Source organism: Chaetodon auriga, chromosome 12, assembly GCF_051107435.1.
Source record: "Chaetodon auriga isolate fChaAug3 chromosome 12, fChaAug3.hap1, whole genome shotgun sequence".
In the NCBI taxonomy this organism is placed as follows: Eukaryota; Metazoa; Chordata; class Actinopteri; order Chaetodontiformes; family Chaetodontidae; genus Chaetodon; species Chaetodon auriga.
The window spans coordinates 8,510,511-8,630,441 of record NC_135085.1 but is presented as its reverse complement, the minus strand read 5'-3'; the positions used below and the strand labels follow the sequence as shown (position 1 = coordinate 8,630,441).

At 43.2% G+C, this 119,931-nt stretch overlaps 6 protein-coding genes across 10 annotated transcripts; 5 read left to right on the top strand and 1 right to left on the bottom strand.

The window, feature by feature from the left end:
* The first annotated feature begins 11,404 nt into the window (after positions 1–11,404).
* On the top strand, positions 11,405–13,048 carry LOC143329227 (uncharacterized). The gene is made up of 3 exons (XM_076745034.1): positions 11,405–11,617; positions 12,251–12,435; positions 12,532–13,048. Exons 1-3 carry the CDS (start codon positions 11,405–11,407, stop codon positions 13,046–13,048), a joined length of 915 nt encoding a protein of 304 aa, XP_076601149.1.
* An 891-nt stretch (positions 13,049–13,939) lies between these two features.
* pgap6 (post-glycosylphosphatidylinositol attachment to proteins 6) lies at positions 13,940–21,604 on the top strand. The gene is made up of 13 exons (XM_076745773.1): positions 13,940–14,112; positions 14,468–14,651; positions 14,884–15,085; positions 15,551–15,678; positions 15,783–16,048; positions 16,147–16,490; positions 16,642–16,738; positions 17,245–17,359; positions 17,632–17,774; positions 17,955–18,133; positions 19,252–19,398; positions 19,499–19,615; positions 19,734–21,604. The coding sequence occupies exons 1-13, from the start codon at positions 14,049–14,051 to the stop codon at positions 20,055–20,057; spliced, it is 2,310 nt and encodes a 769-aa protein (XP_076601888.1). The 5' UTR covers positions 13,940–14,048; the 3' UTR covers positions 20,058–21,604.
* Positions 21,605–23,056: 1,452 nt separating this feature from the next.
* Positions 23,057–31,360, bottom strand: rgs11 (regulator of G protein signaling 11). Its single transcript, XM_076745137.1, has 17 exons — positions 31,226–31,360; positions 30,809–30,905; positions 30,537–30,587; positions 29,606–29,712; positions 29,289–29,340; positions 29,008–29,066; positions 28,742–28,818; positions 28,576–28,657; positions 27,339–27,407; positions 26,793–26,816; positions 26,638–26,699; positions 26,177–26,290; positions 25,881–25,996; positions 25,112–25,199; positions 24,889–25,027; positions 23,783–23,865; positions 23,057–23,700 (listed from the first exon to the last, which is right to left on the bottom strand). Exons 1-17 carry the CDS (start codon positions 31,286–31,288, stop codon positions 23,562–23,564), a joined length of 1,422 nt encoding a protein of 473 aa, XP_076601252.1. The 5' UTR covers positions 31,289–31,360; the 3' UTR covers positions 23,057–23,561.
* Positions 31,361–32,900: 1,540 nt separating this feature from the next.
* ints15 (integrator complex subunit 15) lies at positions 32,901–37,053 on the top strand. Its single transcript, XM_076744230.1, has 8 exons — positions 32,901–33,002; positions 33,605–33,805; positions 33,893–34,114; positions 34,253–34,418; positions 34,637–34,914; positions 35,044–35,281; positions 35,637–35,676; positions 36,631–37,053. Exons 2-8 carry the CDS (start codon positions 33,611–33,613, stop codon positions 36,854–36,856), a joined length of 1,365 nt encoding a protein of 454 aa, XP_076600345.1. The 5' UTR covers positions 32,901–33,002; positions 33,605–33,610; the 3' UTR covers positions 36,857–37,053.
* Positions 37,054–43,316: 6,263 nt separating this feature from the next.
* Positions 43,317–59,448, top strand: LOC143329473 (transferrin receptor protein 1-like). Its single transcript, XM_076745378.1, has 18 exons — positions 43,317–43,407; positions 49,809–49,859; positions 50,899–51,136; positions 51,860–52,043; positions 52,187–52,409; positions 52,496–52,618; positions 52,733–52,828; positions 53,600–53,739; positions 53,904–54,055; positions 54,138–54,257; positions 54,425–54,510; positions 54,638–54,701; positions 54,809–54,876; positions 54,986–55,053; positions 55,261–55,354; positions 55,458–55,679; positions 55,946–56,104; positions 56,395–59,448. The coding sequence occupies exons 2-18, from the start codon at positions 49,827–49,829 to the stop codon at positions 56,635–56,637; spliced, it is 2,313 nt and encodes a 770-aa protein (XP_076601493.1). The 5' UTR covers positions 43,317–43,407; positions 49,809–49,826; the 3' UTR covers positions 56,638–59,448.
* Positions 59,449–61,257: 1,809 nt separating this feature from the next.
* On the top strand, positions 61,258–117,217 carry LOC143329080 (activated CDC42 kinase 1-like). 5 transcript variants are annotated; one of them, XM_076744767.1, is made up of 20 exons: positions 61,258–61,467; positions 70,765–70,990; positions 83,658–83,873; positions 96,203–96,380; positions 97,894–97,964; positions 101,910–102,191; positions 102,455–102,607; positions 103,098–103,261; positions 104,282–104,401; positions 104,764–104,890; positions 104,970–105,116; positions 105,478–105,572; positions 105,731–105,925; positions 106,218–106,309; positions 107,575–107,619; positions 107,987–108,420; positions 108,542–109,759; positions 111,759–111,854; positions 113,362–113,492; positions 114,229–117,217. In XM_076744767.1, exons 3-20 carry the CDS (start codon positions 83,793–83,795, stop codon positions 114,233–114,235), a joined length of 3,636 nt encoding a protein of 1,211 aa, XP_076600882.1. In that variant the 5' UTR covers positions 61,258–61,467; positions 70,765–70,990; positions 83,658–83,792; the 3' UTR covers positions 114,236–117,217. The 5 variants fall into 5 exon arrangements, with proteins under 5 accessions (XP_076600882.1, XP_076600883.1, XP_076600885.1 ...); XM_076744768.1 differs by lacking the exons at positions 61,258–61,467; positions 70,765–70,990 and adding an exon at positions 82,534–83,529; XM_076744769.1 differs by lacking the exons at positions 61,258–61,467; positions 70,765–70,990; positions 83,658–83,873 and adding an exon at positions 92,869–92,931.
* The last annotated feature ends 2,714 nt before the right edge of the window (positions 117,218–119,931 follow it).

Genomic DNA, 119,931 nt, shown 5'->3' with positions numbered 1-119,931 from the left:
AAATTACTTTTTACAGTCTTAATAGAGTACAAGACTACACCCCAGGGTGTGTGTTCCTTTTGGCAGATATTTGGTTTTTTCACCCTCACCCTAACTTCATCCTCTGAATCTCCATCTCTGTCTGCCCCTTCCTCTCTTGAAACCAAACACGGAGCATGATCGATCTCAGGTGTAAAGTCTATCCTCTGCTTCCAAACATGGCAGCGCCCTCAATTCCACGAGTTTCTCTCTCTGCTCAACAAATGTCCACATCCAGTGCCAAACGCTTGACATAATGTTTGTCTTTGTGAACCAGGCCTGACCCACTCCATTAAAACATCAACGCTGCAAGATTTCCTCATAGATATCTTCAGCTGTAATTGAAACTGATAGAGGCTGCATGCTGAGTATATTTTTAGTGTTCACCAGACCAACAAATGGCACAGGCCTGTTTTTTTCCCATTTTCAGCTGGACCCATTTTTCTCTCCAAGAGGCTTTCTTGATCAGCAGCGCTTAACATTCTAATAATGGAATCCTTTTCATGTGGTTTGGAGAAAAAAAAAACTGCTGTGTTTTCCCACCGCAGTTTAACCCCTATTGTTTGTGGAGTAATTACCCTGTGTGATTTACAAATTCCTCTCATGAACCCTGCAGCACTGCTGTGGTTGCTCTGGAGTGATCACTTACTCTTTCCTCCAGTAAACGCGCACTAATAAAACAACTGAGGTTGTTGTCAGTTACAACCGTTATCGCTTCAGTGACTAAACTGATGGGTTTTTGTCAGACTGCTGCACTGTGACTTGTCTTTTTACAAGATGAGAGCTGTTTTGTTTCCTGTGGTGATTTGGTGCAGCTATTAAAGGAAAGCAGAAATGTTCATTTTGTAGTTTTGGTAAAAAAAAAACTCAATTGAGTTAAAAGCAGAAGAAAAGAAAATCTGGCCTGCTTAATTCTTCTCGAAAGGCTTCAGAAAGTTTGGCCTGTCTGCTCCTTCAGTCCACTTGAAGCCCGTCAGAGTCTGACGCCATATGACATTATTGGCAGTAGCTGCTGAGGTCATTCGTCCTCTCCCTGACAGATGGAGGGATGCTGAGAGGAAGCAAGGCACACCCTCCAAATGCCCTGGCTGATAAGTGACCTCATTACAGTTCCACTGGGCATGTTTTTCTTATTCACAGAACGCCATGATGATGGCTGGCTCCCCAGGCGACCTCGGCTTTTGAGCCATGCCAAGCTCTCGGACTCTCTGGGAGTTTTTCTTTACTTGGCTCATGTCGCACAATCAGTTTCCAGGATTGCCATTATCAGCCTGCAGCACATACACACAGAAATGCACTACGTCTTTAATCCGTCTACAACTGTTGTTTACAAGAACATTCAGCACTTGTAAATGACTGAAACAAAAGCAAGGCGAGGACAGCAGGCCTTAAACATGTTACGCAAGTCTGCTTTATCTCACTCATCCACACGCAAGACATGCAAACGCCCCTCAAAGAATCTCCTCTAAATCACAATGTTAGCCATAATACGTTGTGTCCGTGCCCAGAAGCCCTCAGTCTTGTAGGACTTTGGGTTGCAGCACTGCAGCTGTAAGTAATTCTCTCTCTCTCTCTCTGTTTCTCTCTCTCCTTCTTTCTCTCTTCATCCTCCCTTGTGTCTGGAGAATGTAAACATGAAGAGGGAGGCCGTCACAGCCTTTTCGACAGCTGATACGGAGACAAGGCTACACTGACCAGGAGAGGTAACCTGAAACAGTTTAATGTACACAGCGGGTAAAGTGTGATGGGTGTTTGGGCTGTAATGCCGCAACATTTTGTTGACAGTTTAGCCCAGTGCTGGAGGTTTTCCTGCGCACACTAACATGTCAGCCATCCATCTCAAGGGGGACTTCCCTTGATGTGTTTGCCTTGAAAGTCACACCACAGATGGAGAGCTAACGATCAAAACCATTCCTTCTTTATAGCATCTTGTCTCTTACTGCTGGTGACGGGCCTTAGGATGATGATGTGGGCCAGTCTATTGGTCAGTCACAAATTCTTTATCCCAAAGCACAATAACTCAACCACAAGTTCTGGGAAACAATTACTGCTCTGAACTTTGTTCTGGATATTCATGGTCCTCGTAGCATTGTTCATAAAGACCACTAGGACCTTTTGAATGGCATCACCATTAGGTCAAAGTCAGTCTTGCTCCTCTAACAAAGAGGCTGTAAGAATAGAAAAAGCACCAGCGTTGTTGGTTTTATTCTACCATTACTGTGGGGAGTAATTAAGACCAAAAAGACTTTAGACTTTTTGTATTGTTCTTTATTGTTCTTTATTTGAAATTACAGTCATGTAGCAACCTCCATAAAATCTCTAAACGCACAGCCGAATGTTACATGAAACTCGTTAATGCCATTTCTCACAGAAACCCCAATTCCCTGCACCCCTAAAGACGTGTACCCCACCGAGTCCCAACCTCTCAAACTGATTTCCAGCCCCCGAATCCCAAGGCCATTCCCCCCTCTTATTTCTTTCTCTGCTGAAGAATTTGAACAAATTACCTCCATATGTGTCTGAAGGAGCCCCATGGGAAGGGGGCCAAGAAGAATATACTGCTGACGGAACACAAACATTGACTTCATCAAACATCTCGAACAGCGTGCTCTGATGCTCTCCATATGCTCACCTGGCAACACAGCAACGTCTCTCCACTGAGGCTCTTTATCTTCTTATGCCACATGTTGTTTGGTATGTGTGATGAGGAGGTGGACAGAGGTCGGTCATGCTCTTTGCTATCACTGGTGAGGTAACATGTCAGCATATAGGGGGAGAGTTTGTGTTTCCTCAGCTCTTCAAATGATAAAGTAGCCGAGAGATAAGATTTAAATGTCAGTCTGATGTTTCGTATGTACAATATAATGGAGGCAAACGGCATCCCAGAACCCCTCTGAAGGGCCTCATGTGTTTTCAGCCAGTAACCAGAGAAACAGCAGAGGGGAACCATAAGAAAAATGGAGAAAAGAGGAAAAAACAGGCGCAGAGAGGAAGACGGGCTATAACTTTCCCCGTGTGATTAACTTTCAATCTCAGGTACCACTCTCGTTCTCACTGAAACATGTATTTCCTTTGGCGCCTGGCCACAGGCTTTTGACCCTATCCACTTTCTCTCTCATGTCACTCGGCAGGCGCTCGGCTGTGACCTTTCAGGCAGTGAATACACATCTCTGGAGGCAGATTTCTTACAAAAAACCTTGACGGGCCTTGAAGAGAAAAATCACCCAATCAAGCGTGGCTATTTTTCACACAACCATCAGTGTGTCTCGAGCCGTAGTCTTCCCTCAATGCTGACCTCCAACATTAGGAATGCATGATTCACTGGGGGAGTTAAAGGGTGCACTCCGGTCCCGGCTAGCTATCTCCAGGCTGTGCTATAACAGAGCTACAGGTTGATCCAGAGGAATCCTGTCAGTGGGCTCAGCCTCCTCCCCGGGCGTCTCTAACACCACAGCATGCACTGAGAGAGTGAGGGGGAGAGACCATCAAGGATTTGGCAATAACGGTCTTTCTGAGTAGAAGTGGAGCTATTAAATAGCAGGGGGTTTCACTGTGGAGCATTCCATGTCGATGGACTAGTCAGCTGTTTGACAAGTCGTTTAATGGTGATTAGAGAGTAGAATTAGAAATCCAGCAGTCAACATGACGCTGAAGAGCTGTAGTACAGTGAGACAGCTTGGTCACGTCTAGTACTGTTGTTGTGCAAGACAACGACACTTGACAAGTGACACGTCTTTGAGGGTTGAACACTTGGTTTTGACTGAGCAGATTAAGTTTAAACTTTGATTCTGTGGTCACAGTCTAAATGCTGACTTGACAATGGTAAAAGCACTGGCTGTTGACTCATATTATTATCATGATATCTGAATTATAGAGTGCTGACTAAGCCTTCGATATAAAGGTAATGACTAGCATCAAGTGAAACATGGCATGTGATGGTCTCAGTCTGTTCTATTGGCCAGTGTATTTAAAGCTGCATCAAATGATCAACATTTCTATATTAAAAATTGGTCAAATGACTTTGTGTCAGGTGAAAGGGGTAGCTTACAGTCACAAAACCTATTGAGAATTATCAGCCATTTTGCCTTTTTCCTCATTTCTACAGCACATTTTAGTGTCTTTCAGCCAACTGTTTTGGTTCAGTCTCACAGCAGACAAAGTTAGCAGCTGTTGAAAGTGGAGCTTTTAGCAGCTCGGGGCCAGGTATTTCAATTAGTCAGTGGAAACCAAAACAGAGCTAAAAGGAGAGTGAATATTGGACAGATGGACACAAACAGGACACCAAATGAGTGCTAATGTTGCTCTGTGCTTCAAGATGTGTAAATAGGCATAACTTCTCAGAGACAAGGCTGCTTACAGCTTGTTGCAGTACCCCCAAGTGGCCAATAAACATCAACTAATGATCTTTAAAAAAAGAAGAGGAGTGACAGTGGTAGTGATTCTTAAAATGACATACAGCATTGATTGAAACAGTCACATTTTCTCCCTGTGCTATCAATATCGATTTAGAGCTTAATCAATATTTCTGTTGTACATCAGTGTAACCTGCTTAGTACATTTTGTTAGTAGTAGTGTTGATTACTGCTGATGTCATTTGAGCTCGCTATATGACAGGTACAGTGTAGCTTTTGTGTTTATCAATTGCATATTGGTACTTTCCTTTCCTATCCATATCAATAAGCGCATAGATACTAGAAACACCTCTCAGTTCAGTGCAGTACGATTGATCTGCACAAACGGCGTCCTCCAAAGTAACTACAAATCTGACTCAACACTCTAACACGGGCAACAGTTAACAGTAATTTAACATGAACAGCCCAGAGTCTGGAAACAGGAGGACACAGCTAGCCTTGGCTCTGTCCAAACATAACAAACTCTGTAGTAACATTTAATAACACAGTCCAAAATTTACAGTGTAATTCTGTTGCGAGAATAAGGTACCCATAAAATCGGTACCTCCCGGTACTCAAACATGCAGTGGAAGAAAATAAAACTGTTGGGGACAAGGGAGCAACAACTGGGAGTTTTAGAAGATAGGAGAAATAAATTCTACTCTAAGTATTATTGTAAACACTGAAAACCTGCTGGGTGCGGAATTCAGACACAAAACTGAGGTTTGGGGGAAAACGGCATTGACAACATTAATATTCTGTGGAACTTATACAGTAATTATGGTAGAATGTGTCTCACAGTTATATGATACCAGCATAACACCAGGTGTAGTCTAAATTAAGACGGTACTTTAGGATTCTGATACTTTCCAGGTGTGGGGGCGACACCACTTACATTCATTTTAGCCAAGTGTACCTAATAAACTGGAAACTCTTTATATTCTACTATAAGATGCATTAAACTGTGGAAACCTGTAAGATATTTTTCATATGTACTTAAAGCAAAGCCATGTATAATGACAACTCATTTTAATGTAACATCACACACATTCACAGAGTTTCCAGCATGCGTAGTACGCCATGAAAGGATGGAGATGTCTGATGGTGCAGTCTGTGACATATCCAAAATGTCACAATGTGAACAGAGCAATGTATGTGAGAAACACTGCCTGAGAAACACTTGATCTTTACAGAATTCAATAAAAACACAAGATAAGATATCAAATGTTGTACAGAGAAAACAGTGGGAGATGTCAGATTTTCATCAGGTGCTCCTGAAAGCTCTCACCATGCTTAACCTCTTCCCCTCTGTTCCTTCTGAAGGTCCATATTACAAAAACATTTTGGATCACGTTGTGTAGTGAAGAGCAGAATTGCGAAAGATGCACAATAGACAGTACTGTGACACTTGAAGGTATAAAGATTAAATAAAATCTAACTTCAAATATGCGGTTTTGTGCTTGACGCTATCGCTGCTGGGCAGAGGTGTTAGCGTGCACGCTGACATTAAGATGAACAATATCTACATGAAAACGAGAAATGAGACTGTGCCAAGAAGGACATTAAACCGGAATCACCGGGATTCTTTCATGTGGTGCAATTTGCTGCAATTCTGAGAGACTCTTTTTTTTTCTAAGGAAGGATGGGAAGTAAGGGGTTTAAAAAGCTCTTCTTTTTGGCACAGGGTTCTTTAGCTCCTCCTAACCTGGGGCGATGGAGACGCCAGAGTGATGCCTGGCCGTTCTCCTGGGCTCTGGGAGGAAAATCCTGTTTAATGTCTCCACAATAACATTCCCTGGGGTTATTTATTCAGGAATGTTAATGTGCTTAGAATCTACTGGCCCCTGTGGCCTCTGACACAGGCTCCGCTGGGATTTCCTATCAAGCGTTCGATCAGGCACAGCACAAGCTCTTCAGTGCCGCTGCCATCTGTTTAAACAACAAAGATTGATGCAGCAGGAGTCTATTGATGACCCTGCAGTCAGACAATATGAGATATCTGTTTGTGCAAAAGCTTCCTTTATTGCATGCACACAGTGCACATCTCTGTTTGTGCTTTGCCTCAATTTGACACTGCAACATGCACTTTGGAAGTAGATTAATATTTGCAAGCCTTTCAGTAGAAATTCATGGACTTCTTGGTATGCCTCCCACGCACTGTAAACACTGTGTTTATGCGTTTTCTCAGCTCTAGGATCTGTACTTTATGTCATGTTTTGAATAAAGACAACACAATTACAGGATGTAAATGGGCCTCTCCATACACATGAGATCCATTACTTTTCCACACTCATTTAATCTCTCTGTAGGTTTCAAAATGGAAACAGATGCACAGAGAAGCATGATCGTCTCACTGAAAATTCACGAGCAGTGGGAGTTACTTGCTGTTTCTCTTTTAATCTTAGCATTTTTTACACAAATCTTTAATATGTCAGTCAGATCCTTAAAGGACCAGTGTGAAAGATTTGGTGAGGCGAGGGGTATTCAGCTGGTTGTAATCTGCAGCCTCGCTGCTAGATGCCACTAAATCCGACATACTGAAATTCACTTTCTTGCTGAGAGTTAGTTGGAAAGGTTGAAAGGCTGATACCACTGGGATAGAAACTTTTCTGCTGCTTGGTCAGAGTTTGTCCAGACCAAGACATAGTTTGACATGTTGCATGAGTTGTTTTTACACAAATAAGATACGTGTTAATTAGAAGAAAGCAGAAGAGGTGCTGGTGGATGGATTTTGTTACCTTTGGACAGAGCCAGGCTAGCTGTTTCCCCCTGTTTCCAGTCTTTGTGCTAAGCTAGGTTAGCTGGCTGTTAGAGGTATTTTGTATGCAGATATGAGAGTGGAAACAATCTTCTAGTCTAACTCTTGGCAAGAAAGTGAATAAAAATGTTGTTTCTTGTGTACCCCACATTTGACATGTGAAGAGTTCCACTCATGAGAGCTTATTTTTCTTGGGAAACTTGGACGAGACTTGGAGTGTTTTCTGACCTAATTGTGCTGTAAAGGTCCAGGGGTTCACACCTTCCCTGACTGGCTTTGCTTGCATGTGAGAGTTTAAAACAGAGCATGTGAACCCGGAGGATTTCCTGGCCCAGTGGCCTCAGTTGTTATGCTCCTTTTTCTGACCCTTGACTCAATGCATGTAAACACACACGCTACCCTCCAGGATTATTCACTGGGGAATTAGGCCACAGCACGAGGATTGCTAAAATATCTAGTCCTTTTCCCCCGTTCACATGATCTCTGACTAAGCGACTTCAGGATAAATTCAGTTTCATGTTCATTCCTCTGCTCTTCACATTTCAGGTGGTTTGGCAATAATAAAAAAAACCCCTCCCCTAATAAACCCCACATCCTCTTTATGATTCATGGTAAATCACACTTAATTGCACTCACAGATGCTATAAAATCTTATCTGCTCATAATGCTGGCCTTTCAGTGACATCTACACTTTAACCATTTTTTTAATGTTAGCGTAAGTTTATGATTTCCCTAAAACTGGAAGTCAGAGGCCCTGACTCGTAAAAAACATAATTCATTCTGTGTGTAACATTTTTATGATTACCCTGTACCTCATGTAACGCTGACCTCTGGGTCACTCTGAGCTGCCCTGAAAACGCTTGCTTATGTGTGGGTAATATTTTACAGCCTCCCCCTGGGGTTGCAGTAACCTGTGTTTTCACCCACTCGTGATTCCAACTTCCCGCTTGTTTTTCACTGTAAGAAATTACAAGAATGTTGTGTCAAGTATGACAAATTTGCTCTCAGTATTCTGCTTCCCTCTGATGAAATCATGGAACGTGTTCCCAGCAAGCGGGCATATTTGTCAAGAAATTTGGACAATTAATGGCCGAGACTCGCCTACTAAATTACAGAAAACATATTTTTTATGATTCCTAAGTAGATGAGATGACCTCAGGGTGTTGACTTAGGCTCAGTTTTCAGGGTTGCTGTGGGTTTGACAGCCTCGTCGGTGCAACTTGATCCGCACTCTTGAGAAAACAGACCTAATGAATGTGTTCCCAGAGGTGGTGCGATCAGGTTTGATTGTTCAACCTCTCAGCATCAAATGCCTGATGTTGAATATCTGCTGCCATCTACAGGCCTTTTATTTTATTCTAAATAGTTGAATCTAGTGGGCAGATTCTTTAAAGAAGATGCATATTATGACCAAAAGTCATAAAGCTGAGCAGATTTCCCATCTGTCACAAAGACCTTCATGCTGCAGCACACAGATAATGTGGAGGGTGCATTAATGCTGTTTTTTGTGTCCATTAGACATTAAAGGCAAATCAATTTAAAGCTTTTGAATCAACATTATTGGCTGCTGTAACATTACAGTGACAGGTTCTGTTTATGCGTACAAACATTTATTATTATGTTGTGTGTATGCCTTTGCTTCTAGGCTTTAGTGGATGATTGATGCATGACCATTTCCGGTTGCATATTAACAACAACAGCAACATACAGATACAGTTTGCATGTGGGCAATAAGCCACAACAGTAACAAATAAGATCATTTCTGAAATGAACAAATATACATATTTCAACAAAAATCCTACCTCACGTGCTCTTCACCTGCACTGCCCACCATGACCTCAGTGTTATACTGGTTTCCACAGACCAGCTCCAGTAAAATCGACCATGGGATTCTGTTGCACTGCTGAGATTTAAGAGTAAGGTTGACTGAAATTTATGAGCATTTAAACTGCAGAGCAACCCAAGAGAGGTAAGACTATAGGCCTGTAAAATGTCATGTTTTAAATCACACATGTGTGAGATCGTGAGTCATTCTTTAAAACATGGCTCTACCCACTCGTTACAGGTTTGTACTTTGCATTTTTGTGGTTATATCTTATTGTCTCTTGTTTGCAGTGTTGAGTTTTCATAGTTGTGTTAGTTGTGGTACTTTTGCTGCTGTCTCATTATAATTAAATGCTGTTTTTACAAACCTGAAAAATAGATTTGTTTCACCCCAGATCTTTTAACCTGTACAATGGTTTTGATATCTGTGTGTTTGTGTGTGTGACAGATACATTTACTTCCTCAGACAGAGCTACTAACTTCTCCACAGTGTGTGATGGATGCAGAGGTGTTTGGCTCCCTCTAACAGCAGCCAGTGGTAAAACCCGCCTGAAAGTTTTCTCCCTCAGTCACAGAGTTGCCTCCCATGGTCTTAAAAACAGCCTTTTCTTCTCACCTTAGTTTTCTGAAAGCTGGTGAAGCATCATAAACTTACTTTTTAGTGACTTCACCTTTTCTCGGGCTGCAGCGAAGCACTTAATACCCCAAAACTGACCTTAACCTCAATCATGAGGACGCAGGAAGCTCCCATTACTGCTGCCCTGATTTTGAAAGTCATTCACATGGGGCAATATGACAGATGAATAAAAATAAACCATCTATTTGAGTGGGTAGAGCAGATGTTAGTGTCCTCACTGCTTATTTGGCCTGTCCGTGTGTCTAAAAGTGGGCTGTGCAACAGTACAGATCAGTCCCTCAGAAAGTATTAAGCACTTCCATGCTGCACAGTACAAATTAAACATATCATGACACAAAAAAGTCTCAAAAGTGATTTGTATATGGCAGTAAAATTAATTTACTAACAATATGGAGACTGCATACTTATGTATAGAATTGTGTTGGTTTTTGCAATGGTGGTGTCACGTCTAATGGAATTTTAATCTATAAATGATATGAGGCATATTTACATGTAATTTCAAATGTTGTATGTTTTTATCCAGCATTAAGAAAACACACTTCATTAGCCTGCTGGTATGGCTAATGACAGCTAGCCATGTCATTAGCCAAGATGCTGAAATAAATGTCCTTTAGCGTTGAAAGTGATAGAAGTTATGTTGGGGCTTCAGCATAACTTACCCTGCTGTTTGGTGACCCACCAACTTTGATACAGTGAACAAGAAATTTTCAATTGACCATTAACATTAGTTAGAAGGTTAGCTAACTAATTTGGCTAAAGTTAGCTATAGCTACCTTAAGTTGCATTTAAGTGACATACAAGAGCATAATTCAGTTCATACAGACACAATGTTTAAATGCTCATATCAGGCACAGATGGAGCAAGAGAAGAAAAACCTGGGTTGTTTTGTGAGTGCACAGGGGGCATCAGCATCATTTTTTAAATAAAAAGTCAGTCTAGTTGGTTGTGTCCACTACAGTTACAGATCATTTGACAGCCTATGTCATGTGGACAGGTGTTTGACATGCTGTCTCCAAGGTCCCATCTGTGTAATATTTGTCCTCATAAGGAGCAGGTAGAGATTTATCACCACTGTGAATCATTAGCTGTGCATATCTCCAAACTTACATTACATCTTATGAGTGTTCTGGCTTTCCTTACATTCTGATGTGACACTTTTTATATGATTGGCATGACATGATAAGATCCAAGTCATAAATGAGCTCTTTGAACTAGTAATCTGGGTGTGATTCTTGTTTGCTTTTCACGTGACCGAATCAAGTTTATTTTTATTAGGCTAATGGTTTGAGCAACAAAAAAAAAACTGTCTGATTAGACTCTGATCACAGTCATATCACAGATCAGCCGCTCGGTGCGCACACGCTGAACCTCTCCATGTGACCGCCGGTGTAAAACTCCACCTGTTGATTGAGGACTACACAAAGGGCACCTCCACCCTCCAGCAGCACGTTCTGGGCTGCACAGCAGCGACACCCCTGCAGTGTGAATGGTGACAGCGGTCAGCAGGACGGGGGAGTTGTGCGTTGACACTTCCAGCGTTTTCATGGCCAGTTCTGCGCTTCTTTGACAGGTTTGTCAGTCGTGGTCATGGTTTATTGTGGAGCGTTCAGGAATATAACCTGTGTTGTCAGTCAACAGGTGTGTGGGACATTTATGGGTGTGTGATTTTTCCCTGCTGCTGGGGGTCTGACGTCTCACTGGAGGCTGAAGAGTTGAAGCGACTTTACGCGCGAGCGTCTCTGATCTGACACCTGAACGTGATTACTGCGCAGTGGGATGGAAGAGGAAATCAGCAACGACTCCTTTCCAGATCTAAAAGAACTGGAAAATAAGGTTGGCAGGAAAACACCTGAAAGTCTCCTGGTTTGGATGAGGGATGCTGCGGACTGCGAAGATGGTTGGAGGTCTGATGTGGTCGACAGGGGAGACCGCAGCTCTGCCTCCAGCGACAGCTTCTCTGACAAAATCAGCAACTTGAAACAAGAGATGGTAAAGATCCCCATTGTGTTCAGTGATTTCACCATATAATAGATACTGTGTGTTTGAAATGTACAGACCCCCTCTGTTTTGGAGTGACTTTATACTGTTGGAGTGCGCGGTGCGCCTGCATACCTGCGCATCTTTTCATATTTGGGTAATGCCACAACTTGTGCAACCTGTTTCAGCAATCACTGCTCTGTTTATTCTAATGACATGTCTTCATTTGACCTGCAGAAATGTCAACATCACTGAGTTCTGTTCTGGTCCACTTCACCACTCATGTTAATGTCTGCTGACAGACATTGTCACCTGTCTCTCCACCGCACCCCTCACCTGGCGTCTCTTTCATTCTACTCCCGTCATTTAACATATTCTACTCAGTTGTTGGTTAAACACTCCTCCCTCATTCTTCTTCTGTCATTTTACTCTTTTCTTCCGCTTCATGCACTTTAGTCAAATGAGCACACGAGCAGGGGCCTCACTGCTCAGGCAGAATGAGTTCTGTCCGGGGCCCCTGAGAGAGGTTAAATGCTACAGTGAACACACAGGCCTCTCTCAGCTCTTCTGTATGCAGAACACACCAGTTCCCTTATTTAAACCTGCACCATGTTTATCCACCCTAACTCCACACTATTCTTGCAGAGGTGGCTGCGTTCTGCTGACGTGAGGATTCTTCGCCAGCTGGTGGCTGTGCACGAGGGGATCGAGGCCATGCGTTGGCTGATGGAGGAGCGGGATGCCTTAGCCAGCCATGGCAGCAGCTTGACAGGCAGCCTGAGCAGCCTACTGACTGTGGAGGAGCATGGGCCCTACATGTCCCCCTGCAGGTACAGCACAGTGTCTAGTTAGCAGCTGCACAGTAACTGGCTCTTTTTTTTTACATACAAACTAATATTAGATTATATGTCTGAAATATCCCACAGAGAAAGCTTGAGTCCCACTCAGGATTTGAGTGAAACCGCTGGTGAGGAATCAGAAGATCACCCACCACTCACTGACCACAACATCCTGAGCCCTGAGTCAACCGAAGCAAGTCCTCCTAGTCTTTCCACCTCCATGCTTGAAGGCAGGCATGGTCAGGCATCATCTAGTCCTGCCAAGGGTTTGGTTATTGCCAATTTGCCAATGTCACACTCACGGCACTCAGATGTAGCTCCATTACAACGCATCAAATCCAGTCCTGACACCATCAGGAAAGCTCTGCTCAGATCAAACAGGGCAAGAAGAGAGGTGAAAGTGGATAATGGTAGTTTTGCCCTCACTAAACAGCCAGAGGAGACACAGACAGAGACAGAGGTCCAAACTCAGGAGAGTTTCAGAGCCTCCCAGAACAATTTGATGGAAAAGGATGAGAGTGCACCCAATATAGAGTCAAATCTGCTAGGATATGATGCTCAGTGGTGCTGGGTGGAGTCACAGGATGATGTGACATTTCTATGATCTTCTATAAGCACAATTTAAATGTATGGTCTTTGGTTTGAAGCTGTTCCCCTCAACAGTTAACGGCCAGTAATGCAGTGGGATTTAATATGCACTTTGACACTTATGAATGAATGATGCTTAAAGATGAATGCATCACTGTCTCAGTTTCACTCCTCACTCTGTTATTGCTTCTGGTCAGGATGTATACTATTTGATCATGTCTTCCCCTTATGTCCTTGTCTGATATTTTTTTTTTTAACACACTGGGGACTTGAATTATAGAGATGCTGATCATAAACTTCAGTTTGTTTTTTCATTTGATTGCACTGAATTTCATTTGTTTGTCTCATTGTGTTTATAAGACAAGAATGGTCATATGCTCATTTCTCATATGTTGTCTGGTCTCCATGGAATCTCTCACAATTGTGGATATAGTGAAGCAGTAATCATGTGAGGATTTTAAAGATGATGCCATATTTCTCCTGAAATTGTTCTGCAACAATGAGCCAAATATTCTTGTTGGTAATAAACAAGACCAAAAAAAAAACAAAAACAAAAACAAAAAAACCTCTTTATTTCTGTCTCTCAACCCAAACAGCGGAGATGTATGAGTGTGCTGAATGACTGTGTGTATGTGTGAAGGTAACATGTCCTTTAACACAAGTGAAAAATGATAAGTCCATATAAAGGCTACTACATAGTAAAAATTAAGGCATTTTATGGTAGAATTAGCAGACACAAAAAGTTGTTTATGCCACTGAAATGCTATTTGCACGGGATCTCTTTGAAAATGACACTAATTATGAATGATACTCCAATTTGTTGCCTATAGGCGTGTATGAAGTTTAATGTTTCCGACAGACCCCAAAGGCAGCACCCGACGTCTTTCGTAACGTCACGTATTTACATAGAAACCAGGAAGTGTACAGGTAGAATGAGCTCTTCGTAGCGATAGATTAGTGTGACATTACAGGTGGATAAAGGACGATGTAATGGTTCAGATACTCGCAAAGGAAACATGGAATTTTGTTTACTACGTGGTCTCCTTTTGGTCGCCCTGACGCCTTGGACATTAGGAGACGGTAAGTGTTTTCAGCTAAAGGGTCGAAGTCAGTGGAAACTGGTGTTAGCATGTTTGCTATCTCGACTTGCTAGTTTACCTGAACCCTCTTACAAATGCAACATGGATATCAACTTATAAAAAGTAAAGGAAACACATAAATTATTTCTACGTTGACATATAGAGACACAAAACATTAAATAAATGTCATCTAAGTCCTTCCTGTTTACAGTCGTTTCAGGTTAACTCTGGATACATACCTCACTGAGAGCGGTCTTTTTTGTATCCTATGTCCGCTATAAGAGTCTAAATTTACACCACTCAGCAGGAAAACTGTGTTTGTGCACTTTCATACAGTGAAATCTTGTGCTCCACAGATGGACAGGTGACGTTTGTATCAGAGCTCTCATCCAAACCAGCTCAGAAGTTGTCGAAGTACAGTTGGTTTGGCAACGCGAGGCTGCAGAGGTTTCACATACCAGAGGAAACTGCTGTCGCTCGCTGGCTGTTCTCTGTCACCAAAGGCCACAGCTTCCACTGCGGACAGCACAACGTCACCATGTAAGATGTGTGAAGTTCTTCATCATGAAACGTCCCTGCTAGTTGTGGTGGAAATGATCTTATTTCCTATGAGAATCCTTTCCTTAAAAGATGATGGGACAAACTTAAACCTAAGGCACAAAGTTCATCATTTCAGGTCGCACATAGAGTAAAATGATGGTTATATGGTGAATTAAAATATCAGTCTCTTCTACCCATGTTACCATGTAACCAGTTTCTCTCTCTCCTGTAGTCACATTCGATGGGGTGCCCCTCCAGTCATAAACCCCATAGGGTCGGTGTTTCCCAATGCAACGCTATGGAGCCCCAGTCTGTCTCTGATCCTACCGGTGACCTCACACAGCTCTACAACCTTAAACCTCTCCAATCCCGCTCCTGGTGATTGGTACATTGCTGCCCACTTGCCTGAAGATGATGGGCGCATAGAGCAGAAGGTTTGTCTCGACCTGGGTGCAGGACTTGTTTGTCACTCTCTGTTCCTGTTGTTTTTCTAAGATGTTTTTTCCTGGTCTCACTTCTTGACTGTTGAAAGGCCAACAAAGCGTTAATCTTCCAATCATGTCTTAAACCTCAACCTGTTCATCCACAGCAGGGTGTAGGTGGATTGCTTCTTATGTAAAGTAGCTGAGCTACATTCTTCTGCTTCTTTCTCTTCGCCTCTGTTCTTATTGCATATTTGCTGTTGGAAGTGCAGCCTTATTTACCAATGGCTGGCCTTTAAAGAACATTTCCGCTTACATTTTGTTGTTACATCTCTCCACTTTTTTATTAGTTTTCCAGTCACCTGTGAAAGACTTTGAATTTGCTGTATTTAAGGTGCCAGGCAAGGTTTGATTAATTGAGAAGAATTATGCACCAGTATATACACTTATATTGCATTTTTCATCTTTATCTGTTAGGGCTTCCCATCCTGCTCCTACTTCTTCCAGCCACAGCTGTCAATCCGGAGAGCAGTGGACATACCCACTTTACAGCAGGGTACATTCCTCCAACAGACCGCCGCCCCTGACAGACCTGCACGCCTTAAGTAAGAAGAGTCTGTCTTTTGTTTGCTGTCGTCTCATCCTTTGCTCTGTTGTGTATTTTTCTTTCTCCATAGAAGCACATCTAATGTATTTGTGTCTGTCTTAGGTTGTATGTTCCAGAGTTTGCCTCTTCTCTCTCCGTGTCTGTGGCTGACTGTTCGTCAGGGGAGGGAGTAGACAGTGGAAACTGTTCACTGGTCCTCAGGCTCGGCTCTGTCAGTCTGCAGCATGGCCCAGTAACAGTGAACTGCTCAGGGATTGGCTGCTCTGCAGCTCTCTCTAATCCACCTTGGGACACCTGGTTACGAGTTGTCGTGGAGAGCGGCCAAGACAACCGTACCGTCACCTTTAGTATCGTCTCAAACTACTCAGGTGAACACAGAAACATGGCCACATAAGTTTCACACACTGCGTCACTGTTCTACCTGTGAGTGTGTCATTTTTTTCTAATCTGCGTTTGTCTGCCTCAGTGGGATGCAAGCCAAAAAGTGTAGGCCTTACAGCGGATGATGACACCAGCAAGCTCCGTGGCAACAGCAGCTATACCAACTCAACATCAGCGGACAACAGCTCAGTGGTTACAGACGTGGCCGCGATTAGCAACAAATCAGCATCACCACTGTCAGCGTTGGCGTCGGCGTGTGTGTGGAGCATCCCTGTGCTGTTCGAGGAGGTGGATGTTCTGTCGCTCCGATTCACTCCCGTCAATGGCCCCAACGTCAGCGTTACACACACACACGCCACTCTGCTCACCTACCCCCTGCACACACAAGCCACTGGTGGTACACTCAACCTACAGCTCACACTCAACACTGTGAGTACCACCAAGTTACCACACACACACACCCACACACACACACACCGATACAGTATCTGATGAAGCATGTTAGATTTGATTTCTCTTCACTCAGAGTTGTGCATTTGTGCTGCTTTACTTTGATACATGTGTGTTTGTGTGTGTGCAGACTAATGTAACCCTGGGGAACAGCAGCAGTGTGGTGGCCTGTCTCTCTCCCTGGGCTCCGGTCCTCGAACTCAACCGCTCTCAACCTTGTCGCACAGGTAGCACAGCCAAATGGAATGATTTATCCACACCGACACGGGGGAATGGATGCATTAAGCACCTGCTGTAGCTTAATTAATCAGACAACATCAAGACAGAATATCAAAAACATGTGGATGTAGAAATAAGTGTGAAAAAAGTTCTCTTGCTGGCGGATTACACCAGCTCAGGTTCATGGAATAAGACCGAGAGGCTTTCACAGGTGTTTCCGTGCCCTCTGCCAAGTGCATGCTGGGATAGGTTCCAACTGCACTATGACACGTGGATTTTTAAACAGCTATGAGGAAATAGGTGTTGTTTTGGAGTAGTAAGGACTAAAGATAACAAAAACATTATAATTGATATATACAAACAAATGAAACTTGATATTTCCTGCTCTTACATCAGACGCATAATGATCAGATCTTGATCAGACACTGACTACCAGCGATACACAACCAAGCAGGAAATGTGACTTTGCTTCGTGAAAATAAAATTTGGAGCCACTTCTTGTGTGTGTCAACAGCTTTGTTTGGAGGATATGGTGTTCGTGTGAATGCCAGTGTCCCTAAAGCTGTGGTCAGGCTGCCTTTCCCTCAGTCAACAACATGGTACCTCACCTTGCAGCTCACGTGTAACAGGTAATAATGAAACGCTGCAGTACGTTACACATTTATGTACACTTTATTTAGCATTATTGGAAGCACTGTTCTATGTTTGTCTGTATGAATTTGAGTTGATCTGTGTTTTAAAGACTGCTTTGGGTCTGGGAGTTGCTAAAGGACGCGGAGATGAAGTGCAAAATTGTGATGTAGAGGTCTCAGCGTGTTTCAGCGTGAGATTTTTGAATTTCATCTGTCTTGTTCATTGTTTTGTGTTTTTTAATAGTTAAATGTGTGTGTTCTTCTTGCAGCAGTGACTGTGGTAATACATCATTAGTGTCAGTGGTCCCAGAGGTGTTTATCAGTGCCTGTGTGGAGGACTGTGGAACATACGGTGAATGTAGACTTCTGAGATCCTACACCTACCTGTACGCTGCCTGCGTCTGCAAGGCTGGTACGAGACTCACACACACACATACACACACACACACACAAAGAGGTAGTTAAGTTTTCTCTTAACTCACTCCCACCTACTTTTTACTTGGGCTGAAATAGTTGTCATCACTGTGTCATTTATTGATGAATGAATGAATCAGTTCATTTGGTTTCATTGCACGTGTGTGTGCGCACGCAGGCTGGAGCGGTTGGGGCTGCACCGATGATTCGACAGCTCAGTCGTACCGCCGCCAGTTGCTGGCGACTCTACTGCTCACGCTCAGTAACCTGTCCTTCCTGCCGGCCATCTTGGTGGCCATCAAACGCTGCTACATCACTGAGGCCTCTGTCTACCTCTTCACAATGTTCTTCTCCACGGTAACACACACACACACACACACAAATCACACATACACTGCCGTGTTTCAAGAGTATTGTTCATATTCTTTTGGACTGATGGTAAAATGTTGTGTAAAAGGGAAGTTCAGGAAATCAAAGCCAGGCTCTCTTCCGTGTTTACAATAGCCATGTTTCCCACTAAAGAACGGTTTACTCCTTTCCTATTACCATTAGACATTTTTACCTTTCAGTTGTTTTTCTGGTGTGTCACATTCAACATCACACGCGCCAACGTCCATGACATCATCACACCAAAAATGAGCGTGTCAACCTGGGTGTCATGTTTCCATCACTGTCGATCGGGGCTGGAGCTGATAAATAGCCATGACTACTGCAGAGTCATTTGACCCAGGAATGAATGGCGGCTGTACCCTTTCCCACTGAAGACAAAAGCCAGATGTTAGTGGGTGTTGGTGGGTGTTTTTGTCCAGTGTGAAAGAGGCTTTAGATGGGAACAGGACTATTGTTTGAACGCTTGAGAGCTCAAGCCGAGCAAGTGTTTGCTTGGGTCAGCACACTTTGAATGAGCCCAGGTGACCTTTAGAAAAAACACTGATGCTCCTCTCAAGACTGTGAAGGCTGCCAGCCACAGATTTTTAAGGCACATTGTACTTTTTTGCAAATACAAAGTTTTTATGACTAATTTTAGCACAATATCATGTCAATTATGGAATAGGAATGCAAAAATAAAGATTTTTGATTGGCTTATAATGAATTTAAGATACTATTAAACAATTGATCATATCTATCAAGGATGCAATGAACTATTTACTCACTTTATCAGGACACTACAGACTTTATCTTGTACTTTTACTACCAGGCGTAGTCTTAAAAATGCTGACTAATATCTGTTTAGTATGTATTACTGTTAATAGAGTTGTTAGGAATAGCCGTGATGTAAGATATCCTCCCTTAAAGATATTGATTAACCCAGACCAGATTACACACGAATGTCAAGCATCTTTACCACCCAGGATAATTCATTACATGTCTGTAACAAGTAGAAATGAGAAAAGCCGGACTTATCCATTCTCCTGACTGCAGGGGTGGACAGTTTTGTAGCATTACACCTTTTTTTCCTTCTCTTCTTATTGTAGTTCTACCATGCATGTGACCAGCCTGGCATAGCTGTGCTGTGTATAATGGACTACGATACCCTCCAATACTGCGACTTCCTGGGGTCAGTCTGTTCCATCTGGGTCACCATTCTGTGCATGGCTCGCATCAAAGACGTGTTCAAATACGTAAGATGCTGACTGCTGCCTCTATTTCTATCATACTACGATCACACTTCACCGAGGATTGATATGATGCTTAATATTGTCTTCTTCTTCACACCTGTAGACTCTGTTCATGCTCGGGGCTCTGCTCATAGCCATGTCAATGCAGCTGGACCGCAAAGGTCTGTGGAACCTGCTGGGCCCCGTCCTCTGTGCCATGCTGTTCATGGTCACTGCCTGGGTGAGACATACATCATGATACTACAGTACACGATACTGATTTCCTCGCTGATGAAAATCTAGGCAGTCACATTTGATGTAGCTGCGGTTTGCTGAATCCAGCCGTCTGTTATTTGCAGGTGTACCGAGGGGTGCGGCGACGACATTGTTACCCGCCCTCTTGGAAGCGCTGGGCCTTCTACCTGATCCCCGGGGCAATGTGCGCCCTGATCGGCGTGTGTCTGTACATTTTTGCCGAGACAGAGGACAATTACTACTACACGCACTCGCTGTGGCACATCCTGGTGGCCAGCTGCGTGGTGTTCCTGCTGCCGCCCAAGGAGAAGAACAGGGAAGGGTCGGGCTGGAGCAGGGGCTGGAGCTGGAACTGGAGCTGGAGACCCCGGGTTTGCGGGTACACGCTCTGTCAGAGCAGCAAGGACGAACTCTACACCGTCACATAGACGGAGCAGAGATGCTGGAAGGGGGTAAAGCGACGAGGCATTGATTGTTCTCCACAAACACCACAAACATTCACATGAGGTAAAGAGACATGCACGAGCACAAGGTGTCTGCTTGTTTCTTCATGTCTTGAATTTAAAATCCAATTGAAACCTATATTCTCATAGGTGTAACACACACACACACACACACCATTTTACCCTGCTGAAACCTCAAAGGTGGACCACTGCACCAGCTTAGGTGTGACTTTAAAAAACACACCACCACACACACCTGATCTGTGACCTCATGACCAGGAGTTTGTACATATTGTGTATGTACGTATTTTACTAGGCTAGGACATAAATGTTTGGAATATTTATAAGGAATAGCACTTTCTGGAACTCTTTTAAATCTTTCATCATTGAGTCTGCTATACAATATTTATAGCTGATGTAAACACTCCTCGTCCTCGTGTCCTCTCGTATATTAATTTTTTCCAGATGTGCTCGATTTCTATCTGCCAACTAGTTTTAACAACCTTCAAAATAGTTTGACGAAACAATAAGAAGCCTGAACTTTCAATCATGTAACGCGGTCCTCATCAGAAGAGGAGATTAGCTTATGAACTTCAACGCGTGTCATCGCAGAACACAAAAGCAGAGTACTCAAAAACGCCTGAGAGAAATCATTTAAAACTAACTGCACTTTATGTTTTCACATCATGTCAGCTTCTGTGTTTCTGTGCAACACATTCTCAGCCAGCAGCCAACTTTAATTCAGGGGCTTGGACGAATGAAAGCGTAGTAGTTTGGGATGCGGGTGCCTCTTTATTCCTTTAAAAAAAAAATCCACATAAATACTGTACATGACGCGTTCAGGTACAGATATATATGCAGCCTGTACTGATGGATAACTCAGTGTCCTTCCTTTTCTTTTCTCGTCTCTGCTGTCTTTCTCCCACTCTAAAACCTTACCAGCTAACATTCATTCTGAAGCACTTTTATGATTAAAAAGCTGATTCCACTATGTAATGTACATAGCCCATATGTGTATGAATGGGCACTTTATGAATGTACAGTATATTCAAATGACTGTCCGGTGCCTCCTCTTGTCTGTGTCTTTCTGTGAATGCACTGTATGACTGTGTGTGTGGACGTTTTGTCTCCTGCACCAGTAAAGCTACAGAACACTTTCCATGCTTTCTTCAATGTAAGGCATAGGGTTTATGAGTTTGATGTCTGTGTCGAAGCGTTCCTTACCCTGACCATTTTCTCATTGTGATTTTGCACACAGGTTCAAATTGAACGTTTCGGTCACTCTTGTGTCGCCTTCCTTTCATTGTTTTGTTTTGTTTTGTTTTTTTTCATGAGGATGTGAATCATTTTGTATGGGTATGAACAGGCATTGTACCACAACAACATACTGTAGCTGTCATTGCCTGTGTGGATGAAGGAATATAATGTTTCATATAGAACAGGATTTTACTTCCTTGCACTGGACAGCTACCTTTCAATCTGTTAAAAAAAAACAGCATTTAGCCCACCAAAAATAAATCTGTTGTATAAAGAGAAATGTTTCATGATTTTTTTTTTTGTATTGCTTTTTATCTGGTGCTGTTTTCCTGTCCTCAGGCACTCACACACACACTCTCTCACACACCAGCAGAGGATGGGGATGGACGGAAGCGGATTACCATAATCCTCAGAAATATAGAAGGTGCTTGTTTGGAGTGTTGAAATACACATTCCACTCTGTGTGTGCGCGTGCGTGTGTGTGTGTGAAAGAGTATATATATATAGCTTCCCTCCATTAGGAAATTTGATGGGCTCTCAGCTGCTACAAAGCTGACACACATCAGTGCTGCAGATCACAACATCAAACCTAACTGCTCATTGTTTTTCTGAGTCACAATCAAAGCAGCAGAGGCCAACATATCCTGACATGTAGTGCCCAGCTTGTGTCAAGCTTCAAAAATACCGGATCCAACTCAAAAGTATCCTTCATGAGACCTCAGTGCTCACATCTTTAACACCATAGGTCCTCAATTTATAACACAGCATTTCTGTTAAACATTTGAACCCGATTCAAGACTCTGAATAGCTCCTCTAGTCACAGCTGGTATTCACAGGCTGAGCAGTACTCCTTATGGTGTTCATGGGTAAGATCTGTGGAGTGCCCCTTTAACTTGCATTGTCAACGGGACCTTGGAGTGGAAGTGACGATATGTTCTCAAAAGTCCTGCAAAGACAATAATTATTCATGTGAACCTTGAGTTGTTGAGATGTGCTGTATTTACAGCAGTGATTCCCAACCTGTTTTTTTCTTCTAAATATTACAATTTTTCCTGTTTTTCTTGTGAAGCGCTGAACTATTTCTTCAGCCCTCCAGCGCAAATAAATCACACTTGGGTTGAACTGCTCATAACTCTTGTTCTGAGTACTCAGCCAATAGAGGGAGCCAGTCCGGTAGGAGAAACTGCAGCTCCTACAGAGCCAACAGAGGGAAGAAGGGAGGGAAATAAAACCTGAAAGGTTGTTAGTTGGAGAACAAAGGTGTAAAAAGAAGTTTGTATGCTCAGAAACAGCAGTGGAGGAGAGAGCGTGTGCAGACAGAATGACACTGTAGGAAGCAGATCTGAGCCAATGTAGCAGCTGCTCTTTAAACCTCTGGAAGCTGCTGTGAGATGGACTGAGTTGCTGAAGCTCTATAGTTCAATGCTACAATTTTCAGTGATAGCAAAGATTTCCCTGTCCAAAACTGTGTTTGATTAACTTTTTCCTGATGATAAATTCAGTTGCAGTTCATGTGGCAAACATTTGGAGTTCACAAATGCTAAAATAAACCCTAAAAGGCTTTGTGTTTAAAATAGGCCTAAGGACACATGAAAGAGAGAGAAGATAGAAAGTAGAGGAGGTCAGAGGAAATCAAGTCGTTTTAAAAATAAAAGCCTGATCACTGGTCCACACACACTCACAGTTTACCACAGCATGCAGAGCTGAGAACACAACACAACACTGAACACTGTTGTGACATTTTATTGGGATGAAAACATGCTCGAGCAAAATGGACAGCAACCACCATCACACTGAAGCTCCAGCATGGGATGAACCAAACAAGCAAACTGTACGATGATCACAGACATGCCGAAGCAACGTTTTGACTAAATACATATTTTACATCTCTACTGCCCTATAAACAACTGTTTTTCCTAAGCCTACTTATCAGAGGCCGAGCAGATTCTATAGAGAAGCTACTGAGGGAGAAAGGAGGACTTAGTGTTTGGAGTCAATATCAAGAACAACAGGACAGACTTTCTGGACTGAGATGGGATGTAAATGCAGGATGACTATGCAGCACTAAAAGCTCTTTTCTCTGCTGGTTGCTGCTCTGGGAATAAAATGTGATGCTGCTGAGGTATGCATTAACACCTGTGCTCTGAGACGAAGCTCTAATGTGGAAATCCTAGCTCTGGTAATGTTGCAGCGGTGAAAGAAAAGCTTTCACACTGACAGTTTGGCTCAGCGTCAGGCATGGGAGCCGGCTGCAGAGTTGGTACCTGCTTGCCTGGCCCCCTTGGCTTGTCCGTCTTCCTCTGTCGCCAGGGTGACAGCCTGAGCAGGGGAGGGGCTAGAGTGCCGCTGGCGTCTCATGAAGGGGAACACACTGAGAGGAAGGAGGGTGATATTAGAGAATGACTGTATTCAAGTGAAATCAAAGTAAGAGTGATAACTAATGTCATTTTTACCTTTTCTTTGTCTCCTGGGGGACAACAGCTTTGGCCAGCATGTTCTTGTACAGGTCAGACTTAAGATATCTTGGGTAAGAGTCCTGCACACAAAAACACACACAAACAGAATGTCTCAGTCTGCCAGCTCCTTACCTGCTGCCACTCTCTCCCTCATCTGCACACCTGCTCAGCCAGCATCCTTCACCTCTCAGTCACGCCTACCTGTCCAGTCACCAGAGCACACACCTGAGACTAGTAACAATCAGCGCAATACTTAAGCTGCTCCCTCACACTCACTCTTCGCCAGGTTGTTCTTCGTCTACATACAAGACTGTCCAACGATTGGTATCGGACTGCTTTCTCATTATCGACCCTGCCTGCCATTGACCTCGTCTGTTCTTCTGCCCATTGGTAATTACTTCGGCTTTCTGTACCTGACCACGTCCATTGCGTTACCCTTCTTGGATCTGTTGCTGAGTGGGATTGCCAAACAAATCCTGAAACTGTTGCTTGCCCCGAGCGAAGCATCAAGTCAGACTCACCTAAGACTCTAACAGACTCCCACATTCAGGTAGTGGTGCTATTGGGTTCAAACCTTACCTGTTACACAGAATGGCAACATTACCACCTAAGTCCTAATAACTGTCAACTAACATTAAAAGCTGCCATTTTGATGTGTCTACTTTTAGTTTATGGACTTTCAGTTTTGTTTTTTTTTTGTTTATCTTGGCAATTGTACATCTAGGGAAGTTGACATCACATGTGGCGTCCCTCAGGGGTCAATACTGGGTCCACTGCTGTTCAGTCTGTAGGGTTTGATTCCCCGGCCACAAAATCCAGAAATACAGTAGAAGTTATCAGAATTATGCTGATGACACACAGTTGTACATATCCTTTTCCCCCGGAGGTCTAAATCCTGTTAAATCATTCACTCAATACATTAGACATAAACAACAACGTCCCACAACTTCCCTCAGAAGTAGAAAAGGACATTCAAATTCACCCACAGTAGCATGGTTTGGCAAATAATTAGCTGTAAAGTATACGTGATTTGTGGCAAAGTGGATAAAACATGCAAAGGATGAAGTTTCAAGTATCAGACTACAATGCGTCAGAGTTCAGACCTTCTTCATGAGAAAGTAGATGTGCATTTGTGCGTCGTCCATGACAAAACGATGTGGGTGTCTGATCCCCTCCAGAGTTTTATCCATCGTCTTACTGTCGATGTTGACCCACCGGGCGGCTCCAGGAGCCAGGAAATTTCTGAGTCACACACACAAAAGAATGGCTGTCATCTGACAGTAAACACAAGTGTGTATTTCTACCTTTGTTTGCTTGCACACTTACTTGTAGACCTCTTCCACTTTCTCTATGATCTTGGAACTTTCTCCATGTCTAATATCCTCACAGGCCTGCCAGAAACACAGGTTCTCCGCTGGCAGAGACAGACAGACAGAGACAGAATATGAGGTGTTGGGTATGTTTGGAGGTGAACAGAATAACAACGATGCAGGAAAAAAGTGACATCTTCTGTAATTAGGGGCTTTATATAGCATGGCTGGCCTCTGTGGAGCACCATGGCCACTGGCAATGTTTCATATGTCTGCAATGGATTACACCTTCTACCTTTACTGTATATCTCACTATTAAATCTGTCTTGGATTTACCTCTCTCCTCTCTGTTCTTCTTCCTTATCTGCTCTTTCCATCCTCTCAACTAACAGAGCCATGAAAGTAATCTTATTTTCCACTGCCTCAACCCTTACATCTCTCACCGCTGGGATTGGAAAATGTCATTAGGGATGATAATGATAATGAAATATGAATAACAGTTACATTTATCTTGCTCCGTTTATTAATGTAATAAGCTCCTCCATATGAATAATAATTCAGTGTGCAGTATTTCACTGCCACATGATTTTAATTCAAAATGTAAAAAAGATGTTTGCTTAGAATAAAAATAAGAGGGTGGAGGAGATTTGGGATATTGTGTGTCTGAAATCCTTACACGTTGAAGTCGGGTCAGATCATGCGACCTTATCACTAAATGTTTCAACCACATCAGACCTGTTTCAGCACATGCACACACAAGTATCATTTCTGTCACCCTCCCTTACCACTAAACTCTTTCTCCAGGTAGGTCATGAACTCCCGCTTCCCCATGGAGTCATTGAGCAGCTCCATGAAGCTGAAGCTCCAACGTTCCACTCGAAGACGTGTCGGTACAGTCACCCTGCTCACGGACACACAGCAACGACACAAATCAGACACACGGGCATTCAGACTGGGAACTACTGCGATAACTTTAACAGAACATTTTTGATTTAAACATGAAACTAGTGAGACTGAATTACCACTACAGTGGACTGTATAGTTTGGACTTATGTGTGTGTAACAGTGTTTATTTTCTCACACATCTGCATTCATTGTCCAGTGTGCGGTGTCATCAGAGATCCAGGGGTTACTGGGAAGGCAGCCTTGCATGATGGGATCATGGTTCAGGTACTGCTCGCTGTATTTCACAAAACTGCACATCCGTACACAAATGCAGTGGCATGCACGCACACACACACGCACACACACACACGCACACACACACACACACACACAGTATTATTGTATTAGTACAGCAGATCATAAGAGTTAATGGCCACTAATTCCAGCTTCCCTCAGGAAGCATCCATTAGTGGCTCTTACATTGGGAGCACTAAGCCTTATGTGCATGTGCGTGCGTGCTCGAGACATAGAGTTCGGTTCAGGCAGAATCAAGTCCATTAGTCCTTGTGTATGTATCTGTGTGTGTGTGTGTGTGTGTGTGTGTGTGTGTGTGTGTGTGAGTGTGTGTCTATGTGTGTTTATCACACTGACACATACCCTTCGAGGCAGATGGAAGACTTTACACGATTTCTTCCAAGGGCCCTTCGACAGGTTTCAATCTGTAAACAAAGGCAGAAAGCACATGTAAACACAACGAAGCGTACATTCAGTGTGCTTAAAGCAACAGCGTATAAATTATATATGATGTTTACCTCACTTTTGAAGTAGTCACTGTTCTAGTTCTGTTAAAGAAACACAGTGTCATCACACAGTGACTGCATTTTACATCTGTAGTCATCTCAACAGCAGGCAGCTTCTGCGTGTCTATACATTCACACCCATACAAACAATGGCTTTAAACATTAAAACTGGATATATTCTGTCAAATGAGGAATGTACAATATGAGATTATGTACTGGTCATAATATAACATATATTTAATTTTCATCACAGATGGATATTTTTCAGGACTGCTGTTAATTAGAAATAGTTCATCATCAGTCATCATTTCCATGTCACACAAAGGAAATGCCTTTCGTGTCATGTCAGGGCCTCAGATTTTAACCTCTATCTATAACTATGAAAACAGTGGAATATACTGTAATCGTCCACAGTATAGCACAGCTCACTTGGACACTTACTTCAAAACAATCCCGGCAGCAAGAAAGAGGGAAAGCAACAGAACCATGAGAGATGAGATGGATAGCAGACATGTTATTACATCGGAGGAAGTAAAGAAATGAGATGATGTCACTGACCAGTGTCACTCTTGAGCTGAGGTTATTGGGTCTCTCCAGACCCATGTCCAACACATTATAAGCCCCAGGCTGAAAAAACACACACAGACGCACACTAATAACTAAGTGTAGTATATTTGTGACTGAGTTCATGTTTATGTGTGTGTGCGTGTGTGTGTGTGTGTTTGCGCGTGTGTGTGAGGGAGCACTTATCCTTCCTTGAGCTTTCCACTCCACTAGCTCTGACTTTTATTCTCAGGTTTCTCTTTCTTTTTCTCCATTCCCTCGTCCCTAATTCATAAGGGCAAGACAAGATGGAGTCCTTCCTTCCTCACAGTACCTCTTCACTTCCCCCTAACATCTCCCTTCTGATCCTTGTCTTTGCCTGTCTGTCTCTGTCTGTCAAATGGACTGTTGAGGTGTGTAGGAACCATAAAGAAAGTGGAATTTGATGATATTTCTCTCTCTCTCTCTCTCTCTCTCTCTCTTTGACCAGACGGGTTGAATATTTCATGCAGGAGGCAGAGGGGACTGTGAGTGAACATTAGTGGGACCTCTAACTGTTCTAAATACTTCAATACACATTTCTATAGTTGTGTACCATGGTTAAACATAGTCTACTACAGCGCAGTAGTACAATGTATTATAGTATCGTATAGTGCAGTATGGTGTACTATACATAGAATAGCATAACAGAGTATAATACAACACAGTAGAAAACACTATAGTGTAGAATAGTTTAGTACATTATTGAATTATACAGTACAGTGTATTATATTATAGTATAGTAAAGTGTCGTCTAGTGTAGTATAGTACAGTATGGTGTAATATGCATAGAATAGCATTACATAGTATAATATAATATAATATAGGACAGTAAAGTATAAAGCATTGTATATAATGGTATAGTGTATATTCTAATTCAACACAGTAGATAACACTCTAGTATAGAACAGCATAGTGTCACATTGCATAATGTAGGTAAATATACTGTAGTTTAGTGTAGTACAGCACTGTATAGTATAGTGTAGTATACAACATGGTATGGTATAGTAGAGCATACACTAGTATAGTATAGGATGGTATAATAAAATAGTCTAATTCAACATGGTAAAGAGCACTTCAGTATAGAACAGCATCACATATCATACTATAGTTCAGCACAGTATAGTGTAGTCTAGTATTGTGTAAGGCCAGGCGGTGTGGTATAATACATAGTCTGATCCATCACAGCAGAGCACAGTGACAGTGAACGTACCGGGGGTCTGTTGATGAGCCAGTAGGCCTGCTCCTGACATTCCAGGACAATGCGGTCAGCCTTCCTTCTCTGTTTGGATGCTCTAAACATAAATCACACTGTAAGTTTGCGTGTGTGTGTGTGTGTATGTTTGTGTGTGTGGGTGCATGTCTGTGTGCGAGTGTACCTGAGTTGCTCTCTGGCTTGCATCACCACAAAGTCCCAGGTGTGGTTTATCCTCTTGTGCAACACACTGTACCTCTCCTAAAAAGCAAGGAGGGACAAGACAAGGAATGAATAAGAAGAGAAAACACAGAGAATCAAGTAATGCTGACATACTGTAGGTCTGTTACTCCAGACTGACTACTGCATAATCCTTGATACACACACACACACACACACACACACACATTTTATCTGTAACTTACACACATGGACACACATTTTCCTCACCTTTTCATATTCCATGAGTTCTCCTTGTTTTCTTATGTTCTTTTTAGCCAAATAGATTGCTGTTGGGATATAACAAAAACAAGAACAGTCAAGAAAGCCCAGAGCTCCTGGAAACACTTATCAGGATTCCTGTATGAGATGATATTTGAAATGGAAGGATTACTGGTAGTCTGTCACATTTTATAGTGTGTTGCTGGCTGATAAACAGTAGTTTTCCCTCACAATTAAATATATCATGCATGAAGGGGTTTTACGACTGCTGACACTGCAGTTTGTTTTACCATAATCCAGCTCTGAGGCAGGCCACCGGGTACTAGTCCAGAAGTAAGGAGTCTGAGGGAAAACAAGTGACATTATTTAACATTTCTGATGGAGGTTAATGTTGAAGCGGCTGATGAAAAAGTGGCAGCAGAGGGTGGCAGATGGATGGGGGATTAGGAAGTGGGCTAATGGAGTGAGAGGGAGAGAGGACAGACAGTGACAGACAGAAGGTGATGGTTTGGTAAAAAGTGGCAAAGCTTTTAAACTGAAAGGAGGGACGGTGTTTTTTTTTTTACAAGCAGGCAGAATGAGACATACTCCATGAGGGACGACCTACCTGGAAGCGGTAGGGCGACTCATCAGGCCGTAGCATAAGGGATCTGGGCTCCTTGAGGGGGTACACATACCCATATTTCACCAGCATGCCACCAACGTGCAGCGCCTCTGTTGAAAACACCACAGAAGAATTTAAAAGCATCTGGCGTTTTGCTCAAGCTTACACACCCTTAACTCTGCCATAAAAGTTTCTGATGTATATTCATAGGGAACGGTATCGTTTGTGGTAAATGATAAACTACACTAAGTTAGAATGTATTTCTTATTTATCGATGGCACATGAAAGTTCTCCAACTGAATGTGGAAAATAAATAATAATAAAGCATGCTGTGGACCTCATTTGTCATCCTTTTTTTAATCAAACGCCGGCACCCCGTCAGCAGTCTCCCTCAAATCAAGGCTTTGTTCCAGTGATGAAATGCATCATCAATCTTCAGTCACTCATTTGTTAAAGAGCTCTACTTTTATGACTGACAGCTCCCAAAAAAAGCTGTGTGATGCATTTTAATCAGCTCTTACTGCTCTCTCCCTCCCCTTCTGCCTGACTCCACTCTCTTACTTTAGTCTGAGGCTAAAGGGACTGGCGGACTTTTTCCAGCCTCTAATTTAGTTTAAGTATGGTTAAGTCTCCTGAGGTAAAAACCTCCACACGGGCACTAATCAAACACAGGTCATCAGGTGAGTTAATCAGACTGGGATCCTCTGGGGCTCACCCCATTCCTGTTTACTGGAAACAGCAACCCCCACAATAGACATACACACACACACACCACTACTACTTCAGCTTGAGAGAAAACACCATATCCTGGCAACACACTAGCAACGACACACACAACAAAGCAGTCATACTGAGAGGATGGAGCAGAGAATCACAGCAGATATTCTCCCCATCACACACACGCACACACAAAACATGTGTATCAGTTACTTACCCTCCTCGCAGATATTGTATTTCTGGATCAACCAGTCTATTATATCACGACCTGAAGAGAAAAAGAAAAAAGAAAGGAGACGAGAGGACAAAACTTCCTCCCTCTGCTCTGCAAAGCACACAGTCTTCTCCAAAATTCACTGCTGCATTATGCATGATCTCCGGGACAAACACAAGCTGCAATGTGCTTCTTTCACACATGCACACACACAGATGCTGATGCACACTGACATAAAGACACACACACACACACACACACACACACACACACACCTGTCATGGCGTGTGGAATGACAGTGATAAGGAGCCTCTGATTTCTCATCTTCACTCCCATGTCAGGGTCCTGCATGGCCACTATCACTTTCTCCATCTGTCGGGGAACACACACACACACACACACACACACACACACACACACATAGTGACACACAAAGATACACACACACGTCCACATAAGCATGCATACACTCACAATCTAGAAAAGCAGTCAAAACACTTATACATAAGTCGGAAGTTGATTTTTTTTAAAAATAAATAATGCATGTATTAAACGCTGCACCGGTTGATTACTTGTTTTCATCCTGGCACGCGCTCCTATGTGTTGTATGTTTTCTGCTTCATGCAAGCTTCATCTGCAAAATAATCACATTCTAAGAACAAAGCAAAGGAGACAGACTCGTAGCGTCTTACCTTGCGAAAGCATGACATCTGCTCCCGGTGCCAGCCTCCTTTAGCCAGGGTGTTGATGGTCATCTTGCGGGCTGCTGGGGCTCACTAGTCGGGACGGTAAAGTGCGGGACCGAAGTGCTGGCGGGAGCGCGCCGCAGAGAGTGCGCGGCTTCCTTTCCGTCCCATCAGGCGGTCCGGAGCCTGACGAGAACGCGCATTTGAAGACCGCCGTGAAATAACAACCAAACGTACAGATGATAACCACAAGATGGTCTAATCATTTATGTATTTAACAAATGTCAAATGTCATGTTTCGATTAACAATTTACTATAACAACCTACACAAATCAAAAGCCTTTCACGTTAGATTCAGCTCAAATTTTTGTCCAAAAAGATAAAGATACAAATATTAAGCGTGCTGGCGTGTTGTTTAGTTTGATGTTGGGAGGCTGTTTGCACGTTTGACAGCAGGCTTTCCAGTGGGCTTCAACTGAACTCTATCAGTGGCGTGTCCAGGGGGCGCCCTGGGGTGACACTGACCACTCCATGTGCTACCCCCTTATCCTGATTGGCTGTCTGCCCAGTGAGAGGCGGGTCCTAGGTCGAACCAAGTGTCTGACCAGTATTTTTGAATATGCATCGTTTTATTTTGCATGGGTTTTACATGTAGTCATTGGTAAAGTAATGTAATTACTTTTGAGAAAAGAAACGAGTAACTGTAAAAATATTAGTAATCAGATAATTCAGAAGTAATCTATATTTAGGGATTCCCTTTTAATCCAAATCACATGTCCCTGTTTCCCAGGTGTGCTGTGACACCTGTCAGAGGTGTTACCATCCTGAATATGGACAGGTGCCTCCAGTGGATGAGGAGCACTTGTGCCCTCTATGCCAGTAAATGTGTTGCTCGTTGTTGTTATTTCAAAACAATGTTGTGTTTCTTTCTTTGCTGGTGTTCAGTGTTTTCAAAATGGTGCTTTAATTATATTACATTCTGCTCCCAATGAGTGACTTTATGCATTTCTCAAACGGAGAGTTGGGGTGAATATGTTTAACCGCTCGGACTGAAGGTTTCATGGATATTATCGGATCCTAGTGGGAGAAAGTGGACATTGTCTCAAAAGCATCAAATATTTTTTGAAGGTAGAGTCCTCGGAGTTCCATGGATGTGGTATAATCCTAATGACAGATGACAGGAGTGCATTTCATGGCGGACTGTCTCACACATTTTTAGACGTTTAGTAAATTCGTAGATGATTAAATCGTCTTATGGTTATTATCTGATTGACTTCTAAGGCAACAACCTTCAGATGCGCGTTCCCGTTACAGAGTGCGTTTCACGGCATTGGTGTTTTTTCTAGCCATGACTCGGGCACAGGAAAGAAACAATTTGTTTTCTTTTATGTAATTGTGAGACAACAATAAAATGTTTTTTTAAATAGCTAAAATTGAATAAATTGAAAATATCTCCAACGGAAATGACAAGTAAATACACAATGGCGTTTATCCTTTAATGTAATTTTGTGTGAGATAACACAAAGACATTTTTAAATAAAATAAATAAATCTTCAGGCTTTGTTGGGTAAAATAACGCGTCCCTCTGTGTTTGTTAGGGAACAATGAATGTTTGTTGACGTTCGCAAAAAGTCGCATGCTCAGACTCCACTACGTCTATGGCAGCAGTTTTATACCACGCAGGCTTCCGTAGCACCAGGAAGTGATTCGGCCGTGGTTTAGTGACTGTTCACTAGTCTTATCACCGGCTAATTTATTAAGTATATTAAGAGCTTTTTCACAGGTAAGAGCTTAACCAAATATACGTTTTGTCTTGAAAAGACGGCTTCGGTGGTAGCTAACGCACTGAGACTTGTTGCGGTACAGAAAAGAGTCTTTTGAGCTAACCTTGCTAACCTTAGCTGTAGCAGGACGGAGAACGACTGACGGTGGAGCTGCTCCACATGAACACTGTTGAGTTGCAGCGGTGAAGCCACAGTTTGCAACACTTGTATAAGATGTAACGTTAAAACGGGACTTTGTGATTACTATTCTTGTGTGAGTGATGATTGTGCAGCCGTGTTTCCCTCTTTCGTGTGTGGACGAGTAAACAGGCTGAGCATCAGTGCATTGTTGTGCTATACATAGATGTAATATTGTAGTTTTTCTCTGCACCGTATGTGACACTGTCGAACAAATGAATTCAAGATTTTATAAAGCTAAGTCCACAACGTCAAGTCCACGTTGCATAAATTGAATGTTGCAAATCTCATTACTTACAACAGTTAAATCACCTATTGTGAAACAGCCTTTGACATGTCACTCTTGATATTTCAGCAACACATTTTACGTGCAAGTTTAAGTGAGAAGGTCAGTTTTTGAATGATTTGAATGGGTCTCTTTTAGGTGGTGATGGGTGACATTCGTCAGTCGTTGCTGCCTCGCGATGTGCTGAGTGCCGCCAAGGAGCTGCTGTATCACCTGGACATCTACATCTGTAACCTGGTGCAGTCAGGGAGGCAGCCTCCTCAGGTGGACTCCAAAACCCTGGAGCTGGTGGAAGAGTTCATTCTGCATGCCCCAAAAGACAGAAACACCCCAGCGAGGGTAAGTCATGACCCTGACCTGCTTGGACGCCACCGAGCACACAAACACGAATGTGGGCTGCCAATAAAACGTCTGTTCTTCTTTCAGAGGATGAGCGCCCTCCAGGAGCTCCAGCTGCTGGAGATCATGTGCAGCTGTTTCCAGGAGCAGAGCCGCGATACCGTCCGTCAGCTTATGTTCTCCGCGCTCTTCAGTCTCCAAGGCAACCAGGCGGATGAAAGTCGCATGGCACTGTTAGGCAAGCTGGTCTCCATGGCAATCGCTGTGAGCAGGGTTCCTATCTTGGAGTGCGCTGCGAGCTGGTTACAGGTGAGGGTTCAGACGCATGCGCATTCAAGTGATGATGATGATGAAGTACTTTGGTGTGCTTCTCTCCATGTGTGCATATGTGTGTGTGTACCATGGTTGTATTGAACATATGTCTCTGGATGTGTTTGTGTCCTCCAGAGAACGCACCGTGTGTACTGTGTGCGCCTGGCTCAGGTGCTGGTGGACGACTACTGTAGTATGGTGCCAGGCTCGGTGCCCACCCTGCAGAACATCCACAGCGCCAGCCCACGTTTCTGCTGCCAGTTCATCACTGCTGTCACCACCCTGTATGACTTCACCTCAGGTGCTTTGGAGGGATCATGCAGACGTCCATAAACATCTCAGAAGTTTGGGCAGAAGGATTGCAAATATCTTTTAAAATGGCTGAAAATGTAAAATATCTTGAAATTCTTCTAGTCTTCTTTTAGTCATTTTAACAACCACCTTGTCTGTGTGTGTGTGTGTGTGTGTGTGTGTGTGTGTGTGTGGGTGTGTGTGTTTTTGTGTGTGTGCGTGCTTTAGAGGAGCTCACTCCTCCTTTAGAACTCCTCCAGATGATTGCATCATGGATTCAAGATGACCCTCGTCTCGTCCTCATCACCTTTCTGAACACGCCCCTTTCTGGCAGCCAGCCAATCAGCTCACTCGATGTCACACCTTTAGGAGGGTTGGTACGCTGGTGCGTCAAAGCGCCATTGGCCTACAGGAGGGACAAAAAGCTGGCATTGACCAACGGTACCACTGATAGTGAGCCGGAGGTGGGGCCTCTTTTCTCTGCTCTCCATCTGAGTGTCCTGCAGGTTTGTAGCGTCTGTAGATATTTGCATACAGTAAACATTTACATGCAATATGCAGAACACCTCCAGCACACAGAGGGAAGATAACAAAGCCATTTTCCCATGCCGTTGTCCATCTCCTTCCAAATCTAGGTCTTCATGCTTTTGCCAAATGTCCTAAATGAGAAGGGGCTTTTTGGGCGCCTGGCGCTGCTGCAGATGGAGTCCCTGGCCACACTGACCTCTGACCTCTCAAGGCTGTTGGACCAGGCCGACAAGCACACACACACGTCATCGGCCGACACACACGCGCTGTCCCAGCTGACCCTGGACCGGCTGGCACAGGCCTTGCAGGTCGCCATGGCCAATGGAGCCCTGCTCTGCTCGAGAGGTAAGACTGAAAAGGCAGGATGGAAGGATAAAAGTGATAAATAAGTAAAGTGAAATTAGACGCACAATTTAGGGAAAAATCCTGCCTTGACTCAAAGCATTCAGTAGCTGAGCAGATGAATAGCAGAGTTGGGTCTGAGATTAGAACTTAATTTGACAGATATCTGGACTCAGATGAACAGCCTCCACCTGCTTTGCTGTAGACCTGCGGGTGCCAACAATGTGTGAACAGCCTTAAGCTTTAAGCGACTTCTAAATGTGTAACTGATAATTTGGTTCAGTCACTTGTCATATGGATTGTCTCATGTTCTGGTGTGATGCTTGACTTCTTATGTCATGCTGCCTTTTCTCTACAGAGGACCTGAGAGCCATCTGTTCCCGCCTCCCACACAACAAGTAAGAACCATTACTATTCATGGCCCTTTCACCTTAGAATTTCTGCTGCTTACTTGGTTTCAGAGAGAACAATAGTTTAAGAGTATGTCAAGCCTCAGCTTTACATTGATCTATGTGGAGAATCTCTGTTTTAATAATCATTACCCCCGTGTGAAGAGTCAGCCTCTTCTATGCCTTTGTCACACTGTGAACATTGCATGATGCTAAACTGAGGTCTAGTATAGTCACCAGGTAGTTTAACAGACTAAAATAAAGTAATTTCAGTTGAACAGCAGTTTATTTTTGATTCAAATGCAGATTTAATTTGTTTAATTTAAGTTAGGAAATAAAGGTTAAGACTGCATTTCTGACTATTTAAGGCTAAAATCGTCCATCCTCAGCCTCCTCTGTTTAGTGCCCTCACATCAACAGAATTATAGTAAGCACCCACTTCACACTCCCATACTGTTGTTCACATTAATTTAAGGAATATATTTATATATAAACATTACCTCTGAATTATTTTACATTGATTAAGTGTTGCAGTGAGGAACCAGTTTTGAAGCAGGACAATTTTAATTCCCTTGTAAGCCAAACAAGTTTGGACAGGAGCAGCTAAAGACTGGGAAAGATGTGGAACGCTCCAAAAACATTTGGAACATTCCACAGGTAAACAGGTTCATTGGTAACAGGTGGTAGTATCGTGATTGGACACATGATTGTTATAAAGGAGATGACTACATGAGCTCAGTAACACCTCCTAAAACTGTTGTCAGTAAACACAGTTTGTTTGCAAATGACTACATTCTGTTTTCACTTGTTTTACACAGTGTCCCAACTTTTGGAATCAGGGTTGTACGTGTGCCTAACATGACTTGTATTTGACTTTTTTTTTTTTTTTGTTCCATCTCTTCTCTCTTATCTTTCTTCTCCTCTTCATCATCACTTTGTGTCGTTGCATCTTTGTATCTCCAGTTTGCTGCAGTTGGTGTTGTCAGGCCCAGTGATGTACTACAACAACATCCACACCCCTCCGCTGGCCTTCAGTCCACACACAGCTCACTCCCCCATCGCCTCACACCCGGCACACCCGGCACACGCCCCGCACACACCTTTAGCCACTCACCCCTCCGCTCACCCTCAGTACCCCGCTCAGCCTTTCATTACGGGAATGCCGTTCCCCTTCCGACCCAGCCACTAAAAGAATCCTGTTTGCGGATGTGAAGTTGTGCGTTTCTGTGTGTGGATGCTGGGCGTTGGGGTTTGTTGTCTGCTTGTTGGTGTGCATGAATTAATGTGTGAGTGGTCTATTATGTATTATGATGCTAAGAAGCAGATTTGCTTTTGCTAAAAGTCTGTGAGGATAACACGTTTGTTCAATAAATATTTTTTTACCTGACTCTTGGTGTTGTTCTTTATGCTGGCCACATGTGGTCACTGTTGTCCTACTCCCAAAAGTTCAGTCCATCAGCCTCCAAATACCACAGATACATATTTCAGGGCTTTATTTGAATTATTGCAAAGTACAAGACGGCACAGGACCTCTGCTGTAGGCTTTTTTTATGCTTTATGCAAATTGTCATGCTGTACACTATTTTTACTCTATCAGAACTCTGCAAGGTGGAAATTAATGTTTGCATGGGTAGAAACAGAATCATCCACGGTGGAATAAACCAAACTGCGGCACCAAAAAAGAATCTTGGATATAAATTGGTTAATAAAATGGGAGATACAGAAAAAGCTGCAGCAGATTTGATCCACGTCAGTGCAGCTACACACACCACCACAGGGCTACATGACTCACACTGAGCACAAAAGACATAAATATCTAAAGGTAAACCAACGTGGGTCATTATGTAACCAGAGATGTCAGAGCCAAGCCCCATGTGCACAAGCTTGGCCCCTGTTATTAGACAGATAGCATATCGTTGGCCTGCAGCACACCAAAAAAAGATGTTCAGCCCTCCCCAGGACCCCAGCTGCCTTCACCCAGGATGAGAATTGCATCATCCCTAGTGGTCTCTGCAGCGAGTCAGTGAAGGCTGCCTTTACTTCAACGTTTAACACATTGCACAGAGGTTTAGAACAAGCATAAATTAGTAAGCATAGTTGGTTTTTGGGGATCCTGATGGACATGCACGTTGCATGTACATCAGTTTTTTCACCTTACTTCCTCATGATCTAATTTTTTCACGTGATCTGTGTGTGTTGGGAAGGTAATACTCATCCTAATAGATGTCTTTGTTTCCCCCTACACAGTACTGTTGCCATAATTAGCAGTCACTACCTCCTTATCTATTTTTACTGGAAATGTCTCACAACAGTGCAGCTGGAATTTCTTAAAAGACATCCTGGTCTGGAACAACTGTGCAAAGATCAGCTCAGGGCAGCGTCTACATGTTGCAGCATCTTGGATTCCAGCTGTCACTTCACAGTGTCTCTCACGTGTGTACAATAGGCACTGTTGAAGGCTGATTGTTCTGTGTTCACGCACTGTAGACTGTAGTGTCTGTGGTCTCCCCCTGCAGAGCTCATGGGTGGGACGATGATAAGGATATCTGTTCTGGGACAGAAATGCCTGAGTTACTGTTAAGCAGGCGAAGGTGGCAGCAGATAATATTCGAGTGAAAAAGGCCAGATCGAAGATCCAGAGTGTGCGTTTGTACTGAGGAGAGTGTGTGAGGTTTGGTCCTCTAAATCAAACAGGAGCTGTCAGTGGTGGAATGTAAGCAGTACATTTAGTCAAGTACTGCACTCAAGTACAAATCCAAGTTTTACTTCAGTGTTTTCCATATTATGCTACTTTATACTTCTCCTCCATCTCACAGGTAAATAATGTACTTTTTACTCCACTACAGTTCCCTGACAGCTTTAGTTACTAGTTTCATGTCAGTTCTTCCTGTCTAGTGAAAAACCATGCATATCCACATGTTGAAAATTCATTTGAATAGATCTCATAAAACTGAAGGGTTAAGTTTTCCTTTATGGGTTGAGAGAATTCTCCCACTTCTTAAGATAAATAGACAAAAGAGTAGCTGTAAAATGCATTGCCAAAAAAGCTGAAAACAGCGGCACTACAAACATGCGATTATGTGATTATAGAGTATGATGAATTGCTATAGACTGAAATATGCAACAGGATGTAAAGTATTAAAATAAGCTCCAGCTTAAACATCAACAGCAGTAAAGCGCAACAGGAATACTGCTTTTACCAATGGGAGCTGTTTGGTGGGCTCAGGCTTGATCAGGCTTCCAGATTCTGCACACTGCTTTTTGCTTTCAACCTAATATCTGAAAGTTTTGTGATCATATGCGGCTTTGACAGTGTGAACAAAGCTCACAATACCACATTTAGTCTTCGACTGTATCTTGTATATGATTGTGTGCCATGAGACCAGATGTGCTGGCCAGAACTGGTTTTGTCTGCATGCTTTTATGTGGGTTACAGGGGGAAATTTTGGTTTGGGTGAGCCCACGTCCCTGCAGGTGTGCATTGTGGTTGCATAGGACTGTCTGAGTCAGCACCTCCAGAATCATGGTTTCCTGTAGAAAAAAAAAAAAACTCTCAAGGCTGAACACCAAATCTGATTCACAAAGAACCCCATTTTTCGAAGCTAACCATAAACCAGATGGCTGAACCTTAATATTGAGTCAATCTGAACTGCACAATGTCAGTCATTATTCCATGAATAACGGCCCTGCTTGAGCGTTTATCAAATGAACGTCACAATGAGGTTTAAAGCTTCCAGTGTGAAACCCTAAAACTGATTCATGCTCAAAATAACACAAAGCAGAAATAGCCAAAATACAGAACTGATTTTCACCAACTCCTTCCCCTCTGTATCATGATTCCGCATAACTACAACACAGGTGTTCAGTGGGCACTTCCTGCCATCAATGCAACGACAGGAAACAGCCTGAAAATGACCTGCAGTTTCAGAGTGAGCCGAGCATCTATGGATTCAAAAGTATAAATTGGTATTTGCAAAGTGAGAAGACATTAAAAAGAATAAAAAAAGATTCTCTTTCACTTTCGAGCATCATGTGGTTGACCGTATGTAAGTGAATACGTATACAGCATAACGTATCATTAACAGGCTTGTTTTGTCAAGCTCCTACAACATAGAACTTTATCCTTCAAAGCTTTTAGGGCCAGCTGTGGTTGTTGTTGATAACCAGCCGCATTTGCTTTTCTCAAACAAAGGATCACTGCCACTGAGGCTACATCCTGCAGACCCTGAGCTCATAATTGACTTAATCTTGGAAACAAACAGATCGGAGTATCAACTGTTAAACAGTTTTTAAGTATGATTCAGCAACATTATGGGAAACAGAAGACATTTCTCTCTCATACAGTCCTGAGCGCCATCATAAGACTTCTCATTGGGTTTTATTAGCCACAGTACATTTCTTATATTACAGCATTATGGCTAAGCTCATCTTAGTTTAAGCCTGTGAAATACACACATGCATGTATATATGTGTATGTGCACGTCATGTCCTCTCTTATAAACCATTTAACTTCCCTGTGAATTTTTGTGCACTTGCTTGTGGTTCATGGTGCGTTGCTAGCATGCTAACAGTGATAAGGCTAACAAGCATGCACACATTTGCAGAGATTCAGAACATGTATTAGGATACACTATGTGAACCGTGCGTGTCTGTAGAAGATATTGTGCCAAGCTGTTTCACTGAGTTTGACCTGCTGGTGTCACAGCATGAAATGTCATTACAGTTTATCCTCTGGGTACCCAGAATATCTGTAGCAAACTTTACCATGACAATCTTTTTTACATATATAGTTGATTTTCACTTTATACTCTGTATCCTTTTTCATCTTGATCTTTCTATGCCACTCTTTCGCCTCTGTTTTTATACTTTGCTGGCTGTAACAATTTAATTTCCCCAGCGTGGGACTCTCTCAGGCAGCCAATGAGAGACCCCTCTGCTATCAGTATGTTACCCTTTTGAAAATCTCCGTCGATATTGGAAACAATAACAACAACCTCTGAGCTTGCAACCTGCACACTGATCTGTGCTGAAAATGGCAAGTCAGTACAAGCCCATCACTCACGATTACCTTAATCATAAATGTATTGTAAAATTTACATGTTTCTAACAATGTCAACAAAAATTGAACATTATGGGCCTCGTAAAGATAGATGTTATGGCCGGGCTGTTGTGTTGGACTGCATCATATTGTACAGGTGGAGCATACCTCATAAAGAAGGCGCTCTCACTCTGAACTACAATGTCAGTCAGGAGAGCGTCACAGCAAGCAGGATCCATCCTATTATGCAACTTAGGAGGAAGTCAGGATGTCAACAGCTAACAGTTTTGACCTTTTATCTAACATGTATTTAACAAGTTAGTTGAACAAGTTAGTGCATTGTTAACATTTAAAAAACAAACATTTACATTTGTGCTTCTACTTTGGATTGCACTCATTAGTTAAATGACTATGGAAAAAAATATCTTCTTCATGCTATTTGTTAGTAAAATAGGATGTTCTCGCATGCAAGAAGGGAACTAAGGTGTTGCATGAGGTGTTTCCTCATCATTTCAGCACAGTGGTTCGGTCTTGCAGCCTTTTGAGTCTGTGTGTGCAGACTGTACTCGTGCTCCTTGGTGCATTTTTTCAAAAAGTCAAGACATTTCCACTGAAAGTCCAGAACCGCCTCAACATTGCATTACTATCATTATTTCTGAGAAAACATTTCCTCTGCTGTAGTTCCTCAGCTGGAGTCTTGTTACAGAGTCCTGACTGGCAGCTACAGATATTGTGGGAATCTTTTAGCTTGCTGTGCTGCTCACCTTCAACACATTTGCCCCACAGTTAACAGTTCAACCAAGCAAGACAGGCAGGGGCATTATTACATGTTGCTTAACACCGGCGTGACACATCAGTGTCAGGTAATGATGGCACAGAAAAAAGAGACAATTAAAGCTGGTGAAAGTCTCTGTGGTGACTTTACATTCTTGGCCTGCGACTGCATGAAACTACAACAACGACTTGCTGTAAAAAATGCGGTTGAACTTTCAGAACTCTAGATTCTTGACCGTGAGATCGCTGTTTCTAAGAGAGGACAGAAATTAATTGCCATCATGTCCACTGGTTTGTTTAGCAGGAGATATACGGTGGCTTTATGAGTCTAGTCTAACCTGTATGTTCTAAAAACCAGTGGACTTGTTGAAGGTAGAAAATATAGGTCTTCTGCGTCACGTCAGCCCCCACTTGAAATGTCAAACCAGTGATGGAAAAGTGACTCAAATGTGGGAAAATTATGCTGTGGGAAAATTATTAAAACCTGAGCTCAGACTTCCCCAATGACTGGTTTGCACAAAATACATGTTAGCGGCCAGGCAACAGACATAAACATGTAATTACTGAAGATACCCAAAAGAGCAATTATAGAGACAGTGACACAGCCTTACTGAGGCTGTTTCGGTTAAATAATCAATAATTAAGAGCATTGGTAAATAAAGGGGATTGCAAAACCAGCTATAAAAAAATAAAAGAAGCACCTGTTTACAAAGATTTACTAATAATTTACCACCGGTGGCGACTGTTTTGCTCCTGCCCACCACAAGTGCCCAATCATAGGGTCGCTGACTTGTCAACCATGTCTGCATAAACATAACATCAAATGTTATGACAACAAAATTATCAATACTGTCTCCATTTTAAACTGCTGGAATATATTTCTGTGAAGTGAAGGCCAGTCAGTGTCAGTTCAGCTCAGTTCCCTTCAGTTCAGGGGTTTCTAAACCTTGGACTTTAAGCTTAAATTGTATAATACTCCATTACTTCTGGATATTAGAAAAAGGAGCCAGACAACTGAACTGGAAAAAAAATCTGTGTCTGACTTAGTCAGCAGACTGGTGACCAAACTAAATAGGCCTGAACTTCCTTTCTGGGAGCTGATATTTTCACAGCTGCACCATAAAGAAAACACTATTTTGTGAAAAGGTAGCAGTCCTGGGCACAAAGGTTTGTTCGTATTTCAAGGTGAGCAGCAGATGGAAGTCGCCGATTTGTCTGTGACACACATGGGGGGCGGGGGTGGGGGTGAGGGGTCGTAGGGGGTTATTCAAGGTAATCTATGAATCACATAGTATAGCTGTAATATTCATGTACCAAATGTAATTAAAGCTGTCAAATAATAATAAGTGCAATATTTCCTAAGAAATGTTGTGAAGAGTTTTTCAGTAGCACAAAGTACGACTTCTCAGTAAATAGCAATAATCTGGAAACTGAGGAAATGTACAAAGGTACTTTCCTCTACTGACCGCGACCTTACCTCAACTTCATGGTTCATGGTTTCTGTTTGTCTGATATGGAGCAGTGTAGTTCTAATTACCCTAAAGCTTTCCTGCTCTAGTATGTTATCTTCTCGAATATATAATCACGTTACAAAAGCTTCTTTTTTCCTCATTAAAATCAGTATAAACATATGTAGTAAGGATATGGCCCTTCTTATTCGTACAAGCCTTACTGCAAACGCACATGTCGCAGGCAGTCGGTTGGACAGACACGATCTCGCGATGACCTATGATTCGTTTGGCGCGACAACAAGGCCCTCAATAGGGAAGTGACGTTCTAGCCACGCCTTTGTAGACTCGTAGCCAATCCCGATAGGTATAACTGCGAGCAGCGTGGTCAAGGGCACCGGCTGAAAGAAAGCAGATAGCAAGGAAGCAGAACGGCGAGGAACCGCGTGTCAAAGGCTGTCACACAAGAAGTCAGAGAAGGTGAGTTTTCCCCTCACGACTAGCGACTAAGCTGGCAACACTACCTGAAACGGAGGTGATGTTAGAGCCAATTTTACTGAAATGATGTTCACTAACGTGGCTTCAAAGACTGCTCTGCGGAAGGACACATGTCCTCACTTTTTTGTAGGGAGTATGTAAATAAACGCCAAATCTATTCCATATTCAATATAGAAAATTTAATAGATTAACCCTTATGAGTGTAACGCTAACGTTGTCGTGTCCCAGCATGCAGCAGCGGAGGCGGTTCCGCCACCTGTCACTGGTGTTAAAGACATGTTTCCGCTGTGCTTCATTATCCGGTGGATGGGAATCAGTGCTCACTGTGCTGGTTGTCACGTTGCTCATGCAACAAGGACGCCATAATGAGGAAAGGCTGGAGTCACGTTCGGCGAGAGTGATCTGCTCCGTGCTGCTGATAACAGCTAGCTTCCGCTGAGTGACCCTTCCTGCTCAGGGGTAACCGTGTCAGTAGGTAGACATGACACTGTCCCTGTTCCTGACCTTGACAGGCGGCAATAGGCTGCTGCATCGATAAGTTATCTTTGCTACAGGATTCATAGCCATAACCTCCTGTGTGGACGCCTTCAAATAATACCTGTATTGTTTCCGACGTTTAGGAGGAGCTAAAACTCTCTTTTGATGAGCAACGTGCCTGTCAGAGACATTCTGGTGTCCTTTATGGTGGTAGGACAGGAACTAGATTTGGTTATGGATGAGTTGTCCCCACGGCGAAAGTGTGGTGTTAGTCATAACTGAAATATTCAACACGCTGTTCAGACTAGCAGGAGGTGAACTTGACAAGCCTAACTGTTGGCTGCAGCGTTTTCTTTTCCTGGAGAGAGAGTTTCCTGATTGTCTGTCATTGCATTTCAAATCACACACACGGTGAAGCAGGTGTTATTTATTGTTCAGTGCAGCAGTGTTCAGAGGAGACCTGCTTGCTCTTTTAGAGGTACATTTTCATACCCACTAATACAACTCAGCTGTCTGTCATAGTTGTGACGGCTGATCCCTTCACAGCTGTGAATTAGTTATTCTTATTTTTTTTGTTTTTAATTAGTACACTCTTGTGTGCATTGGTGTTTCATATGTGCTTGTATTAGTGTTTTCTATCTATATGTCTGTCTAGTCATTTCAGTGTACTTCAAATTTTTGGTAAGCGTCTGACATTAAGGTTTAAAGGCATGCCTACACCACAGTGGAGCCACCTGGTGGGGCCCCTATATATTAAGGTGGGACCCACTAATGCAAAACTGACCACCCTCAACATGCTTTATAGTTAAAAAACAAAAAAAAAGATGAATGCTGACAGCAGGTCATAGTCTCCTCTGCATGGATTGTGACTGTGTTGTTGCTCATGTCTGTTAAATTCTGAATAAACTGCTGTTTTAACAATCCTTGTGCAGACCTAATAAATGGGATTTGCCTGTTGCACTGTTCTATTTCATTTTCCCATGAGTTAGTTGGAGCTTTTCCCCAGTGTGACTCTCACATGATTTGCCACTGCACAATGACTCCTACGCAGCCCTGACCCCTCTCCCCTTCTCCTCTCCTGCTCCCCCTATCGTCTTCTCTTTTTCCCACCATTTCTTTTGCTCAGTTGTGTTGTCAGAAATCTGTAAGATGAGATCAAATTGGTTTTTTTGGGGGTTTTTTTTTGTAGTTGGTGCTGATTAGCAGGGATTTTGGTCAGAGGGGAACATGTAGAATTAAACTGCTAAATTCAGAAAATAATCACTTTTAATTAAGATTTGTTTAATTGAGGCTGGGGCTGTGAGCTGCAGCTTGTTATACTGTCTGTGATGTCTATCGTGTGTGGGTATACTGTGTTAATGATCTGGGGCTTTTTTTTTAAGTGTGACTTACTTAATTGTAAGCTCCCATAATAATTTTAATGCAAAATATCTGTATGCACACATACAAATGTATAACAGCCGTATTTGCAGTTTGTCATTTCATGGTGAACTGTGCATGTTTCCAGTTAAGGTTCAACTACTAGTTAGGCAGGATTTTCCCTTAATTGTATGGTATTTAGATCTGTGGCTCCAAGAAGACCTCAAAGCTCAAGAGGACTTGTGTGTTATCAGTAAAATCCCGTCATACCATTTTATAAAACGTGTCCACAGATTGCACCTGCACGAGCTGAATTGCTTCTGCAATACCACATTAGTAGGTAGTTTATCTTGTGCAGCAATCCCTGAATCTACACATGAAGACAAGCAAGGTATTAACAGCCTGACCTTTTGCTGATTACAGAGCCCCTCAGACATATAGGCTAGGTCTTCAGCACCGTAATGATAGTTATTATTGTGTTATCATTGCTATGGAAGGTGTATGTAAGGGTGCACTGACTAGTAATAACTCTGTAATGTTTTGTTGTTGAAGCGATCATTGATAAATGGTCATAACTGCAGGGTAATATTTGACTACACTTGCTTGTGCGCTAACAGTGGAGCATTATGCGCATGTTCATGCTCGTCCTGTTGGTTCAATTAAGTCAATTCAGTGAATGAGTGTGATTGATTCAGTTATTGTTTGAGGGAAGAGCATTTTCACGTCCAACTTCTTTGCCCCTTCTCAGTGACCCTCAACTCAGTTCACAATAGTGCTTTTGTGATGTTAGAACAAAAGTCTTCTTTCCACAGTTTCAGTAACCTATGTATGAAGCAATAGTTCCTTTTTTTTTTTTTTCAAAGGCATTTCATCAGTTACTAAGAACACGATGAGGAAATCAGACGACTTCACCTGCTGGCAGCCTGTTTGTCTGTCAGCAGGGCTGTGAAGTCCCATTTTTTTTTTTTTTTTTTGCTATGTTTCAGGGTTTTTTTTGTTTCAGTCTGAATTATTTTAGGAAAAAATTGTCCTGAAAACAGGTGACACTGGCTGGCTATTCCACACCTTTTATTTTCTTGGCCCCAACTACAAGCGCTCAGTGTGCAGATGAACTCTGTCCAACATCGTTAAACCTTCAGGGACTCATTTAGCATGACTGTCGAACAGGTCATGCCTGTGAGTGTAGTTTCCAGAAGGGCGTGACTCAGGTCGGCCTTTGCTATCTCTTGCACACATGTGTCTAAAAAGTCTTAAATGGAGATACGAGTCTTGCCTCATAATCATGATTCAGACACTGCAAATGTAGCCCTACACGGACATGAAGCACATGCTATCACGTCTTTGTGGAGTTGTTAGTGTTAAAAAAGGATTGTGTTGTGTATGTGCCTGTAGCTTGATTTGTGTCCTGTTTCATATCGCTAATTTCCATAGGTTTCTCAACTGCAAAAGTAGCTAATCTGATTAAAGTATTAAGGCCCGGTATGTTTGGTATGTAAGATTATAGGCATAGCTCTGCCCACCTTAGCGAGCAATTAGCTTTACAGAGCAGCTAAGCCTGGTCTGATTCCTTTTTTGAAGTCTGTATTATTTAGGTTGTGTTAGCACAGCGACCTATGAAAAAGAAAAATGTGAGATGACTCTTTTTTTTTTTTTTTTTTTTTTTTAACGTTGGGACCTTTATGTCTAACGTGCTGTGTTTTTAGTGGGGTTGTATAACTCCCCCAGGTTATAGAAGTCAAGGGAGATCTGGGGCAATTTAAGGTCAAGCCATGTTCTAAAGTTAGCAGTGCTTCATAATGACTGGAATAACCAAAGTGTTTTCTGAGCGAAGCTATTGTATGGCCAGGTTCCAACATGTCTGCGCTCTCATTTGTTTTATTGAAATACACTTCAAGTCCAAGGTTAGGCTTTTTATCTATGCTGTCTTGGAAGCATGCTGTGGAGTGTAGCAAGGCCGTGCTTTGGCCCTGCAAATTAGGACAGGCTTGCCCGGCTGCCTGATCGTTTGTGTCCTCTTGGCATTTGCCCACACAGGCTCTCCTCACGCAATGTCCAGTTTGGGATCTCCCTCCAGTGGAGCTTGTAAATTGGCCTATAGGGGTCATTAAGAACTTTTCTCCGCTGTCGAGCTGCACAGCACACATCATAGTCGCTCCAGGCAGCCAAAGTGTCTTTTTGTCTCTTACTTTTTCAAGACTTTGTTTAAACTGAACAGGCAGTTACAGAATACACTGAACAGATGGTGCACAAATAAAGCGAGCTAAATTTGAGCATGTTTTGGAGTGTGTGGTTTGTGATTGAGCCTACTGTCAACAAAGCAGTGTTTTATTCAGTCCAAAGTGCGGCCAGTGTAGTAATAGTTTAACCCCTCAGGCCATATACTTCTCACATACAAGTTGATTAGGAGCTGTTGGATTAACTCAAGGTTTGCAGGGTTGCTTGAGAACCTTTGGTCTGTTTTGTTCTTCTCTGTAGGTCAGACAGGGTAGGAGAGGTCATTGGGGCTCTGTCAGTCAAGTCATTGTGTCTGCTCACTAGAACTGGGATTAGGGCTGGTTAGGAGTTACTTTGCTTAAGCCTTAACAGGTTAATTGGTTGGTTTAAGGTGGAACTAAGTGGAATACTGCTCGCTCTTCATGCACTCCCCTTTGTTCAAGGATTTCACCGTCATAAAGTCACCTATGAAAGTAATTTGTTAATGCTTTGAATGTGTAGGCCTCCTTAGGTTTGCACCTTTTTGGTGAAAATGGTTGCTGCTGGCAAGAGTTTGGTAATATCTTAAGTTGTTTTGCAGCAGGCACTGGTATCTCCAGTCCAATGCATATCCAAAAATGCATTTCAAAAATCTGAATTGCTCCATGTGAACAGAGTCCATTGTAACCAAGATGCAGAGACGAGACATAAAGGCACAGTTCTCTGGCGTGGTTATCTGGCCTTTTGTTGTCTATATTGATGCCCTGTTACCTAGTAGACAGCCTTGCTCCAACCCCATTTGTGTTTTTTTATTTGCATTGTTCAGTGTGTATTGTTGTAAAAACATAGTGTACCTTTGTACTACTTCTATTGTTAACATCCTTTTGTATGAGCCAAGTTATAGTGAACACGGAAGTGATGCCCCTTTTGTTTAGCATTGTTGTTCATTGGGCGACTTCCCAATGGGGCCTTAATGTTAATGCAGTAGAATTGTCTGTTGTGTTGTTTTTAACACGTCTGTGACTTAACAAGTGCATTTGCAGTGAAGAGGTGCTCAGCTTTTAACATGCTAATACTTAGCGACACATTTGGTGCTCATGAAATCCAGTTATTCTCTCCAGAACATGTGGTCTTCTATGTGTTGTTATACTTTATCGCAAAAGGGCGTGTTTTAAGTGTGATAAGCCAATCTTTTTGAGACTTCTTGACCACTGTGGTCACACACACTGCTGACTACTAAACCACAGCTAAACCCTGTTTCTTACTGACACGGTAAGTTTAAAATAATAATCGCATTGTCTTTGACTACCGTGGGTGTTTAGGCTTTGTAGTCAGTTGAATTCACAAAACTGACTGTTGTTTCTCAAAGGCAATCCTTAACCAGCATTCAAAAATAGCAGTAGGAGGCCATGAGGAGCCTGTGCAGTGTCCAAGTGTCAAATATCAGTGAAACAATAGAAAATTCACTGAGTGGTCAGAAATTCTATACTGTAACATTGTTTCTCTCATAGCTTAATTTGCATTTTATAATAGAAATTATGATTCTTCTGATATGTGTATGATAATAGTATAAGAACTCTGCAGACATGTGTGATACATGGAAGCAGAAAACTATTATTACCAAACGTCTGTTTCATGAGAAATAGGTTAAGAGATACAGGACCCGGACACCTTGCAGAGCAGGCCTGTCTCCTGAGGATGAGCACATGCATGGCTCTTCTTTCACTGGTAGTGCATAACAGTATGAAAGAAAATATACAGCAGAGTTGCATTTCAGGTCTTGTTCCTCTTAAATTGGAAACTTGCTTTGTTTGGCTTGCCTTGTGAATCAAAGCTAGTGGGAAGCTAGTTATTCTGTTATTGTATTCTTCTGGCAATGGAGTCACATGGAGGCATGGAATCTGTGTTGACCTGTCCTGGACACTGGTCTTTTGTACCCAGAAACAGTGCTGCCTTTCTAGTTAGCAGCACAGGAAACCCCATGGATGTTTGGACAAGAGGTGGGACGTGTTCTTTGGACACCCCATTATTCCCAGAAGTGAAACAGTAACACACTATACCCACTGTACAGAAATGAGACCTTGAAGTGCATAAAACTGCACCTAAAATCTAGATTTTGACCATAAAACACTCATCCCTTTGTTGACTTGAAAGGTGGCTGTTTCAAAAAAAAAAAAAAAAAAAGTGTTTTATTTATAGCCACCAAGTCTACTGGGATGATTGTTTCCTACTAAAGACAGAGTGTGGGTGGATCGTCAATTTGAAAAGCAAACTGTGGAAAAGATGACGATAACCATCAATCTCTATGCATGATGTGCCACTAATTGACTTTCCTTGTTTGTTTCTCTTTTTAGAGTCTTTTTGAAGCAGCAATGGACCAGGCAAGGTCAACAATATCCAAAATTGTGAGTACTGTAACTAGGATTACAACCTAAATCCTAAAATGACGAACTTTGCCCTAATGAATTATCCTCCCCTTATTACCGCTTCAGAAATGAGTGTTATTGTTACTGCCTGTGTTCCGTAATTGAATGTTTTTTCTTTTCATCTTGGGGAACAAATACTTATTATTTGACATGTCATCACCACCATGCTGAATGATTATTAGGCACATAGTATTTTCAGTTCAGTTATAGTTGCATGTAATTTAAGTGCGGTAAGTTGAACTTTAGTGAAATAAGGGATTATTATCACTCCAAGGGACAAAGACCACATCACCTTCAAAAAAGGCATACTTTATTAAGGGTTTATACATTAAAACTCGCTATTGTTGTTGAATATTTAATGCTGTCTAAAAATTCATCATTCAAGTTAATTCAATGGGTTTTGACCATTTTGAACTAAAATCTGTTTTATTATTATCTTGGCAGTTGTAACAAATGTAGACTTACCGGATGTTTGGATTGGAAACCTGTTTTATCAATGACTTGCATTTTATGAAAGCCAAGTGGTGTTGCAAGAGAAAGTTACTTATCATACACCCACTGGTTAACCTTTAACTCAACACAAGGCACACAATGAGGCATAAAGAAAACCAACAGAGTCTCATCTGCCAATATAAACGGAAATATCCCTCTAATAAGTTACGTGCTAGCTAGAAGAACTCAAGTAACTCATGGAAGAGGAAATGGGGTTTTCCACCAACTAGCAACCCCAAAAGATGGTCTTATTAATGATCAATTAAGTATTAACAAAGAATTTGTTAACATTGGTAAATTAATTAGCTAAAGTGCTACCAAAATTGTATTGCCAAACATTTTGAAATCAACTTTTTTACATTTATGTCCATAATTCTTAATTCTGTGTCATCTCCAGCAAGTAAGAACCGCACAAAACACTACAAAAAGCTTATGTTCTGCAGTCATAGGTTCTAAAAAATATATGTTCTTAACCAAATGACAAAGCCTATTTTCTCTTCATACCTGCATTGTTCTGTCATTGCAGTTCAATGGGGAGCCGCACTCCTACACGCGATTCAACTTGACCCAGAACATGGAGGGCGACAACAGCCAGGTGGAGATGAAGCTGTCGTCCGACATGGATGAGGAAGTTGGGGGAAATGGCGTGGGAGACCACCTCAATCACAACTCTAACCGCAAACCTTACGTGACTCAAAAGCTTAGCCGCACCCCCAAGAACCTCTGCTTCATGGCAGCCGCCACCCTCCTCATCTTCATCATTGGTAAGAGGGGGCTGTTGAATGCAGCAGCTGGCTTTCGATCAAGTTCGGATCACTCTAGAATAACTTGCAGAGATCCTCAAGGATCCATCTTAGAACCACTACTTTTTAAAATGCATTGGTTGTCTTATCAGGACACAACAAATGCTGATGACTCTCAGCTTAATGTGGCTCTGTCTCCTGATGACAAAGATGTATTTAAATACAAGTGACTGGATATCACAAGGTGCTTTACAGCTCAGCCAGGATAAAAGTGAAATATTAGTTCCAACTCTGAAAAGACTGGAAAGAAAGAGAAACTTAAATCCCCAGGACTTTCTACTAGCCAACATGGCAGAAAGCCTGGTGTATCTTTGGCTCTTAACTTAAAGGCTCATGTGGGGAATTGTCACATGTTCTGCTTTTTATCATCTGAAAACTCATAGCGCAGTTGTGACCTTGTCACTCAAGGTTTCCTAATCTAGCAGTCAGGCTTTGAATGTGGTAGTTGATGCAATAAAATGTGATTTAGTGGATGTGACCAGTTTCTCTGGTGGAGTGAGGTATGCATTCTGTACAGTACTGTCATACTCACTTGGTGGCGTAGCATTTCAAAACGCTGACTGTGTGGTTCAGGCAGTAACTTAATACCTTTAGTCCGTCCTTGGCTGTTTACCCTCTGTCTCTGTGCAATTATTCCTCTCTGTCTCTGGCTGTTTCTCATGTGACACCACTTCTTCCTTTAAGGGTACTTGATTGGCTATCTGGTTCATCAGAAGAAGGACGTGGCTCCAAGCTGCTCTGCCTCCACGCTCCCTTTTGAAGATCCTGTTCCCCACGAGACAGGTGCTGCCCCCCTCATGGACTGGGACGATGTGAAAAAGCTCCTTGCTCAAAAACTCAGTCCAAACAAATTTGAGTCTGTCTTCAGGTAAATATAAACCCCACGCACTCCCTGTAGAATCTGACGTGAGGGAGTCTTGACTTATTTCCAAAATGACTTTTCTTTGAAAAAGTATGTCTTTGTGTTTTCTTGTTTCTTTTCTCCTCATCTTTTATTTCCCCCTGTTCTAGTGAGTTTTCCAGTTCCAACCACCGGGCCGGTTCTCCAGGTGATGACGATTTGGGGAACCAGGTACTCAGCAGGTTTAAAGAGTACGGCATGAACACCTGGACTGATGAGCACTTTGTTAAGGTTCAGGACCCCCCAGTTTCTGGCTTCAACAGATTTGTTTTCAATGGCAATGAGGAGCGTCCAACTGGATTCTTGTCCTACAGTGGCAATGGAACAGTAAAGGTAATGTATAGGCTAAAATAAGTAGAGAACTTATTTACTATTTTTTAAGTAGAGAAAATTCACTTTCTTTATTTGTTTTGGTCCAGGGTGCCGTCTTGTATGCACATTATGGACAGGAAGTTGAATTTGATTTGCTGCGGGAGAGGGGCATCAACATGAGCGGCAGAGTCATTCTGGTCCGAGCTGGTCAGATCACCTTTGCTGAGAAGGTGGGTGCTTGTAGTAAGAATTACAGTATACCTTTTGTTAGTGATGGTAATAATTGATAAACTGCAGCTCATGGTTTTTTCCATTACCTTCTCCCCTCCCTCTTTTTCTTACAGGTAGCCAATGCTGCCAAAATGAATGCCTCTGCTGTGCTGATCTACCCAGACCCTGATGATTACTCTTTTGGAGACAACACTCAGCTCTTTGGACATGTGAGTGTCGACTATTTAGAAGCATAATGCTTGAGGATGCAGCCCACTGGAGAAATGTCCATAATTAGTTTGTTCAGGGTACTGATGATATGATATACATCACATAATTTTAAAGGTACCTTTCGGAGTTTTGGACCGCTATTGATGACTGGTTCCCTGTTTTGTTTCTCATTAACTAGCCTGACTAGGAGCATGAGGGTAAAGGGTTTCACATTAGTCTATTCGTGCTGAAAAGTAGCAGTGCAGCAGCAACAAATCAGACAAGAGGCTGCTGTTGTAAACATGGAAGTAGAAACGATGCAGGTGTCCAAATATTAAAAAGAAAAACACAGAATAGATGTATTGTTAACACTGAATGTCAACATAACTAAGAGGAAGCACATGCATCGCTGCTGCGGTGAATTTCATCGGGGTGGTTAAGTTAAGCAAAGTGCATCAGTTCTGCCATCGTTCTTGGAGAACAGTAAACAACTGAAAACACTACAGCAGACTTTTAAAAGAAACAATTAAATGAAAATTTGTCAAACGTAAAGCATGCCATTAATGGTAAGCCACACGAATACTTCAGCATGAGTGTTTGATTTCTCATCCGAGTAACGTTCAGTTTAAGACTGTAGAAGTCAAATCGTCTGTCTGGCTTTTTCACATCATTTTCTTAATTTCAAATTTAGGAGCTCCAGGCTGCTGGGAGGAAACGCATTCACCATGTCACCGTCAAATCATAGCTGCTCTGCAAACTTGGTAAAACGTCTGTCTGTCTGTTTCCCACAGGTCCACTTGGGTTCAGGGGATCCCTACACCCCAGGCTTCCCCTCCTTCAACCACACCCAGTTTCCACCTGTCCAGTCTTCAGGCCTGCCAAACATCTTGGCCCAGACGATCACAGCAGGCATGGCTGCCAGCATACTCAGGTGAGGCTCGCGTGGGCTGAAAAAAAGCACTTAAAAAAAGAAAGATCATGAATGCAGTGCCTCGTCGATCATTTTCAGATGTTCCTCTTGCACTCTAATAGTCCACTGCAGTTTGCTCTCCAGTAGCTTACAAAGCATGAATGTGTACTGTGTGCTCCCTACAGGCAGCTTGGGGGCCAGAAGGTGCCGCCAGGGTGGCGAGGCATCAACAAGCTGGGAGAGGAGAACGATGTAATTACTGTGGAAGTCAACAACGTTCTCACTGAGAAGAAGATAAATAATGTCTTCGGGGTCATCAAAGGCTTTGTGGACGCAGGTACAATGAGACGTTTATTTAACGAGAGGCGTGCTGTGTAGCGGAACGGATTGTCCTCTCATTGTCCTTTTGTGAATTTTAGACCGGTATGTGGTTATCGGTGCTCAGAGGGATGCTTGGGGTCCAGGTTTTGCCACATCAACCGTCGGCACCAGCGTCCTCGTTGAGCTGGCACGCTCCATCTCCGACATGGTGAAGAATGGTGAGTCTCAGGCGGCAGCTGACGTTTGGTTTTAAATGTGGAACAGTGCCACATTTTGAGCAAAGGAATAAAACAATACTGATATGCTTCGGCTGAATCTGAGCATTTCCTTTTTAGCCAGGGCGCTGCTCTTTTTGTTAACGTGTTTCTTCTTACTCCATCGACAGACGGATTCAAGCCGAGGAGAAGCATCGTGTTTGCAAGCTGGAGTGCTGGAGAATATGGGAGTGTTGGCGCCACCGAGTGGTTGGAGGTGAGAATTACACAATGAAGGTTTCCCAGCTGTATTTTTCTTGATCAGCAGTTTTTATGCAGTCATAAGTCAGATTGTTGTTCTTCTTTAATACTTTCTTCATATTAAATTTTGTTTGTTTATCCAGGGCTATCTCTCTTCTCTGAACATGAAAGCTTTCTCCTACATTAACTTGGATGGAGTTGTTGCAGGTACTTAAGGTTTCTTGCTTTTGGTTAAATGTTTAATGCCTTCCCTACCTACAATATGACGCTACATGTGACTTTCAGGAGGACTGAACAGAAATCTTCTTTTCCAGGTCGGTATGGATTTAAAGTAGCAGGCAGTCCCTTGATGCACAGCCTGATCGAGAGCTCTCTGAACGAGGTGAATCCGCAGTTCAAGTACACTGAATACAAGCCTGCAGCGTGGACATGCAGTTAAATACTGCTGTCGATTTGTTTGTGGAGGTCAAATAACATTGTCTTCTCCTCAGGTGAACTCTCCAAACAAGGCTGGGTCTCTGTTTTCGCAGTATGCACGGGGCAACTGGGAAGCAAACGTGTAAGTGTGACCAGGCTGCTGCTGCAGTCACATCCACCTTGTGTAGTCAGTGTTTACACATCACCATGACCGCCACTGCTGGGATGTGTAGGATAGCTGTCATTCTCACGTTTGCCGAACGTTCACTATCTAATCTTTTTCCAAACATTTAGCGTCATTGAGAGAAAGCACAGCAGAAGCGTCAACTTGCGTGTGTTTATTTTCCAGGTTGGAGGCTCTAAACTTGGATAATGCTGCGTATCCCTTCCTGGCCTTTTCTGGCATTCCCTCGGTCTCCTTCAGATTCACCTCTGGTAGTTTAGTAAGTCACGATTCAATACCCACGATGACTTTGTACACTGAGCCATTGCAGTCAAGTTTGTATCTTTTTCTAACTGCTAACACATCTTGGCTCCCTCTCTCAGGAGTACCCGTACTTTGGCACGATGCTGGACACCAGGGAGAAACTGAACTCGGCCACATCCAATCAGGTTCCTCAGCTGGCTGAAACAGCGACCCGGTTTGCAGGTCACATAGTGCTGAGGCTGGTCCATGATCACCTGCTGCGGATGGACGTGATGAAGTACGATAAGATCATACGGACTCACGTGGGTCAGATCAATAAGAAAGTGAAAGAAATTCGGAGGGTGAGTGCTCAGTTGTTTTCTTGCTGACTCAACTGTTGGAGGGTTGTTGCCTCACAGAGTCTGTGTTTTCATGGCATGTCTGTGTGCACAGAGATAAAGAATTCCCCTTTGCACTTGGAGCTTTGTAAACTAACCAGCTCACCTGTTTTAATGCCCTTTAAACTGATTTTAGCACTGTTATGTTTTGTCTGCTGCTTTGATTACGTAGCCCAGAAGATGGACATGCCTTTAGCTGTTTATTCAGAATGAAAATGATGTGCTTCCAGATGCAGCCCCAGGTGTTTCCCAAGGCGCTGACCGTGCAGTGGTTGATCCTGGCCTCTGGCTCGTACAGCCGCGCCTCCCGCAGCCTGGTCCTAGACATCCAGAACAGCAACCTGGATGACATCGAGATGTGTCGCACCATTAATGACCGCATCATGGCGGTAAGACCTCATCTATTAGATTAGAGTGCAAAAACAATATTATTGGCACATATTCTGTGGTTATGCACGCCTGTTCAGTCCTTAACATGCCTGAATTGGTTTGAAGTGGGTGGGGCTGTTGGGAAAAGGTGTCACATATTTCGTTGCACCAATCAGAATTTCGCAACATTTGATTGAAAATGGAAAGACATTTGTGAGGTTGTTTGCTGATTAAACCACACCGACATAGTTCTGATGAAGCAGAGTTTTTGAGTGTCTTTTGTCACCAAGGTGTTTCTCTGTTTCTGTAGGTGGAAAGGAACTTCCTGTCACCCTATGTGTCACCCAGAGAGAGACCTTTCCGCCACATCCTGCTGGGCTCCGGCCCTCACACTGTTGAGGCTCTGTCCAACCACCTCGACACCTTCAAGAGTGAACAGCCGGAGGCGGACGCCAACCTGTTCCACAACCAGTTCGCCCTGGCAACCTGGACCATTCAGGGCTGCGCCAACTCGCTAGCGGGGGACATCTGGTCTTTGGATAATGAAATCTAAAATGTAACCCCCCCCCTCCTCCCATGTTCATGGTTTGGCCCTCTTATCACATCTGGCAGTGTGGAAACCAGTAGGCTGTGATGATTTACCATTAACAGTCAATGTATCCCAACATCACAGCTTCACCTCCGATCGATCATTTTCAACATTTCAGTCATAAGTTCCCTCATATCTATTCTTTCTGAAATTCTCCATGAAGCCAAACATTCATGATAAAACGTACTTAAGCCTTCCGCCTTAACGAAAACACCGTTTAGAAGGTTGTTCTCTTTTTTCTCCCCGCTTTGGAAAGAAAAAGAATTTCATCGTTTTAGCATGTGGTGCTTAAATATCACATTTTGAATACTTTGGTGCTAGCAGTGACTACCTTCAATTGGTGTTTCCCTTACGAATGAGTTGAATGTAGTGAAAGTGACGCTTTTTTTCAGCACAGTATCAGGTCATGATCACACGAAACGCTGTGTTCGCCAGCTCGGAGAGTCCTAAAACACAAACGGGGCAGTATGATGTAATAAGCTAATGACTTTCCATTTCTTGACCGTAATTACTGCAAATCACAACTGCTGGTGTTTCCACTGCTGCTGGAGCCTCGCATTCAAACCTGAGCTGGTTTATGTTGGTAGCTATAATTTCTTACTGTGCTGAAATCTGCTCCACTCATTGTCAGAGATTCAGAAGTTGCTGGAAAGGACAGAAGATTAACTAACAACAACAATAACAACAACAACACAGCCCTATGCTGCACAGATCGCACCTACAGGTGGATTTTGCGCCGTTTAAACTGCCTTAATCTTTAAAGAAAGTCCTAATTACATGCAACAATAAAATGCAAACATTTGAATTGGCTAATTATCTGAATTGTCCGCATCCTGACATGAGAGCAAATCTGAGCAAGGCTTTCAAAAACCAAGGGAGAAGGTCTCTAATCATGTCGCACTGAAACAAACCGTATGTCTATTTATTGTGTTATTTATTTATCAGTGGCAGGGTTCACTATAAATAGTTTTTTAATTGCCTTTTATAAAAAACCAATGTATAATTATCGGGAGCAGTGCCTTCCATAATTATGACAGTTATACTGTCGAAATGACAAAAGCAGCATCTGCTAAAAAGAAGTGTGCATGCTGACCGACGGCCAGGACTGAACAAGCCGCAACCAGGCGAACCACACAACTCCGAGGTCATAGGTTTTTTCTACTTAACTGACACTGGATTGGTTGACCAGCTCACATACCACACCTTGGAAAACACTTACTGAACACATCTGGCTGCCTGTCAGTACCGGTCCCTTGGTCCATGCACACCTCTCGTCCTCACGACATTATCGGGAGCAGTGTCTTCCATAATGTGAAAAAGAAGAAGGTAGTTTTTGCCTACCAGTGTGTGTCCGTATCGGAGGCAGTGCCCTCCATATTTCACTGTAGGGGTGGTTTTTATTATCGGGGACAGTGTTTCCCATAATGTGTATATATACAGCACATTGCCACAGCATGCACATGTTGTCCGCATCTTTAGAACTGGCTTATGGTTTTTCCATGCTGATGCACTCTGTAGTTTCCTCTCAGGCCTGCAGCTTCTGTCCACAGATCTCAAAGATACTGATGACTTTGACAAACCTGATTCTGAATGCTCCAAAAACACCTGTTTGGAACGTTCCACAGGTAAACAGGTTCATTGGTAACGGCTGATAGTATCACGATGGGGCATCCTGGAAAGGCTCAGTTGTTCCCAAGCAAGGATGGAGAGAGGTTCACCACTTTGTGAACACATGATTGGATAAAAGAGATTAGTTCATGGAAGTAAACTCAGTCTGTTTGCAAATGATTGCGCTCTGCTTTTTTTTATCTGCAGTTGTAACAGCTCTTCTACGAACATGTCTCCTCTTCCTCCTCAGTGAGGCAAAGAAGCTGCAGGTCTTGAACTTTCTTTGGTGAGCTGTTTGTCTCATTTTAATCAAACGCTGGTAATGTGTCGTCTTCGGGCCTCATATGGAACTGATACAGAAGGTCTTCTGCTTTAAAGAAAAAACGTTACAAACCTGTCGGGGACCTCTGGTTACACCGACCTCTGGACCTCTGGTGGTCCAGTGTTTTCCAGTAAAGATCATCACTCTGCAAAATGGGCTTTTGTTTCATTCAGTGCTTTCTATTTTGTGTTCATTCATTTTTTTTTTTTTTAAAGAGATTTCCTTGTGCCTTTCTTGTTTCATTAGAGAGCTGAGTTTCTGCATACAGTACAGTACTTAAAGAAGTTTTGGAGGATGTATATTTGTTTTGTTTTAGTTTTGACATTTCTGTATTTCTTTTTGCTCCTGTTGTCTGCTAGAATGAAAGGTTACTGGTTTAAAAGCCTGTTATGGTACAAGATCTTTTAGATAAAGTTACTGGAGAATTGTAAAAAGTGAAAGTACAAAATCAATTTAAAGGGGATTTAAAAATTACACAGTGAATGTTAAAGTAGTTGACTGGTCACTCACTGTTTTCATTTGTTTTAATTATGAATAACCACCAACCAAGTCTGAGTGGTGTAACTGATCTGTTGGCCCATAATGAGGAACGTGCTGGTGGATGCGTTTCTAATATGGGCATCTTGCTGAGAACTCTCAGAAGTCAAAACCGTCTTTGTTACGAGGACGCAGACGTAAGAGTTGGTCTGCAGAATTGCTCTTTGTTGAGCTTTCAAGATTCTGACAACGTGGATGAAGAATGTGCTTGGAAATTGTTAAAATAACAAAGCTTTTCTTTTCTCAAACTGTACACAAGTTTGCTTAGCTTTATGTCTTCGTTGCTGCAATAAACAATCACATCACAACCGCTGAGTCCTGATGATTGTTTGTTCACACTAAATCGACCTCAAGCTTTAGTCTGTTCGTTACATGAACGGCTGTGAGAATGAAAGGTTCATTCAGAAAATCATCCCCGTAATTTAGCCATGAATACATCCTGACACTGTCTACATTGAAATCCACAGTTTTACTCACGAGCAACCGAACAATTCTCTGTTAGAACTGCATTGAAAAGAGATCATCAAAGCAAAAAAAAAAAAAAAACTTCTGAGCCCCATTACCTGTACAACATCCATTATTTTAGATGAGCTTATATAACCAGCAGAGTCCACCTGTGACTTAACCTGGATGTCTGAGCTTGATACCAGAAGTTTGTCTCACCTTCATCTGCTGAAAGAGGAAGGATTGTCTGTGCTCACCCAAAATCTTAGTTTAATACATGTGTGGACAGTTTTGAAGCCCATCATTGTCCAATATGCAACTGACACGAGTTCGAGGAAGGGACAGAGTATGAATGGACCTTTCAGTGAAGTAGACATGTTGTGCTCTTTTGAAATGAAAAATATTTGCATATTCACACATTTCCGGACTCTGTGATGAGGAAGGAGTAGCTGTAATGTTGAGAAATCATACACTCCAATTTCTTACTTACAGTATTAGAGTATTTCTGTGTGTTTTAAAACATGTCTGGAGGGAATCTTTAATATTCCTTCCTGCTTTTCACTGGTGACACCTGTCCAACCAGTGCAGACCCCTTCATTGAAGGCCCTGACAGCAGTCTGGAGAAAAATAGTTGTTGTGACAAGATTTGACCAGATGATGGAGACAAAGTAAACCATCTGTTTCCTAAACCTTTAAACTTTTCCAACTATTACATTTAGTCTCTCGCTCAATTATGGTTATTCATGAAGTGAAGCTCTGCATTTGAGTAGGAGGCACCCAAACCTCTTCCTGTCAATACTCTGAAAGGGTTTTTGCGGGAAGAATTATTTACCATAAAATCCCATCACTTGTACATCAGCTTGAAATGGAAAACCATTAATAACTAAACTAATTTTTCTCAGAAACAGACAAGACAGGAAACATAAACAAAAACAATGATATTAAATCACATCTATGAATACATGTCACAAACTAAAGCACTGAACTTGTTTGTAGAGGCAGAAGTCACCAAGTGTCGTAATATTGTGGCATGTTCCTTTAAGAGTGGGCTGACAGCCTGAATGTGTACCAGAGATATGAGAAAAATAAAGAGCTCCCACTGCGCTGCTGAGTCCTGCAGCGAAACAACAACACGAGGAGCGGTGGAAGAAATGCAGACCACCGTCTGTCTTTGCCAGGAATGACACAGTTGGGACATATTTAAATGTTAGCAGCTGAAAGACTCAGTCACCAGTTCATCACAGGACTAAGACAGACAAGCAAACGCTCTCACTGCAATGAAACCAGCGAGGAAATGCACATGAACAAATGAGCACTATGTAAAATCTGCAAAGAAATCTGAATAATGATGCCCCTGTAGTGTGACAAGAAGAAATACGTGATGACAGTGTCACACCAACTGGATGAAAACAAAAACAAAAATAATAATAAAAAAAAATAAAAGGGCTGTTTTTAAAGCTTAGGAATCAAGCATAGTAATTGGTTTCACTAACTAACTAACTAACTAACTAACTAACTAACTAACTAACTAACTCTGCGGTAGCTACATTTGCAGACAGGAAAAAGCGCACAAACAGGAGCCCTCTTGTTGTCCCTGGAGTGATCCCTCCTCACGCACACAGACGATCTTCGTGCCGTACAAAGACAGCAAAGAACTGACGCCAGCGGCCACACGACTCAAACAGGACTGTGTTTTCTGCCAGGGCTCGTGTGTGCGCTCGCGAACCATTCAACGCAGACTGCTGCAGACTGAGCTCGGGCTCATTCAGACCCCGTGAAGCGGTCCAGATGTCGGGACTTGTGCACTTGTAGCCGGTTTGTTGGAGTGTCAAAACACACCGGAACAGGAGGTGACAGCAAGTGACAGCAGCTGAGATTGACAGGTAGGCGCACTCACCGGAGACACGTTTGTGACACACAGCAGACCTAATGAGACTTTTATCATTTCCGTTTCAGTGTTAGCTGTGCACTTCAAAGATAGCGTTAGCTAGCACAGAACATGCTAATTTGTAGTTTAGACACTTGTCACAGTCGTTTAGTGTAACTAATGCAAACAAACAAGCAGGTTATATCGGGCTGCTTGTACAGTTTGCTCGGTGTGCGGCATTCCGATGAATCCCTTGCGAGTAAAGTTTTGGCGCACATTTGCAACAAAACTCACAATTTTAAAAGTTATATTTATTTTTTTATTCATTCATTTCTGATGTAATTCCGTGGGACAGCCTGGGGTGGCTTCACGGGTGCACTTACTGTGGACACTGATAAGATCATAAGAAGATAACGAATGGATGGTTGAAAAAAAATAAAAAAAAATAAAAAAATAAAGAAATAAATAATAAAAATGACAACAAAATGAAACTGAGAATTATTTTTTAGTGGTCGTTTATCAGACGGATGTTCAGTTTTATTCAAAATAAATAACACTGGTGTCCCACAGGTGTCCTGGCTTAAATACCTAAGTAGTAGTAGTAGTAGTAGTAGTAGTAGTAGTAGTAGTAGTAGTAATCAGCAGCAGCTGTTTTGATAACCGATTAATCCCTTTGAGTAATAATTTAAGTAAGAAAAAAACAGATTTTTCTGATTCCAGCTACTTCAGTGTGAATATCTTCTGCCTTCATCCCTCCTCTATCACAGTAAACTGAATAGCTTTCAGTTGTGGACAAAAGAAGACATTTGAAGACGTCATTTTGGGCTTTGGGAAACACTGATTGGCATTTTTCACCATTTTCTGATATCTGATAGACCGGACAACTGCTTGATTAGTTAGTATTAGGAATATATGTGACGGATGAATTGACAGTGAATATGATTGTCATTTGTAGCCATGATGTGGATGTTTGGTGCAGGCAGTGGCCTATAAGATGAAATCTTCTTACCTGAACTTTGCAGGTACAGACTGCACACTGTCCTTTCATCGTCCTGCTCTTTGTTTTAAAATTAATTGTCTTTTTGGATTCAATGGACCAGCCATTGACATGAATAACCAGACTGGGAGACACAGGCAGTCACACACTTTCCTCCAACTGTGTGGCCAAAGAGAAATTTCAAATTAACATCAGCCCATGTTGTTGTTGTTGTTGTTGTTGTTGTTGCTGAATACACAATATTAAAGCCTCCCACGCCTGGAAACACAGAGGGGAGGGCGCACCATTAATCTTTACTACCTGGGTGTGAAGAAGTGGACAAGATGTTTGTCCAATCACATTCACTGTGGGCGTCACAGTTTAAAACTGTCCTATCAGGTTCCACATTCGCTTCAGCCAACGGCGTAACATTTCATAAGTCAGGTGGTTTCAAAATGCAACTCAGATCCAAAGGACCCCAAGTCAAAGATCCCAGCACTGTCACCCTCAGTGGATTTGACCCATCCTGAGGATACGGAGGGACAGCTGCTTTCACCGTGAAGCTTTTCAGAAGGACTTGGCTGTTTGTGATGCTGTGAGATGGACGAAGTGAAGGTCCATGGCCAGAACCTGGTTTCAGAGATAAAGTGATCTGGATTTGAGAGGACGTGGCCTTCAAATAGCTGGAGCTGAAAAACACAGTGAGTACTCTGTGACGTAGATTAAAAATTCACACATTTTAGTCTCCAACAGTTGGATAATGATTCATTTGCTTAATTGTCTTTGAAGGAGCCAGAAGAGGAAAACTGATGACTGAAGAGGATCTCCAGGAACTTCCTGGTGGTTAACCTCACATCAAGTCCCTACACCTGCTTCTGACCCAACCTTTGGAGTTCTGCTTGGATTGATGGATGAACTCATGTCTTATCGCCTCACTGCACCTCCATCTTTGCTGGTGCTGGCCTCAGCCTTCCCTCCAGTCCTGCTGCTTGCCTGTTGATCTGCGGTATCTGTACTGACTGTATGCTTTGTATATACATCATGTGTTGTGTAGGTTTGTACTTGGAAAAGTTAATTAGTTTTTTCAATTAAAATACAAAAAAAAAATGATGTGCCTGTTCTCCTTTTTTAATGAAGTCACGCAACAAGTCAACAAGAGTTTGAGCTGTGAAGTTTGCCCCATATTTATTCCTACTGGTAAAACCAGAGTCACACCATAGCGGATGCCTGATGTGGGCCCGACCTCTCCTGGACCTGGTCCATATATTTCTTGCTGGTTTGCCAGTTTATTGGGCCTCATGGCAGGAAGGAGCCAATGTGGGAGAGCTGCTGTCACTGTGGAAGATTTTGTTATACAAGCGTAGTCTCTGATGGTGCCACCATTAACTTAACAAACCTGATATGGACCCACATGAAGTTGTGAAGTAGCGAACGAGCAGTGGTGTCTCTGCGCCCTCTGACATGCTCAAACAGGTCACTGGAAATAAACAAGGAGGCTCCCAGCAACAAAATACTGTGCTTTAATTAGACAGTTTTACAGAAGGCATTTTGACATGTCACAGTAATAACAGCACAGGATTAAATGATAAGATTAGTGAAGGCTGAATTCAGTGATTTGCCTCTATCTGTCATGGTTTACTGGGAAGCTTGTATGGAATCATTAATATTACTATGACAAGTCAAAGCGTCTGCTGTGAAATAAAGTCAAATTCAAAAGTTACTCAAAGTAACTCAAAATAGGCTCACACAGTGAATACTGTGACACTGTCGTTTGCACTTTGCCTCACAGGTATGCACTGCTGCACCTCATCAAATGTGTTTTACTTGATTTTATGCAGTCTATGGACTCTACTTTCTATTTTCTATTTTTATCTTTATTTTTTCACTACTATGCAATAGGTTTTATTTCCCATCACATACATTCTCTGTATTCTATTTTCATCCTTATGTTTATTTAATTTTTACTATTATTTTCAAAAAAAAATTCATTCCACATTGTTTTCCATTAATTTTGGTATTATATACGTGTTTTATGCATCTTTATCATATGTTTACTATTTTTATCAAGTCAGTTTTATTTTACTTTCATTTTCTGTCTCTGATTATGTTCATTCTGTCTTTTTTAATGTGAACCACTTGATGCGTATGATTTCTGTGTCGTAAAGCATTTTGAGCTGCGTGTCTTGTATGAAAGGTGCCATTTAAAGAGTTAGTAATAATGATAATAATAATAATTATAGTAATAATAATAACGACTATGATGTTACTAGTAATATGAATTATCATATCCAGGCTTTGACATGTAACACACCTGATGGGTGAAGGTATAATTACATATAATAGAACACAAAAGTTTCTATAAAGACAAATGGTGCATAAATATGGAGGCAAAGACTACAGATATATCTGATTCGTGCAGAATGATCGTTATCATAAGGGAATTTGTCATTCTGGGGATTCTTTCAGTAAATTCGTTAAATAAGGTCAGCCAGCACCCTTGAGTTTGAACCTCAGTGTAGTTCAGTGTATTTTACATGATAAAACTTTAGTTTTTTGAAGGGGCAGAATCTGAAAGTCCTCATCCACAAAATCAGGTTACTCAGGATGAATGAAATGCCTCCACATGTTGGACTTCAGGAAGACAAAACATGCAGCTTTGCTCCATGGGGGCTTTCTTGTTCCCACTTGCTGTGTGTTACGGTATCTCTCTCTCTCTCTCTCTCTCTCTCTCTCTCTCTCTCACACACACACACACCTAGTGTCAGATATGAGGCCTGAGGGCAGCAGAGCTCTCCGTCCTTCTCTGTAAATTAACCACCTCAGCCTCTCTAAATCCCTCAACACACACACACAAAGACACACTCATCCTCACAGAGAGGTTCCAACATGCATGAGGGATTGTCTGTTAGTATTGTGTCATCATTATGCTTCAAGTCTACAGTGCAAAGACTCCTTATCCTCTCTATCTCTGCTCCTCACACACACACACACACACACACACACACACACACACACCTGTTACATCATACACATTGTCAGCTTGCCGTAGTAGCCTTCATTATCTGTAGATCTTTGAGTAATGCCCATTTTTATTCCTGGCATTACGTAATCCATTTGCACATAACTGTTTTTTTTATTGCTGCAGTTAACCTTTATGGTCGCTGGTGTTTGGCTGTAAAATCAGATTGACCCACTGTCTTCCGAGAGTAAAGTCCAGGTCACTCTCGTACACGATGAATGATGCACTGGGCCTGTGTGAGTAGTAGTTTGTTTGTTTGTATTCATGTATAAGAACGTTCGTCTGGATTGAGCTCGGAGCCGTCGCTGCATACACATTTGAGCGCCTGGCTTTAAAGACCTTGCACTGTGATGGTAATTCTGATCTTTCAGTTTGACAGAATGAATATTTCACTGCACTTTAGGTTGTAAAAGTTTAGAAATTGAATTGAATTGAATGTTTTATATTTTCTTTTTATATATTTTATATTTGTAGTAAAACAGGAAACACTGCTGGACATTCACTCTGTGCACATGACACCACACTTTACCAACTTTAATAGCAACAGCCTCTGCCTGAAGCAGCTTGAGCTTGGAGTCAGTGTTCGCCTCTTTTCCATCCTTGTATTGCGTCGGCCTCTTACACACTCTGGAGAGCAGGATGCTAGAAGATATGAAGGATGTGATGTTGCTGTGATGTGGGTGAAGTGCTACAACAAGCTGAAGTTGTGTCTTCAGCAGACAGGCTGCATGGCTGCACCACACACTTCATCTCTGTATTGTAGTAGGCAGGTGTGTGATTTAGTTACGTGTGAAAGCTCCTGAATTAGATGCTGTTGTGATGTTTTAAAATGCCAGCACTGGTGCAGCGATCTTGTTCTGAGTGGAAAGATGAACTTTGTCATCCCGTTAATACCACATGACCACATAAGACATGAGACAATTTAACTGGGTGGTTGTCCAACATGTTGCCTCGCTGTGTCTCCAGGATAAATTGATGGAGCAGCGGTTGGCTTCAGTATAAGTTTTGTGGTAAAACAGTGCTGTGGAAAGAGCTCTTGCAGGCTACAGTCTGGCTCCTTTGGTAATACATATAGGTTCACCTTTTCTCTTGGCTTGTACTGATACAGATACGTAGCTACACCTGGCTTCTTCTCTAATGCCCCTCGTTTCACTGTAACTCCACCTGCAAGTTGACTGGGTCGATTTCTTTGGTACTTTATGTATGAAACTCCTAAGTGTTACCTGCTGCTGAGTGAAATGTTGAGGTTCCAACTATGGTTTTTATTTTTTTAATTGCTCTTGACGAGTTATAAAGCATCCATCTTTTAGAAAAGTGCTTAGTTTCCTCTTAGATTCTTCTTATTATCTGTTCACTGTCTAAAGTCAAAACCCAGCTGTGATCTTATTACCTACAGGATGTTCCAGTAGTCACCGAGCAAGCAGGACGAGGCTGCCAGTCATATGACATGAATGCAGTTAAACACCTTTACTGACCCAGTGTTGGTCATGCTCTCCTCACTAAAGGCTGATTCAGTGACAGACATGGCTGTGTGACTGGTAGTGATTTTACGCTTCACATAAAGGGTCGACAGTGGAATTCAGTCTCTCGTTTGGGGCCTAACACGGGTTCATAGGTGCACTCGAGACGGAGGCGCGTATGTTTGGAAGTATTTTGTTTGTTTGGACGTTATTGAGATTTATAAAACTTTTTTTCTGGAATTAAACAAGGATATTGCAAATTTGAGTTGCAGCTACAAGTTGTTGCTACAGCTGCCATCTGCTTTATATGTTGACCTAAATATGAGTGGGTGCTACTAGATTTTTAAAGCGAAACATGAGACAAATAAAGCATTAGAAAGGCATCAAACATGATCACAGAATTCATTATTTATCACAGAATTAGTGGCAGTATGTGCTGAATTTTATAGAGCCACCATTGCTGTTCTCTGTCAATGTAATACTGTGTGTACGCGTCAATGTGGATACCGAGATGCCCCCTCATCCTAGAAAGGGTCTTTGAAAATGAAAGGTACCAGACCTGACAGGATTAAAGATGTTGTAATATGAAACTATTATTTCAGTGTGATTACAGGCGATTGCACATGTGAGATGGATTGAGAGGAAGCTCAATACTGGCTTGATACCCAGTGAGCAGTTAGCAATATGGAAATCAGATGTGGACAGCACCTACTCCCCAACAGGATGTCACAATCTGTTGCACCACCTTCCTGTGTGAGTGAAAAACACTTGAAGAGTCAGAGCAGTTGCAGCTTCAGTTGGTACTGCAGATCAGTAATTAAGAATGAGAGTTATCGATCACAGTTCTTCAGAGCTGCCTCAGACCAGCTCGACTGCTCCGGAGCTTTAAGAGCAGCATGTGAATGAACATATAATATGAAGACCTGACACTGTTTGACTCATTCGAGACCATGTACAAAAAACATTAATCTAACATGAATTAATGTGCTGTCTCGGGCCTTGAAATACTCAGTGTAACACCAAAGCTGTGTTAATACGCAGCTGAAAATAGTCTAATTTTGATCTTTTCGTGAGGTTTGTTGAATACATAGACCAACGCCGGCGTTTGAGCTCTCGCAGCTGGCAAAGGCACGAATCACTGTCTGATACAGTAATAACTAATGAATTTAGTGCCTGACCCTCTTTCTGTCCGCGATGTTACTCATACCTACGATGAATGTGGTGTGTGGGAGACACAGCAGAGGGAGTCCTGTGCTAGATTTCCTGCACTATGAGATGATTGTGTTTCACTCCTGTCACCTCTGCATCGTGTCTTCCTCGCAGCAGCTTTGTCCTCTGGAGGGATTATAGTTGGCCTGGCCTCTATTCGTTCATGGTAACCTGATCAGGAGAGTGTTTAGTTAGATATATGACACATGTGTATTATGTTTTATTTCCATGGTAAGCGACATGCTGGTATAGGAATGATTTACTGTATAAACAGAAGATGAGTTTAAAATACAGCACAGAGACAAATACCACTGTCAGTGTTTAAGAGGTCCTGCTAAACTAACACTTCTTTTTTCAGTGGTGCCATGTTGACTTCATCAGTGGGGGAAGGCAGCGTGAATGAAAGACTTTTCTGTTGACAGTGGAGTGCATGAATCAGCAGTGACTCTGCAATGGAAAAGACAGGAGAGGTAGACTTGCTACTCAGCCTGACCAGTCCTGGTTAATAATAAGCTGCAAGAGACGGGAGGAAGAGCTGTATGTGCTAATGCTGTTTTTGTTATGCTGTAACATGTACCGATGATCTTGTTCCATTTTGTGGTGAACTGGTATCAGCGTCACGTTTCCTGCAGTCAGACTGGCAGACCAAACTTAACTTCACACCTAATTTGCATCATGTGAGCTTGATACAAAGCATAAATATTGACTGCTAGTTGCTGACTGCTGATGAGGTGCCTACAAACAAGGCACTTGCTCAGTTGAAGCTGGTCAGAGACCAGCGTCAAGTCAAGTCCTCATCATTCATCCTCTGAGGACCATGAACGTCTGTACAGAATTTCGTGGCAGTTCATTCAGTTGGTGAGATACTGCAGTCTGGACCAAGCATGCTAAAATCAATGAAAATTCAGTTAAATTCAGTCATATTAGCAAATAGGTAATAAACAGCATCGTTCACTGACGCTGCTAGTTGGCGCACCTCAGTAAAGCTGCTTTTCTTGTACATTTGTAGTGTTTTCAGTGGCCTCTGTCCTTGACTGTGTTTGTGCAGTTTATTTCTGGCCTTTCTTACACTCTCCAGGGGCCGGGTGGTGTTTGTGTGTTCTAATGTGCCAGGGTGGGGGCTCCAGCCATAAACTACCCTCTCCTCCCTGCCCTGCCCACTGACTGAGTTGTGTAACAAAAATGTAAAAACCGCTGGGGTTGTGTTATGTCGCCCTCTGGCATGTTACAGATGGCTGTCAATAGCAAAAGATGCAGCTTGCTGTTTTAGCCTGAGCCAGTAATGCATGAATAGTGTGCATGTCAATAAATGAATGACATCCCAGTGGCCATTTGTCGCTTAAAAGCTAGTTCACGCCTATGAGCCTGTATTTGATTGGTGTTACTGTGTTACGGTCGTGCGTGGTCATGTTTCACCGTGCACAGTTACATACGTAGTCTTTCTTTCCTCCCAAACAAAGGCCTCATTTGTGGAGCGTGTACAGGGAGGAAGAATAGCTTGGTGTTTCCTTGTTGTGAGCTTCTCCTCTGACGCTGTAGGCCCCAGTCAGCTACTTTACTAGGTGGTGGGTGGACTGTGTCCTCGTGTGTCTGTGTGAATTGCATTGATTCATTCATACTGCCTTCTCCTGCACAGGGCCCCTCAGGCATTCCTACCATAGCCCCCAGACCTGGTTTGGAACAATGTCAAGTCAATTCGCATCAAGCATTGGAAATTGCTTCCGGTTGTAGCCGACTGTATGTTAAAGATTCAGCGGACAGCAGTGAAACAGAGTATCATGTTCTTCTGAATTTGTGTTTTCAGGATTTGTTTCAAACTAATTTCTGATCTCGAGTTGAGGTAATTAAACTGTAGATTAATCACAAATAGCAAATGTATCTGATCAGAGTGGCTTCATTGTTCGGTTTTGCGATAGTATCATTATGAGAGAGTTACTCATCTCTGTGGTTTCTTCAGTCCAGGTGTTTCCAGCACTCTGTTTGGTCATGTGCATTAAGCGTGAGCGTGGATGCTGTTGCTGAAATGTTGGCTTCCGCCTGATTTCACTCGCTGTTCAGTTTCATTTTCATGGAAATATGAAGAAAGAAAAAACAACAGCCATTCATCTGAAAGATAAGAATTGCATAAAGGTTTTATACAGTCACCCAAAGACGTAATGATGTTGATAGTATGTTGGAAAAAAAATAATTTGCATGAAGATCAGCATTACTTATGTCTACAGTATCCTAGAATATTTGGCCAATCAACTTATTTATTTATCTTGTATTTTCATTTTTTTTTTTTAAAAAGTACAGTCTGTGCCTATTAGCAGACTGTGTTCAAGCTCAGTGTGTGTCTGCAGAGGGCCCTCCAGGCCAGTCCAGTCATTTTCTTTTGAAACCCTGTAAACCTCTCCAGGGTCCTGGCTCTGACTCATTCACTCATCATGATATTAGGTCTCTGTGTGGGTGTACAAAGACCCAGGGGTTCTCACTTTCAGCCGCTCAGGACAGGAGAGAGTAAAGGTGTTTACCTGCCTCATGTTCTCCTCTGCAGATGAAATACAAGCTCTGTGGAATGCTTTATGGAAAGAAAAATAGTTCTGTTTTGACCCCATTAGATTACAATGTGACAATGTTTCTGTCTGTTTTGTTGTTTTTTTTTTGCAGGCAAGTCCTGAAGCATACTTCTGGGTTTGTGTCGACCAATGGACGACGATGAAATCATGTGAATGTGTGTTGGCCTCGGAGTGCCACGGACTTGTAGCTGGGCAAGATCTCACCTCAATGGACTGGGGGCCTCGTCTGCGCGTGGTTGACCTTCTGACATCAACCTGAGAGGAGTATCTACGGTGTGAGAGCGGACACTGGACTCAGCCCAGCGAAGAAAAACCAGGTAAGCAGATCATACCTGCTCATATTTTCAGCCTCTCAGACAATAGCGCTGTATCAATGCTGTTCTGTTTGCAGCTGGGTGTGACTGCGCACAGCGTGTGTTTGCCACAGTGTTCGCTGGTTAAACACACACACTTAAGTTTGGTTGTGTATCTGAAAGTTTGTCCGCCACACTTTCTGTTTGCTCTACTGTCTCGGTGTGTGTGTGTGTGTGTGTGTGAGCTATGCAGACATGAGATCATGCCAAACAGTGACTGTGCTCTCCTCAGAGCGGGGAGGTCCACTGACCAGCTCATTGTATCGCTGAATGGGAACTATTCACCTTTGAAACGTGGAGCAAATACCGGGGGTGATGTCATCTTGGCTCACACTGTTGGTTTTTGTGTGTGTGTGAGTTAAAGATAGCATGGCAGGATGATGAAGAAAAGAGGAAAAAAATCTTGCATGTTTTTATGGTCTGCTCGCAGATACACACTTAAAAACAGAAGGTGGATGTGGGTGATCATTTCCTGTTTCATCAGACTTGTGTTTGTTTATCCAAAGGGGAATCTGTCACATCCCACATTCATTTTATTTTCTTTTTGTGGGGCACAGGCACCGAACAACAATCCTACACTGATGAGGTAGAGTAGGAGGAAGTCACGCTGGTGGCTTTCATAGGAACCCCTCTGTTTGTCAGGCACAAACAGGCCCACGCACAGGATGCCGGCCAGCCAGACACTCAAACAGGTGTCTGCAGGCCGCAGTACGCAGGGAAATAATCATCGAGGGCTAAGATGGAGGAGAGAGTGCGAGGAGCAGACCGCGAGAGTGTACAGTATGTGTGCCTGTGAATGTAGGAACTGAGCCAACATGCCTTTGTGTGTGAGTGGGTGCACTCACTGACACTTTGTTCATGCCTTTGTTTTGTGAAACCACATGAATCGCCGACTGCTGACCCCCGGCCGGTTGTTTTATGGATCAGAGGCAGACCACCGGTGTTGTGCTGTGGACGTTGCAGGTGGAGTGGCAGCCATGTTAAAGAGGCTCATTTCTCAGTACTGTAAAGTCGGACCAGTTGATGCTTATATCTAAATTATTCAATTATAAATGCAGGACTTTCAATTGTAAGTAGTTTTATACTGAGGTGCTGTATTTTTCTGTGGGTAAATGATCTCAGTACTTCTTCTACTGGTGAAGCTGTTGGTTTACTAAAAGTGCTACTGGTGGCCAACCAGTAGGCAACATTATACAGAGCAGGTAGTAGCAGCAAAGGTCAGTACATTAACACTGTCCATAGTTTGCAGCTCAGATGATGTTAATCTGCTTCGTGGCATCATCCCTGTCCTGCATGTTGTGTTTTATAACAATTCTTCTTGTGAGGTATCTGAGGCTGAAAGCTGGAGCTGTATGTGTGTCTGGTAAAGCGTTTAAGAGAATTTTTCATTTCACCGGCTGTGATGATGTGAAGGTAAAGATGTAGATAATGAAAAGGGAAGGCGGGGAGAACATTTGTTCCACTGTCACCTGTGGTGCTCCCAGAATGAATCCGTGCTTCCTAGAAAACCAGTGATTGAGTTATTTGTTTCACAGGTTTAAATGAAAAAGTGGTGGTTGGAGGAAAGGTCAACAGAGAAGGTATGAGGATGGAGGGAAAGGCACTGAAAGGGAGTCGGGGAGTGCAGAGGAAGTTCCCAGAATAGCAGAAGAGACCAGTGAGTGTGCTTTTTGTGGAGACTGTCCCTGAATGCTTGGAGGGCCTTGGGGGCCCACACTGACAGAGGAGAACTTGGAGGAAAGGGAGCCTATGGGAGTCAAGGAGTGTGTGTCGGGGGCTGGGGGGCATGAGAGAGGACAGTGTTATTTTAACCCTGAACTTACATCCGGCTGTCACACCTCCTCCCAACGCTGCTGACTCCTCAATCAATCTACCTGCAGACCAGCTGTCACACACCTCACTGTCGTTTTCACTCCTCCGGCTCTCCTCTCCTTTCGCCTTCAGCTGGTTCTGCTTCATTATCCTTTCTCTTTCTTTCTCTTCCTGCTCACAGATACGCAGGTATTGCGTTACCAGCCCCCCTGAGGACTGGCGTGCTGTCTGACGCTTCCGGGTGTATTGTACGTTCCCTGTGTTGTTAACGCGTCAGGTTTCCTGATGAAGGGACCCTGTAATAGATCACCTTGTGACACTGGCTACTCACAGCTACAGGCTAGAAGACTACAGCTTCCCATAGTTGCTTCAAGCTGCTTTTACACCCAAAAAACAAACCTCAGATGACAAAACCTCAGTGAATAGTTTTGTAGACACATTCTGGTGCAGACAGTGCGTCGTCTGCATGGCGTCACTTATTTATCAGCTTCACATCTCTGACATGATTCATCTCTGGTTTTATTCAAGTTGTCTCTTTAAAGGGGAATTTTGGGGCATCTGGTGCCCTTGTAGTTAGAGACATATAGCCACGATGTCCTGGTTTAAAGCGGATGACCTTTGCTGTCACATCGCACGTCTCTATCTGCATTTCCTGTCTGTATCTCTCCTGTCTCTGCCAATGAAGACAAAATACTTCTGCAGAGATTAAAGGCACAGCTGCTTCAGTGCAACCAGCCAAATCTCTGCCAGCTGAGGCTTTTATATTACCTCATGATATATTGTCATGTCGACCAACCCTGCACTCATTTAAACACACTGCCAGGCATGAATACAGCATTTCAGTCACCTGGCAAGTGGAGCGGGAAGTGGATGTGCTGTGCTGTGCAGTGAGCTTTGGTCTGACTCAAAGACAGCTGTTTGAACTTTCTACTGAATTCGGGTTTTATGGAAGGCTGCAGGAAGCTCATGCTCCTCACCTCATTCGATGCATTTATCGTGACAGACAGTCTTAACGGACAAAACTATGAGTCACGCCCGGGTTGAAAGATTTGCTTTTAGTGCATCCATGGTTCACACCGGAAACGATGAGAGGCCTGTCACAGTGTTCAGAGTTCACACGCAGTTCGACTCCACGCAGCACAGTTGCATTTCTGGCTGTGTGTGTGCCCCATAGCGTTAAGACACAAATCATAATGGAGACAGATGAGTCCCACTGATACCGTTTGTGTTTGTGAGGCCGTCTGAGCACCGAGTTCCTGTGTGTGTCTGAGCAGCTGAGCTCAGTTCAGTTTGTTCTTTTCCTTCATGATAATCTTATTTTTGTTGTGAATGTTTTTCTGAAGTAAAAGAATGCTCCATTTTTTTTTTGATAAGCTGTATTTTCATTCCTTATCATTTCAGCCTCTCTCTCTGTGTTTCACACACACACACACACACACACACACACACACACACACACACACACACACCCACACCCACACAGGACCAAAGAGAGTGTGGGTTGTTGTCTTTCTTATCTGTTGTTACTCTGCTCAATCACTCAGCCCTTCTTGGGAGCCGGGAGCGGAAGAGCAGCTTACATATTGACCAGAGGCGCGCACACACACACACACACACACACACACACACACGCACACACACACACACACACACACACACACACACACACACACACACACACACACACACACACGCACACACACCTGTACACCACTGGAGACATTGATGGTGCAATTTTTGCAGTCTGTCTTGCAGGTCTGTGACAGAGCCCGTATCACCGCCCACACACATGCACACACACACACACACACACACACACACACACACACACACACACACACACACACATACTTGCACACTTACTGTGCTGCTGCTTTACACATGAAGTAAAAAACAAAACAAACAACTTGTTTCAGTTTGAGGCAGGTGCAGTGAACAGTGAATGACACTACTACAACAGTAGATGACGTCTTTTATTTTTATCTGAATTTTTAATGCAGCAGAGTTTTGTCACACGTGTTGTAATGTTCCCGTCCTCGGTGAGTGTGCAGATGGAAGTCGTTAAGCTGGCATTTCACTTTTTCTCGTTGGCAGGCTGAATGATGAACAGCACACTTCTGCATATGGATGTCACTCCAAGGGAGGGATTTCTGCTTTTTCCAAAAATAGCAGAGATTACGTCTCTGGAAGCTTCCGACAGACATTATAGAGAATTATTAACATCTAACCTGGAATCCATTTGAGCAGTAGTCTGCAGCCTCTTCTCATCTCTGCTGAATAACTTTACAAATCATTACTTACATTTCTGATGATGAATAGCCCAGTATGTTTCATATATGATTACAAACACACACTGGTTGAGGCAGGAAATCAGTGTTCAACACCTGCCTCATAATCATGAATTTAAACTGCTTTTAACGTGACTTTTTCCTCTGACTGCCTCACACTGCCCCCATGTGGCCAGATGGAGAAATGATAATAGTGAATCCATTCAAACATATCAGAAACATGTCTACACTGCCACGATGAGAAAGCTGACAGATGATAATATTAATTGATATTATATTTTTGCCCTTGATTGTAGTTTAGTTTAAACTGAAGGAACCATTTGTGAGATTCTGCTCGTCATGTGAGCTGAGGCTCAGTGTCACCACTCACTCACTCACACACACACACACACGCACACACACACGCACACACACACACACACACACACACACACACACACACACACACAAAGCCCCTGGCATGATGTATGAGCAGGCCCCCAGATGGCAGTGAAACACAGAGAGCTTTGGCTTCTGATGATTTGCATACCTCATCACCTGTGACCTTGGCACCAACGCACACACACAGATTAAGAGAGACAGCGGGTCCCTCGTCCCATCCTCTCTTCCCCCTAATCTTCTGCTGTGCTACCCTGCATGGCCCGGCGTGGATCACCCCCCACCTGTTTCGCGTGCAGGGACAGAGGAAAGCCAACACCACACACACTCACGTGCCCCTTTAACACTTCCCAGAAAGCCAGCATGAGAGCTGAGGATTATTTAACATGGAGGTGTATCTGTCACACAAACACGCACATATTCTGTCTTTGTCCCTTCATCTCTCTCTCGCACACCTCTGTCCACAGTGGATTTGCTTCGCGTGCCTGTCCACCTCTGATTCAGCTGAAGTGGAAATCTTTCTGGGAAAGGGGTGATGAGGGAGGATTTGTTGAGGATAATATTTCTCCTGACAGCTCAGCATGAAATACCGTGTGTTCTACGATAAGTGGAAGCCATTAGGATGTTTGACTCTGTGCCCGACCGTGATTGATCCAAACTGAGCCTGCTGGGCTGGGGACAAGCCATCATTCAGCCACATCCTTTTCATTGTGACTGCTTGAAGCTGCACATAGTGGTTTTTCACTCTTGATAAGAAGGTGATCAATATAAAACATGCTACATATCACGATGATACAACAGCTGATCTAAAAAGTGTTGATCTTTATGTGCCCACGACATAAAGCAGCCTTGAAGAAGAAAAGAGAACTTGTCTAATGTGGCTTCTCAGTGATATGGAAAACGTACTAAGAATTCAAACATTGTTTATCAATTGTGGCATTTTATACCTTCGTGACATAGTGACAGCAGAAGGATGACAGGAAATGAGTGACATACAAAGATTTCCAGATTGGTTTCAAACCAGGCGTGCTGCAGTTCATGGTCAGAGTCTTAATTAGAAAGTAAACAGGAGAGTCATGGTCAGCACCTGAAACACCCGAGGCCACCAGGAAGCATTTTTAAATCTGAACAAAGCACAAAGGTTGAAAAAGCTTTTCACACACTAAATATTTAAGTTAATCTGGCAATCAACAGTATTTTGCTATAAATATGAAATATTTTTAGATTACACAGCGTAATGGCAGTGGAATAATAACACCATCGGTATTTAGATTGGTAGATTGCTTCTTTCTACTCTCCCATTTCCAAAGTGCCATTGATCGTTTCTTCATGGAAACAAATGCAGTGTGTCGCTGCTCCTCCGAGGAAAACAGAAGCGATCTAGTCGTGTTCGAGACAGGGACACCGACAGTATTATCACTTGGAAAATGCTGCGGGCGGAAACATTGTCTGTTTCCACTTCAAATCGTTGTTGCCGCATTCTTGCAAAAAAAAGCTGGGCCATGAAAAAATATGATTTCAGCAACAATTCTTTCTCTTTCTTTCTTCTTCTGCACAAGTTTCTGAAGTGTTGTACATTTGCACAATATTACCTGGCATAGTCTAGATTTACTGTAGCTAACAAACATATCTGCTCGAGCTGATATGAGTTTTTCTTTGTTGCACATCAGCAAAGTGAGTACTAGGTGATTTTAGATGGGGTCCTCAGGTTTGACCAGTCACCCCCCCCCACACACTTTACATGAGTACTGAAATGATTAGCTGATTAATTGCTGAGAAAATTGACAGAGAAATAATTGCCATCAACTTTTACAACTGGTTGAATTTTTCTGTATTTTCAAGATGAAATGTCATCCACTGCTCCCAGCAATGTGAGGATTTGATGCTTTTCTCTCTTAAATATCATCATAAATTAAATATTTTTAGGTTAGCTGCTGGTCCAGTGTAATTTGTAGATATCACCTTGGGCTCTGGAAAACTTGTTACACATTAAATGGTATTTTCTGACATTTTATAAATACTAGATTAATGGAATAATGGTAAAATTCACTTTATTGACAGTGAAAATAGTTGAGGCTGCAGTTAATGAATTAATGTTTTTTTTTTTGTTTTTTTTAATGAATTGTTTACAATATAAAATATCAGAAAATATGAAAAATGTCAGTCACAATTTCCCACAGCCCAAAAATGATGGATTTTTTTTGTCTGACTAACTTAAAATATTGAATTTACAAATAACAAAAAAAAGCAAATATTCATATTTGAGAAGTGTTTGGCATTTGACTTTCACAAATGATTGACAAAATGCATCAAATGTGGAAATACTTGGTGTGACCTGCCTCCTCTTTGTCCAGAAATGAGGCAGCAGCAACATCACCTGTACTTGAAAATCTCGTGAAGGTGTTTCAGCACGTGGTGAGGATTTAGGGCGAGACAAGAGGTTTAGTTTTGACGGACGGCACGTGGGTCAGCTGTCAGGGCTGACCCCCCCTGGTGTTGAAGGTAAAGGTAAAAATAAATGCAGAGCAGAGATGCTGATGGAGCTGCTGTCCCACATCTCCACAGTCCACACCCCGACCACAGCTATGTCAGCTGACTCACTGGCCCATTACGTTTTTAACTGTGTGGACACTTTCCCAGGAGAACTGACCTCAGCACAGTGGCAGAGTCGTCGGTCAGTCTTAACGTCTCTCTTCATGTCACAGAGCAGTGAATCATCTCGTAGCACGTCCGGTGTTTTTCACCCTCAGCGAGGTGAAGTCATCGTCTACATCAACAAGATCTGATCTCTGACTGGAAGCTGTGGGTGGGTGGGTGCCGCAGTGGTTGTTAAGAGGGTTCATGCGGAGTCCCACCAGAAGCAGGACTGTTAGCCATTGTTCACCTTCAGCACAGGAAACTGATATTGATGTTGATTTATTCTTTATTATTAGAATATTGTTAAAATTAGTTTTCTTTCACCATGAAAATGTGGAAGAGTTGCAGGTTGTTTCATACAAAGTGGATGAAGAGGACCGATGGAAAGACTAGATATTTGTGTTGAGAGGATTATGGGTCAGTGTGATGCATCTCGCCCAAGTCTTATTTTAAAAAATTAAATGTGTTGTTACTATGAATCAACTTAAGGCTCAGCTGATTTTACACAGAACTGTCAGTGTCCTCGTTACTTTGAGCTTGTAAAAACAGATGCATAATGTTTTCTGTGTCTGTGGAGGAGCCCTGTCAAATATGAGAATTTAACCGTGATAATGTCATAGCAGTTATCTCAGCTTGGTCTTCCATCGTTCCCCTTTTTCTCAGACAATCTACATTGCAAACTGGGGGAGTGGAGTTTGAAAGATGGGTCTAATGATAAATGCATTACAGGAAGAGATCCAGTGAAACAGTCAGCACACAGTATGTCGGCCTCTGCTGTATCGATTCTGACCGTTTTATACGGCTGCGACTAGTGATTATTTCCATTAGCAGTTAATTCGCCCATTACTTTCTCAACTCATCAATGGATTTAGAAATTGTCAAAAAAGTGAACAGTGTCCTGTCCAGAACTGAAGGATATTCAATTCACAGTAATAGAACAGAGAAAAACAGAAACTTCTCACTTTGGAGACCTGACCTCAGTCTCAAGTGAATTACCAACTTTGTGGAAATCCACTTCTAAATATCAGGACATGTAGAGAAAATCAATCGAATACAGTGTAGGCCATAAACACGTTTGATTTTAACTGCAATTAGTATAAAATAATCCAATATTTCTAAAGCACTATGTTTTGTGGGATGATTATATTTTGTATAACTACAGTGAAATCTGTAGCGTCTTCGATTTTCTCATTTAAAACGCAGTACAGTATGATGCTCCATCTGTCACTGGAATTTATTGATGTTAGTATGAAGACTACAACGTAAATCACAATTATTGTGTTGATTACTTAATCTGCTATTCAATCATATAGTCTATAAAATAAGTCATCAGAGTGCACACACACACTCACACCCACACACACACACACACAGATAAAGTACCCCATAACTGGAGAAGAGGCCGTTCTGTCCAGTTACTACCCTGATTATATTTCCACCCTTCAAGCCCCACATCGGTAGTAGACATCAGGGATTTCTTCCAGCTCCTGTTCAAAAGCTTACTGCTGCCCCCAGAGCCTGTGGTCTACCCACCAACAGTCGTAAAGAGACAGGAGGGACCCCGAAGTCCCAGTCCTTTTGGTCTTTAAGGAGTCTAAACGGTTTCTTAAAGGCCGGCTTTAAACGGCGTGTAATGTTTGTGCTGGGAACGCGGTGCCGTTACACCCACAGCCTGTCTGCTCTGCTTCTCCGTGCTCTCCATCACGGGGGCAGAGAAGGCGTTTACGTGTTTTAACAGGCTCGGCTTTACCTTCCCCCTGACGCAAGATGGCTGACAAATGAAGCCTCTGGGGTCAAAGGTCGAAGCCACAGTATTTAGTTATTAAAGGGGTTTTCCAGGTTTCTGGAGGAGACTGTGTGAAATGTGGTGTGTAATGGAAGCCGAGAGGTTGGAGGTGAAGGTGTGGTTCTCTCTGAGTGATATTATGTTTAAAGACATATGAACATGACTGAGATATGACATGTATGAATAAGAAAAATGCTCGCTTGGATTTTCATAAATGAGTTAATAATAATAAAAAAGCACTTTTAATGTAGAACGTTCAGTAATGACATACAAGTACAGATGCTCCTGTCCATAATCAATAACAGTTTAAAATTAAAGGTTTTATGTTCAGTTCAACTTGAATATTTTCATACTTTGATTAAACAGCAGATTCAATTAGGAAGATTAAGATTAGATGAAAATATTAATAAATAAATGAGATTTTCCGACCAAAATGTGGATTTCCACAGAGTTTTTGAGACAGTAAGAGTTTATTCTGATACGCACTGAGGGATAGAAGATAAAAAGACACCCTTTCTGGGCAGATGTATAGTACAGACAACTCTGCACGCAAAAAATATGGAAGGAAGTTTTGCAAGAGGTCCAAAATATGGAAGTCAGAAACATGTTGACATATTTCCTGTGACTGTGTGAATGTCCACATATTCAGCATGTATTGCTTTACTCCAAAAAAGGTGCATCTTGTCATCTCTTGCCTTTCCTTACACTTTAAGCTCTTATTCTACTTATCACATGATTATTTTTATGCGATAAGCCTTTCCCCTCTGGACTAGTCTACCATACAGTCTGTAATGGAGCGCGTTAACTTCATCGGGGGGAGGTGGTGGGGAGCAGCGACCCCCACATGATACCACAGCTCGGCCCTGCTCCATTTATCACAGCCTCAACTGGCCAACCTCCTCTGCCTGCCTGCCTGCCTGCCTGCCTGCCTGTCTGTCTGTCTGTCTGCTGCTTCTTCATCCTCCCTGCTGTCTGGCTCTGTCTCACTTCGCTCGTCTGTCTGCATTTCATATTTAATGCGGTAATGTTCGATTGTGTGTACTACTGTGACTTTTTGTGCGCTTGCAACTGTGTTCAGTTGAAGTCATAGGTTGTGATGCTGGACATCATATCTCACTGTACATATGTGTTTAACCAAGATGTGTGTCAAGCAAATGCACTTGTACTACTGTAGGTGTTGGAGGAGATGGAGAGAGAGAAAACGAGGTTGTGAGCGTTTTGAGGTTTGTACTCAGAGATCTGATAGGCTGCTCCAGTCGCCAGCCTGGCCAGTAAGGATCATTGATGTGGGATTCAGGTGTAAGAGAGGGAGGGGGAGCAACACAACAGCTCACCCTAGAGACCAAAAAACATACATCCATATACGAAAGCAGAGAGGAAAGGAGGGCGCAGCCTGTCGGAATTCACTGGTTCATGTTAGCTTTATTTATGGCCGAGGGAATTTGATTGTGATTGCTGACACTGCCCTCGACACGTACAGATAAGATCAACATTATGGCTGGTGGTGAATGAGGACTTACAGGCGTCTGTGCTGCTGTGTGTGTCTGCATGCATGTACAGTGTCTCTGTGTTTCAGTTTTTTAGAAACTGATGTGTGCGCATGTGCCTTTATGTGGAGGTGAGCGCATGTTTGTGTGTTTACAGTGCAATGTTGCGTGCCGCTCACACGTGTGACAGTCGGCCTCCAGAGGACCAGATTCAGCAGCAGAGCAGAGAAGAGGCAGAGAAACGAGAGCAAAAGGCCAATGTTGCTCAGTGGGCTGCGAATAACCGGCCCGAGGACATCAACAGGACTGGAATGGACTCAGAAAGAGGGAGAAGAAAGGGGCAGTGGGAACGAGAGGAAAGGCACGAATGAGATGAGAGGAGGGAAAAGGAAAGAAGGCAAGTGTTTAGGATAGAAAGAAGGAAGAATAAAGAGTGAGTGGACTGAGGGGTGGAGACGAAGGCATATGAGTCAACAAGCACTGTGCGCTGCTGTCATTTACATGTGTTAAAGACTTGCTCAATGGCATCAGTGGCTACACTGCAATGCTGCTAGTCACACTAGGATTTGGGAAAGACCAGGAGGTAGTGTCACGCACATGCACGCACACACACGTACACACACACACGTACACACACACGTGCACACACGCACACACACACATTGTTCTTTTATTCTATTTTCTCCTGCATCCAGATGTCCACTCAGCAAGGATCCAGATGGCCTAGATACCCTCCCTATCGTGGAGAGGTGCTTTTGACACACACACGCATAAACACACAAACACACACAAAGCAGCATGGCCGTGTTTTTCTCCCTCTCACAGGGAGGATTAACTCTACTCATTAGGGCTCCCCCGCCTCTCGCCACCATCCATCCTCCCCCTCCCTCCCCATGTCGGCATGCCTCGACACCATTGGTTGCTTCTATCAGGACCACCGCTGACTGGATCACCACGACTACAGGACACAGGGGGGCGGGGAGGGGGTGGAATGGGTTGATGTTGCCACGGTAATAGAGGAGGGCGACCACTCACCAAATCATTGAGCCGGGGCTGAAATGGAAAAAAAAAATGAAGTGGATGGGGTGCGGAAATCGGGTTAGCGGGTGAGAGACTGAGAGGAGGAGAGGAGGGGGAAAACAATAACAACAACAGCGAGGGATTAGGCATCGAGCAATCAGGAAGTCCGTTTAGGACAAAGCAGCGTTAAAAATCCTCCCAGACCTTAGCTGTGATCATCAGAGCTGAGCTGCCAGTCCGATTGGACAGCTGCTCAAGATCTGTGGGGGGAAAAAAATACAAGCACACACACACAAAGGACGGCTGAAATGAAACAGGTGAAAAATGAAAAACAGCTCCTGTACGATCTCTCCCCTTGGCTGCTGTGACGTGTCACTCCCGGCGATGAGTGAGAGGAGGTAAGCAGGCCGGAGTGATGCCTGGGGCACAGAAATAGAGAGAGAGGGAGAGAGAGAGAGAGAGGGGGGATATGAAGAGCATGCGTCAGCACTAAGGCAGGGCCAATGAGAGAGAGAGAGAGACAGCAGAGATGAGCGAGGTGGAGGGCGAGGTGGAGCGAGAGAGAGATTGAGGGTAGAGATGATTACCGTGGCGTGAGATGGGGCAACAGAAATAGAGCCTGTCGGATCTGTCACCTCCACTGCCACACCTTGGACGCATCATCCCACCGCTCCATCCTTACTGCAGCAGCTTCTACACATGGGATTTCCTGGTCTGGGAGGACAATAACGATCAATAAATGATCAGTTTCAGAGGCTCGGGGGCTTCCTGAAGATTGCGCCGGTGGCACATGAAAAGGACAAACTGTACATCTTTTTAAAAGCAGCAGATTGTCTTCTGTTTTGCTTCAGAAGAGGAGGAATCCCCGCCTGCACACAACAATGCAAAAAGAGGGAGTATCGTCATTCTGCATCAAGAATTATTGTCTGCAGCTTGAAGGAGGAATTCGTTATTAAAACCTGTCTCCATAAAGATAAGCACCTGTGTTTTTACAGAGTGCTCAGGCAGTGAACACTGTTGTGTGAATATGAGGAACTCATTGTCTGGCCATTTTCAAGGAAAGCTGACTCTCCCTTAATAAGGAAGACAATGAAGGTGGGAGTACTGGAGACGGCAGCGTTGTTAGTTGAATGATTACAAATAATGTGCTCAGCTATCTGAAATAATGCAGCGCTCTACTGTGCGTGACATGCAGAATACTGTACTTGTCTTCCTAATGACAGCACGGACCTTGCGGCGTGCTGACTGACCGACTGACTGACTGAGTGGGTTTGCTCACTGACTGGAGCTGTGGCTATTTGGGGACTTTGAGGACACGTTGCCTCGGGCAGGTGCCGGCCGGGTGCAGGAGCTCCACCATGGGGGAGACGGCAGAATACCAGAGGCTGCAGGAAACGACCGAGTCTGACTACGAGCGCCTGCCCAGCGATGATGAAGAGGTAGACCTCTGCAGTCTCTTTCATTATAGCCATGATAATACCACGCAGCTATGGACAAACATGGTGACACACAAACAGCGAGCCGTAGTTTCAGCAGGTATTATGGATCCTGCTGAGGGAAATTAAAGGGTGTGAGATGATGTAAGGCTTTGTTGTGGTGGTCACTGAGGGAGGTGTGTTTCTTACTGAACTGAAAATTAATTTGAGATTGTCAGGTCATTCATGGATTATGCTTCCCGATGCACTAATATGTATCTTTGTTCTAGAAGATGTGCGAATTTGTATCTTTTAGTGGCAGTAACCTAAGCAACAGTGTTGCACCTCTGTGGAGTGTGCAGATGTTGTTTCGTGTGTGCAATATTTGCAACATTTGTGTGATTTTTTAACATCACAGGCAGCTGTTTGCTGACCATGTGGCACTCTGGGAGATACAGTGTTATTTTCTTAATGTATGCTGTCAGTAATCTTTCAAGATTGAAGATTCTTTTTCGCAGAAGACATTTTGTTGTTTCACAGACAGTGTAGATAATCAAATGAATCTTGGCTGAATTCTATTTAGCTGCTGGTTCACTGTCACGCTGTCATGGTCCATTGTTAAAAACACCTATGCTACAGGTCAAAATGTCTCCTTTGAAAAGGACCTACTGTACGGATATGAGTCTGTATCATAGACCTATAGAAGCGCTCATTCATCCGTCGCACAGAAGCAGCTCTTTTGCACTCATATGTCACCATCACCCTCAACCGCCACACACTCATGCACACACACCACACACAAGGCCAGCCCCTGTGTGTGCTGAGTTACTGAATGCAGGACCATGAGGTCATTGATGAAGTGCTGCTGAATGAGCTCGGTGACAGGCAAAGTATGACATTTTATACCCTCCCACCTCTTCCGCAAACCCCTACGTCCTCTCTGATGCACTGTCAGGCCCCGGCTGTTCTTTCGGCTGTCTAAAATGTGTATTTGGTACCATACTGTAGGGAGACAGACCATAAATGTGACAAAGAGAGAAAAGTTTCCCAGCTGGAAATCCGAAAAGTACACTTCATTACAGTAATCGGTCAGATTACGGTGGATGTTTCTTTTGTTTGGTTTGCACAAGATTCCTGAATGTGCTGAATTGAAAATGGAAAGGCCAGTGTGTGGCTGGTTGTGTGTGAGTGACAATAATAACCAGAGTGTTGTGAAATGTATAATATTGACGTCTGAGTCTTATAGATTAGGCACGGAGGATCAAAATCTGTCAAGCTGACACTGAATCCCTGCCTGAATTCATCCTCTATGATTGAATTGTTTCTGATTGAGAATTTTCCCAGTTTGAGGGTGTATTTTATTGTGTTTTTTAGGCAAAGGTCTTGTGTAACATCTATCAAAACTCGGCACTACTATCAAAAGATTTCAGAGAGCCTGGCCCTGCACATGATAAACGGGTATAAAAAAACAGGCGGGTGGATAAATGTGTAGATCTGCGCAACAGTTTAAAGACTGTGAATGTGGACTGTGTGCTGCGTTCAGGGTCTGTGTGTTAGTTCAGAGTTAAACCAGTGGATGCTGCAGCTGTCCTGGTCGCTGGGGGATGAATCAGATCAGTCTCCTTCTACAGCTGCAGCTTGGTGCTGAATACAGCGGTTTTCTGGTTTTAACACACACAGCTCTAACACACTGATAGCGTGCAGCCATCACAATCAGTAAGTCAGACACAGAGAGAACGATGTGCAAGAGAGGAGAGCAGTTCACGCGAGGAAGAAGAGAATGGGGAGAGGCTAGAGTTGACAAATACACTTTGTTTATCAGAGCAACCATTTTATTCTTAATACAGATCTATTTCTGATATGCTTTGGAGCGTGAGGGGATTAGTGAACGGCAGCTAGCGCTATGTCGTTGAGCAGCTGCTGTATTTTTTTAAAATGGGAACAATAGATATTTTCCATTTATCTCACCCTAACACACACACTGTGCTACATTTTAGCTTCAGATCTGGTTGACTGTCTGTAGGAGGTCAATCCTGACATTTGACCGACATTTTTCTCTCACACCCTCCTTTCCCCTCTTAGCCAGCTTTAGGGGATCACAGAGGAGATGGCTCAGGAGAGAGGCCACATTAGGAAGTATTAGCGGGGGTTTGTTTTGGTTGTCTGGCATTATGAATATTAGGCCAAGCGACCGAAAGGGGGCACATATGTTCTGTGTTTGCCTGGAAGCAGTCTGTTTGTGTCCAAAACTTTTTTTTTTTCCTTCCCACTGTCGGTTCTTGTTAGCGCCCACCACCATGCAGCGCCTCTCCCCTCCGTGAACGATGAGGTGGACGGTGAGGGGATTTAAGGAGAACGTAAAAGCCAGACTTGGGCAGATGGTTACTATCTGTGAGATCAGGAATGACTCATCTCTGTCTGTGCATGCATGCGTCCTTCAGACGTATCGTCAGACTGTGTGTGTTTGTGTGTGTGTAGATATTTTGCTTGCACAGTTGTAAAGGGGATTAATGATGTTTGTTCTACTACTCCTTCACTCTGCTCTGCTGGTTGTTGGCACCCGACACCAAACCGCAGATTCATGTTTTGCCACCAAAAGGTTGCGACTTATTTTAGAAATGCACTGGCTGCGCATTCGCCAATCCACTAAGCTATCTTAATCCCCAACACTGTACGTCAGTGGGAACCCAGCCGGTGTGAGCGCATGCCTCTGCGTGCTTGTGTCTGTGTACAGTGAGCATCGTATTACAGAATCAAGATAAATGTGTGTGTGTTGCAGTGCTCACAATGCAGACCTCACACAGCGCTTTGTTCTTCATAATCTTATTAGCCAGCAAGCCACTAATTTGATGTCAATTCATGATAATACACTCTACACTGTCAGACATTTAACTTGAGCTTTACAGTAATTAGCATCCTTTTCACATTCCAGTAGAACAGCTATTGAGTCATGCTACTGTGTGTGTGTGTGTGTGTGTGTGTGTGTTTGTGTGTGCGCACACAAGAAAGAGATGAGGGCCAGCTATGAGCAGCTGGACCGGCCTGCAGTAGCTGCTTCATTGTAAGTGTGAGGAACCAAGGCAGTCAGGCACAAGAGACACAGTTCAATAACAGAAACAAACCACTTTAACTTGAAAATGTGCATATTTAACATTTCAAAGGACAAAGTATGCAGCTCATAGCAGCTTCGTTTGAACTGAGCTTCGTGTCAGAAGCTGAGCGAGAAGAACCTGCACTTTAGCGTCGTGGTTTTGATTGTTTTTGGTTTATGTGTTTACATGGAACATGGTATCTCTGTCTACATAATCCTGACTGTCTCCATGTTCCTGAACATCTCAGCTGCTCATTTCTGTACAGAAAGTGACCTCAACAGTGCAAATTGAATACGGTTCGGTTTCTGGCTATTTGAACTCTGCTGTATTTACCGCTCTGCTGGCTTCTCTATCTGATGACAGCTAGCGGAAATCAAGAACAACAGTATAATTCATGATCTGGATTATGGAAGTCAGACTTGCCCTTTATTTCAGCTTTGATGATCGTTAAAACTTATTCATAATGTACTACTACATAACTTGAGTTGATGGCTGCAAGCATGCCAGAGGAAGATTAGAAACCCAGGTAAGGTGTTTACACGGCACAGGAACCCGGTTTCTGTCGGAGTGCTCCAGCTTGCATCTCCAGGCTTTTCCAATCCGGCATAAGGCCTCGTACAGGTCTCTGAAACCAGGATACGGACTTACTGTGCAACTCTGATTGGGATACTCAGTCAAGTCAGTGTGTTCAACAAAGACAGAAAAAAGGGAAACATTTATATGATCAGGCCAGACAATGAACAGAACAGACATCACATTCTGCCAACGTGAGCCGATTATTTTAACACTCTCTGTAGATAGTTCCCCTGTTGTCCCCAGTCTGCATTATTTGAACAACACTCACTAAGTTATTAGTTTGTTAGAGGTTATGCTTTGCAGTCATCGCTAATATCTCCAGTGATTAATATCTGAATATATTCCTTGAATCAATATGAACCAAAGTTGATAGTTTGAAGTGTCTTACATTGTTCAGCTGACTGGTTTAATCCAGTTTCTTCTCACATCACAGTGAATACAGTGAGATCCACATAGCAATCATCATAGCTTGACCTAATGCAAAGAGCACTCCTCCATCCAGCTGGACACTCCATCATAAGACTGGTGCGACCTAGTGGTGTCATAGTGCAGCTGCAGCTTCATTCACTCACCATTAATCCCGCTGGTCTAATCTGCTTAGACAGGAGGCAGCTGACGGCACTGTGACCAGGGGTCATATATTTTTCATCTTCTTTTATTTGCATTTTGTTTTTCAGTTTCGTTTCAGTTAGTTTCCTCAGTGGGTTTGCTCGTATTTGTCTGGGTTTAGATTTAAGAAGTTCAGATTAGGTGTTAGAATACAAACACAACACTTCGTCCAACGTCTCCACTGTCAGCTGCAGATGAGCCCTGAGTCAACACAGACACTCACTCACACACTCACTCACACACACACACACACACACCTGCATAGCTGAGAATCAGCTGTCTCTCTGCTGTAGTGGATGTTCTTTCTAGAAAAGGCTGATTTTCACTTGTGTTCACGTTTTAAAATCAGCACTTGCAGAATCAGTAACAGGCTCTCTGTCCAGCCGCTGATTTGAAGGAATGCAGGCTATTTTAAATCATCTGTTTCACAGTCATGTGAGTTACATAACTGTTCCTATACTTAAGCAAACATTATTTTCCTACTTGTCATCGCAATAGAATTGACTTTACTGTGACCCATTCCTTCCCGAAGCATGTTAGCCAACTTATGGTTGAAAAAGAGCGGAGAGCGTGGACTTCAGGGAGTTTTTATGCCTTTAATGGCATAACCCACTTCAGGGAGTTATGTTTCCAGCCCCTGTGTTAGAATCTGTTTGTGTGTGTGTGTGTGTGTGTGTGTGTGCTTACAAAGGGGGAAGAGAGGGAGAGTGGGAAAGGTTCTTTGCTTTTTCTTCCTCCCTAATGTCCTGTCACATCCTGTGTGCTTGATGATTTAGAGCCAGATTCATGACGTCACATCTGCGTCTGAATGACTGTGAGAATGACACAAGTGATGGCTGAATGAGGCCAGGAGGAATCCAAACTGAAACCCCTGAAATAATGGGCAGTGGTGCAGCAACCCCCCCCCCCCTCAGCCAGTTCTCATAAAACATTTGTAAAAGCACAAGAAGAATAAAAGGTAGTGTAGAGGCTTTTGACCTTTAGGAGGCCTGCTGACAGCGCAGCATACTGCTTGTGAGGGAGTGTTAGAGCAGTGTAGCAGTGCGTGTCTTTGTGATTTAAGCCCACCTCACCACCCTTTCTTTAGGTGTGGATGACTTGCAACCTTGATTTAGAAGCTTGCTATTAAATACAATACATACCAATAATGACCAAGCAGCACATCTTCATTAAAAGTGATGGCTGCTGAGGTCACACCTCATATATGAGCAGGGGAATGGACTAAAGAGACTCCTTCAACATAAATGTCATCGACATCACATGACATGATGATGTAGATCTTTTTCCATAAGAGTTACCCACAATCCAATTTCATCTGGTTTCTATGATGTAAAAAAAAAATCATTTGGTTACATTTTGTATTTCCTTATTTGTTCCTTTTCACTGGGAATCATCGACATGCATCTCATTGATCACATGTTGAGTGTTAGCCCATGTAGTATGTAACAGGTGAACAGGTTCATTGGTAACAGGTGTTAGTATCATGATTGGGTTTGACAGATGCATCCTGGAAAGGCTCAGTCATTCACAAACAACGTATGACTGTGTAAAGGATATTACTTCATGGGCTCAGGAACACTTCGTAAAACCGTTGTCGGTAAACACAGTTTGTTTGCAAATGACTGCATTCTGCTGTCATTTACATTTTTTACGACTTTTTGGAGCCAGAGTTGTATATATTTTGTCACCTGACGTGGAGTGCTTCACCATTCATAGAGGTGAATTTTCACTTAGGCTGTTTTTTTTCCCCAACCAAAATTCGTTTGGACTAGTTAGTATAAACTTTGGCAAAAGAGATAAATGAATCTTGTTTATTGACTGTTTCTGTCATGTTTATAGTGACATTTTGATTGAAGTGGGTCATTGAGACAAATTGATCACATGTAAGCAAGTTCTGCTTCGATGGTAGCAATGAATCATGATCTTCTGACAGATGTTCAGAGAAATGCTACCCTCAGATTTTTTGAATGACTTCATAGTAAATCAGATAACCGAAAACACACTGCTGGTCTTGTTGTGAATGGAGACAAACTGACACACCAACAGACACATAAACAGAGCTGTAGTACACGGCACCACCTCCGCTGTCCTGTCTCTAATTAAAGTTAGAGACAGGACATTTTATGACAACATCCCTGTTTTGTTGTTGTGTTTCGCTTTCCCTCCTCTCCGTGACTCCATCGCCTGCTCACCTCCCTTCCTTCCTCTAGTAAACTCAAATCTTCCTAATTGAAAGCAGAGCAGAGTGACGGAGGAGGAGGGAGACAGAGGGAGAAAAACATGCAAAGTGAAAAGGGAAAGGCCAAGTCAAATGCCGAATAGATTGATTAACTGGCAGCGAGCAAAGAAAAGCAATGTGCAGCGAGAACAAAACCCTGTGAAATTAGAAAACCAAAAGCTTAATGGCGTTTGGCAGGAGACAGAATGAGAGGGGGCTTGCTGCTACTGAGGGTCTGAAAAGCAGCTGGTAAGGGTTTGTTTATAGTCAGCAGAGGGGGAGAGAGATAACATTTTTGGAGGATTAGAGGCAGGAAATAAAAGGCAGCACCAAATAAAGAAGAAAATGCAACGAGTTGGCCAGACCCTGGGGAGGGAAGGAGGGAGGGGAGCAGAGTGAAAAAGAGGGGATTAATGAAGGAGTGAAGGATTGGGAGGAGAAGGGTGGGGTTATAGACCTCCATGCTGCAGTGCTAAAAGACAGAGTAGACGTCACTGAGACAGAGGAGGAGTGGAGGAGTTGACTGAGGTCAGGTGGGCAGGTCCTGTTAAAATAGCTGTTTTAAGTTGAAGCATTAGTCACCCACTGACAGACATCTGCTGCCTTTGTGATATACCCTCACTGTCTGTACTGCTGTAAACAGGAGAAACGTGGATTCAGTCTGCAGAGCTACTGCTGCCTTTAAAACACAGAGGGGTTATGATTACACGCTGCAGTTTGCAGGGCTGCAGATATTTTCATTAGCAATTATTTGCTCCGTTAACTGGCTGATCATTTAGTCTATGAAATGGCAAAGTAAACTGAAAAGCTGTTATACTTTTCTAAAGCCAAACGTCTTCATGTAACTTGTTCTGTCCGATCATTAGTTCCAACGCTGATTTGCCACGAGACGAAGACAGAAAATACTCAGAACTGAGAAGATGAAACTAGAATATGTTTGCTTGAAAAATGACTTTAAAAATTCAGAAATAAATCTTCTGTTGATCAACTAATCGATCAATCCACTAATCGTTTCAGTCTCAGTTGTGCAGCGTGTGCTTGAAGGAGGTTGTTGACAGATCTCTCTTGACTGGTGCTCTGTTGGCTCTTATTGGCTCCTGACCAATTCACACAAACCGATGAAAAGATTTTCTTTTAAAAATCATCTGTATTGGAGGAATATCTTCACAGAAATGTTGCCGTACGTTCTGAAACATCTGTTGTTTTGTGCCTGTAAACCACTACACTATCACAAGTTCGCTTTCAGCTCCAAAACTAAAAACACCAAAAGCGAAATTTCTCCACCGTGGTGAATTTTAAGATAAGCAGGCAGGGGAAGCAGAGGGGGAAGAAGTGGTCGCGCATGTTCGTGTGTGTGTGTGTGTGTTTGGGGGGTTGCATCACAGGAAACAAGCCCTCCATCCTGCAGTTGAATGTGACCCTTTGGCCCTGGATCAAATGCTCCTCCGGGCGGAATACCATGAAGCCTCTGTCCTCTGCACCACGCACTGCTCTGCACTGCACGACCGTCTGACTGACTGCAGGAGGGAAAGGAGGCGGGGTGGGGAGGACGGAGAGATAGGGTGAACAGTAGAGCGGGGAAAAGAACTGCAGGAGGAAGGTAGGACGAGGGGGAGAAGGGGGGAGAAAGTGGGAGAAGAAGGGACGAAAAACACCCGAGTAAAGATCCGGTCCGAGGAAAGAGATGATATAAACATTGAGACAGACAAACACACATTATTGTTCTCTGAAACCAGCCAGACACACATCGTGTAGCACCCCAAAATGTGAAACCAGAGACACTCACTCGCTCTGGCTCTCACGTCCGTGCTGCCTGCCCGACTGGCGAGCGAATGAATCGGGGAGAAGTCGCTCCTATTTTTAGCCCCACGCTCGATGGAAGGATGGAAAAGCAAACAGACAGTAGCTGCACGCGCAAAGACAGAGAGAAAGAGAGAGAGAGAGAGAGGGAGTCTCTGTGTGTGTGAGAGAGAGAGAGATAGGGAGACAGAGGGAGTGAAAGGAAGGGAGGAAGGAGGAGTGACTTATTTGTGAAGTTCTGCAAGTTTGGATGACTGGCTCACTGCTGTCTGAGGAGGACACATGGCTGGACTGGGCACAGGGCAAAGCTGGGTGGCTTTCTCTGCTGCAAACAGCAGCTGCTAATCACTCTTACAGCCTTTTTTCCCCGCACATTATAAGACCTCTTCTGCACACTGAAGTGCTCCATGAATGCCTCTTTGCCTTCTTAAGGGGGCTGAAGCTAAAGCAGGGGCTTACAGGACGATTGCCCCGCCATGGAATGTTGTAGATTTGCGTACAGGATCGCAGGAAGCTTTTCTTCCCCCTCTCGGGTTCGCAGCTCTGGGTCCGGATCCCAGGAGTGCGTGCGCTTCTTTGGAGACCGGGGACGTCAAACTGGGAGGACCATGGCTCTGGTTAAGCTTTAAAAGACGATCGGCCACCTCAGGACATTTAAAACACGCACGCACCTTTTTAAATTTTTTTATTTGCACCTACGTTCATCCAGACGAAGGAATTCAGGATGCGACGCTTTGACAAGCTGAAAAAGTCCTTCCCCTTCTTGGCTCACTTTCATGTGTATCGAGTAAGTCTGGCTGTCTGACTCTCCCTGGTCTACTGAGGGCTTTTATTATTTGGACATATGACATGGATAGCTGTAACTATAGTCAGGATCATGTGGTCTACCCAGATGTTTGAATATAGCATTTGTATCATGAAGATGGTATGGTGTGTGAGCGTGTGTCTGTGTCTGTGTCTGTGTCTGTGTGTGTGTGTGTGTGTGTGTGTGTGTGTGTGTGTGTGTGTGTGTGTGTGTGAGTGAGTGTGCATGCACTCTCCAGCTGGACTGAGGCCGTCCTCTGGGAGGGTTGTGTTATTGCAGCAGGATGTTAGAGCAGAACAGATCTGATACAGGACATGGCTTTGGTCAGGAGATGGTTGTGTGTGTGTGTGTGTGTGTGTGTGTGTGTGTGTGTGTGTGTGTGTGAGTGTGAGTGAGAGTGAGAGTGAGAGTATGTGCATTTCTCCACCACCATGAGGAATGAGTTCAGGCCAGAGGCATTTCTCAGCAGGGACATCATGTTGTTTCTCTACATCTGAGTTCCTGCATCCCTCTTTCCACTGTGTGCGTCACACTTGTTGTTTGTGTCTCTTTCTTTTTACGTAGTTTGTCCGATCCAGTCGCAGTAAATGTGAACTTTTAATGGTTTATTTGAACTTGAATTAGCGCCTCTTCTTTAACATTTCATGTTCCTTTCCAAGAAACATGCATTTTTTAGAATGTGGGGACAATATTTAGTGCTCTAACACTGGACCTCTGGCCCTGCTTGGATTCCTCAGAGTCCTGCCACAAGTCACACCTAATGTTTTGAACATAGTGTTCCTCCTGCTGATCTCACACCTCCACAGCATCGGTCCTCCTCCTCATCTCACACAGGAGAAGTCAGAAGATAGGCACCTGAGAGAATGATGTTTTATGACAACGTAACAAAGGAATGGAGAGACGCTCACCATTTTTCTCCCCTGAAAATGTCATTCGATAGTGTCAGATGATGACAATATACATTTGATCTAAACCGCTATTAGTGAATATATGACAGCTTATTTCTGTGCAGCACCTGTCTCCAGAAAACTGTAAAACATAATATATATATATATATATGCCTGTCTAATGAGTTTTTGAAAATTAGTTAGCAAGCTGACAGAGAAATATGATACAAGGGCTTAAGCACCTTGATTTTGACCCCTCATGCCTCAGATGTGACACTGTCATGGAAAGAGGCCCAAGAGGAAGCTGCCTTACGTCTTTGGCACAGTGCAGTGAAGTAACACTTACATGTCGACTGCCAGGGAGGATCAGACTTGGTGGATGATGGTGGAGATGGTGCACGCCCCATGCAGGCATGTAATTTATGCAAAAATGTTTCTTTCGTGGATGCAAAAGAAAAAAGTTGGTTTAAAAAAATGGTGGTGGAAAACTTTAGCTTTAAACTGTACTGCAGATCAAATAAACACCACATGGTAGGAGAGAATTCGGCACAGCTTAGCGCAGTGGCGGACCAGCCAAACAGGCCGCTGTATCGTCTTTCTCAGGCTAAGGTTCAGGCATGATGCAGCAAAATGCAAAATATGGAGGTGGATTCAAATGACTGCAGCTGTGGTTAAACCTAAAGCCACAGGCACCGCAGGCATTCGCCTGGCCTGCATTTCTATAAAGTGGATCTTACAGGTCATTATCTTATACTGGTGAAGGTAAACAATGCATTAACTCTTCAAGCTAACATCAAAGGCTCACAGTGAGCATTTGATCAGAACGATCCTCAGACTATTTTCAGTTGACCTGTCAGGGTGGACGCAGCCTCCCGCTGACTATGAGAGCCAAAGCTGCGTGTTTGGATGTTGCTAAAGAGATATCAGCTGACCCACTTTAATGTGCATTGCAATGAATTTGTATCAGGATATGGACATCTGGCATAACCATTGGGGGATTGAGCCGTCTCAGCAGATTGGCCTCAGTCAGACCTTGAATCAGAAATCCGTGGAAAATGCAGAGGCGCTCACGTTGTTGACAAGTCACAGTAGAACCATGTTGTCATGGCCCAACATCGGGTGTGTATTTGTGCGAGGCAGACAGACACCCTCTACCTCCTGAGGTCACCGTCATTAAGCAATAGGAAGTGACCTCTAACCAAACCCATTAAGAAGTTTGAATGACAGAGAGGAAGCTGTGACCCCGCTGACACTTTCCTCTGGACCTTGTAACCTTGTCTCAGCCAGCACAGGAAGTTCCTCATTCACACAGTAATTACTACTCAGTGCACTGACCCCTACGCCCAGCAGCATCCACCCTAAAGGTCTCCCCGTCAACCTCTACAGATTAGGAATGTTGATCATTTTTGTGTGTTGATTAGGTCAGTTTTTGGGCTCACTTCCCCGTTGACACTGTGAATGAGACTGTGGCGTAGTGTGAGCAGGTGTAACCGAGGAGTAGATGAGATCTTGTCGTGGTTTTTTTTTGCTGCCTTTACTCGCAACTGAACTCCATCATCTTGACAAATAGACCCATGAAGAGCTGAATTTCAGCGAAAGTTTGTGCTGCTTGCAGCTTGTTCCACTAAGTAGACAGTGATGGATGATGTTTTAAGCTGGGGTGGTGCGTTGTGACGTTGAAGATTGATGGTCTGACTCAGTGTCTTATGGAGGACGTAGTACGGTATACATTTTGTGGTCAGATTGTTTAGGAGCCTCCCGTTTGTCTTCACTGACACTTATGGACACCAGATGTGCGTCATTCATCTCATGTATCTGCCCCACAATACTAGCTTCTCTTTCCAGAGTATCTATGAATCAATTTGGATGTCATTTGAATATTTTGAAGAAGATAGATCGCTGACTGAGTGGTTCATTAACACCACAATGGCACAGGATGTGTGTAATCAATGTCTGCTTGAAACCTTTTAAGTAGAATTAGTGCACCGTTGGTTTTCTGGCCTTCTGACAAGCAGCTGATGCTATATTTGGCCCTTTTCCCTCCATGTCCTTGTTTATGTGATGTCAGATTGGGAAAACCCAGTCTGCAGTGTGTATATGCTTGGAGCGTGTAGAGACTATGTGGACTCATATGTAAATGTTTGAGCCTCTAAGCAGGTATTTCAGTGTACTGTAAACGGTTACTGGCGGGCACACAGTGGATCTGGACTCAGTTTCCTCTCTTTTTTTACAGAGAAGAATAGTTTGATTGTTGCTCAGGGACTTTCTATGTGGCTGTGTTTTGCAGGTTTGAGACCAAGCATTGAGGCAAATGTTGATTGTATATTGAATGATTTAAACTCAGTTTCCTGTGTTTTCCTTTGCAGAAACTGGGCAGTAGCATGCAGTGTGAGGAAGGCACAGAATGGCTGCTGGAGCTGCTGATGGAGGTGCAGCTGCAGCAGTACTTCCTGCGGATCCGCGATGACCTTAATGTCACGCGGCTATCACACTTCGACTACGTCAAGAATGAAGACCTGGAGAAGATCGGCATGGGTCGACCAGGTGAGAAACTGTGTGTGTGTGTGTGTGTGTGTGTGTGTGTGTGTGCGTGCGCGCACACGCTTGCAGGTTTTGTTGCTTTAAAGAAAAATATCAGGTTGTTTGTTTGCATCGTGTATTCTTGAACATTTGTTTCTCGTCTATCCGAATGCCAAATTCTAGTTCAGTTCTGCAGCCCTCGCCAGCTTTTCTTTTCTTTCCTACACATTGCTTCATCTTTCCTTTTTAGCCGCACTAGCGGCATGGCTACTCTATAATCCTGCTGACTTTGATGATGCTCTGACTTTTGACTATGACAATAATGGTAATCCTCTAAACACTTTGTCCGGTACTTTGGTTTATGAGCAAATACCTGCAAATCAAATGACATTCCCATCAGCCTCAGCTCTGCAACAAATGCTAGCATGCTGTCATGCTAAACTAAGGTGGTGTTTTTACTTGTCATCTCCTTCAAAATCAGAAATGGACACACAGATAGTGCTGATCTTGAACTGTGGTTTGGTTGTTGCCTCAATTGTCACTTTGATAGATAAGCATGGTCCTTTGGTGGTAAACGTCCATCTAGCAGATCAGAGAGTAGATTTCAGAAGCTGTCAGACATGCTAGTGTCTGAGGAAACTGCCTGTCTTGTTTCCACTGTGTTTGCTCCTTTTCCCCCTTTTTGAATAATCATAACCAGTCAGCATTTGTCTCCTCAGCTCCTCTCTATTCTCTGATTAGATGACATGTCATCAAGCACACCTCGAGAGTCGCCCAATCTTGCCTAATGCAGCTGTAGTCTCTGTCCTATATATGTCATTTTTATCCATTAATTATAGACCACAGAGAGATTAAAAGCTAAGTTTAATGTCATTCCCATTTTATTTTAGCTTTTGTGTGACTATATAAGGGGATATTGTACATCCATAGCCTGAAGTATTACATTTGTCTGCAGTAATGCCAGTGTGTCATTTGGCTCACCCTCAGCATAGCTGGAACAAATCCTCCATCACTAACACCCTTAATATCATTTTAAAGCCACAACTGGTAATTAGGCACAATAGGAAGGGACACTGAAGTGCCAAGTCTTTTATGTGTGTGTGTGTGTGTGTGTGTGTGTGTGTGTGTGTGTGAAGGGTATGGCAGCAGTAATGTTTGAAATCCTGTTACTGAAGTCCTCAGGGCATCGGCTATCGGGCCGCTTAAGACTAATTACACCCTTCCTCTGATCATATATTCACTCACTGCTTGCTCTCTGCTCTCTACGCTCTTCGTCTTCTCTTCTCTCTTGTATTTGCTGTTCTTTTTTAATACTTTACCTCCAGTCTCTTCTCTTATATCTACTGTTTGTGTTTTTTCTTTATCCCCTTTCATGTGAAAGATGGTTATTTTCTTCCAATTGTGGGAGATTACTTGAAATCCAATGTAGTATATTGTCTGTAACTATCCTACGGGTCTTCCTGACGCAGACCCAAAGCACAAGATGCAGCTGCAAACTTCATCCTTTTCTCTTTTTTCTCGTATTCTTTTGATAAAGGACAGAGACGACTGTGGGAGGCTGTGAAAAGGAGGAAAGCCATGTGCAAGCGCAAGTCCTGGATGAGCAAGGTGACAGACATAGACAGACACAACACACACACACACACACACACACACACACACACACACACACACACACACACACACAGAGGACTCATTTATTATGGTACATGGTATGCTTAACATTATGTCGCCACCGTGGCGTCTGTCTGTCTCTCTGTCTGTGTGTGGGTCACTGTGTGGACAAAAGAGCTTATGAACAATACATGTTAGAAACGTAACACTTTGACCATGTTTTTCACCCCGTACAGCTGATATGATATGATTGCATCATCAGTTGTTAACATATAGACAAGTATATTAACTTAGATTAAAAAGCAGCCTTTACCAGAACGACGTCTGTCAGTCTGATCCCAGTCTGCTGTTAAGAGAACTCAATACTGCTGTGGTGTTAAAGCTGCAGTAGGTAACTTGTATAAAAGTATTTTTTTTGTCATATTTGCTAAAACTGTCCCTATGCCCAGACAGTAGTACATGAAACATGTAATCTGTGGAAAAAAAACAAAACAAAACAAAAAAAACCCGGCTCCATTGGTCCCACCTACTGCTCCTACTGTGATTTGCAAGAATCCACCCGACACAAAACAACCAATCAGAGCCAGAGGAGCGTCTGAGGTAGTGTCTGACATCTGTCAATCACTACTCACACGCTGTGAACCGCCCCCTCCCTTTGTTCATGCTCCCAGCTGCTGCTCAAACAGCTCTGTGAGCGGTCAGGAGGCCATTGAAAGCTATGGCGGAGCAACAGTCACCCGCAGAGGAGAAACTGCCCAAACCGCCACTGACAACAACAGCATATACGGCTAAGACAACAAATAACCATAAAGCTAATATGGTGATTGTTATAGTAACACTCTGCAGTGCATACAGTACGTTAGTGACTGTGATGTAGCGGCTGGGCAGAGTTAGCTTGTTTCCGATGCTAAGGCTAACGTTACTGGTTGTCACGGCAGCCGCATGGACGCCACAGGGAGGAGGGGCTTGGAGGCAGGGCATGAGTGCAGCGGAGAGGGAGGGGGAGTGACGTGAACTTGTGTTGGTTCAAATTTAAAATGAAGGTGCAACTGTGCAAAAAGCCCCATGATGAGTTGCTGTTTCTGTCTGTTTAGAACATGTTCTTGTTTCTGTACATCAGTGCTCTTGGTTTTGATCTGACCACATCTCTGCTCAGTCACTCTGAAACCAGCATCAGTGCAGTGATAATGCAGCTTAAGAAGTGAGGGATCAGACTTCAAACTGCTTTACTAGTGAAAAAATGAGCATAACTGAGAGTCAAAAGTCAGCTCTTATCAGTAAGACTCAGCTGTCGTTGACTGAACTTTAGTGTTTTGGGTTTTGTTTTTTTTTTTGCAGTTCAGTTGACTCACTATGTTTAACATTGTAACTAATGCACACATTTCACAAACTATTCAGCACGAGTTCAGTTAACTGATGCTAATAGCATGCTAGGCTACAAGCGCAAACTTCACAGTCAGTCTTATTGCTTGTTCTTGTGAAGTTTGAACAGAGAAGGGGACACTGTGGCGCTGCTCATTTATGTGTGTGGACTAAATTTTAGAATGAAAGGCTGATTTCTTCTGGATTTAAAGCTTTCTCCATTTTACTCTGCCTCCTGGAGCTGCAACTGAAAGTATGCTCTAGGTTTTAGAGATGTTATGTGCATCCTGGTGATCCTGATCATGAAAGAAGTCTCAGTGATTGGTCTGTGACTTTAAAAGAAATTGCACATCTGGAATGTTCCCTACAGATGCTTACACATCTGTGGAGAACATTCCTCCAGAGAACAAGACAGCTTGACCCTTCACATGAGAACAAGCACGTCCACACCCACACACACACACACACACACACACACACACACACACACACACACACACACACACGCAAGTCAAGTCACAAGAGTTGGTGACACACAGATTCAGAGCTTGCTGCATTCACAGAAATGTTGTCTCATGAAGCATGAAGTTTCTCTCTTAAAGAGACAGGACCACGTCTGCCTGTTGCTCATTCACCTTCTTTAAATGAGAGCTGAAAGATAAAAGGTAGAAAATCAAAAGACACGCAGTCATAATAACTCTGATGCACCTACACATACAAGGCTCGGAGGAATGAGGCGTGGAAAGAAACACTGAGCAGACGTTGCCAGTGCTATGTGTGTGTGTGTGTGTGTGTGTGTGTATGTATGTGTGTGTATTGGCTGTTCTCACTGGAAGTGGTGGTGCCTCGAGGATGGTGCTTGTCGTCTATAATTACACCTGTCTGTTTCCCCCTCTGGCACCATCCTCAGCTAGAGTAATCTGCTTCCTCAGCCCCCTGTGTGTGTGTGTGTGTGTGTGTGTGTGTGTCTTTGTGCGTGTGTGTGCGTGCTGCACTGCCATAGTCAGAATCTTCTGAATGTCGAGCCTCCTATTTGAAACCCACTTACCACACGGTGACCGCAGAGATGTGGTGTTTTTAAAAAAGGTCTGCAGCATTATGTCATGTCTGGTCCAGTGTGAATGTGAAACCGCACACCGCTTGCTACTGTTTATATCTGGCCAGTCAAATATGTTTGGCACTGGGGATTCATTGACACCTCTTTTTCACTGACGATACCGTTTCTGAGCACTGACCTTTGTTTAACAGCCAATAATGAGTTCACACTGGTTTCATTCACTCATTCACTCAACGTATTGCTTAGGTTGTTAAATATGACCCTCTTTTACCTGCTGTGTTATTTTGATTATTTTATAGCTGGATATCGTTTCTCCTCAGTATCTTGTGTGCTTTCTTATTTTGGAAAACAGTCTTTTTAAGGCCTCAACAAAACAAAAGTTTCCCTTAATGGCTCTGCACAGTACACACATTGTATGGGTTCAAATTTAGGGGAATGGAATGCTCTTAAGGACACACACACACACACACACACACACACACACACGCACACACACACACACACACACACACACACACACACACACACACACACACGGACACAGAAACATTCAGGTCACTTAATCTAATAGTGCTTCTTAATGAGTACTTCCTAACAGCCAAATCATTCCTGCTGTGTTGTCAGCGCTTAAGCCAACAGGCAGGAAGTTCCTCTCATAATGATAATAGCGTGTGTGTGTGTGTGTGTGTGTGTGTGTGTGTGTGTGTGTGTGTGTGGCCATGTATTACTCATGTTGTGGGGGACATAAATCTGTTTAAAACAGTCACATTGTGGGGACTCGCCTTATTCACATAGTGGTTATGGTTGTGGTGAGGGTAAATCTCCAGGAAATTAATGTAATGTGCCCAAAAATGATGGAAACATGACTGTGTGTGTGCGTGTGTGTACTAATCAATTTCAATGTCAGACCTTCAAATGGTTATTTGAGCCTTAAGACTTGGTTTTAAGGATGAGGTTAGAATTAGGTTTCGGGGTAAGGGTTAGGGTTAGGTATTTAGTTGTGATGGTTAGGGTAAGGGGCTAGAGAATGCTTTATGTCAACGGGGGCCCTGTGTGTGTTTTGGGATAGACGGGCTGCTCCTTATGTTTCAGGAAAAGAGCTGAGGGATCACTGTTTGGTGGTGGTGGTTTCACTCGTCTGACTGCTGGATGCAGGCCAGAACTTGACTCTTCTTTCCAACCACAGTCTCCTCGCAACATACACATACACCTCGTGGCGAGACAAGCACGAGAAGAAGAAGAGGTTGGGATGACGAGGCTTAGTGTTTATGCAGAATGATGAACTGTGCTTTGACGTTTCAGCACCTACAGTGGATTTAGTGGCTCTGAGGGGCTCGCCAAAGTGGACACTTCCATTAAAACTGCACACAGAGGGGCTGCATGGGCATTGAGACTGTTATTGTTATTGGTCTGCCTGTGCTCCTATAAATCGTTTCTTACGTGTGTCTGGTTTAGGACTTTGCTCACTTCCTTGCACAGCCAGCTTCAGTTGTTCTTTCTCTTCTTCTGTCCCTCTCTAGGTGTTTAGCGGTAAGCGCCCAGACGGAGGAGACTTCCCCCAGCAAGGCCAGCCAGCCTCCTCCTTTCGCAAGATGTCTCCCACGCCTCCGCTGGGCCTGGGGGATGGAGTCCTGGCCACACAGCCTGGTGGTGGCGGCGGGGGCGGTGCTCCTCTTGACGGGCAGCAGCAGGCTCTGACCTGCCTCATCCCAGAGAAGGATCTGACGCTGTTTGAGAAACTTGGCGACGGCTCCTTTGGGGTAGTGAAGAGAGGAGAGTGGCTGACGCCTGCAGGGAAGGTGGTGAGGAGACCTTCACTTCACATCTATTTAGTTCTCTTAATAAGTAAAAAAAACTTGCACGCTGAAGATATTTGTTAAAGCGGGAACTGGGGCACAATCACACTTCTGCACTTCTTGTTTTTGTGCTGATGGTATGCGTAAAAGCAGCTGCATGAATCTGTGTACTCACACTGTCCTCGTGAGTTTGATTAGAAGTGCCTCTGCTACAGAAAGAGCACTGAAAGGCTGATGAATGCAGCTGAAGTGTCTGTGCTTGTTTCCAGCTGAATGTAGCTGTGAAGTGTCTGAAGACAGATGTGCTCAGCCAGCCCGACGCTCTGGAGGACTTCATCTGTGAGGTCAACGCCATGCACTCCCTGGACCATCAGAACCTCATCCGCCTCTACGGTGTGGTGCTCACACACCCAATGAAGATGGTAGTGGTCACACAGAAACACACACACACACACACACACACACACACAGAGCACAGCACACGTCCCTGCACTCTCGTGTCCATGCGCACATACTCCAGACAAACGTCCCTCAGCGTGCGTCATGACCTGTTTAAATCTTAAGGCCTCTGTCCTGACTGAAGAAAGTGATGGAGGAAAGAACAGAGACAGGAAGGGAGGAGGACTAAAATAAGGGCTGACATTTCAGCCTTGTTTTCATCCCTCTGCTACCCTCTAGTTATTTCCTCTGATGTGTTTTTGCCAGATGCTTTTTGGAACGTGTTAAGATTGCGTTCTCCTTGTTCTTCTTGATATGTCTTCCTCCTGTTCTCATTTGTTTTTCTCCTTTCATAATCAAATCACACCTCTCTTTCTCTTCTTCACTGTCTCTTCCTCTTTCCTTTCACTTGTTGCTCCCATGTTGCTCTTTTCACCCACCCTCTCTCCCTCTCTCTCTCTTCATGTTGTGAAGGTGACAGAGCTCGCTCCTCTGGGTTCTCTGCTGGAGCGTCTGCGATGTGTCCGTCCACAGGGCCCCGTGCTGATCCACACTCTGTGTCAGTATGCAGTGCAGGTGGCCTGTGGCATGGCCTATCTGGAGCAGAGGAGATTCATCCACAGGGACCTGGCAGCCAGGTAGGAGACGGAGAACATTTTAAGACGGATTTAATACGTTTTCACAGCTATAAAATGTTGTGAGGATGATTTTAAGGGGGGTGTATTCTCCACATTCTCCATGAAGCGTGTTTTTCTCTCAGAATTCTTTAATGGTGAATTATTTATATTGCTTCTTCTCCTCCACCCAGACATTTACAGGCCATTACAGGGAGACTTGGCCCAAAAGCTGCATGAGTCACTGGTTGGATGGCTGCACTGGGTGGTCTAAGCTCTTGGCCTTGCACAAATTTGTCACTTTCACTTAACTGTTGACACGATTTAGATGCTTGAGAAAATCTTAATGGCTGGTAAAAATGAGTCATTCTCCAAGTTAAAGCTGTGATAAAATGGTAATGACTGCACACAGCAGTTACAGTATGCCAAACACTTAGAAGATTTCTCAAGCTGTGGTTTTAAATGCTGGACCTTTGAAATGAATGCCAGCAGAGGGTAAATTGTATTCTTAATACATTGCAGGTTTATTTCATACCTTCACTTAAAACCTGCGACACTCAAACCATGAACAACATGCTAAGTGTAATATAGCTACATGGCACATGAGCTATATTATATGACTGGATGACACTCTGAACTGTTGTTCAGGAGTGGTCATTTCAAATCCCCCTTTTTTGTTGGATCTTAATTCCGTTTTCTCCTGGTAGGGGTGTCATTATTCACCAACACCATAATGTGATTTAAATTTCATGTTTTAGGTCAATTTCAGTCCGGTCATTCCTTTTTCTGTGAGCATCTGTGAGCTTATAAGTGTGTTGACGGCATCAGTAGAATGCCACCTAAGTAAACCATTGAGCCACAGTTAGGAGTTAAGATTATACGATGAACAGCTGCACCCCAATTTCCCAAAATACTCCTTTGCGCTGCAGTGTTAAAAAGAGTGTAGTGGCTGTTTCTGAGGTCACACAGAACTGAAGAACAAGCATGTACGTTCAGCTTAAATATGCACATAGAGTTGCTGAATGTTTGATCCTCTCTGTTTAGGAACATCCTGCTGGCCTCAGCTCACAGGGTGAAGATCGGTGACTTTGGCCTGATGAGGGCACTGCCTAACAACCATGAGCACTATGTCATGCAGGAGCATCGAAAGGTCCCCTTCGCATGGTGGGTGGACTGAGAGAGCAGCACAATAACCAGAGCGGTCTTTGGATGCAATCCAGGCATGGATATGAGCGGTTTAAGGGTTAGGGTGGGAACCTGATTTATTTTATTGCAGAAAGTTTCCACAGATAAATCTGATTGGTCACGGCTGCGTTCCAGCCATGCTGATAATTCTTAGAAAACAATGCTTGCTGAGTGTTTTTCTTTTCCAGATACTGAGTCAGTGAAGCAGCTAGCAATTGATTTCTCTTTGCTTTTAATTTGATTGAATACATTCTGTGGGCGTGCATTACCTTTGCTCAGACTTGAAGATAACTGATTCAGTGTACAGTCCACGTTGAAGTTTGTTGTCCCTTCTCCTGCAGGTGCGCCCCAGAGAGTCTGAAGACCAGAACCTTCTCCCATGCTACAGACACATGGATGTTTGGAGTCACTCTCTGGGAGATGTTCACACATGGCCAGGAGCCTTGGCTGGGCCTTAATGGGAGCCAGGTAAAAAACAAACCCTAAACCTGTACTGTGTGTAAAAACATCTTGAGACTAAAGTCTTCTCCTTTATGAAAAAACCTAGATCCTGCACAAGATTGATAAAGAAGGCGAACGCCTCCCTAAACCTGAAGACTGTCCGCAGGACATCTATAATGTCATGCTGCAGTGTTGGGCCCAGAAGCCAGATGACAGACCAACGTTTGTCGCCCTGCGTGAGTTCCTGCTTGAGGTAGGACTGTCATTCTTGGTAGCCACAGGAGTCTATCCAGGGTGTTAAATATGAACTTTATTTTTACAATGTTAAGGACACTTAAGGTCTGCTCTGTAGCTCCCATTTTGATGGCAAAAGCAAAAGACACTTGGTGGTATTCTTGACACCTCTGGTGCTGAGAGGCCAGTGCTCCCTCATAAATCCATCATCCTACAAATGGACTTTTAGCTCCACCTGGTGGAGTACCTGCAAAGTGCAGGGTGAAACATGCAATCAGCTGGAAGGACTTCTGACAGCCAGCGTGCAATATGGGCCACTCATTAAAGTTTGCTGTGTTCAAAATGACTTTGGTGTGTCTGTATTTTTGTGTGTTTTTCAGACCATGCCCACAGACATGTGTGCTCTGCAGGACTTTGATGAGCCTGACAAACTCCACATCCAGGTCAATGATGTCATCACCATCATAGAGGGGAGGTGGGTGTAATAAGTGTTTTAGACTTTGAACAAGAGGTCTTCATCCTAAACTATGAAAATGTCCTGTAGAATAATCTGGAGTGGGATGTCCCTGCAGATGACTCCATGTCAGCAGCTGTAGTTGGTCCTGTTTCATCCTCAGTACTTCTGTCTTTCAGGGCAGAAAATTACTGGTGGCGAGGTCAAAACAAACGGACCCTTAAGGTGGGACAGTTCCCCAGAAACGTGGTGACATCAGTCGCCGGTTTGTCAGCTCACGACATCAGCCGGCCGCTCAAGAACAGCTTCATCCACACAGGACACGGAGACTCCAACCCTCATCGCTGCTGGGGCTTCCCCGACAGGATTGATGAGTAAGGACCAGCATCTGTTTGTTAACCTGTGCTCTTGTGTGAATTTAGTAGGTTTTATCAGGGTTTGATGTCTCTTCATCACTTTATATATGTGTGTCATAATTAGGCCTCAAGTTGGTGGTTAAAGTCAACCTGCTTAGGGTTTTCTAAGTTGTAATAATGCACTCTTACCAATAGATGGCAGTAGCACAATAGCACATGCACAAGCTTATTGTCACATGACAGCACAGGTTAGTTAGAGTCAGTGTTTTGGCATTTACTATATTTAAGTCTGTCCCTCTCTTCCCTCCAGTTTGTACCTCGGGAACCCCATGGATCCTCCTGATGTTCTTGGTGTTGACCTCAGTGGTGCTCGGCCCACACAGCTACCAGGACGAGCAAGAAGTGAGTAAAAGAGCTGTAAATAAAGACTTAAACCAGGCCATAATGATGCCCGCTTAGATTGACAAATAGCACGGATCGCCACTCTCACAACACTGTTCAGTATCCATCTTCTCCTCAAACTCCTTAGTTTGCACCACTGATCTGGACTCATTTAGCATTTAGCTAACAGAGTTCCAGCTCATGAGCTGCACTCAATTTTTGATCGTATACAGTGGCAGGGAACCCCTGTCAAACATGAAGGTGCATGGATCATGCTTTGGGCTGCTGCTGCAGCCAGTGAGACAGGGAACATTTCACTGTTGGAGGGAAGAATGGATTCAATTAAATAGCAACAAACTCTGAAAGCAAACATCACACCATCTATAGAAATGCTGTACATGAAAAGAGGGTGGCCTCTACAACAGGATAATGATCCTAAACACTCCTCAAAATCCACAACAGACTGTCTGAAGAGATATGAGCTGAAGGTTTTGCAGTGGCCCTCACAGGGCAGTCCAAAATCTGTGGGTAGACCTCAAAAGAGCAGCGCATGCAAGACGGTCCAAGAATATCACAGGACAAGAAGCTTTTTTTCAGAAGAGTCAGAGAAAATCCCCCAAGCAGGAACTGAAAGACTCTCAGCTGCTACGAAAAGTCCTCACAAGCTGGGATACTAAGCACTGACCATGCAGGGTGCCCAAACTTTGCCTCTGGCCCTTTTACTTTTATGTTGTTTTGAAAAAAGAAGGCAATAAAAAAGTAATCTTGCTTCAAATATTGTGTTTTCTTCAACTTTTTGCTGTCCTTTACTTGCTTAGCTATTCAGTCACAGACATTTTGACCAGGGTTGCCCAGGCTTTTTCATGCCACTGTATTTTAGCTGCAGGTGCATTTTCACTTTTTGCTGGATGAAAAACCAACACTTGTATTTCTCAGTGTATCATAGTTAAAACTATAGAGCTGGTTTACCTCTGTAACTATAAACATAACTGATACAAACAAATCTAAATGTTAAAACCTGTTAATACCTTCGATTTGATTATAAAATGATCAAAGTCCACATTTTACTTTTACACAGGTTTAAATTTGAAGCTTATGGCGGCTATGCCAGCTTTAGAAAAATGGCCGTCACACACACAGTTTGCTTTCATTGTTTTCAACACAGCTTACACATGCTATCTGACATTTGCTTTCTGTTTTTTTGCCTAATCTTTCGTCCTTTGCTGCTGTCTTTTTTTCTCTCTGTTTCTCCTTTGCGATGGTGGGATTTGCTTTTGTTTATCCAGAGGAGCCTCCTCCTCGCCCTCCTCAACCAGCAGTGTTAATCAAGAGTAAGTCTGGTTTCCCTCAGCAGCTCCTCACCCATTGCTCCTGCCCTCTCTGTTCTCTCCTAGCTCCACTCCTCCAAGGTACATCCCATACTTTTTTGTCTCTCCGTTGTTTGTCTTTGCAGTGATTCTATCATTTCCTTTCACTTCCTTTCTTAACATCGTTTCTCCATCTTTCCACGCCTGCGTCCCTCTGACGGGTGTGCAGTGTCCTTGCTGTGCACTGTAGGACTAACTTCCAACCTGGAGATTCTTTTGGCGTGTGTCTTGTATTTGTGGTGTGAAGTGACCTTAATGAACATTGGTGTCATCAGTCTGTGAATTTTGTTTTCCGTGAAGTAATGAATGCACTGTGTGTTTCTGTCTCCAGAGCCTTGCTATGATGCAGTCAATGATGATGAGGATCTGACTTCGGCAGGACTAAAAAGATTATCACTTCGGAAAACGGGTTCTGTCAAAGGCTTAAAACTTAAACCAGCTGCGTGGGTCTCTGCTTCCAAGCAGGGGAGTGGCCGGATTTCAGGCTCGGGCTACAACCCCAACAGTGAAGTGTCCCTCATTGACTTTGGGGAGGAGTTGCCCCCGTCTACACCCTCCCCCTCCCCTGTGGTTGAAATTCAGATTCCTTCACTGGCAAAGCTAGCTTTGGAAGCAGAGAACATCCTGGACCGGACTCCGCCTCAGAGTCCATGTAGATCGTTGCCCCGTCCCCTTCACCCTACGCCTGTAGTGGACTGGGATGCCCGGCCATTACCCCCACCCCCAGCCTATGACGATGTAGCCCAAGATGAAGAAGATATGGAGGTACGGTAGGAGGTGATACAGCACATTTCACATCGTGCCAACATGTCATGGAAATGGGATGTTTTCATATCACATCCATAAAAGAATGTATTTAAGCTGTAAATCTTCTTTCTCCACCAAGGTGAGCTCCATCAACAGCTCGGAGCAGCAGCAGCATGAAGAGGAGCAGAATGATGTCCGTTTTCCAGATGAGGCTCCCTCTCCTGGACAGAAGTTGGAGGGTGAGGCTCTTGTCTCCAGGGGCCCAGACAGACCGGGCCTGGAGGACAACCTCTTTCTCCCCAGCAGGCAGGCCCAGGGCCTGTCCACCTCCTTCTCCCAGTCAGCAGAGATCTTCCAGGAACTCCAGCAGGAGTGCATGAGAAGGCTCAATGTACCGACTGGAAGTGCTGCCCGGTCGAGTTCACCCTCCCAAATTTCAGCCTCGTGTCCCCAGACCCCACAGACCCAGGAGGAACCCAGGAGTGTCCTCTCCTCCAGTGAGGACAAACCCCAGATCCCCCCACGGGTTCCCATACCCCCTCGCCCCATAAAAAGGGGAGACTACACATCTGCTCGCTGGTCAAGGGACCTCTCCCTGTCACCTACACTAGCTGACACCACAGAGGACGTTTTAGGCCCAGGCCAGGACCGACCACCTCAGATCCCTCCCCGGGACCCTTTGTCCCAGCCAGGCTCCAGGACTCCCAGCCCCATGGGCCTGGTAGTGGGCTCCCCTCAGCAGAGAGTCTACTCTGTCAGCCCCACCACCATGCAGTCTCCGCTTACCTCCTGCCCCTCCACACACACCTACGGCTCCTACCTCTCCACCTCTCCAGGTAAACTCATGCCTACCACGCACAGCTTTGCCTCAGATCCTAAATATGCTGCACCCAAAGTGATCCAGGCGCAGGGGAAGGACGCTGCCAGCAAGGGCCCCTGTATCCTCCCTATCGTCCGTGATGGACGGAAAGTTAGTAACACCCACTATTACCTTCTACCAGAGAGGCCTCCATACCTCGATCGCTATGACCGTTTCTTCAGGGAGGCGGAGAACCTGCCTGCCGGCGGTGTGGAGGACAAGCATGTACGGCAAGCTAACACCGCCACTGTCAGACCCATGGTGGTCAGCAGCCAGACTCTCCAGGGACACGCCCAGGGACAGGGGCTTGTGCAGCCAGGCGAGCTGAAGGCTAATTTCTCCTCCAACAATAACAGCAGTCTGGGTGGGCCCCGGTCAGGGATGAAGACATCAGTTAGTCTCCCTCGTGTCTGTTCAGACGGGCTGACGGCACCGGTGGTCACTGCCTCCTGCACCAGGACAGACGGAGGAGGGAGCTCCGCTGACAGGGTGAAAATGGTAAGGTCACGGATATTTGGATTGCCTTTGCAAATCCTCATTTGAAATACACTGAATGTAGTTTGCAGTTTATATAATATGCTGAAAGGTGATATTTCTTCCTTCAGCAATGAAAGTGCTTGAGGTTTTCTCACTTTCTCTTTCATAAAGGATGTGAAACCCCTGCAGTTGGATCATTTGCCTGCAGTACATTTAACCTCATGTCCTCCTTAATACTACTTTGATTGCTTTTTTGTAAATGAGATAAAAAAGAAACTAGATATCCATGTGTTCTTAGTCTCCTATCACTATTGTCATTATCAAATACCAGTCCAACGTTCTGGGTAATCCTGTAGGATTGTTCTAATAAGAGTACAAATGTAGTATAATGCAGTGTGGTGTATATTTGATACATGGCTTGTTTGACTCCTCTCTGTTGAAACTGATTATTTTCTCATAGTTAATGTAGTTTTTAAGTGTAACTTAAAAACATAAACACTATGATGCACAGTATATTACATTTGCAAATACACCGAACACAACAGAAGGACATTGTTGTTGGTTGTCCATAGCTTGCAGGCAAAATTAGATTTATGTGTAAATGTGTGGTTCTCTTTCCCTCAGAGACTGAGAGTAAGAGTGAGCAATTTGCGATTTCTGGCACATACAGCAGCAGCTTTTAACAGATGAAATCTCTTAGAATTGAACTGATAATCTCCCTATGCAGCTTCAAATCACTATCAAAACCAAATTATGATTGATCTGTAGCAGCAAAATAACCTTTTTGAACCAGAGCTGAACTTATGAAAGCCAATACATTAGACTAATTAAACTGGAAGTTACATTTGAGCATACAAACCTTTGTTCAACTGCAATGAAAAAGCAACTTCTCATAACTTGTTTAAAAATATGCTAGACAAAGGCCACATAAATTTTTGCTTTGAATTGAATTTAACAGATTGGGAACCAGCATTTGTTTTTTGTTTGTTTTTTTTCTGGCCAATTGATTCTGACACCAATTGAACCTGATTGAACTGCAGTCAGAATCACTGCGAAACACCAAAGGCTCTACATCGATCAGGCACTTGGCATTTTGTAACGGATACTGAGATCTGTGGCCGCACACGAGGTGCAGTGAGAGTGTGGGATCATATATAACCTGGACTGCAGAGGAGTCCAATGCAAGGCATAGGTGTGCAGCTTACTAGCTGTAGTAGTTTAAATAGAACAGCAGTGTAAGTAAAGGTATAAAATCAATGATTATGCTGCTACAAAGTCCCATTGCTGGCAGGGACACAGTGTCAGTGTGATCGTGTTGAAATTAGATTATCTTAAGGTGGATTTGGATAAACATAATTAGTAGAACCCAGACAACTGTAATTCAGTTTGTGAAGAGATAGAGGACTGTTGGAGAAGCCGCATCAAATCAAGTGAAGCTTAAATCTCGGCCCTTGGATTCTTAGCAACTTTTCCAGGTGGAGCTGAAATAAACAACAGAACTTGGTTAAGGGCCAAAAACAGCAAAAAAAAAAAAAAAAAAAAAAAAAAAATTGTCTCAAGTTGAAGATTGACTTCATTGTCAGATTTGCAGTGTCTATCACATCGTCATCTTTCACTGTCAACAAACCTAATATACTGTCATCTGCTTTCCAGTGAAAACAACTGTCTACATTTTCCGTGTTTATCTTCTTTTGCTCTGTGCATTTGTTTACCAGTGGAAGTGCTATTGATCATAGGGTCCTCAGCTTTTATGTGATAGGGCCAAAAATGGCAAGAAAACTCTTTTCAAGTTGAAGATCGTTACCTTATTGTCAGATTTGGAAGTGTCTCTACAAGAAGGGTGAATGCCAAATTGACAGAGATGACTTCATCTCAAAGAACCACCCAGTCATGCATGCTGGTGCTCCTGAGGTACAGTAAGAGCTGGCGGCACTGAGGTCAAGTGAGGAATCAGAGCCAGGGGAATGTAAGTGTTGTTGGATGCTGCAGAGCCTAACACTGTGGATGCTGTCTGATTCAGGTGCAGGAGGCAGTTCATGGTGTGACAATAGAAGAGTGCCAAGCTGCTCTCCAGAACCACAACTGGAATGTCCAGAAAGCTGTGCATTATCTTAAGGTGAGAGCATTTATCAGTAAAACTTAATGCACTGCAGTCACCATGTTTCCCATGTCAGGTGTTCATACTGTGATTCTGTCGTACTCACAATAATAAATGTTTTGTTAAGGTATTGTGTGGAAACTGACTGAGTGTCGCAAAAGGCGATCAGACAAGGCCACATCAATAAATGTACAGTTAGTTAAATAATTAAAATGAGGTGTGGAAAGAAATACAAGCTTTATATTGTTTCTTTAACCTTCAGTCAGTGCTGGAAAAAAAGAGAAAACCTCCAATTAATTGATTTAATAAATTAAAAATCAATGAGGTTTGCTCTGCTCTTTATCTTTTACCAGCTCATTTAATTTTTCTACGCTTTAGTTTTCCGATGTGTTTTTAATGATTCATCAACATTTCCCAATTTCCTCATGCTTCCATGATAATGAGATGGGTGTGTCCATGTATAATGCCCAAGGCAGTGATTGGCTCAGGGTGTGCGTATGTGTGTGTGGTATGTGCGGCTATAGCTAGTTTAACTGAAACAGCGTTTCCAAGCTAGCTATGTAGCTAAAGCTAACTTTTCATTTATTTTATCAACTGATTGGAGGTAAAAGGAAAAATAACAGAAAGCGTCTGTATTTTTTTTAACAACTGGGTGGAGGTTTTGTTTTTACAGCTCATTTAAATTATTTAACTAATAGTATTGTTTTTTTTAAATAATAAAAATATTAGTCTCACACACACAAGAAAGGCGAAGCGAGTTGGTGAAACAAACCAAATAAAAAGTAAGACCATAGTTGTAGTCCATCACAATAAAAGACTCCATGAAGTGCACAGTTATGTTGCAGCAGTGCAGTTACTAAAAGAGATCCAGAGTCCTCAGCAGTAAACACTGCTGTGCTGCAGAGGGGTCCTCAGAGATCCACTTCACGGCGTCTCAGGTCTGGCCTTTTCTGTAATAAACTGGTTTTTTTTATACGGGACATAACTGCAAACAGATAAACAGTCGTTTAAAGTTCCTGAATGTCATTTACTTTATGGGTTCATATCATTTGAGGACAGCAGCTTTGTGGAACCTCAAGGGAAAATCAGGTCAGTGCTGCAATGAGCCCACTATAAATAAAAAACCGTATAGACAATCTGAGCCGCCTGTGGTTGGGGGCTACTGTGGCAGGATGGAGGATGTTTTTGGATGACAGTGGGCATGAGGGAACGCTTGAGTTCTCCTTAATAGTGGCTGCAGAGTTTAGAGGATAAATAAAAATGCAATCCAAAGGTCTCAGATTCACTCAGAGCAACAGAGGTGTGTTGGAGCAAGACACAAATGTATTAAGACAGAAATGATGTGACATCAGGCTTTCTGCTGCTGCAATCACCCTCACCTGAAGGAGTAAAAACAATGAATTCTGCACTTTTCTCCCGTACAGTATCTGACCCTGTGACCCTGCTGTAATGTCTTCTCCCTCCCTACCTCCTGGCTTCTTTGGACAATCATTCTGATCTTTGTTTGTTATCTGACTCTCTGCAGGTGGAGCAGCTCTTCTGTTTGGGTCTGAGGAGCAGGTCAGAGTGTCTAAAGCTGCTGGAGATGTGCGACTGGAACCTGGAGGTGGCCAGCACTCAGATGTTAGATAACTATGGATCCACAACCAGACAGAGGTGCCGTATTCTGGAGCTTTGTTTGCTCAACTTTTGGTCATAAGTGCCCATGTAGAATCTGTAAATGGGCTGTACTGTCCATCCATCCATTTTTTTTTAATACTTAAGTGTTGGCGCTTCATGAAGCACCCAGAGCCTCCGGTCTGGATATTTAATCTAGCATCAGTGGTGTTTTGTCTGTCATTGTGATGGTAATGCTCAGTAAGCGCATGTTTGGACATTGTCCCTGGAAACTGAATTCATTCACATACAACCTCACTCCTTATGCTCACATGAGGTCAATTTGGTCACATCTGTCATTGGACAACAGACCATTAAAATCTGCCTTCCAGCTGGGCTTAACTGCTGGAGGTTTTCCCTCCTCCAAATATGAATTACTGCAAGTTAACTGGCAAAGTTAACAGCAGACGTTTACAGTAGGGAGACAGGCAGCAGTGTGAGGCAATGAGAATGCTGATGTGCTCTGTTAATGAGGCTAAGAATCAAATTTGGCTGCTAGACTGAGAAAGTTTCTGCTTTGTTGAGCTTTTCTATACATAGATATATATTTATGAAAATGGTCTTAAAAGCTTGAACAATTTAATGCGTCTCTCACTAAAAAAGCCTCAAAAGTGGAAGTCTCTCTTGCAAGACAATGTAAATGTCATTCAAGTTAATCATATTTTTCTTTTAGCAGGATTTAGCATTTCATCTCACCATTTCTTCAATCTAATCTAAAGCCTGTGTCTATTTGCAGACGGTGACAGGAATCTCAAGCTGCTGAGCTCTGATTGGAACCATCCTCAGTAAAACATCACCACAGGAGGTGAACCTGCTCCTGACATTTATGCCTCAGACCCACCTCCATTCAGAACACTGTAATGTGGCGATGGAAGAATCAAGCACATTTTCACTGAACGAGCACAAAGAAGTACCAAACTTCATCATGGCTCCATCCATACTGAACACGGACAGAGACTTTGGGTCTCAAAGGTGTGTTTGTTGCACAGAAGAAACCGCAGACCACCATCGACCTCCTTTTCAAAGTGTTTCCAAAAGAAAAATGACACTGTACTTTCATGTGGTCAGCCTGAAATGTGTCATCCCAACGGGTCCCCACAGTGTCGCAGATCTGTCTGCTGCAGTACTCAGTCAGATCCACGCACTGGTATCCTCACTGCCACAATTACACTGTTAACTACTGCACATGGAGACTTTAATCTTTTCTTTTGTTAACGGCGCTAAAAAAGCGTTTGAAAGAGAATCTGAAGAGGCTAAAAGGAGTTCAATAGCACAGTAGGCACAGTAGCATTTCTAAAAAGGTTCATGCTTCGCCACAAGGTCATTATGTTTTGTCAGAATACCCAAAGTAGTTCAGATTGGCTGAAACCTGGTCTCTCATTTAGTGAGCCGTGTCAGAATCGAGCCTAATGACTGTACAGTGTATGTGCAGATAGTTCAGTCAAGGTCAACTTCCTGTATTGGTGACTTTAGCGCCACTTAAAAGTAATTGTTTTGAAGACCATCACATTGTACCACAACAAAATACAAAGCTGATATTTAATTGGCTGTCCAGGCCGTATTGTACAGGAACTAAATTGGCCTGTTTACAGTGGTGAAGTGGGGTGGGGATATGATCATGCTGCTGAAAGCCTGTGGAGTGGAGTGGAGGAAGAATGTGCAGAAAAAAAAATAGTATTGCAAAAGGTTTCTCTACAATGGCAAAAAAAAAAAAAAGAAAAAGAAATCATCTTCAATAATTTGTGTAATACAATTTACAGTTTGGCAAAGGACGTTCGTCAGCATTGACGCAGTGCTGCAGAGTTAAAGGTCAAAGCGGTCCAGTGTTGGCTTGAATCAGAAATAGAGCAGTTTGTCCCGGATTCACTTCTTTTAGAGACGACTGTCTAATTTATGTTCAGAGGGTATACATAATCCACCATTTCTAAAGAGACATTTATGTATTTGTGAAAAAGAAAGTGATATATTCTTTTAATATATTTTGAACACAGTGCTCTGAGACAAGAGAAGACTGTTGTGTCTATTACTGGCTGCTCTGACAGGCCGTTTGTTAAATGATTTCAGTGCGTCAGTCCTTGAGTTAATCACTGATCTATGACTATTCACACACGTGGCTCCAGAACAAAAGGGCCACTATGTCAGTGGAAACTTCCGACACCCCAGATATACACTCGTCTCTCCTTATTCCTTCCCTCTAAGCACTTTGTCCACACAGAACTCCTGTGCATCAGCTGAAAACTCCTGCCAGCTTGGTATTTTGTGTACGCGTCCAGACTGCACCGGCAGCTAATAACAGCAACGTTCTCAAATTTGCCCCTAGGCACAAATCCCGTCCCATAATCATCACTTAAAACCACAACTGTGATATTTTGGTCAGCAGCTTTAAGGGCCATAATTTAAAACTGGGAGGACGTGTCAGCTCTGGGTGAACTCACTCTCTGCCGGGACAATACATCTTCTGACTGGGTATTGTCACAGTAGAGCCCTCGGCAAGGAATGGTTCAAAACTCAGTTAACATGGCAAGCTTTTGGGCATGTCTGGCTTTTGTTCTCCCGTTTTTATTCGGGATATGAGGAATCCACTAAAAGGAAGGAAATAAAAGGCATTCCACATGCTTTGACTTCTGAAATTCGCTTTCACTAACGATACTTTCCAGGCAGTTTGTGGTCAACACATATGATCCCTACGATGCTCCTCTTTACAGAAAACCCCTCTCTGCCAGCTGGCACTCATCTATTTAGATTACAATATAAATGTCTATGTCCACATGTAGACACTGGCTTTGCTCCAGAGCAGCCAGCCCCTCCGTATGTCCACAAACACCCCAGCATGCGACCCCTCTGAGCACAATCTGTTTGGGCAGAAACTTCAAATGTCCTCATATGGAACCACAACAAACCTGCAATCTGTCTGGGCACATTAAGGATTTTTTTTTTTTTTTTGTCTGTTTGTTTGTTTTGAATGTGTTTGGAGTATTTATGAAGGATATACACGACTGGTATTGGATGAGAACCTCCAGTAAAAGCTTTCTCCCGTGTGCAATAAGGCTGCTGTAGAACCTGTAACCTCCCAGTCTGTCCATCCGTCAGTGCCATCCAGTTGTGTATAAAGAGCTTTCTTCTCTGTCACGATGTATCCTGGTCACTGATATGAAAGTATGAAATGTTTGGTGACTCCCCGGAGTAGGGTGAAGTTGTTCTTAAACACTGATCCACAGTCAGCTTTGCCATTCCTCCCTGTGGTGTGCTTTGGTAACGCTGATTGTTAAGCAGTGCACTTGATGTGAGTGGTGCCTCCACAGTCTGTTCATGTGTTGTTTGTCTCATACCAAGCTGCTGTAGTTGTATTGAAGGACTGAAGTGAACCTCGTGGTGTTATGATCAACCTGAAGCAACGTTCTCCTGTTGTGGTGCTGACACTCTGATGTTAGAAAGCTCTGTTCAGTTCTGTTTAGTCTTTGTTTGCCAGACCTGTTTCTTCAGAAACTATCTGCTGTTTTATGTTTTGTTTTGTTTTTTGTTCTTTTTTTGCTGTTTTTATCCTTCGTGCCGTTTCTTCCTCATCTGTATGTATTTGCTTCCTAGAATGTGTTTTATCTTAAATGCCTACTGTACAGTTGGTTTTCGTTGTTTCTCTCCTCCCTGGGTTGATGGAAATATTCAAGAGAAGTTCATGCTGCCGAATTTATAAATGTATTTTTTATTAAAGAATTAATTATTTTTTACCTCTTCTGTTTATTAGTCTTTTTTCTCTGTCATGATGTCTTTGAAATGTGAGTGCTGCTTATCATCACGCTCTGTTTTTCTAAAGTAAATCATGTTCCACACCATGTTCAAATGCATAAGAGCTGATTATTATGATGAAACAAATACTACATTCTGACAGGATTTTAATGGACACAGAAATGTTTCAGCCCTTTTAGTATTAATTAACAAGAACCATGGGAAGCCTCTAGAACAGAAATCTGCGACCTCCCTTTACACCTTGCATTGAAATGCGTTTTGGTGATTGGGTTGCTATCAGACAGTGCTCGACCACATGAAAGCATGGCTGTAAATGGACCCAAGATGCATTGAGGACGGACTGTGATCAAACCAGACCATCTCTGGTAAAAACAAATGCATTTTCAGTCCACATACAACAACTATGTGGGTGGAAATAAAGCCTGTCTCTGGGTACCAAATGGTCATGGTCTGCATACGTAGGTGTGACATCCAGTCTCCATCTGTAAAGGTACCAATCACTGTCCTCTCCCACTACTCTTGGATGTGTTTCTGCATCCAGCTGGTCCTCTGACCACAGCTGAAATAAAAGCAGTTGCATTAAATGTCATTCTTCTCTGCTTTTGTCTTCAGCATTCCAGTTGTCACTAAAAGCGTCTCCCTTGCTTCATAAATCAGTCAAAAGTCCATACAATAGCTCAGCTTCTCGGACGGCTGCCATCTTTTTTTGGGTTTGTTTGTCTTTTTGGACCCACGGCAACGAAAGGAAGGTGTGAGAAGGAAGAAGAAGCTGGACAGAGCCATCGGGTCTCACTGTGGACACTGGAGACACATATTAATAGCAGGTGGAAATGTTCTCAGGTTAAATCAGATACAGTCTGGATCTGACATGTATTTTAATGTCAGCTGTGAAGGGCGTCTGTGGGTTTCCATGATGCTTATCAGGTCTTGTTTTTTCAATTGTGTGATGATTAATGCTGAAACAGTCAGGTGATAGTCAATCAGAAAATTAATCGTCAACCATGTTGATGAGAGATTCATTAACTAATTTGACTGTAGCCACGCTACAGCTAGTCCTTAGGCTTAGTGGTGCTTTGAGCTAAAAGCTAAAGCAAAGACCATGTTTACTGATCTGTAGCAGGTACAATATAATGCTGAATTCAGACTGCACAACATTCTTGTCTGTAACAATGGGTTAATGTTTACCAAGGCTACAATCGTAGTTTAGCGTGTTAGCATGCTAACATCGAGGCTGATGGGAATGTTATTAGCTTTTGCAGGAATTAGATGATAATGTAGTGACCGAGTAAAAGTTTTGACTGGATGAAGTGCAAGATGAAAAGTTACGTGATCACCAAAGTGGTTATGTTCCTGTGGAGAACAGGAGAGTCTGTACCAGATGTCACACCAATCCATCCAACAGTCCTCGAAATATTTTAATGTGAACCAAAAACATCAGCTTGTGGGTGGTGCTAAATAAAAAGTCAAAAGAACACCAGCGTCATTAGGATTCATCCCCTGGGCAATGTCCTCACGTAATTGTATGGCAATGCGTTCGATATTTGCCGAGATATTTCACTCTGGACTTAACCATTGGCCTGAACAACCCTGCTATCCCCAGAGCCTTTCCACTAGTGAGGCTAAAACTGACAAACAGCTGAATTCAGCCTCATGAATAAGGACTTGCTGTCTTTCTATGTTGATCTTTATCATTGCAAATTGAATGTTTTGGGGATTTCAGCTGCTCTCAATGTGCAATTTGAAGACATCACCTTGGTTTCGGGGAGCTTGAGACTTTTCACTGTTTTTATATTAAATGATTAATAATTGAACCCAAAAGAATACACAAAATGTAACGAAAATCACTAACGGCAACCCTAAATGTGTGGATGCGACCAGCTGTGCTCTGTGCTCAGTGGATTGTGTTACACAGTGGGTAAAGAAGAGGTCGTCCAGCTCTCCTTCCACCAGCCCTCGTGGCCTTGGTTTGTGTGCAATGTGGCAGATCAATCTGAATCAACTGAAGGCTGTGTTTGTGTTTGTGATCATTGACGTTCCAACAACGTGAGACCTTGATCCCTGTGAGAAAGTAATGCCCAGACCTTGCATGTGTCAACTGCATTGATCCTCGCTGCACATATATATATATATTGACCTTATATTGTTTTTTACATAACGTCTTGCTGCAGCAGCAAAGCACTTCATGGTCCATAGTTCATAAATTGCTGCAGATGTGTTCGGACCTAAATGAGCATATCACAGACTCATTTGTTCATTGATGGTACGGTTGGAGTCCTAATGATGAAAAATGTCTTTGCGTCAATAAAACATAAAACTTTATCACTGAACAAAATTGGCCAATGCAATGAAGGGCTTGGTGGAGATTTTAGAAGACGGCAAAGACGGAAAAACTGCCGAATCCTCAGCCACGAAAACGCAAACAATCTCTTCCCCCCTCCCCCACCATTCACCATCTTTCTTGTCTTTACGCACACACCCAGCTTTACTGTTGGACCCGAGGAACTTCTGCTTTCTAATGAGGGACTCAGTAGGCATTCATCTTAGTGGTGTGTTTGTGTGTGTACAGTCTCATTACTCAGATCCTGGGCAAATTATTAATGTCTGTTGTTCCACTTCTTTTGGGCACTAGAGCAGTGGGCTCGCAGGGATCCCCAGAGAAATTATTCTGTTTTTCGCCAAATAGAAGAGGGTAAAT

Bases quoted from the DNA above. Each gene is read 5' to 3' on its own strand.
- LOC143329227 (XM_076745034.1), top strand. From the start codon at position 11,405: ATGGAAGAGGAAATCAGCAACGACTCCTTTCCAGATCTAAAAGAACTG. The intron at 11,618-12,250 runs GTAAAGATCCCC...CTATTCTTGCAG, and splicing joins GCAACTTGAAACAAGAGATG to AGGTGGCTGCGTTCTGCTGA. The intron at 12,436-12,531 runs GTACAGCACAGT...AATATCCCACAG, and splicing joins CCCTACATGTCCCCCTGCAG to AGAAAGCTTGAGTCCCACTC.
- pgap6 (XM_076745773.1), top strand. From the start codon at position 14,049: ATGGAATTTTGTTTACTACGTGGTCTCCTTTTGGTCGCCCTGACGCCT. The intron at 15,679-15,782 runs GTAAGAAGAGTC...TGTCTGTCTTAG, and splicing joins GACAGACCTGCACGCCTTAA to GTTGTATGTTCCAGAGTTTG. The intron at 19,399-19,498 runs GTAAGATGCTGA...TCACACCTGTAG, and splicing joins TCAAAGACGTGTTCAAATAC to ACTCTGTTCATGCTCGGGGC.
- rgs11 (XM_076745137.1), bottom strand. From the start codon at position 31,288: ATGACCATCAACACCCTGGCTAAAGGAGGCTGGCACCGGGAGCAGATG. The intron at 29,341-29,605 runs GTAGGTCGTCCC...GTTTTCCCTCAG, and splicing joins AGTCGCCCTACCGCTTCCAG to ACTCCTTACTTCTGGACTAG. The intron at 27,408-28,575 runs GTACGTTCACTG...GTGTTTTTTCAG, and splicing joins GGCTCATCAACAGACCCCCG to CCTGGGGCTTATAATGTGTT.
- ints15 (XM_076744230.1), top strand. From the start codon at position 33,611: ATGGGTGACATTCGTCAGTCGTTGCTGCCTCGCGATGTGCTGAGTGCC. The intron at 34,419-34,636 runs GTGCTTTGGAGG...TGCGTGCTTTAG, and splicing joins CCTGTATGACTTCACCTCAG to AGGAGCTCACTCCTCCTTTA. The intron at 35,282-35,636 runs GTAAGACTGAAA...TTTTCTCTACAG, and splicing joins AGCCCTGCTCTGCTCGAGAG to AGGACCTGAGAGCCATCTGT.
- LOC143329473 (XM_076745378.1), top strand. From the start codon at position 49,827: ATGGACCAGGCAAGGTCAACAATATCCAAAATT. The intron at 51,137-51,859 runs GTAAGAGGGGGC...TCTTCCTTTAAG, and splicing joins CCTCCTCATCTTCATCATTG to GGTACTTGATTGGCTATCTG. The intron at 52,619-52,732 runs GTGGGTGCTTGT...TTTTTCTTACAG, and splicing joins AGATCACCTTTGCTGAGAAG to GTAGCCAATGCTGCCAAAAT.
- LOC143329080 (XM_076744767.1), top strand. From the start codon at position 83,793: ATGGGGGAGACGGCAGAATACCAGAGGCTGCAGGAAACGACCGAGTCT. The intron at 97,965-101,909 runs GTGACAGACATA...GTCCCTCTCTAG, and splicing joins GCAAGTCCTGGATGAGCAAG to GTGTTTAGCGGTAAGCGCCC. The intron at 105,926-106,217 runs GTAAGGACCAGC...TCTTCCCTCCAG, and splicing joins TTCCCCGACAGGATTGATGA to TTTGTACCTCGGGAACCCCA.